This window comes from Cyprinodon tularosa, unplaced genomic scaffold (assembly GCF_016077235.1).
Source record: "Cyprinodon tularosa strain WSP-4 unplaced genomic scaffold, ASM1607723v1 ctg30, whole genome shotgun sequence".
Lineage (NCBI taxonomy): Eukaryota > Metazoa > Chordata > Actinopteri > Cyprinodontiformes > Cyprinodontidae > Cyprinodon > Cyprinodon tularosa.
The window spans coordinates 2870025-3014203 of record NW_024039008.1 but is presented as its reverse complement, the minus strand read 5'-3'; the positions used below and the strand labels follow the sequence as shown (position 1 = coordinate 3014203).

General features: G+C 37.5%; 4 protein-coding genes and 1 long non-coding RNA gene across 9 annotated transcripts; 1 reads left to right on the top strand and 4 right to left on the bottom strand.

The window, feature by feature from the left end:
* Window positions 1-50623: 50623 nt before the first annotated feature.
* Window positions 50624-115435, bottom strand: kdm4b (lysine (K)-specific demethylase 4B). 2 transcript variants are annotated; one of them, XM_038291627.1, is made up of 22 exons: window positions 115278-115435; window positions 112163-112619; window positions 111796-111971; window positions 110281-110395; window positions 109621-109814; window positions 87032-87081; window positions 80393-80496; window positions 78557-78694; window positions 69037-69233; window positions 68659-68909; window positions 68330-68535; window positions 66278-66401; window positions 65239-65399; window positions 64935-65139; window positions 63808-63884; window positions 63561-63616; window positions 62122-62230; window positions 58295-58492; window positions 57836-58015; window positions 56356-56475; window positions 53285-53377; window positions 50624-51469 (listed from the first exon to the last, which is right to left on the bottom strand). In XM_038291627.1, the coding sequence occupies exons 2-22, from the start codon at window positions 112592-112594 to the stop codon at window positions 50987-50989; spliced, it is 3669 nt and encodes a 1222-aa protein (XP_038147555.1). In that variant the 5' UTR covers window positions 112595-112619; window positions 115278-115435; the 3' UTR covers window positions 50624-50986. The 2 variants fall into 2 exon arrangements, with proteins under 2 accessions (XP_038147555.1, XP_038147556.1); XM_038291628.1 differs by having other exon boundaries at window positions 66278-66398.
* Window positions 91637-92970, top strand: LOC119787652. Of its 3 annotated transcripts, none has more exons than XR_005281348.1 (3): window positions 91637-91659; window positions 92384-92489; window positions 92896-92970. It is a non-coding gene; the product is annotated as an uncharacterized LOC119787652 (long non-coding RNA). The 3 variants fall into 3 exon arrangements; XR_005281349.1 differs by lacking the exon at window positions 91637-91659 and adding an exon at window positions 92059-92221; XR_005281347.1 differs by lacking the exon at window positions 91637-91659 and having other exon boundaries at window positions 92245-92489.
* On the bottom strand, window positions 93455-95779 carry LOC119787651. The gene is made up of 5 exons (XM_038291630.1): window positions 95658-95779; window positions 94841-94946; window positions 94616-94699; window positions 94002-94220; window positions 93455-93733 (listed from the first exon to the last, which is right to left on the bottom strand). The coding sequence occupies exons 1-5, from the start codon at window positions 95704-95706 to the stop codon at window positions 93529-93531; spliced, it is 663 nt and encodes a 220-aa protein (XP_038147558.1). The 5' UTR covers window positions 95707-95779; the 3' UTR covers window positions 93455-93528.
* Window positions 115436-116666: 1231 nt separating the features above from the next.
* On the bottom strand, window positions 116667-131426 carry uhrf1 (ubiquitin-like with PHD and ring finger domains 1). 2 transcript variants are annotated; one of them, XM_038291711.1, is made up of 17 exons: window positions 131269-131426; window positions 126873-127035; window positions 126525-126791; window positions 125606-125757; window positions 122860-123075; window positions 122518-122633; window positions 122206-122392; window positions 121246-121369; window positions 121052-121159; window positions 120771-120875; window positions 120485-120591; window positions 120225-120387; window positions 119981-120118; window positions 119767-119866; window positions 119413-119558; window positions 117947-118045; window positions 117105-117251 (listed from the first exon to the last, which is right to left on the bottom strand). In XM_038291711.1, exons 2-17 carry the CDS (start codon window positions 127023-127025, stop codon window positions 117105-117107), a joined length of 2328 nt encoding a protein of 775 aa, XP_038147639.1. In that variant the 5' UTR covers window positions 127026-127035; window positions 131269-131426. The 2 variants fall into 2 exon arrangements, with proteins under 2 accessions (XP_038147640.1, XP_038147639.1); XM_038291712.1 differs by lacking the exon at window positions 131269-131426 and having other exon boundaries at window positions 116667-117251; window positions 126873-127025.
* A 928-nt stretch (window positions 131427-132354) lies between these two features.
* kcnn1b (potassium intermediate/small conductance calcium-activated channel, subfamily N, member 1b) lies at window positions 132355-141835 on the bottom strand. Its single transcript, XM_038291793.1, has 10 exons — window positions 141615-141835; window positions 139154-140215; window positions 138607-139044; window positions 138111-138206; window positions 137172-137590; window positions 135478-135619; window positions 135222-135332; window positions 134861-134988; window positions 134675-134744; window positions 132355-134372 (listed from the first exon to the last, which is right to left on the bottom strand). The coding sequence occupies exons 2-10, from the start codon at window positions 140198-140200 to the stop codon at window positions 134088-134090; spliced, it is 2736 nt and encodes a 911-aa protein (XP_038147721.1). The 5' UTR covers window positions 140201-140215; window positions 141615-141835; the 3' UTR covers window positions 132355-134087.
* Window positions 141836-144179: the final 2344 nt, after the last annotated feature.

Sequence of the window (144179 nt, the reverse complement as noted above, 5' to 3'; positions counted from 1 at the left end):
ACATTTAACATGTAAGTCTACAATTTTGTGTAGGCTAGCTTATCAGGAAAAATGTTTATGTAGCTGTCAGGGTCAGAGGTAAAAGCATAAATGTTGAAATGATGAGTGTTATTTTATCTTATGTTACATCCTGAGGTCTAGATCCTTTTAATTCAGGTTCAATTCCTTAAGGTCCTTTAGATAGGTTTGACACCATCTTTAAGCTTTGTCTTTTACCGGAAAATATAGTTCAAGTCCAAAACTTTAATTTAATGACCCTTTGAAATAATTTTCTTTTCTATTTTTAAATCAAATCTTCACTTTGGTAAACATTTTAAAATCTCAGATTTCCCTCACCAAAAATTCTGGCTTTTGAATAGATGTACTAAAACATTCAATTTTGCAAAATACAATTATTTCTATGGAAATATATGGTGCAGTTTGTAGCACTTCTGCCTTGCAGCAAGAAGGTTTGGGGTTCGATTCCCAGCCCGGGGTCTTTCTGCATGGTGTTAGCATTTTCTCCATGTGCGTGGTTTCTTTCTAGGTACTCCAGCTTCCTCCCACAGCTTACAGACATGACTGTCAGGAGAATTCTCTAAATTCTCCTTAGGTGTGAATGCGTGTATGCATGGTCTTATGTCTCTGTGTGTCGCGAACTGGCAACCTGTCCAGGATGTAGCCATCCTTTCACCAATAGGCTGCTGGAAATAGGCTACAGCCCCACCGAGACCCCCGACTGAATAAGCAGAATGTATGTGTGTGTTTATAGTTAAACTCATAAGCCTAATCCTTAACTCCCTCAACAAATTAGCTGTCGGATTCCAGACAGAACTCTGTCTGTGCCACTCAAAAAGATTACTATGACTTTGTGACTTTGAGAAAATGCATGTCTGTAAAATTGTAAAACATACTTAAAAACCAAAAACGGAACGCAGTATGAATAATTTTGAGCTCAACACTAAGTTTGTTCATTCCCCTTATGTTCCATTACTAGTCACTGAACCTATCAGCAGACTCTTTCGTAGACAAAATTTCATTTTCCAGATATAGCTTGTTGTACTTAAAGGAAATCTGGTTTCACAGCATAGCCCCCGTTTAACCCAGCATCTCAACCAAGGGGAACTACATCAGATCACCCTCAGCTACTGATGTAAACCATTGGAGCACAAATAATGCTCTTAGTGCAAAGATGTTTTCAGAGGGTAAGAAGGCCTGTCCCTGCTGCTGTGTTGCTTGCAGGAGACAAAGATGAAAATAAACCTGTGGTGACACAAACACATTTAGAACAAGGTAGAACGAGGATGGTGCCAACATCATACCCACCGCAGCAAGTGAAGCCATTTATGTTGTTTCCTTGCTATATGTGTCTCTGAGGTTCTCATCATGCCGGTTTAATCTCCTCAGCTATTTCCGTCTTTGTGCTGCTTGTGTTTGTAGTGTTTATTTTTTATTTTATGTGTCTGCCTGTCAGTCCTCACAGGGCAGTAAAGATCTTTGCATTCTGCAGCACATATAATTTAAAGTTTGCCTCCACAGTTGACAGAGTTTTTATGTTTCCTGCAGTTAGATTTGCTACTGCTGTATGCAATGTTTTGTCGAACCAGACTTTAATTTAAAATTCTGGTGAAGTTATGCTTATTTAAACAAATAAATAAGCCGATATGCATCAGATGATAAAGCAAAATAAACTCCTTTCAGATGACACAGGCTAGTTTATCAAAGCAATTTTGCAGGAACCTAGAGTTATTTTTTAAGAAATGAAACAGTTCATAACCATATTAAATTAAAATGATACTCAAGCACATTCTGCTTTGGTAACCCAAACATCCTCCTTTAAACAGAAGTCTGAAAGCAAAATTAATTTACTGGAAACCATACAGCCCTGTAAGTTTATGCCGAAATGTTTAACGCCTTTTCCAACTATTCAAACTTGCTGGTTGTTGTTTTTTTTACTACTAAAAATAACCTAAGGGATGCAGCTGGGTGCATATCATATTCTTTGAAAGCAGTTTTTCTTTATGAGATTCTCTGCATGGGAGGTACCACATTTGGATATTCATTGCCTCTCTATGTCAGGTTGGCTATTTCTGCCTCTTCAGAGAGTTGAATAAGCTCTCTATGCAGATGCTGCCACTTGTAAGAAAAGAAAGCAAATTTCTTTCAGTTCAATTTAACTCACATATCCAATATGTTATAAATCCTAAAAGGGATGTTAAATATTGTAACTTTTATTGGGGGTTTTAGTTGTTCCTTTGTTGTTTGTTTTTGTTTGTTTTTTGAGTTGTTGGACATGTATATGTTGATATGATTGACAGACTTAGGCAGATTTGTCATTTTGTTTACACAAGAGTAAAACAAAATAAATTTAGTTTGGAACAGCTCTCTAGACAATTTCATCATTTTTAAAAGTGCAGCCTTGAAAAATAGTAAAAAAAACATTAAAAATAAATAACTATATCAAAACAGAATATAAACATGTGACTTTAAATTTACAGTTCTAACGTTTTTTTGTTTGTTTGTTTGTTTTGTTTTAGACAGGAAGGGTTTTCTGTAGCGGTCCATCTTGCACCAGATTTGGGGAAGCCTTTGATTGAAGAGTCTGTTGTTGTGCAAGTCAATAATTTGTCATTTCATGAAGAATTATTATTTGTAAAATAATCTCCAAATGTTCTAGAAGAGTTCCCAGAAAAGAGCCGACCTTTTTTATTTACTTGTCAAGCTTCTTTAAGTCTTTATAAGATTCCGAAAAAAGTGCATCTAGAAAGTAAATTTCCGACAGATGCATGGGGTCTACTGGAACTGTGTTTTAGTGTGTCAAGGTTTGGTTGTGGTTTGGAGGACCCAAATGCAGAGGCAGAGAGGCTGAGGAGATTTCTTGGAGTTTAATGGGGAAAAAACAGTAAACAAAGGCAGGAATCCAAAAATCCAACTAATAATAAAATGCAAACCAGAACTATGGAGACATCTGGGGAAAACAAACACGAGGAGCCACGGAGAGACGAGGTAGGTGGACAACAGCATGGAAGGACAGCAAAGACAAGGAACCAACAAAGAGTGAGAGTAGAGGGAGAGCATATATAGCTGAGTGAGACAAAGGCAGGGCTAACGAGCTGACAAGGAGCAGGTGTGAGAGGAGACAACGAGGGAGCCCAGGGAAAAGGAACACACACACCCACACAAGAGGGCAACAGAGAACAGAAAAATGAGAACTAACATAAATCTAGAAATTACAACAAAAAAGGAATTAAATCAATAAAACTAGGAAACGTAGAGCAAAGTAAAGCACAATAGAAACAAGACCATGATATAGTGTAAGTGGCTGTTTTTATTTTTCATCTAATCCAAGTAATAAAACAAAGGACAATTGTTGGTTGCTTTAATATAGCTTTTACATTAACAGACAGCAGGCGTCTGTTGTCTCTGATTTGTTTAACTAACAGATGGTATGGACAAATTTTGGCCTCAGCTTCCAGATAGTTCTACCTTCGAAGTAAAATTAAACTATAACCATCTCTTAAACATAAGAAAAGTTAAAAAGGTAGATCCTAATGTTTTATCTATAACTAATTATTAAATATTCTAAAAGTCATTTTATGTTTGAGGTGCTATATTTTTGTAGCTGACTGTTGTTCATTAAGCTTTGATTAAATTAAACTGTTTAAGCTTGCCATAATTTAACAGTGGTCATCAAGTGCAGATTTAATTATGGTCAAACATGCCACAGATATGCGTTTGACAGGTTTAGATTTAAACAGTTTTGTGATCTGACTTGCTATCTGCACAGCATCCAACTAAACTGGTTTGTGAACTTTTTTGGGATAAGAATTTGTTTTTCCTTTTAGTTAAATGTGATCATTTTTAGCACATTTTTTTAAAAGAAAAAAATAAAGCCTGGAAGCAGAGCAGAGCAGAGGAGCAAATTGGATGAAGGAAAACCTTTTTCTGGCTATAACTTCTGCCCTGAAAACTTTACTGCGAATGATCTCATTAGTGTCTTACCAACTCGTGGGACAAATTGTCCAGATAAGTCGATTGCTAGTGCCGAAGAGAGATACCATGAAGCATCACCCGACATTTTAAAAGGCTCCCCTCTCATCCGGGTGAGTGCTTTGACAAATAAGAGGGAGAGGAAGGATGGTGGAAAGAGATGAAGGTGAAGACAGAGATGGTCGGGGAGGTGGGATCAGCTAGGCAGAATGGAAATCCTGTCGAAGGTTAATGAGCAGAAAGATAATGTTTTAGCTTCAAACACGACCCTGTCACCGTCTGCAGACCTAGAAAAAAGGATTATGAAAGGAGTGCATGCATGACAGTGAAGTTAAGAGATTCTGTGTGCTTGTTTAGTCATAAACACCTTTCAAAATGAGTCTTGCCTAACATTCAGGACAACTTGTAAACTGCTTTCTTCATAGAGAATGTGTTGTCGTTAAGCTTTTCGAAAACAGATTCTTTAATAAAGCAAAGTTGTGTCTGACAGCACTATAGCTTCAGGTTGGATACGTTTTAGGTTTTAAATTTTCAGCTGGAATTTGTTTAGACATAAGGGAACTGTAGACTGACATAAAGCAAACCTTATAACACAGATGGAAAATCTAACTGTTTTTATATAAAAATATGTCAGGCTGGAAACACTATTGTTTTATATATGTGTTTCATTACATTTCTGCACGTCCAGTTAGCTGCAGTAAAGTCCACCAACAGGCCTGTGGCTTCTCGGATAGCCAGACTGCAGCAGTACAACATATTTTGTTTTATCACACCTGCTGTTGCAAACACAGTTGGAAATCATGTTCCTAAACATTCCTTTCATTGTTGGCCTTCCATCAGAGCTACTGAATTGTTGTTTCAGGGCTTTTATTAGCTTTGTTTGGTCAGAAAGCGAGGCTCTGCAGCTGTGTCATAAATCCCAGCTATGTCTGATTCACCATCGAAAGAAATTAAATGTGTGCCAATAAAGCAAAGATGGGGGAAATGTTTTCCTTGGCACTGTAAGCTGAAGTGAAAAGAATTATTAAGCTACAAAAGTTAAAATCTGCATAAGTGAGACTAAAAAAAACAGCTTATTACAGGACAGTGTACCTCTTCAGTAATAGCTACACTCTAATTTACACATAAAATAAAAATAATGTCATAACATTTGATAATAATCATATAATTATATTTTAGAGCATACATACCGTATCTTAATCTGTATTTAGATTTGCACGTTTGAGGTGAGATGACTTTATTAATCAAAGCCATGTAAGAAATATTGCAGTCAGATCTATTTTATGATAAAATACACATTAATTAATCACTAGGGGAGCAATTATTTGTAAAAAGCATCGAACATTTATCCTGAGGTTGACGGGCAATTATAAGATACGGGAAAAAATTAAAAAGATGAGAAGTGATTTCAAGGAAAAGCTAATTTAATCTGTCATAACAGAGCCCCACGCTGTATATTTTACTCCCTTCAGTCAAATAAACATGCCATAAAGGAAACAGACACACATCATAACAAACACACATTCCTCATAGTCATTGTTAGGACTTGTGTTTCACAAACCACTTAAAAGTTGATATTCTCTTGTAGTCACTTTGGATCATTGGGAAGCAGCAGCACAATAACTAGTATAAGAAAAAAACATAGTTTGATTTGAAATCCCAGACTCATTTTAAGAATATAGAGATTTGCTCTATTTTACCCTCTCCAATATAGAGATGTGATGAATATATTCATTGCATTTTCAGGTTTTTTTTCATGTAGAAAGTCCAAGACATCTCGTAAATAGTCTGGCTGGAGGATATACAGTGGTTGCTGTAATCTTGAAAATGAAAATGAGGTTGATATATTTTCTGTTTGGTTTTTCTTTAATAGTCCTGAAAATAAGAGTAACATGTTGACTTTATTATTGCCCAGTGAATAAATACCTCTTTTTGTCTGAAAGATGTTTGATTTTCCATGAAAACAGCTCTTGGTTTAATCACAGAAATTCAGCAGCCTGTTCTTATTTCATCTCTAACAGATTCTCCTGACCCTGATAAAACTTTTAAACATCCATTCATTTTTTAAGCTTTTGTGATGAATCTTTTAACTGCAGCTTCTTTGTTGTCTAGTAGGACTTACTGTGTTTCTGTACCACTCCATGTAAATTGCATGCTTCTTTCTCTGCTGTATAGCTTTTGTTGTATTTGTGTTTTTGGTTTCTTAGATAAAGATGGACCTAAATAGATTTTTTTTTTTATATAAAAACCTCACTTGGTTTCCTTGAATTCAACCTAAACCTTCCAATTATCAATGTTTTTACTTAATTTATAAGGATATTGTTTAGTCATCAGTACAGTTCTTTTTTTTTCACATTTCCTCAACATCCAACCATCCATCCATCCATTCCACTTCATCCATCAGGGTTATTGTATGTCTTTAACAATAATACAATCTCATTAGGTTCTTATCAACTAATAGGACAATTTAACTCACTTTTTTATGTTGTGTCACAGCCATCAGGTTCTGCTTATGTTTCCTTCCTCCAGTCACCCTAAGCAGAGAACGACTAAAAATGGTTCTGTTGGACATTTATTTTTGTTAAAAGGTAGTTTTTCCTCATCTCTGTCACTGCATACATGCTTGGTGTGTTGGGTTGTTGCAGAGTCAACAACATAATGCAAGCTTAGATCTTTTGTTTTTACATGCTCAAGCAGGAGAAGCTAATCATGCACAGTCAATGATTAGACTAGACTGTTAAAGGCTAAAAACACAGCCTTTTTGTCTGACTCTATGCAGGCACAGTTGCAGAGAATCGAGGGCAGGCTGCCTGGCCCCATTCATTTCAACCAGATATAATTGGCACAACTTAAATTTTTTTTCCCATGAGAACAGATGCTGAATCAGAGATGTGTGCCTTAAATGGGTAAAGACATGATATGTATCTTTGATTATTACAAAATAATGATACATATACCAACTGTCCATGCTGATAGTGTTTTGATACCCATTTAGAAGTCTAAATAGAATTTCAGCTCCGGGAGCCATTAGATGACATAAGCAGACGTGTCCCATCTACCAGAAGTATCATAGAAACCAGAAAGCCAGATCGCAGCAATGAACATAGCTACTTAATAGAGCCAACAAAGCCTTATCGTCCTGCAAAACCTTACGGAAAAGTGACAGTGATCAAAGACCAACTGATATTATTAGATAACCTGATCTAAAACAACTCTAAGTTCTAGTGAATCCTTACCAGATCTTCTTATCAGAACATAAGGTAAAAGAAAATCCCCGCTCCTAGCAAATGTAAACAGGAACACATCAACAAGATAAGAAATACTTTAATTACATAAATAAATACCAGGCCATAACTTTTTCATTTGAGACGAACACAAATAACACTTCAAAATCCTTATTGTTGTTGAGCCCTGGATGGATTCTGATCTTGAGTAGTCCTCTGGATTATTATTTTAATTAATCTTTTTACAGTTGTAGTTTGTACTTAGAGACTAAGAAAAGCATTGCTGTGACTAGTATCAGTATTAATTTAGGCATTTACTCATGTATTCATCAATTCTGGAGTGACATCTGAATACCTCCACAGCTTAAGCTTCCACTTCAGTGAGAACCAACATTTACTGTACTCCAACTACTATTCAAATCTCATCCCTCTTGGAATTAAATTTTTTAGGCTTTTTCTCTCCACACTGGATCTTGGACTTTTCTTCTTTATTTACAAAACCTTGATGAGAGTTGGTAACTTGCTTAGCCAGTATGCTTCCTGGTTTACCCTCATGCACCTCCTTTCACTTCATGTCAATATGGTAAATAGACATGAGCTTTATGTGCTTATAAACTGGGAAAAACGAAGAGTGGAAAAAAAAAATTACAAATATATCAGCAGGCCTTTGCATTGTAAATGTTCTTGCACCCGCAATTCATTTAAATCCTGCCTTGGTTCTTTACTTCCTACAGCGGATACATATCAAAACAATATAAGAATCGTGTGAGAAAAGAAATAGATTTTAACACTTTAACAAGGTAGAGAAAATGGTATAGAAATGAGCTCTGAGGCCCTTATGGATTTATACAATACATATGCAGAGTCCAAGTTTCAATCTTTAGGGCAGGGGTCACCAAAGTGGTGCCCGCAGGCACCAAGGGACCTTCAAAGACCACATGGAGTGCCCCCAGCATCTTCTGAAAAAAAGAATAACTGGTACAAAATGTTATTTTATGCTGCTGCTCTTATGTTTTATAATTTATAGAGCATATTATCATATCAAACATTGAGAACATTTAAACATTTTTTGGGATTTACACTTGGCAATATCTAAAATCATATTAGAAATGAAAAGAATCAATACAAATAGGTTTATTATCTATGAAGTTAAGGTAAATGCTGAGTCCTCCGGATCATAGGCCAATATTGGTAGGCCATTCTATGACTCAGTACCCATGAAGTAGCCATCAGTCTTAAAAAGGTTGGTGACCCCTGCTCTAGGGTCTTCCAGCTGTTAACCTAACTGGACTCACATCCTGTCAGATGGTGAGTACCTCCTAAATCAGTGAAAAAGAAACAGTGTGCTTACCACAAAGGGTCTTCAATTGTTGACAACAGATTTTTCTATTTATGTGTACCGTACTGATTAGTGAGCTTATATTGCACTTAGAGGAACAATGTCCTCCATCTCTGCAGCACTCCCCAGTTTCAGGGAAGGAAAGAAGCTAAAGAGACTCATGTCAGAACAAGTGTTTGCATAAATGTTTATTTTCCCCAAAGCAAATATGTTTAACTTTGAAACCGTCTTTTTCTTCTTGTCAGATTTATAACATTCTCATAATTTGCTGAGTGAACCTATACAGCAATGGTACCACAGTCGAATTAGATTTGTCTTGGCAATTAGTAATAATCTCTCTATCTAAAGAACCCCAACTGGCTGAACTGAGTTGTCAATATTGTGGTAATTCCTCTTCTGGAGACAAAAACAAAAATAAAGAAAAAAAGACAAACATCAATTCCTTCTAGCAAAATTATTATTATAATATTTTTTTTATTAAATCAGCGTAATTCAACTAAAAGATTTTCAACAACTGCAGTGCTAAAAAGTAGGGGTGAGCATGAGTGCTGTGAAGCAATATGATATGTGCACCGATACTTGGGTCACAATACAATATTGTCACAATATTGCAATTTTACAAAATATTCCGATATTCTACCCAGCTATCAAAATGAATTTAATATATAAAAAACATGCAAGTTCTGTATATGTTCATCAGAGGGTATTGATCATTCAGTTATCTTGGTATTCATGTTGTTTGGGGTTTGGGTCAGTCCACATCTTCTACAGTGACTGCCACAACTACAGAAAATGTTCTGCACCGCACAGAGAAAGGCGCTATCTACTCTACCATAGTGGCAGTGCAGAGGTAGCACATTTTCCCTCATTGTTTTTATGTAAAAAACATTTTTTTATCCATATTAGGAACTGAAAGATCAATATTATATTGGGTTTATGAGAATCTAATGCACCATGGTATGGTGACCAGCATTAATAGACCTACAAGACACTTTTAAAAATCTGCATAAAGTAACACAAAATAGGACAAAACAATAAAAAGAAAATACACGAATACTTAGTCTTTATTGCTAAGTGATCGATTTCAACAAATGTGGCTGAAACAAAAGTCTCTTCCTCTCATTCAGTCAACCAAAACAACTCAGGATTCATCTGCTGCATTTCTTTAACCAAATAGTTTTTTTTATGATAATTCAGGGGTCACAGACGCACAACGTTGGTCTATTATTCTGTGCACTTAAATATAAAAGGGGCCAATTCTTAGCAGAGCACACAGTGATCTTTGTCTTCTTTAACTACACAAGTAACTCAGTTTGGAACAGAACTTTAGCTTAAATATAGCTTTTAAGTTTGGGTTTCTTGCAAATTTCTTGCAACAACTAATCCTTATTCTTCTTTCATATCTTTTTTTTATTTAACCCTTTTCAAATCACAAAACAAATTATTCCTTTTAGAAAAATATTTAAAGGGAGTTATAACCTGTTTTTTTTTACCTATGATATTTAAAATTGACTTCAAATAATTTATCCATGAAAAACAATAAATTGAGCTTATTCTGGCCCATTTTCATAACCTTTTTTTCTCATAAGAGTTCACACAAGAATTTTATTTGCATCTGCATTTATGTTGATGTAACATTAGCAACAATAGCAATTTACCATGGTTTGTTTACCTTTGCTTCATAAAGAGAATATACTATAGACGTCATGGTCACTTTGCCGGACGACATAGAAATCACCTGTGTGCTCCGTAATAATACAGCTGGATGTTTACTACAGTAATACAAAAATTAGCAGAAATCTGTCAATTGAACAACATCTAAATGTGTTGAACTTTTAGATGGTGAGTCAATGTTAACACAGTGCTAGATTGCAAAAAGATATAGTGCAGGGGCCCTACTACCATTTGCTTACTAGCTTGTTTTTTTCGCAAATTCAAGTCTGCCATCTGTCTGACATCCCGGTCCCTTCCGCAATTTTTCAAAGCATTGAAGGTCTGTAACAGTTTAGATTCCTTAGGCTGTTTGGTCAGAGGCATTTTCCACATCTGTCTAATTGAAAAAGAGTTTCTACAACAGTAATTTAAGCAGAACAACTAACCATTTAACAAGTGTTTGCTGCAAATTCTAATAGTCGTAGTTGGTCGCGAGCTCTTTCTCTTCACGGCAGCCACTCACCTCACTTGTCTTTCCGGGTCTTTAGGGAAGCGATAACATGAGATACTTTCCTTTTTTCCTTGTTGGTTGCCACACACATATGCTGAGCACGAAATGCATGCATGTTGTTGTTTTAAAGGTAATATGGAGGAAAAAAACTGCATAGCTGCTGGTCATGTTGTCTGAACTTACAGTTTGATTGGCCGTCCGGGGAGGAATCACAGGTGTCACTTGATTGGCTGATGTCAGCTGTACACCTCTATAGCGACCTAAATATTATTGATTAAAGTGAATTAACTGAATTACTAGTTATATGGAATACTTACAATGGGAAATAGAAATTACAATTTACAAAATTCTCACCTCAAGGGAACACCCCCCCCCCCCCTTACTTAAAGCAAATATATGCAATAACTGTTAGAATATCCTGCAAGAATATTACCTAGTGTTTGATTATTGCTTTGCAAAGCAATGCAAGAGTTACTTTTTTGGTTTAACAAAGCTTTAACATATCAGCTTAGACTATGTGGTAAACAAACAGGTCTATTAATAGGTCTCTATTAATGCTGTTACTTCCAGAGCATGTAAAGGACAACCGGAACCAGTTCAATTATTCAAAAAAAGGCTGGAAGATGTATAATTAAGCAAACAGATTTTTTATAATTCGACATCTTTATAGGCTGATCAACATGTGGTTCTGCAGAACCAATCAATTTTTAAAATCAGGAAATTAGCTATCTAGAATTGTTTTGGCCAACTAATTGTATCCATCAGCAGAGCAACAAACTTCATAAAACAGTGATTCTCTAGAGAAACTCTCACAGAGCGGGGTGGAAAGGTGGAAACAGACAGCAGAAGTAAAAATAAGAAAAAAATTGGTTGTTCAGCAGGGGATTTGATATATGGAAACACAACAGAAATGAGAAGGCGGAATATTGGACAATCAAACACACACATAACAGAAAACAGACAGTTTTGGAGGGTGATACTGACGTCTAATCAATTTGACTTCCCTCATTCCACGTTTGCACCAAATGCACACACACACTCACGCATGCCATGGGTATGACAGCGGGGTACATTATGAATACTGTAATCGAAGGAAACATCTCAGATGGCTCCAGCATGTTAATATTGAATAATCACTCCCTCATTTCTCTCGCTCTCTCTGACTCTCTGATATATTGACGGAATGAAAATCAAGGCTGCTAAAAGAACAAATTAGAGGGATGGAAAGGGAACACTTCCCCTCCAGGCGAGGGGGGACTTCAATTACAATGGAGAGCCATGTTAGGCTAAAACGAAATAAATAAATAATCATAATCATAATTCAAAAAAGCAGAATACAATAAAAGTTGTCGGGCGGATTCGCTGCTCGCCTTTCCCCAAGAATCAATTTGTCATATTCCGGAATGTACGTATATGAGAAGCAATCTATTTCACACTCTGAAAGAATTACTCATTTCCAATTTTGCTTGTTGACATTTGAGCCGCAAGGGCGGGGGCACTGTTTGTTTGTTTGTGCCAGTGTGTGTGTGAAAATGATAGCCGTAGTATTCTTTCTTTGCTTTCTTTTATTTCAATCTTTCTCTCGGTTCTGTTCCTTTGTGTGAGAAACAGAGAAATGTAGCATGTAATTCTCATTCCACAATTTATAGATCAAAAACAAACAATGCAAAAAAAGAGACAAAAAATCTTCCTTATAAACAGAGGGGAAATATGGGGACATAGAATATAAATCAAACCAGAGAATATCTTTCATCCATTTATCTTTAAATAAATCCATACATACCCAGAGTTTTGTCTAACACATGCTCTATCTCATGAGTTTGTTCTCTGTGCTTCCACACTCTACTTTTTTCTGTCCTGCATGTTTTAGACATCTCAATGCTGTCACACACCTCATTCATATAAATGAGAGATTAAAAGGCTTTTGCAGCACTTGATGGCTAAAGAGAAGGTGTTGAAATCATTTGAGCCAGGTGTGCTAGAACAGAGGTCTAAAGCCTGTAGGGCAGTAGTACTTGATGGCCACAGTTGAGAACCACTGCATAACAGAGCACCACAACACATTACTTAAAAATGTAAATACAAAAAATAAAAAAACAGAGAAATATGATGATTTAACAGATTATAGTTGTTGTTATGACATGTTTTATTGAGGTGGGCAGGTTTTATGTCGTGCTTGAGTTTGAAACTGTCTGTCACATCTGCCAAGTGAACCGCAGCACACTGCCTGCCTTGACCCATTAGCCACCTCTGTGTAAGACAAAGCTACACACTTGGATTCATCTGTGGTCACACAGCGTGGTGATAAGCCACTAGACCAGGCGTTCCACATTTCCAGTCTTTGAGGTCTGGTGTTCTGCACCTTTTAGAAGTTTCTCTGCTTCAACACAATTAAGTCAAATAAGCATGTCATTAGCAGGACCCTAAATAACCTCTCTGCATACTGATGAGGTCATTCAGCCAATTGACTCAGGTGTGGAAGCAGAGACAACTCTAAAGGGTGCAGGACACCAGACTGCAATAAAGAATCTATTAATCTAATAAAAAGAAAAAAGATTGATTAAACGATTGTAAATGGATTACATATCACTCCTGAGTCTGACCTTATGCTAAAGACAGAGTACTGCTAGACCTTCAAAATAAGACATAAGGTACTCTACAAAATAAAAGCCTCAACAATAAACTCACCAATTTATTGCACCATATGTAACTTTATCATGACAAGTCGCCACTAGGTCTGGCGACAAAAGTTGCTCTTACACTGCATGAAAAGTGGGATTTTCGTCAATATACGGCACTGTAGATTGTCGTGGAATTTCAGGTTAGCGGCAGTTTACGGCAATTTGCAACCTTCGCCGAAAACTCCCGTAAATTGTCAGAAATTGACGTGGAATTTCTTAGGCAGTGTTCCCCCCATGCCTCCCCCCCATGGAATTCTAGGGGAGGCTTTAACATGTTAATGAACATGCTGTGAGCTATACAAATGCAAACCAGGGTTGCAGGGGGGGTAAAACTCCCCCTGCAACCCTGGGTAAGAAAATCTCTGATACAAAGAGATCAGGTATAGCCTCTTACATTTTAGCTTGAATTGATTTATTTAATTAAAGTATAGAGACCAAAACAGATCTTTAGCTGACAGAGCAATACATTTAGAGCAGTAATTATTTTTTTTTTAAATTTGCATTTAAGATAAAAAATAAAATGTTGTCTGTCAATATGCTCAATTCACAATTACTTAAGTGGAAAAGTTTCAAGAAATGATTCTGAGATGATTCACTTTATAACATGGCGCATTATCCTGTTGGAAGTAGCCATCAGAAGATTGGTACACTGTGGTCATAAGGACATAGGTCAGCATGCTAAATTGGTTTTAAGTGGCCCAAAGTGTGGCAATAAATATCCCCCAAATAGATGGTAGAAATAGATCAGGCTCAGTATAGCCTAATTATAGACTCTTACATTTTAGCTTGAATTGATTTATTTAATTAAAGTACGCTAGATTACTGTGTATGCAAATGTTATGTAAAAAAAAATACACAAAATAATTTACTTCAAAAATTAGTTTTAATCAGAATCGGTTGGCTGTAATGGTTAATTTTTTTTTTTTAGATTTCCACTTTTTTTTTTTTTTTTTGTTATTGAATATATAAGAAAACAATAACAATCTCAAATAACAAGTCAATAACAAATATTTCAATACAAGAAGAAATATCACAAGTCCTGCTTTTGAAAAATAAAATTAAATGCACAGGCTGGAACAAAGTATAAAATAAAATAAAATAAATAAAATAATAATAGTAGTTAAAGTAAATTATTCAGTGGGGACTACCAACTGAAATTCTTCAATTAACTCAAACAATTTAATTGCATTTAAATTCTGCATCTTTCTCAGACATCTTTTGAAAAGGGAAAGTTCATTTTTGAGAGCAAAGATTGAGAGGGAGCATTTTGCATAGCGACATTTATGGATATAATACTTTGTTACAATTATTAGAATATTGATTAAAAATTCCAAATTTTTTTTCTTTAATGGATAAACCGAATTGAATGTTTTGCCAGGAAATAAAATCTAAATTTATTGTTTTAGAAGACAGAAAGGTTCGAAGTTGATCCCATAAGTTTAATACTTCTTTACATTCATAAAAAAGATGTTTAGTTGTTTCCAATTGAGTTGTACAAAAGCCACAATTCTCAACATTAAACTTAAATCTCTCTCTTAAAAACTCATTTGAAGGATATATGTTATTTATTATTTTAAATTGTAATTCTTTATATTTAGGAGGAATTGGGAATTTCAAATAATTTGTCCTAATTTTGACTATCATAGATTTCTTAAAATTTTGTAAGAGAGCTGTGCTTTTTGTTCTTCCTGGGTACATATTATTTATAGAATATTGATTCAAAAACTTGTTGTTGCATTTATTATCTCTAATGTCCACCTGCTCAAATTCAATCTTATGGAGACAAACAATTGCAATTGCAAACAATTTATAGGTGCATTACCGCCACCTTCCAGAATGGAGCGACGCGAGCTCTTCTCGCGAGTCCTTCCGTATAACAATGACGTCGTATGTGATTGGAGGAGCCTGATGAGCCTTCGGCCCCATCGTCCAATCCCGTGTGAGCTTTTGTGCACTACGACTTCTCGCGAGACCAGCATATTAGCAGACATGTTTGTGTTACTACACTTAGAAGAACTTAATCTCCAGTTACCGTGTTTGTATTTTGTTGTTACGTGAACAATGGCTGCACGACGTCTCGCGTTCAACTCGCCTCCAACTGCTCTTAGTCCACAACTTTCGGCCAGCCCGCAGACTGACGAGAGGAAACTGCTGATTGCTATCAGCGGACTGTCTCGTCAGCTTGCCCAACGACTGCCGACATGAATGAGCGCTGGAGAATTCGATGCACTCCAGGTTGTAGTCCATAGAGGACAAGATGGCGGCTCGGCAGTCGAGCAACTTTGCGGGATATACGAACTCGAGGAAGAGAAGACGGGTGCACAACGCCATGCTAGCGGTAAATATAAGTTCGATTACTGGTAGCTATGCTAAAAGCAGCCTAGCTTAGCTAGGCAAGCTAAAGGCAACCTAGCCTAGCTAGGTAAGCTAAAAGCATCCTAGCCTAAAGCTTTATTAAAGTGTATTTTTTGTGATTCACAGGAATCAGTATGCCGTCTTAACAACTCGGAGACTAATTGCAGGCGCTATGAACCGGAGCAGGGGTAAGGTTTAAAGAATATGCTTTCATTCTGCGGTAAAAGGACATGGATACCGACCATAGCTGTACTTTTTTTTTTTCACAGACTACAGTCGCCTCACAATGAGGCGGTGACCTCCTATTTGCTCGGATTTGCACGATGTTGATAAAGACGACATTGTGTGTAAGTGACTTGTTTTAATGTTTTCTCCTTCCTTGTTACTGTGACTTGCGTTTGATTTAATTTTTTTTTATTCATACCTCTCATTTGTTTTCCAGCTGCCTGTAAGACGTATTATGAGACGGTATGCAGGAGCTTCAGATACACGCTGCTAGCCAGCACGCTGCGTGCGGAGGCTGCCAGGCTATCTGCTCGGAGTCGGGACAGAAGAAAGATGGTAAGACTTTATTTGGTGACTATTTTTCAGGTGCATTGATAGATGTGTTGTGTCCGTATGCAGTGCGCTGATTCATTGTTTTTTTTTTTCAGCTGCTGAAGGCGAGGCAGAGTGTGTTGGCAGATGAGGAAGTGGAACTCTGGAAGCCCGCCGTCGTCGGCGGTGTCTCTGGATGGATTGTACGGTCGCCGCCATTTCGTAGGCCGGATCTCACTGAACTCTGTGTTAAGCTGCAGTCCCGGTTAGAAGCGATGCCGAAGTACAGGGCCACGCACAGTATGCGTCTGCACATCGGACCTGCCTCGGAGGGAATGCTGCCTGTTACCTCCAACCCCGATGAAGCAAACGGACCGTTCACGGAGTTTTAATTTTTAGATACGCATGTGTTTGGATACGCGTTGTATATAGTTGTGTGTGTTTTAATAAAGCTCTTTCTTTGCATAAACAGCTTCCTGGCAAATGTTCATTTCCTGTATAAATTCATTCATGTCCTTGATGGTAGCATAATAATTGTGTAGTAGTGTAGGATAACATAAATACACAGCATATGAATGAATAAATATATGAATATATATATATATATGAATGAATAAATATATATATGAATAAATATATATGTAAATATATATATATGCCAACCAATCACGAGCGACTTTACTTGTTTAAAAGGAAGCGGTTCCGTCCAATACTCAGTAAGAAAATTAAAGCCTGGCGTGGCCACGTGTGGTTTTGCTGCCAATCACGAGCGATTTCACTTGTTTGAGAATAGTGGTTTCAGCCAATACTGAGAAGGTTATTCAAGCCAGACCTGGCCAGCCGCGCGGGTTTGCTGCATTCATATGCTAATTAGGGCCATTAGTACAGCTGATCGCTCTCCACATACGTCAGAGTCCGTTTCCGACAATTTGTGGCACGACAAACGCGGACAAGCACGGGTTGCAAATTGTCGGAAACTGACGAAAATCAGGCAGATCTGCGGGAGTTTACGGGGGTTTACTGGGACGAAAATCTCACTTTTCATGCAGTGTTAGGTATGGCAGTGAAAGTTGCCACCAAGTGTGGCAACAGCAAAGTGTGGCCAACCAGATTCCCACACCAGTTCCGAATATGTGTAGCAATGCCAGTCGCCATCAAACATCAAAAAGCAAGTTGCCACCTGGTATGGCTACATATTGCACCACAAGGTTTCACACACTTGCCTGTTGTGAGCTGAACCCAAAAAAATACATATAGCGTTTACTGAAACTATGCACCAAGAGGTAGGCACCTCCAAAATTTCCTTGGGGAATTTTCTAGTTATACAACTACTGTCAACATGTAGATCTAGCCATGGCTTCCCAGTGGTTAGCTCACCAAAGTTTCAGCTAGTCATATCTACTTGGTCCAACCTGCCAATGGTTCAATGTTGGAGCTGGTTAGGTGTGGTTAAAAGTGCTTCATCACCACAGAGAGCAAGGTTAACTTTATCATCGAGTTTGATTTTTATGTCTATCGAAAACAAAAAAGCACTCCATGGGGTTTAAAGTAAAGACAGTAATACTTCAACAAGTGTGCAAGGGACAAACATTTATTTTCAGGATTTCTGGGTATCACCAAGTCAAATTCTAAAATTTTTTTAGATCTTTTTAAGTCCATTATGAACTAAATTTAAGATCTTTTTTTCCAGATATACAAAAATTGCAGTAATAAAATCAATGAATTCTTTCAAAATGTATTTTAGAATTCTTTTCAAATGCACTGTACTCTTTATTGCACTATACTCAGCACTGCTGAGCAAGCTCAGGCAGCATTGAATACCAGCCATCAGTGCTAATGCTGTGCTATAGTTAGAGCAAAATAACTTTTGGATTTTAGCTAAGCACTGAGCTATTTTATTTAATGTACAATGTAAATAAAATATAAATATAAATTAGCATTTCACATGCCTTCGGCACCCCTATGTCAACTCACAAATAACGAGACCGCACATTGACTGGATGCTGGTTTTTTGCTGTAAATACATTAAATAAAACACAACTGACTTTGGTGCACTTTATGGTACATTTGTGGTTTCATTACATTAGCATATAAACATTAAGAACAATTAAAAAATGAAGACTTCAACACAATGTGTTTGATGAACTTAAGACTTTTTAGCCGCCTAGATTTTCACATCCAAGACCCTTAAAATAGGATGCTTTCTACACAAATAATTAAAATCAATTAGCTCATGTGATTTCTAAGACAACTCTGTGTCATACCTCAAGTATTTTTTTTATTCTATCCTATGTCTCTTTTTCTCCCTTATGCTCAAGCACTCCCTCCCTTCCTCCGTCTGCTTGGCTGCACTGCCAACTGGGGTCAATTAATCATCAAATACTATTTGCATATTTACAGTGGGGCTAAACTAAGCTGATTACTGCTAGTCCAATAGCCGCTGATTCAACAGGGCTTATGCAGCAACATAATGTGATGAGGATTTTAGAATTACGGCTTTAAAGCGATCTGATTGGATCTCAGCCCTGAAAGCCTAAATATGAGAGAAGCACAACATCAGTGACCTTCACAAATCACCTCTCTTTCATCCACAATCCCCACAGAAATGAATTATTCCCTCTCACCTTGTGTTTTATTTTTCTCTCCTCTATTATGAATTGTACATCTATATGACGTGGTGGAAGGTGTATATGTAATTACAGCAGCTCAGTCAAAAACAGAAAATGGTGAAATTGCCAGCAGGCTGAATGCTGGATGCAACTTTTTGCATCTCATTTGTGCTGCTGTGTGCATGAGCATGAAATAAAAATACACAGGAGAGTTTAGTTGTGAAAAGCAGAGAGGGGGCTGTGGCTAATATATAAACACTCAAAATATTGCTTAGAAAACTTTGACTTTCCTATTCTTTATATAAAAGTTGTTTTCCTGGACATTGACTGCTCTCTTAAATTTACTTGTATGTTACTTTTACAAAACAATACAAATTGCAGAGGTTAAAGTACAAACCATGGTTGATTGAAAAAGATTGGTGTTTTAATTCCATAACTCACAGATAAAATCATTGTTCTACTAAAAGAACTAGAATGTATTGAGTCTTTAACAAGGTTGTCTTAAAACATCTTAAATTACAGCTACTCCCATGGTTAAAGGCATAAATGAGATGCTAAATAAATCACAGGGGTGAATTGAGTTTTCCCTGCAACTGTAGTGCAGCTCTGCCCCTCCCCCAACTGCTGCTGTATTTTAATCGTCAGCTCGCCACATTTCCCTCAATTACCAGAAGGAACAAGCTGGATATTTGGAAATGTAAAAAAAACTTTGAGACAGTTATGGTGAAACTAATAGCCTAGGAAAATCAAAATAATAATAAATACCAGAAAACATTAGTATAAAGGAAACAATTAATGTATTCTTTTAGTAGCAGCAGGGGGGATCCGTTTTTTCTTTTCTTTTTTCTTTTAAATAAATTCAATAAGGTCCTTGATCTTGTGTTTTTTTCATGTTATGTGTAAATACTTTAAAAACATGAAGCAACTGTAAATGTACTCAAGGTTATCATACCAGGGGAATCTCTTACTGATTCAGGCCTGCAGAAGATGGAAGAATTCAGATTTAACTAAATTCAGTCGTTGAAATAAGGACATGAAAATATTAGAATGAAATAGGGAAAAAGCCATGTCTAGTTAAATAAAAATCAGCTCGGTGTTTGTAACTGTGCATTACAAATGTAACCTTCTCAGATGTGTATACTTGCAGCTTTACATGCAAACCTACATACTAAAATCTACATACTCACCGGAAACTAAAATCTTTTTATATCTAGAAGAAAAGCTGGTGAACTTTTTCTTTTTCAGTGTGTAGGAGATAGAAAATCTTATTTTTATTTACTTTTTTTTTTTTTTTTTACAAAAAACTCTTAGCATTTAAACAATAGTCAAATGTTTGTCAGAAAAACGTGACTCGTGCTAATGGAGTGTTAATGCATATCCACAACAGCTTTTATCGTAGATACAATGAAGGGAATGACTGGAAATCATGACACTGATGTTTGTTATCTATTCATTTGACATTGAGCATTATAATGCCATGATACTGTTTTATAAAAAATTAAAAACTGAAGCCGGGTAACAAACTTTTTAGTATGGGCTTGGGCAAGGTAGCAGTCTTGGGGTATGATAAAATAGACCCCTGTGGAGTATAATGCCTTACCCTGTAGGAACATCTGTGCAAAATGACAAGTCTCTCCGGAAATACAGCTTTGGCAAAGTTATTGACAAAGTAATAAAAATTAAACTATCTGCATCTCTCAGCTCCAACAAAACAATTTTCATTTAGTCTCCATTTCCTGATCTATTGAGAATCATGCTCAGTGTTCAGATGATATTTTGGCTTGTTGGTGAATTTTCAACCAAAATGATAAGCTACTTGGAGCCAAAGACTCAGTCATGCTGTGATATGCTGTGGCACAAATGTTTTACAGGACTCTATCCAAAACTGATTTCAATCTTACTTAGCCTCGGTTGGCTTCCATTTTGGTTCTGAACATTTCATCCTGTGTCAAATACAGATTCATATTCCAGTTTGAAAATAATCAGTGTTCGTGGAATGAAAAAATCAACGTCTGTCTGGCATAAATAAAGGTTGCCATCCTTTCCACTACAGCTGCTCATTACAGTGATGAGGGGAATCATTCACTTGCTATGCTGCTTTGTTCTTTCTGTTTAGTTGATGTCACATATTTTCAATCAATTTGTGCAAAAAAATTCAAACAAAGCCTTGATCCAAATCACTTAGTATGTTTTTCTTCAAATGTATTTATGCTCTTTAGTTTCGGGTATCACTGACAGTGGAAGCAGCTTTGCAAAACACTGTACAGCTACTAGCAAGACAGAATAAAATAAGGAGGAAAGCCCAGCAATTTGCAATCGTAAATAGGCCAGAGTGCATTACTACTAGATTGAATTGCATAGTGCACTTCTTGTAGTTGTAGTTCTGTTGTGATTATCCATTTTTTCCACTTTGCAGGCGTCATTTTCTCACTTTTCTCTCGGGGACACATTTATCAACACATGCTGCAAAGTACAGCATGATTACATTAAATTAATGTTTTTTTGTGTCATCATCCCTTATGAATGCATCTAACCCTTACTTTGTGAATTGTCAGGTTGATATAAAGCCTACAGTACTTTAAATGATCTAAAAAAACTGTTTATCTGCATTGCTTTTGTTAAGAGACATTTTGACAGTTAAACTATAGTTAATTCAACCTAAATTCTTTTTTTTTAAGTAAACAGTATAGCGTTTGTCTATGAGGAACTGACCCCAACAAATTACGGAGAAGGTAAACATTTTAGACCTTAATAATAAAAAAAATTAAGTATTAAAGGTATTGTGGAGGATTTTTGCAAATCTTTTAAAAGATCCGCCCTCTCCACAAAAAATGCATTTATAGCTCATAAACGCTTACTGTGTCCGAGTGTCCGCCCTAACCCCTAAATCCCTCAATCATTATATAGAGCGGGGACTATATAGTGGACTTTAAAGCAAACTCAATAAACTGACCGTTCAGACAGATGATCACTATTTTTCGCTCCCAGTTGGTCATGTCACTGCTCCTCCACTGCACAGTGCCTGCGCCATTTTTTGTTATTAGTTGCTACTGTCAGGTAGCGACAGCCTATGGCGACAGCGGGCCGCTGTGACAGCAAATCTATTCATTCTTTGTGAGGAGAGCTCTCCGTTTGAAGCATTCTGGACTATATCTGCCTCTTCTGAGGCCTTTCTCTTCTTCTCACACACTTCGTAGACACTTTTTCTCTTACGACCTTCGGCCATTTTCAAAGAACCGCGGTGAGAAAGGTGAGCTTCAATGACTGGCTGAACCCATAGCTCACCACATACCCCTTAAAGTTTGCATGCGCAGAAAAAGATAGCTAAGATGACAAGCAAGTAGGACGTCCCTTAATTAAACACTCCACAGAATGAGTGGCAATTAGCAGGATCACTTATTTAGGAGATCCACCAGGAAATAAAAGATTGTCCTCTGTACCTTTAAATCTTAAAAAAAAGATTTAAAAACTATTCTGAGATTCAAAACTTTCTTTTATTTCTTACAAAATTTTTCCTGAATACATAAAGATCATATGGTTATCTTTGAAGCATTACACTGGGTGTTAAAATCATTAGATGCTTATATTACATAAGTAGATCAAATACTTTTTGGATATAAACATTTTTCATTCAAACTAAATTTATACAGCAAAATATTCCATGCAAATGAGAAACAACAATATCCACAGTCCATTGCAGTCTGTCTTGTGGGACAATAAGAAGACTGACTTAAGTAGTACTAAATTACATACTCTTCATGAGGCAGACAAAACATACTGTCAAGTCATTAAAAGCCCATGATTATGTCTGAGATCTATACAGCAGACTTCTTGACTACGATTAAGCTAAATTTGGCTCTATTGCTAGACTGAATGAGTAGAATGCAGAAGGTATTTATCAAATGAAATTTTATTAAAAATACGCACCTATACAGCTGTATTTCATCATATTTCAAGCGGTTGTTTTAAGATACACTTTGCTTCTACCAGGACTACCTTATATTTGATTCTCAGTTAATTTTTATGTTGTTATTCACCTCAGGACCACTCGATCCAACTGGTGCATTTCAAATCTCTACAGCTCCCAATACCGTCCACCTCTCAACCATCAGCCCTGAAAAAGAATCACCTTTTCTAATTTGGCTCCCTCCTGTAGCCTCTTTTGCTACCTAATAAAACGGGGCAGGAGCGTGTTGGTATTACAGTGGGATTAGGTCTCAGCCGGCTTTAATTCCATCTTCTGAAATGAGGTCCATGCTGGAGCCAAAGAGAAGGCTGCTCACAGCCTTTATATACACACACTGGAGCCAAGGATCTCTTTTGCATTTTTATGCAAGATTGTAACAGAACAAATGTATAGGGAGAGGGAAAACTGTTTTACATTTGGATTTAAATCCTGTTACACATTTATTTTGATTGAAAATGTACCTTTGACCAGAAAACAGACATATCTAGCTTCAATATTAGCAACAACCTAACTAGAAAACATCCAACTGTGACAAGACAATGTAATTTGAGGCTGTAAAGAATTTTCAACAACGAATCCAAAGTTAATATGTCAGTTCAATTAAAAACTTTTTTTTTTTTAATGAGTTTAAATTCTGAAAATATTGATAAATAGATTAAGCAAGAAAAAAAAGCTTAATTTCCTTGTTGTCACGTGCACACATACACCATGAGGTGAACTCATCTCCAATAGTTTGTTTAAAAAAAGAGGGGGCAGAGTTATCACTCACTTATCCTTAACAATGATTTATACACACCGTCAAAATCTGTCATCAATCAATGTCACTTTAACAGAGAACACTTCAACTTATTGAAGTATGTAAATCAAGATGCTTTTCAACTGCTCTTAAGTTAAGTCTTTACATTCTCTGTGTGCATATTTGTGTGTTATGCAGAGACAGTAAATAGTGTGTTTTCATTTGTGAAAATATGGAGTTTTACTGCCCCCTGGTGATTGCATCTACTACAAGTATGTGGCATGTATGTATGTTTTTCTAAGGTTGTAGTTTGAGAGGAACAAGCAGAAAAAGACTGACAGTACATGTTGGTTTATTTTGTTTGCATGTGTTCTGCACTGCTGTTTCCATCAGAAGGAAAGAGGGGATCTAGGCATTTATTTTCAGACATGTTGAGTGGTGTCATTTATTCAGGACTGGTTGTATCGCTGTTTAAAGGAGAAATCAACTTTGGACTAAAAAAGATACTGGATAATTAAAGTTGTATCATTATGCAGTCTATATTTCTGCCCCAATATAGGTATACTGTATCTGATTACTTACATTCAATTCAAAATGTAAAATATGTTACCTAAAACTGAAACAATGTGAGTCAATATTATAAATTAAAGTAATTATTATTTGAAAGAGCCCCATAAAGCAAACAAAAGCTATTGAAACATTCACTTCATGAACAATGGACAGAGAACAAATTGATGGTGATGGAATTCAAATTTATAATTTAAGGTCTGATAAACATTTTTGCTAAAATTTTAACAGTGAAAGACTGAGCAGCAGAAGTGGGACATAATTCACAGATATTAACATGTGTAACCCACCACTTGTAATTCACTTCTTTATGTATTCATTTTGCTGCTTTGTTGTTGTTGAGACCCACTAAACTCTGGCGTTCACAGACGTAAACCATATGCAGAAAAAAAAAGCATATGCACACAATTTGAAGAGGTTTATACTAAGCCGAAGAGGGGTCAAAAAATTCTGAGTGAGGTGGCAAGGTGCTAGGAGAGGAGCCGAACTCATCTTTATGCAAATTGGAGAGTCTGCAGCAATTACACAGATACAGCAGTGAGTGTTCATAGGACTGATGTAAGCTCATGGCACCCAAAATCAACATTTGGTACCATTGCAGCAGCCTTGTATGATGCGGCTGAAGGGAACTGCAGCTCATGCAAACAAAATGAAAGGCTTCCCACTGAATTCATTAGCAGTAAAAACTTTGTTTCTTTGAGTTTGTTTCCATGCTTGCTGTCATAGAAACCCCTGTACTTAATTTGGAAGAGTAAGACATTTTACCACTTTGCATTTCTATTCATTTCAGAAAGTAACAAAATGATTAGGGTTATAATAATGCCTGTCTACTTTTAAGGGTAGGCCAAAAACTTTCCTTATAGTCAGGTTACCCTGAGCAGCATAACCTATAGTTATTGCAGCATAACTATAGGTTACCCTATATAGTTATGCTGCAATAGGCTTAGACTGCGGAGGACATAGGGAACCCTTTTCCATCATTCTGCTTCATTCTATTTCTGCAGAATTTGTTAGTTCAATCTCTAACACTATGCTCTCTCTGATTTTTCTCATAGTAGCTTCATCTATGTAGTCTGTTCCTGTTTGGCTGTGATACCATCCTGGAGAGAAATATCAGCTGCGATGCTGCCATTAAAACATTTGTTTATAGATGTTTGAGATAGGCCTGTTTTTCCGAGAAGTCCTGTTTCTCTGTCTATGACCAGCTGATTATCTCTCCTCATCATCTGACATGGGAGCTGGCTCAGAGCTCGTCTGCCTGGCTGTGTGTTTCCTGTACGGGGCCGCATGTGGGGCTGGTTTATAGTAGTGTTGCGCCGATGCCATTTTTTGGCCCCGATACCGATACCCGATACCTGGCTGTGCAGTATCGGCCGATACCGATACCATAATAATGTAAAATAACTGCCATCATGGCTTTGTCAAGCTGCTGCCTACCTTTGTGAAGCCGGAAAAAAAAATAATACAAAGTGAATCCAGTCGAACTTTTTATTGCCTACCAGGAGTGGGTGACAATAGTTGAATAAACTTATGGCTCTCAAAATGGTATCTGTGCCCTATTTGTTGGTACTCGCCGATACTGATACCACCATTTTGGGGCAGTATCGGGGCCCCGTCCGATACTGGTATCGGTATCGGTGCAACATTAGTTTATAGTTGCCTTTTGTATCTCTGCTGGTTCTGCTGGAGGTTTCTTCCATTTAAAAGGGAGTTTTTTTTCTCTCCACTGTCACTACATGCATGCTTAATGTGAGGGATTGCCTTTGAGTCAATGAGTCAATGCAATCAATTGGTTTTCCTTAGATAGAAAACTTTGAATCAATTTGACTGTATGGTTAAATTTTAAAGTGCCTTGAGATGACCTGTGTTGTGAATTGGCACTATATAAATGAACTGAATAATGTATCAAGAGCCTTTGTAAGAGAATTTTAAGAGAAAGATTCCAGTTGATTTTGTACTAATAAAATGAATATTTCACACCGTAAATTGTACCTCATAAAATATAATCCATGAAATTCACTTTGTGTAGGATGATATAGATGAAGTAAATGTCTCCGTTGCTGAATGTCCTCAAGTTCATGGAAGGGAGGAAAAGAATAATCAAAGCAATTTACCTTAAATAGGTGCAGTCCATTTTCCTTTGATTCAGTTAGACTTTTGCAATAGTCAGTTTCAAGAACAAACTAACTGACTTTACTTCATGCTTAGCAAGTAAAGCCTCAATTCAACACAAATGTAGCAACTTTGATAACTTTGCTATGTCAAACATCTATAACATAGAGTGATGGTAGGGTAAAAAAATGCAAATAGGAAAAGATTTTAAGAAGTCTAGGGGTTTACTCTTCATAAAGAGATTAAAAACCAAGCAGAAACCATTTAGTTAGAAGAGTAAGGACAGAGCAGCAGCATAATTGGACTTAAAGGGGTCTGTAAAAATGTAAGAATGAGACAGAGAGGTCCATCACTTCAAAATATGTGGAAAACCTTTTATTCCAGCATATTTGCATGAATTGTAACATCCTGATGTAGAATTTAAAAAGCAGTATTCCAGTTTTAAATAAGTAGAACTTGCCCATGCAGTATTTATGAAATGCATATTAACATAATAACCCGGTGCCCTTACATGATAAGAACATAACATAGAACATTGCAGTGGTATGATAGAGGAAAGTAAAGAATTGTCGGACTACTTGTTTAGCTTCATGAATTTTAACCGAACAGTCAACGGTAGCTTTAAATAAATGGTATATCACATCATTCAAATGTTTGCCTTTTTTGTTGCTCTAACAACCAAAATTCTTTTGAAGTGAAAACTAAGCTTATTTAAACAAATTTCTATTTTAAACAAGGTAAACGATTGGTTAATTACTCATAAAATGTTTTGCATGCATTATATTTAAGAGCACTACTAAATATCAAAAATGGTTTTAATTACTTTATTCAAGCACCTTGCAATTTTCATTATTAATTAATTCAACATCAAAGCTGAATTTGTAGTCTGTCTAAAGGAAAAATACAGTTAGGTAAGCTCTGACACAATATTTTAGTGATTAATTCACAATTCTTCAAAAAATATTTGTAGGATTTGCTTTGAACCATGAAAACCAGGAAAATAAAGCTTGACTAAATGGATCAACTTTTAGTCGTTTCCCCAGCACCTTTAGATGGCTTTAAAGATAGTTACGATTTATTTCATGAACAAACTATCAAAGGTAATCTGATGGTGAGTAAGATGCAGCAAATCCTGTAGCTTATCGCTCCTGTTGTTTCAAAGACTGAAGTCTTTTCCTTTATTTTCCCTTCGTAATATTCAAGAAGAAACAGCAGCACCATTAAGTTGCTTTGTTCTTTCATAAGACTGGATTTGGGAGGGTTGGAGTTGGATTTCCACGAAAGCCCCATCGAGAGGGGACGTTAACATTTTCATTAGAGCAGAGAGGCTGAGAACCCTGAGTGGCATTTTTTGAACTGTTTGAAATGGTAAGCAGATCTTCTGTAGATTTCCTTTATGTTTTGTACTTCTGAAAATGCAAAAAATAGAAAAAGTGTGCTTGCCTTGACTTGTGTAAAAAGCATATGCCCTTCTCCTGCACCCAAACACAACCAGGTACTCTGATTCTTCAAAGGCAGTATCTTTATGCTTGAGAACAATGTTAAAAGAAGGAGTGTTGTGTAGTTAGAAAAAAAAAAGCATTAAGCACATTATACCTCCTAAAGCTATAGAAGCACATACCTGGTCAACAAAACTGCAATCTTCTTCTTATTCACTGATAGAATAAACCACACTGCAACTTTATTTTGTAGAAACTAATGCTTGAGGCTATTTAAAGCAGTTGCAGTGTTAAAGTCTTATACAATTTATTTGTTAATCCTAAATGCTGTTAAAGGAAAGCTCTGTGTTTACACCATTACGTTTTTTACCTGTCCAGTTCTTTTTCCTGAAAAGAGATCACTTGGAGACAAACTCTTTAAATAACACTTCATAGTGTTTATGTATTTAATAACCATGAGACATGACAACAGATTTTAATAGAAATTGTAATCTTACTCAGATTAGAGAAGTTTCTTAGAGTTACAGAAGGCAGCGCTTACCAACCGGGCTCACTTCTCGGGAAGCATTTTGACACATCATCACATCATTACATCGTTACATCGTTACATCATACACGTTTGCAGATGAGAAGACATCTATGGCTCCAGCCTTATCAAAATATTACACTTTGTTCTCAGCTGAAGGACACCGCTCTCATTCCATTCCAAAATCTTTGCCAGGTACAGAATGAAGATGATAACTGTGTATCCAGAAAGAGGAACTGTCCTAATTAGATAAACTACTGGGGAAAACATTATTTCTGAAACACAACAGGCAGGTAATATTAGGGTGTAATAAACTCACACACCAACAATAATGATTATCCTAACAATGCTTATTAGTGTTTCACGAGATTGTAGATTATTAATGTATCTCCTTAAAGACCGATATACACATCTTCTGATTACATGTTCTAAAAGAGGTTTTAACTCAAAACCAGAGGTACCGTAATAGGGAAGGAAAGCAAACATCAATGGGGACAAAATGTGTACATGAGAGTTGATGTCCTTCAGAGAATAAGAACTGTTAAAGACAGAAATACAGGTGCTGGTCATAAAATTAGAATATCATGAAAAAGTAGATTGATTTCAGTAATTCCATTTAAAAAGTGAAACTTGTATATTATATTCATACATTACATACAAACTCATATATTTCAGATGTTTATTTTGTTTAATTTTGATGATTACAAATGACAACAAATGAAAATCCCAAATTCATCATATCAGAAAATTAGAATATTACTGAAGACCAATAAAAACAAAGGATTTATAGAAATGTTGGCCAACTGAAAAGTATGAACATGAAAAGTATGAGCATGTACAGCACTCAGTATTTAGTTGGGCCTCCTTTGGCCTGTATTACTGCAGCAATGCGGCGTGGCATGGAGTCGATCAGTCTGTGGCACTGCTCAGGTGTTATGATAGCCCAGGTTGCTCTAATAGTGGCTTTTAGCTCTTCTGAATTGTTGGGTCTGGTGTATTGCATCTTCTTCTTCACAATACCCCATAGATTTTCTATGGGGTTAAGGTCAGGAGAGTTTGCTGGCCAATTAAGAACAGGGATACCATGGTCCTTCAACCAGATACTGGTAGCTTTGGCACTGTGTGCAGGTGCCAAGTCCTGTTGGAAAATGAAATCTGCATCTCCAAAAAGTTGGTCAGCTGCAGGAAGCATGAAGTGCTCTAAAACTTCCTGGTATGTGGCTGCGTTGACCCTGGACCTCAGAAAACACAATGGACCAACACCAGCAGATGACATGGCACCCCAAACCATCACTGACTGTGGAAACTTTACACTGGACTTCAAGCAACGTGGATGAAGTGCCTCTCTTCTTTTCCTCCAGACTCTGGGACCTTGATTTCCAAAGGAAATGCAAAATTTACTTTCATCAGAGAACATGACTTTGGACCACTCACCAGCAGTCCAGTCCTGTTTCTCTTTAGCCCAGGCAAGACGATTCTGACGCTGTCTGTGGTTCAAGAGTGGCTTGACACAAGGAATGCGACAGCAGAAACCCATGTCTTTCATACGTCTGTGTGTGGTGGTTCTTGAAGCACTCACTCCAGCTGCAGTCCACTCTTTGTGAATCTCCCCCACATTTTTGAATGGGTTTTGTTTCACAATCCTCTCCAGGGTGCGGTTATCTCTCTTGCTTGTACACTTTTTTCGACCACATCTTTTCCTTCCCTTCGCCTCTCTATTAATGTGCTTGGACACTGAGCTCTGTGAACAGCCAGCCTGTTTAGCGATGACCTTTTGTGTCTTGCCCTCCTTGTGCAAGGTGTCGATGGTCGTCTTTTGGACAACTGTCAAGTCAGCAGTCTTCCCCATGATTGTGTAGCCTATAGAACTAGACTGAAAGACCATTTAAAGGCTTTTGCAGGTGGTTTGAGTTAATTAGCTGATTAGAGTGTGGCACCAGGGGCCATCAATTTTGAACCTTTTCACAATATTCTAATTTTCTGATATGATGAATTTGAGATTTTCATTTGTTGTCATTTGTAATCATCAAAATTAAACAAAATAAACATCTGAAATATATGAGTTTGTATGTAATGTATGAATATAATATACAAGTTTCACTTTTTAAATGGAATTACTGAAATCAATCTACTTTTTCATGATATTCTAATTTTATGACCAGCACCTGTATAGTCAAGGAATTCAGAAGCATAACAGGAGGAAATATACAAGGACTGAAACCTTCTTGCCTACATACTGTGGCTATTTTTACTGAATGGAAAACTGACTCATCTAAATCCTGAAGAGTAACAGCTAGAGTGGATCTGCTGAGGAGAGATAACGACTTGACTGGTCAAGATGAAACCCTCTACAGACAAAATGTAACACCAGTCTTGTTTGAGAAAAGTCTGGGAATAATGACAAGACTCAAGCTAAAAAAAACTCAAGCTATTTTAAATGTGAAGCTCTCAATCTGACCAAAATTCTAACAATACCATTTCTGAAAAACTCTAGTAGCAATCACAACGTTGGATAAGGATTTCAGGTATACAGGATCCAGCAGCTTACATCTGCCATATAAACACTGATGGATAAGTACAACATTTTCTTTGCACTTATGAAGGAGTTCAGCATAATGAACCACAAATATCAGAATAAACCGAGAATTACTTTAAATACTGATGACAGTACCAAGGAGAACAAAGTGTATAGACAGCGTCCAATGACAACTGGGACCAAAAGCAGCCTAGTTCCTTTTCCATTCCGAGGTAAGCTATACCCCTAATAGACCATTTTTTCTTTGACTTTGCCTCAAACAAACCTAACCTAATACATTATGCAATGCCCATCATCTCAACCTCTTGAGCTATTAAACTGCCACTAGCTACGTAGTTACATGGTCACAAATAATCACAATTGTGTCATATAAACATGTCAGACTGAAAATTCTAATCCAATCAGACTGGACAGAAATTTCATTCCGATTGATAGAGATGTTTTTTTCCAACTGCCATTCATCCTCTGGCTCCTGTTCCTTGATGGAGGAGGTGGCTCCTAATGTAATGTAAGGATGAACATGTCGTCCGGCCCTCTCCCCCCCGTAGCAACAGAGCATTAACCAATCAATTCTCATGCCAGTTATTATGGCCAGCAGACTTCACATATTGGTAACATTTACCTGAGCAACAGAACAAGGTTCTGTTATAAAGCTGCCAATGGTTAAAATCTGCAAGCATACAATTTTATAACAAATTCAGGTAAAGTTTTCTAGGTAAAGATTTCTGGGTAAAGATTTCTGAATATCTTGGTCATCACTTGGACCAAACTTATTCTTTGAGAAGGACACTGTGTCCTCACACAGGCATCTGAATTTAGCAGATCTGATGTAATAATAATCTGATTAGAATGAATAGAAAATGGTTGAAAGGAACATTATCTGTTTAGGAATTAAAGTTATGTCTCTTTGGAATAAGCCCTTTCTCCGCAGCCAGACAGCATCACTCTGTTTTCGGCGATGAGCTCTCTGCAGCAGACGGCGGGCTCTTATCCTGCTTTTCAGCTGGGAGGGACGACCAGCCAATTACATCTTCTTCCCCTCTTAAGTCCATTAATCACCTTATTACAAAGGCCTCTCTTCCCTTAAAGGAGAGTTTAGTCCTGCCATCACACTTTATCACATTAGTGCTTAATTAAGAATTATGTCCTAGCATCTTGGTTTTAATTATGTGAATGCCTGGCTCCATTTGTAAAGTAACTGTTGGGTGACACACAGCAGCAGCCACTGCAGGGAAAGGTGTGGAGGGAAAACAGGCGGTGGCCTTTTAACTGAAGTAATGAATTTAGTTTTAATGATGAAGGAATACAGGACAGAGCCTCCAGGCGGCAGCGGCTTACTTCGACGAGTAAAGGAGATGTGAAAAATGTTTGTCACCTGGTGAGGCCAAAGTTGAATATGGATCAATGAGCAAGACTTGAATTCACTGACATTAGTAGATGTGATTCTATCAGGATGATGAAAGGGTTGTTGTGAGCAGGATGTTGATCACTGCCTCTTTTTCTTAACAAACATGTTCGCTTTGAAGAGGGAGGGATAAGAGCTGGTATTTAGAGGAGCCGATGACATTTCTGTATCTTCTGAGGAGGCTTAGTTCTTTGGCTACTGTTGAAATGTGATTCTCTCATAACATGCATACTCAAATCAGCTGTTGGTCGACATTAGAGTGCTGATTTTACTGAACATATGCAAATCTGTTTTTTAATTGAAACCCCTTGCACACCCATATATGCCTTAGCCTTGTGATCCACATGTAAATCTGAGAAAAAGCTAAAGTAGTCCTTTCTATGAACTTTGTTTCCAGCACTAGAGATAAAACATTTAAGAGGTAGTCAGACACCCTGATAGAACAATCTAAGCTTTTACACTGCTAAAATATGTCTGCCCCTTTTGTTTGTCGATTTATTTATTTATTTATTTACCTATTTTATTTAAAAAAAAATGAACAGTTGTACAACAATACTACACACGGATAGGAGAGGACATTTGTGTCTTCAGCACTGCAGAGGTTAAGAGTTATTGGAGAGTAGATGGAGCTAAATACAGGGCAATTGCGGAAGAACACTTTTAGAGGCAGCAAGAAAAGGGGGAGTAAAGTTTTACCTTCCAGCTGGCATGTAACATAAATGGAGCCAGATGAATGGTTGAGTTCAAAGTAAACTTATTTGTTAGAGTGGCCCCGTCAAAATCTAAAACTAGATCCAAACAGGAAGCTGTGAAAAATTGACCTTCACACTCTCCATTAATTATGACTTCTTCTTTTTTTTTATGAATAAGTATAATGCCTTCTACTTTACAACTATAGGTGCATAAAATCCACAAAATCAAAGTGCCCCACACAGATGTTTGTGTTTGTAAAGAAATAACATATCTCAGAATGCTATGAATGTGTAAGCGGGTCTTCTAATGATTCTCATGGTATGATAACCTTTAAAAGAAAAAAAGAAACTAACAAATAAAAAACAGAAAAGCAACAAACATTCCTCCTGCTGCAAATGCATTCTAACATAGAGACCAATGGGACCAAAACATTTCCATGTCATTGGCCTCCAAACGGCATTAGTTTCTTGCCAGGGACCACCGTTGCAAACCCAGACACAAAAACACAGAAAATGCAAAGAAAAATCTACAAATCAAATGTTTTCCTAACTTTTATTTACTATTCAATAACTACAGTGCATCTGGAAAGCATTCACATCGCTGGACATTGGTCACGTTTAGTCATGTTATAGCTATATTCCAAATGGTATTTAATGAATCCTATAGTTCTTTTTTTTTATATTTCTTCCATATTTACAGCTGTGGCTCAATACCTTGCTGCTCCACCTTTGGCCACAATTACAGCTGCTAGTCTTCTTGTCCATTAAGCCATAAGTTTGGCTAACCCATATTTATGTGGTTTGGTCCATTCTTCTTTAGGTCCGTCTTGTTGGATGGGAGAGGTCTGTGCACAGCCATGTTAAAATCTCTAAATGGATGCTCAGTCAAATTCAAGTCCGGACTCTAACATGGCCACTCTAGGACATCCAGGGTGGCTCTGAGCCCACTGCTTGGAGATCTAGGCAGCTTCCTTTTGTCATGATCTCGGCGCTGATGGTTTGGTTTTTTCCTTTGCTCCTGTCTAATTGGTTCTGCGGCTGATTATTGCCGATCATTTCTACCTGGTTCCTCTACTATTTAAGTTGTGTGTTTGCCTCCCATCAGCGCCAGGTTATTCTTGTGTTTTTGGGAGACGTTCCCTAGCAATCTGTAGTCTGCCTGTTTTTCTGATATTGACCAGTTTCTGCCCTGAAGATTTCGAGTTTTTGCCTTGCCCCTGTCTCGCCTCGAATTCTAGGTCCTGCATTCTGAGATCATTACACCTTTGGGTCATTTCTCTAATCTGAGGTCAATAGCATCTTTGGCAGCTTTTCAAACAGGGTGTCTCTGTATATTGCTATATTTATCTTGTCCTATATCCTGGTTGGTCTGCCAGTTCCTGCTGCTAAGGAGCATCACCGCAGCATGATGCTGCCTCCACTATGCTTCACTGTAGGAAGCGAATTGACCTGATGAGGCCTGGTATTCTCACCAAAGAGTCCAATCTTTGTCTCATCAGACCAGAGGGGTTTTTTCTCATTGTCTGATAGTCCTTCAGGTGCCTTTTGGTAAGCTCGAGATGGGCTGCCGCATGCCCTTCATCAAGGAGTGGCGTTGTTCTGGCCACTCAAAAACCCAGGCCTAATTGGTAGATTGCTGCAGAGTTGGATTTCTTTCTGGAAAGCTGCACTCTCGAAAAGAAAACGCTTTGCCTGAGTTTTCTTGCAGTTCTTTGTCACCTCCCTGACTTAATCACTTAGTTTAGCCGGCCTGCTCTAAGGGTCCTGGTGGTTCCAAGCATCTTACCGCTACAAAAAATAGAGGCCACTGTGCTTACTGGGACTTTCAATTCTGTCTTGGAAGTCAATAGCCCATTCTTCTGACTTCACGCTTGATACTTGTGTTCTAACATGTAATGCCAGTCATGAAACCTTATAAGGACAGGTGTGTTCATTTTATAATCGTGGCCAGAAGAGGGATTCCATTTAAGCTTCAGAAGCTTCTCGAGGAAGATCAGTGAAAACAGGATGGACTTCAGCTTATTTATGGGTTCATCAGAATCAGAAAAGGCTTTATTAGCAAGTACTATTCTGTACATTCAAGGAATTTGTTTTTGATGATGCGGTGCTTCAGTTGGACAAACATACAGTTGAAATAAAATGATGTAAAAATTTGAAAAATAGATTGCGACAGTCTCCAAAAATGTTATCACATTGTAATAATGAGGTTGTCAATATATAATATTAAGAAAGAAATGAATTAAAGATTAGTTGCAACATAACTAAATGTCAAAAAAAAAAGTGCAGCACAGAAATCTTTCTGGATGCACTGTGGCCAGTAGTCAGACAAGCAAAGCACTTGCAACTTACCAAAGTTTTAAATCCCCTGAGTTTAAAAAAAATATCTGTTTTCCTACTTTACTTTCAGTGTCCTAAGCCTCCCTAGCATTCTCTGAAGGTTTTTGAAATGATCTGTTATAGACCATCACAGAACTAAAATTGTGATCTTAAAATGTATTTGTTAATAAGAGAGTTACGGGTTTGATTCCCCTGACTGGGGTCTTTCTGCATTGGGTTTTTCATGTTCTCCCTGTGCATGCGTGGGTTCTCTCTGGGTACTCTGACTTCCTCCCACAGAACTAAAACATGACTGCATTTAAAACTTTTTAGCATTTAAACACAATCTCGAAAGGTATAACAAGCATTATATCTGGTTATTTCTGGGATTAGTTAATTAGTGGGAGCATGCAGCAGCTGCTTACCTGGCCTTCTGTTTTTAGCTTGCCAGCAGTGCAATATATAACTGGCCTTGTTTTTTACCTTTGCACATAGATACTAATTTCTTATAAAACTGACTTTAAACTGTTGGAACAATGTGTCAGGAAAGCCTTGAAATAATTTAATAACCTTGGTAAACTATTAGACAGATGCTGTAGTACACCAGGTGTACTTAAAGCTTTGAAAAGGACTTTCTCATATAGTATCTTCCAATTTTTTTCTATAGGAAACACCCATAAGAACAGCTGTCGCACAGAGTGTGAAGTAAATTTACAGAAACGATGAGGAAATGTTCCTGCTACATTTAATTAACAAGAACAACTAACGGAAATTGAGTTTGAGGTGTTGCTTGGGATAACAATCAAGAGGGGGGACACATTTGTCTTTTTAGTTTTCTTTTTTCAGTTCTACACCTTTTATGAGAAAGAGATTTAATTTGATTAACAAATGTTTATATTTACCTAAAGATTTTACATTGGGTGTACAATGTTAATTTCTCTTCCCTCTTTTTTTCTTTTAATAAATGTATTTCAGTCAATAACAGGTAAAAATGGCAGCAGCCGCACAGATTCTTCTATAGATCTCCTCCTCGGTTCTCCCTCCAATTTTGAACAGGACCCCAAGCTAGTTGAACTCCACCTGAGCCTAAAACAGCAGCCTCAGGCTATTAACATTTGGTATTACCGTTTCTATTGTTGCTTACTCCTGGTGTCCCTGGTGCCACTGCTGCTTTCCTCCTGATATAGTGGGGTTCATGTACAACCTAAACCCCACTGTGTTGGTCAGAGTTGCCCTTCAATGCCCTACAAATGTCACTTTTTAGACTGAAACTGTTAATGTCAACCTAATGTCAGTCCAATCTTCTTGGACCTTTTAGAAAAAAACAAAAAAATTGGCTCTCAGGGAGTCCAGACAGGAGGCATGCCAGTAATCTTGCTCCCTCACCAGTGTGCCAACACCCAGAGACCATAAAGCTTCTTAACTGACAGCAGGTTCAGTTAAATAACGGCCTGTGCTGTAGGAGAAATGGCCCCCGTTGCTTTGTGCAGGTTGTACTCAAAAGAAATGAAGAGTGGGATGCAGGATTTAGCAGAGGCAAACTCTTTATTATGCTTTTCTTTTCCAACCAGTGGCATTTATGACAAGAAATTTAAATTAATTTTGCACAAGGCTTTCTAGGATTTCTTTTATACCCCACGCAGCAAGTGTTCCTTAAAATGTGTAAACACACTTTGATGTGTAAAATCCCCAGAAATCAGCTCCTTTGAAATCTTATTGAATAAATTGTTTATAAATGACTGAAAAACTTGTTTTACTTTTGATTCTTTTAACACACCATGCCTCAATTTTACTGACAGTGCTTGTGAGCATATTGATAATACTTTGAGTAAATCAACTCAAACAAAATCTATGATAAGAAATTGAAAATTTTTTAACCACTGATAATAAAGGATTCTTCCCTAAAGTCTGTGCTTTTTGCACAACACCCTCTTTTTTATCATCAGATCCTAACATTTCAAGCATAGCAGAGAGGGTGATGCTGCTACAACACATTGTGCAGTTGGCACTATTTATGTGATAACTTAAAGAGTTTATCAAGTTATTACATGACTACAATATCCACCTCGCATTGCTTTGAGTTAGAACATTTCTTCTAATTTTAAACACATTTGTATCTTAGCAGTGTATGGATTCAGGTCAGACCCTAACTGGCTCTGGGCAAACTATTGGATTTGACAAATTTGAATTGACATTTGAAAATCAACAAAACCATTTTAAATCATCCCATATATCAGAGTAAAATAAGTGCAGTATAACATTTCAGTATAGCTTTTTTGTTTTACCAAAAACTGTAAAGTGCTTCACAAATTGTTTTCCTAAAGAATGGAGAAAAAAATCTATAAAACAGAAGTACTGAATACAAAAGAGTCATAACTGCACAACTAAAATACTAGATTAATAGATGCATTTAACTGCTTTTTAAGTCTATCGACATAGTGAAAAATCTTTACACATCAAGAAAGCGGTGCATTCCATTTTTTGTATAAAAACATCACCTCTTTAAGCCCCAGCAAGGCAGTAATATTGGGGAACCATTAAAAAGTTCTGAATAAAGGTCCAAGAACCAAACAAGAAGAACTCTAAAGCTATGTGGGTTTGGACATGATATGATGGAAGCAAATTCCAGTACTGTAGTCGAGCTTCAGGGATTGGACATACTGTGACCTACTCTTTCTGATCTAAAAAATAACCTATTTAATGAAATTTCCTTCAAACATTACATGCTATGAATATATATATATATATATATATATATATATATATATATATATATATATATATATATATATATATATATATATATATATATATATATATATATATATATATATATATATATAATTAAGCCTTTTTAAGTATTAAAATTAAACTGCAAGAACCTCTTTTTTTGTTCATAAAAATGATTTCAAAATTCAAGGACAAATGATCTGTTAAAGCAACTAATGGTCTAAAAAAGAAAAAATGTATCTGAAACCAAATTAACAAATATGTCAAATATTGTAATGTTTCTTTTTGCAACTATAAAGGTAAGATCAATCAATGACAACATGTGACTTAATGATCACAACAGGAAATTCAAAGAGAGCAGACTTCAAATAAACCCATGGAATGCTTCCTGCACTTCCTATTTATGCACTATAAAATGTATTTATGTGATTTTTATTTTCACAAATTATTAAATAAGTCTGTTGTGAAGAGCTGTTCAGAACCCCGGAGACAGACAGCAGCTCCCCTGAAACCCTACAAGGATAAAAGGGTTTAGACAAAGGATGGATGGATGGATGGATGGATGGATGGATGGATGGATGGATGGATGGATGGATGGATGGATGGATGGATGGATGGATGGATGGATGGATGGATGGATGGATGGATGGATGGATGGATGGATGGATGGATGGATGGATGGATGGATGGATGGATGGAAAATATTGAAATATTTAAGCATTTTTTGCGGCTTTGCAAGGCATTGCTATTACTACTTGTATTTTTTTGTTTGGTAACTGGTTTCAGAGTGAATAATCTTTATCTGATAAACTTTTATTGTGGACATTAAATCTGGATTTATTTTTATATCCTCCTCTATTCCTCTCATTCCATCTCGTTTTTGTACATGGCTAAAAACCCAAGGCCGGCTTTCCTTTATTTTTTGTTGCATTTCTGTAGCAGTACAGCACCACACACAGACCTGGCATTGCTTCTGCTGCATTCTGTTTTCCATTTAGAGGACTTTTTAGAAACAACATGATAATACTCTAATAGCTTTATTCTACAATATGCTTTCTGGGTCTCTAAGGACCAACATTTAATTTTTCTCCAAGCAAATTTACTTTTAATTTTTCAGTATATGTAGACGTCTTGCTTACAAGTACTTTTTATATTGTTTGTTGTTAATCCCAAGGTTGGGATGGACTTTTAAGAACAATTACTTTTTAATACTATGTACCGGTAGTAATATTGCAATTTCAGACTGTGCTTTATGTGACACTGAGTGTTTAGGAAGCTCTTAATCTGTAATTACATGCAGTTGTAATCACTTTCCTCAGGGTCTCCATATATGCAGAAAGATGTTCACGTCTTAATAAACACCTTGCATTGCCAGTCGCAACAGGAAGTAAAGCAGTCGTCAGACTGGATAGAAACATGAACAACAGAGCTCAGGAATTCAACCTACAGAGTTTAACTGTAGCTTCAACCTTTAGATGAGAACTTAGGCTTGACTAAATATGCAAATCCACCAAGATTAAAGTTTTTTTTTTGTTTCAAGTAATTTATCACTTTATTACTTTCAGACCTAATATTGTGTAAAGCTATGCTGCTTAACATTTGATTTGCAGAATATCTGATATAATATCTGAATAATCTCAATTATTCAAAGAATTTCTCACCAGCCTAAAGTTAAATCTATTCAATTAACCTTTATTTACCTATAAAAAAGGACTTGTTTTTAGAATTACTTATCAGGATTAATATCTTCTTAAAGTAAATTCTTACATAGTGCAAATAGTTTTAAGGTTTCAGAGGAGTTTTTTGTTGCAGGATGTTTAGTATTTCAGAGATTCTTGGATGCATCTTTATCTCGGAATGTGATGTCATAATTCAGCATTAAATGTCTTATTTGAACAGCGTGATTGATTGATTGATTGATCGCTAAAATTCCAATCTTTTTTTTTTTAAACGCCAAAGATTATCAAACACCCAAGTATACAATGATTACAAACATTCCATATACCCTGAGTAGTTTTACATCCCAACTATAAACTTTGCGTGTTTTCCTGGATGTGTACATAAAAGATCAACAACAAAGGTAATGATTGCTAAATGACAGGAAATAGGAGCAGATTTTCAAAACATTATACAACTAAAATTCTGGAAATTAGTACATGCATTTCAAAACAATATTTGGTAGAAACATCTTGTATTAAATCTGAAAGCCCTTTGGACGATGACTTCACTATCTCCAGACTCCATTTTTTCCATTCTTCCTTCCAAAACAGCTCCAGCTCAGTCAGCTTTGCTGCACATCTAGAGAAAGCATTTTTTTTTTTTTTTTTTTTTTTACGTTATGCCACAGGCTCAGTAGGATTTAAGCATGAACTTTAACAGGGTCATTCTGACACAGAAACAAGCTTTGATCTACACCATGTCATTGTTGCTCTAGCTGGTTGTTCAGGATTGTTATCCTGCTGTACAGGTGCTGGTCATAAAATTAGAATATCATGAAAAAGTAGATTGATTTCAGTAATTCCATTTAAAAAGTGAAACTTGTATATTATATTCATACATTACATACAAACTCATATATTTCAGATGTTTATTTTGTTTAATTTTGATGATTACAAATGACAACAAATGAAAATCCCAAATTCATCATATCAGAAAATTAGAATATTACTGAAGACCAATAAAAACAAAGGATTTATAGAAATGTTGGCCAACTGAAAAGTATGAACATGAAAAGTATGAGCATGTACAGCACTCAGTATTTAGTTGGGCCTCCTTTGGCCTGTATTACTGCAGCAATGCGGCGTGGCATGGAGTCGATCAGTCTGTGGCACTGCTCAGGTGTTATGATAGCCCAGGTTGCTCTAATAGTGGCTTTTAGCTCTTCTGAATTGTTGGGTCTGGTGTATTGCATCTTCTTCTTCACAATACCCCATAGATTTTCTATGGGGTTAAGGTCAGGAGAGTTTGCTGGCCAATTAAGAACAGGGATACCATGGTCCTTCAACCAGGTACTGGTAGCTTTGGCACTGTGTGCAGGTGCCAAGTCCTGTTGGAAAATGAAATCTGCATCTCCAAAAAGTTGGTCAGCTGCAGGAAGCATGAAGTGCTCTAAAACTTCCTGGTATGTGGCTGCGTTGACCCTGGACCTCAGAAAACACAATGGACCAACACCAGCAGATGACATGGCACCCCAAACCATCACTGACTGTGGAAACTTTACACTGGACTTCAAGCAACGTGGATGAAGTGCCTCTCTTCTTTTCCTCCAGACTCTGGGACCTTGATTTCCAAAGGAAATGCAAAATTTACTTTCATCAGAGAACATGACTTTGGACCACTCACCAGCAGTCCAGTCCTGTTTCTCTTTAGCCCAGGCAAGACGCTTCTGACGCTGTCTGTGGTTCAAGAGTGGCTTGACACAAGGAATGCGACAGCAGAAACCCATGTCTTTCATACGTCTGTGTGTGGTGGTTCTTGAAGCACTCACTCCAGCTGCAGTCCACTCTTTGTGAATCTCCCCCACATTTTTGAATGGGTTTTGTTTCACAATCCTCTCCAGGGTGCGGTTATCTCTCTTGCTTGTACACTTTTTTCGACCACATCTTTTCCTTCCCTTCGCCTCTCTATTAATGTGCTTGGACACTGAGCTCTGTGAACAGCCAGCCTCTTTAGCGATGACCTTTTGTGTCTTGCCCTCCTTGTGCAAGGTGTCGATGGTCGTCTTTTGGACAACTGTCAAGTCAGCAGTCTTCCCCATGATTGTGTAGCCTATAGAACTAGACTGAAAGACCATTTAAAGGCTTTTGCAGGTGGTTTGAGTTAATTAGCTGATTAGAGTGTGGCACCAGGGGCCATCAATTTTGAACCTTTTCACAATATTCTAATTTTCTGATATGATGAATTTGAGATTTTCATTTGTTGTCATTTGTAATCATCAAAATTAAACAAAATAAACATCTGAAATATATGAGTTTGTATGTAATGTATGAATATAATATACAAGTTTCACTTTTTAAATGGAATTACTGAAATCAATCTACTTTTTCATGATATTCTAATTTTATGACCAGCACCTGTAAAGTGAGACACGACATCAGTCTCAAGTAATTTAAGCCTTTTAAAGGTTTTTGTCAGATTCTTTTTAAATCTACCCAATTTGCTTCACAAAGTAGGATGCAACCCACAGCATGATGCCACTACGATTATGATTTAGAAAAGTCGATTGTTTTTTTTGCTTTTTTTACTATAATCTGCTTTGTTAATATAATTGTCTTGGCTGCCTCTATGATTAATTCTGTTTTCCTTTCTTTCAGTTTAGGCAGACAGCCATATTGTTGGCTTGTAGATACTATATATATATGTACACATTTTGATAATATATTTGGGAGTACTCTGTGAAATTTTGGGATGTAACTTTATAAAACCCACTTCAGGAACAGAAGCAGCTCTTTCTCTGACAGCTTTTCTGATTCGGAGACCGATCTACTTCCCTAATATTCCTCAAAGATGGGGATGTAGTTTTAAAGCTTAACCCCTTTTTCAAACTTTCTTTCTTTGATTAAATTATTTACTTATTATGGGAACTCTGTAGGCAATTGGTTGCACTGATTTTTTTTTTTTTAAAGGTGTGTCAAACAAGGTTCGATGTTAACGCACATCACCTTTTTCTAATCCCTTTTCTTCTACTCTATTATGTGCTACTCAGTGATCCTGGTAAAATGCATTTCAGTTTTGGTGTCAGTGTGACAATATGTGGGTATATTTCGAGGGATGTGAACACTGTTGCGTTTCTGAAAGGGATATTGGAGAGTCGACACAACCACACTGCAATTACCGAAACAAAAAGGATGCATTTAAATATCAAGGCTAGGCAGCTGCAGCACCAACACAGAATAAAAAGGGAGATTTTCTGGCATAGTAAAATGATGTTCAATCTCGACAGTTGAGAGTTTTGTGCAAAAGTAAATACCAGAAGAAGCTCTGCGGTGGTCTCTCCATACATATATAATTTAAAAGCAAAGGAATGAGTTAAAGGCTCCCAGAGGTTCTGATTACCTTGGCATTGCAATTGGCAGGGCTTTCAACTGGTTTCTAATAAGCCCTCTAAAAGGACCTTTAATATGTTTTCTCCCATAAATGATCAAAACTCCCTTTTAGGCAACCCCTGTAATGATCTTCATCAAGGAGTCGACAGGAAAATGTGGAAGGGAAAAAAACAAAATTGCCGGTGCCAATGGTACTCCAATGGGCTAAAGGCTAATTGTCTCTGAAATGAGATTTTAAGCGTTTGAATTAACAGAGGGTTAGAGCACACAGACAGAGACAGAAAATGAAGGGAATATAGGAGCAGGTCACAAGCTGATCAGCATGTCAGCTCTCAGAGAGCTGGGCTGTGTTTGTGCAGCTCTGCAAGCCACGCAGGACGCTGTCTGGTGATTAATTAGAGTTGACTTAGAGGAGCAAACCACACCATAAGCTGGTGTGCTCATCTTTTTTGTGAGACATTTGAACACCCTCCTCTGCAGAGACTCAGAGAAGAGTCCTGCATTTGCAAAGACGTACGACAATGAGGAATTGTAACACTGCTCCTCTGAATAGATGAATTTTTTCCAGGTGATGCTGCAGGAAGGTGGATTAATTTGAGTATTTCAATAATAAAGAGAGGGACACGAGGCCGGATGAAGATGTGTCGGACAGTGTTTATTGCTCCAGTAAAGGAGTAAATATGATGTAGCATCTCCAGCTGTGCACTCAGCTCTGTCAGTGCATGTGGTCCGCATGCAAATACAGGGTGATGGATGTATGTGGTCGAGTCTAAAAGGAACGAGCCACTGAGGGGAGAAAAAGACGAGGCTGTGGTCGCTCAAAGACTAATGGGCCGATTAAGAGCTTCAAGGGGGCGGCCATTTATTTGTTGTGTGTGACTGGATGAAGATTCACTTCATTAATATAGGCTGGCACTTACCACCATTGTATGTGTGTATGCTTCTCTTACCTCACCAGCAACATTTAATCTCTTTTTTTTTTAGTTAATTGTGTGTTGAAATACATTCTTTGAACATTTAGAATTGTTTTCCTCCTGGTGAAAAGGTTTCAAGAGATAAAATATATATATATCTTTTTTTGCATCTGTACCAATTGCTTTTGATTTAAGCCATACGGGGAGCTTAAAGGTGGCATTCAAAGGGTGAATGTCAGCTGCACTCTGAACAAGTTTTCTATTGCTTTTCTGCTTGTGTAGTCAATGGGAAGCTTGCCCCCTGTGTTGAATAGGTCTTTCACAGGCATTTTGAAGCTAAAAAGCTCTCCACTGGGTCTGAATTAATACAATTTTGCAAAGGAGAGAAGGCCACAATGTCCTCCGTGGGGATGGAAAGGATTCATTTGGAGTTTTTGCAAAAGATGACGTTATTAGTTCATGTTATTGGGTTTAGAGGGTAGCAATTTTTTCACGTGTCCATGTTGGTTTGAAAATGCTTTTTCACCTAACAGAGAACATTGTTGTTTTAAAGAGTACGATTTGTGTTTATTAGAGTTCTATTTGATTGATATTAGGATTGAAATATCTGACCTTACCCTTTTCAAGAAAATAACATGAGGAGCTGCTTATATGAAAACATGGGGGAAAGCTCAGTGTATTTATTTAGGCTGGCATCCTACTGCTTGTTTTGTCAAACAGCTTGTGATCCAGCGCAGTCCCGGAGGATGCCTCTGTGGATCGTCGTTAATTCAAAGCACCCTCAGTCATGTCACTGCTAAGTCTTTGATATTTAGAGGAGTTCATACAGAAGAGCAACCACTAATAATTCATTCTTATCCCCTTTTTAACGAAAGACACTGCTGACAAAGTGAGCTCGACTGAGTCATTATGGTCTGATACAGCCTCAGTGATGTGATTTACGAGGCAGAAATGTAATAAAAGCTTAAGGCTATAATGGAGCCTGTCATATCAACCAGCTTGTCAACATAATTGCCACTTTCATCTGCAATTAGATTCAACTGCATTCAGTGATTTCCATTTCCACAGGAACCATTCAGCTGTGAGATAGTCAACCATTAGGTTAGAGATTTAAATGTCATCCTGAAGGACGCCTTGACGCACACTGACACTTCTGGCCACCCACCTTGAACTTTCAGGTATGTGTGGTTTCCTAGAGAGTAGCAACCTATCCTGCTCACTGAATGCTTTTGGCTTTATCGCTAAAAATTTCAAAAGCAGCAAAAAACTAAAACAAAATAGTTTGCCGCTTCTTTGATTGAATACACCACAGATGGGTCTACTTAAACTTTTGTCCTTTCATGTCCTCTCAAACTTCTTTCTGCTCAGTTGTTTCCCCGGCTGGGCTCGGCTGAGTAAAGAAATCAAACTCTTGAGATGTTAAAGTAATTGCCAGGCTGGCACGTCCCAAGCTTCTCAGCAAAGAGACCAGGGACACTTCAGAATGTTAATGGTCACCCTTTTCCAACTAGGGCAGAGCAGGCCTGGCATATGGTCGGAAAGCAGTCATTGTGTGTGTCTGTGGAAGGGAGAGAGAAAGAGAGCTAACATCTCTGCAATTTGTCTACAAGACAAAGAGGTCTTGTTCTTTCACTGACCTTCATTTTCACTTCCATACTTCTCTCAATAGTCTCCTTTAAATTTTATAGTTTGAGTGAATTCTTATCATGCACAAGGACACCATGTGTGAAAGAACTCAGGGGTAAAAAAAAAATCAGGCTGTAGTTTGATGTGATCACTGTTTTTAGGCCCATTTTTTAATTTTTAGAATAAAAAATCCCTTTATTGTCCCACAATGGTAAAATTGTGGTGTTACAACAACAAAGGTTATAGCAGAAGTGGTCATACAGTGTGTAACATATCAGATAAGATAAACAAATAAAGTACTGTACTGTTCAGTGTTTTACAATATAAATATTCTGTATCTGGAGAATAATTTTGAAAAATGCTTTAATGTAAAAAAAAAAAGCAGCAGTCAGGTAAATGTTCTTAGTTCTACTACAAGCATGCAAATGATATTGAAGTGATCATTTTGCATGCCATTTAATGTTGAAATCAGCTCAGTGATGGCTCCATGCACCTATGCAGCCCCAGGAGCCTTTCAGTAGAGTTTAAAATGTGCACTCTGACTGAAGCACCCTTAAGTTGCCATCTAACCAGAGAGCAACGTTTTTGCAGTGCAGCAAGTGAGTGACTCAGATATACTTGAGTACCTAAGAGTTTTACTTAAATAAGAGTAGCACTACTGTAATCTATTTTACTGAAGTATTAGTAAAAATGAAGTAATGCAAATAACTACTCTAGTAAGAGTTAAAAAAGGCATTTGCTAAAAAGGTTCCCCCAGCTCTGGGGAACTGATCATAAGATCTGATTTAAGGTCATGTAATCAGACAGACAAACAAAATAAAGTGCAGATTTAAATTCAAAGTGCTAATTGGGGAAAATCCTTATTTATAAGAATGGATTATCGATTCTGAGCAGAAACAATCATGCTCTGCCTCACATCATTCTACTGGGAAGCTACGGCTTTGAAAACGCGGAAAGGCGAAGGTGGATGCAGAAAGGGGATGGTCACTTGTTTTTTTTCTAGAAAAAAAAGAGGGGCTTATGGGTATTTAAATACCCATCTATATAAATACAGATTTAATACCCTGTGCAATAACCCTGTATAATAATCTTGTTAAATAAGAGACATATATATATATACATATATATATATATATATACATATATATATATACATATATATATATATATATATTTATATATATATATATATATATATATATATATATATATATATATATATATATATATATATACACACACCGGTAAATATATATATATATATATGGATGCTTATCAATGCTTATCAAGTTTCTCCCATGCACATTTTGGCACCTTCTTCTTCTTCGTTTGGACTAGTGAGCCGATGTAACATGTACATTTCTCCACTGTAAGATCAATAAAGTCAATCAATCAATGCTCAGGCAGCAGAATATCGGAGAATTACAAAGACATGAATTAATCTAGCAAAATCCCATTTCGGGCACCATTTTGATGAAAGATGAGCATCATAATACAATTAAAGTCCAAGGGGCTGATTTTGCTGATATCAGCCCTTTAAATACACCCTTAGTGCATAAAGGTGCGTTAGTGCAGGTCCTTCCCAGCAGCAGCTATAAAGCTTCACAAAATCACTGCTCCCATTAAGTTCAATAAGTTTTAACATACATGTTGCTAATTGTTGTTTATTCACACAATGTGGAGTAATTTTCATGCTTATGCCGTTACTGCTTTGATACTTATTGTAAAATTATAAAATTAACCTTCACCAGTTGCACATCTGGTATATTATTAAACTGCACAGTATTTAAAAATTTTTTCCCCTAATGTCTGTCTGGTTTTTTTTGTTTTTTTTAACATTTATATTCTATTTTTGTGAATCTTCTAAAAAACCCTGTATATTTGCTGCTTTTGCACTGAAATTCCCCCAGTGTAAGTAAGTCTCTATGCCATTTCATTCTCTTCCTCTGGTTTGAGTTTGTCTTTTTCCAAATCATCTGCTGGCAACTTCGCTCAGTCCTGCTGCAGCAAAGCTTCTTAACACATTCTGTTTCTTTTCCAGAATAATACACGACACTGTTTCCCAAATGTTTAAAGACTTTTTTTTTCCCCCAAGAGAAGTGATGAATCATATATATATATATATATATATATATATATAGCTGTATTTAATTGTAAATATTGTCCTACAAGCTAATAAACCTGAGTTACAGCTAAACCGTCTTATTGGTGGTAAAGTGTAGTGAATTTTCTTGGTTTGCTTGCAAGTGACACAGGACTTCAGTATTTTATCCATAGAATGGGATATCCATAGAGTGGGAAATATATTCTTAGAAAAGGCACTTTTATTTATTTTTTCTCAGACAGACAGCACAGTTGTGGATATACGTCATTCTACCTGATGGCTTTTATGTTATTCTGAGTTCCTATGTTGAATACCATGTTTCCTTAGAGCTAAAGCTGGTTTTAAACTCACTATTTCTCCATTATTTTTTCACCCAAATGAAAGAGTCAAACCAAAAAAGTGTTCAGTATATACTCTTTTTTTTCCCCAATTACTGTAGATACTTTTCTGAATTTTACCCAACTACTTTTATTAGTGACTTTTACCAAAGTAATTTTAGGTAGTTTTTTTTTTTTTTTACATTTTTCTTTACCCCCGTCGGATACTTTACACGCCTCTATGCTTTGCCTGGAATGCTGTATGTGGTATATAGTAAACATGTCCTCTGCAACTTATGCCTTCATGGAACAATATTCCTGTTCTCTTCTGATAAACTCTAGCCTGGTTTTTATGTTAAGCTAACACCTCCCAGGGAAGTTAAACTTGTCCATTCCCTGATTGTAGAGGTACACGCTTAGAACCTCACATTTTGCATTCAGGGTGCATTTGCAAGCAACATGCACAGTTCTAGCCACACATGCACTGCATATAAAAAAGATGGTGTAAGGTGCAAGAAAGTTTAAAAAGTTGGTTTCTAATGTGTGTTTACTAGAAAAATCTAATAGATAATAAAAATACAGAATAAATCATGTTTATATTGTCAGCCATTTATAGCATAACTACATTAGAAACATGGCCTATACAAGCAGAAATGGGTTATAAACTGAACACAGACCAAGTTATTTGACGCTTTTTTGTGTAAAGGTGTAAATGCAGAGCCAACTTAACAGCTGTAAAATACACTTTCTGTTGGTACAACCCATGCATGTTCAGCCTTCCACAAATTACACATTCTGGACTTTAAATCTTGACCTACTAATAGCTGTCTGGAAAGTCAGACATGTAGGTCTTTAGTCACATCGTGAGGTCTAATGCTAAAGTGTCTACTTATAAGACTGCAAGCTGTAAACGGCCTTGGTGGTAAATACTTCAATTGTAGAACAACTTACAGATTGACAACCAGCAGGAAACAAACTGTGCTAACAGATGCACACTTCATACCAAAACCTGTCAGCTATTCAGCTCTTAAAAAGTACATCAGGTGATGATCATCAGTGAGGTGCATTGCATTAGCAGCAGATCATTTCTCTATTAAACCACAGAAGGGATTACTTACCTTTTCTAAACAAAGCTTTGTTTTTAGAAGATATTGACATGGTGGAATCTTTCAGTTCTTCTGTTCACTGCAGGTTAGATTTTCTGTCATGCAAGGAGGGAACTAAAATGGGTAAATTGTCCTCTTTCCATACATAAACATGTAATAACATTTGATTTTAACCATCAATGACATCATCAATCTGATTTAGGAGTGCTGTCCTAAAGTACAGAGTATGGAAGAATAAAGATATACTTTCCATACTGGAATAGTTGATCAAAACGCTGGTAAGATTTATAGTGACAGTTGCCAAACTTCCAAAGATGGTTATGAGTCATTTATTTACTAACATGTAGGTTGCATTTGTGATCATGACTTTAGTTTCCAGAAAAATGAAACAAAAATAACTTAATTTCATTTACAGCGACAAGCCTTAATAATCGCAACTACTACATATCCATGTTAGTACCTCTGCATTCCCATTATATGACCAAGAAAACAAAAATAAAACATCTTACTTAATCACACGAAACACAGAGGAGTTGGCGAAAAGCAGCCCATTTTAATCCCCATGAGCTGATTTTTGTTTTAATGGATCTCCTTTGGAACGTGTCTCTGCTAAAATGTTTTAGTGGTGATAGGATGTGGGGAGAAATAATGCGACATTTAGAAACGTGAATCACAACACAAGGCCTGTTTTATGTACACTGGGTCTGTGTTGAAACAAAAAAAAAACAACTAAAAAAAAACAAAAACAGTCCATCAGCTGATAAACATTTTTTATACCACATAATGGACACAAAGCGAAGAGGATCTGTAGCTAGAAGTACAAATTGTATGCTTTACCTGTAAAATCTGCTGAAAGAACACGCCATTAGTGTTCATGTTGGGCCGAGTTTATGAATTCACTTCAGAAAATGAACATAGAAAGAGTACAATATTAGAAAAACAGACATACAACATATTACAATATAGGTTTTTACCAAGAATTATAATGATGGCATATCATTTGGAGGGTTCCTACATACATTATCTTTTCCTTAATTTCCTATTTTATCAGGAGGTTTAAGTGTACCGTAATTAAAACCTGGGTGATAATAAAACATTGTATAGCTGACAAAAGCATTTGTTAATATTGGATTTTCTTGGTCGTCATGTTTGTCCTTTGCTTGTAGGAACCCTGAGATCATTTTGTTGTTAAACTAAAAAAACAAAAAAAAATATTTGTGGAGCCACCAGATGATTTCAAGGTCTCATCTGAAAACTACATCTTCACTAGACTTCAACGTATCCTCCAGGCAAATCTACTAGTGTTTGCATTCAACATGTTTGCTCTATTACAAATATTTCTTTCAATATTTAACAAAGACATTTAAATACTGAGTTCCCGCTACAACACATTTCTCTTTTATCCCCGTTTCTCCCAGTTTATCTCCAGAAATATGACAAGAACACACTCCGACCAAAGGCCTGGAGATGGATGAGAGTTCCCCAGCCTTAATTAGCTGGATTGAAAGAAAAAAAACGGATGTTGCTGGTCATTTGAGTTAATAAGGTCTTATGTCCATGGAGCCTCATCGCCTGGAGGCTGGTATATGTTTCAGTTTTTGTAGGGAGTGTGCCTTTACTGAACAAATACACAGTATAGGACTGATACCATCCAGAGAGTTCTTTATATCAATGTGAAGGGAAAAACTGCACAGTAGACGCAAAAAAAAAGCATAAGTCTAACAAAACCATCAATGTTAGCATGAACTGAGGCTGCAGCCTCACAGCACCACTGCAAATATATTAAATCAAAAATAGAAAAAAAGTAACATGCATTAAAAGAGTGCTTTAAATCCTTGTTTCCTCTTCCTCCTTCTCTCTCCAAGGAAACTTCAGTCCATCCATACAGCACTCAAGAGTTCCCCTCCTTTAGCTTACTTCCTGTTGGCTCAGCCAATGTCTGCTGACTAATAACATGACGGAGATGATTTTTAATACACGGGGCCGGGGCCCTCATCCTGAGGAAAATGTGAGTGGAGGAGCGTCTCCATGTAGGAAACGTAGCCGCTGCTCGGCGTGTAGCTGTCAGCCATGTGTTGGGGGGGAGGTGGCGGGGCAGAGAGGAAGGGGTCAGAGTTCAATGTGGTCTGAAAAGATGGGGGCTGCTGAGTCAGAGGGGGGTTGGAGACCAGGGGGGGCTCGTTGAGAGGGACAGTGGGGTTGCTGCCGGTGTCCATTGCGGACTCCTCATCCTTCTGCATGCTTCCGACAGGGGCGGGGGCTTCCTGATGGCTAACGGGAGTTACAGAGAGAGGCTCTACATTTGGTTGGGTGCTAACACTGGGGTTCTGCTGTGCTGGTGCTGAAATCTGAACTGAAGCTTTAGCTTTCACTGAGCTGGATGGCAGGCGGCGGCGCTTCGCTGCTTGGGCTTCATCAGCTGACATGCTGTCCTCCTGTGGTGCAGGTAGAGCCTGGAAGCAGACAGAAGACAGATTAGGAAAGATGAGGGCTTATCAAGTAAAAAAAAAAAAGAAGTCTTTACCACATTATCATGTCTCCATGCTTCCTTTGACTCCTTGATTCCAGGAGAATTTTACATGAGCTAAAAGGTGCATTTCCACTACAGGAACCTATCGCAAGAACCAGGGTAATTCTGTGGGTCCGTTAGTGGCTGAAGGAGCGGTGTTTAATCCAGACCGGAGAAGTTTCCCCTTTTCGCCTCAGAACCTGTACAACTAGAGTCTGCCGACGAAACGCTTTAAAACTAACATCATGAATGGGACAGAATCATCAGTTTTATTTGTGGAAAGCTTAATTTTCATAGCCTTGCTTTCACTCTTTTGCTCTTCAGGCTTTCAACATCACTGCAATGGGAGGAGTTGCTGCTTGGCATCTGCTGACATAACTGATCCTCAGTGGAAAAGCTCACATTAAAAGTGCTTGAGATGAATGCTCCACCATAAAGACTTCAGAGGAAAAAACTTCCTAGATCAAACAGTGGAAATGGTCCCTGAGGAGTTTACATGGGTCCTTTAAACTACACAAACCAGGTTCTGGTAAAAAGGTCCGAGTAGTGCTTTGAAATAATCCTAAACCTGAGGGCGACGCTAAGTGCTTTACATCAAATAAAACAAGAGGACAAAACTAATCAGACAGACATCAATGACTCAGACCTAATGAGCGGAACAAGAGGAAACATGAAAGAAAAGCCGAGAAGCTGTGAAATAAACAAAATGGAATTTGGGACAATGAGAGGTCACTGAAGATGTTAAAAAAACAAAAACAAAAAAACCACCAAAAGTAAAAAATGCACGAAGCATGGATTACAAAATCATGACAGAAATGACAAAACAAAAACCACAATAAAACTGGTATGAATAAAATAAAGAAATGTAATTAAGATGAAATAATATCAATCAAATTTAAAGTGTGAATAAAAACCTCCATAAGTTAAACATTAAAAAAAACAAAAAAAAAAAAACATAACAAATGTAATTGGCCAAAATTTGCCTTTAAAAACAATAACAGTCCCTGCTGCCCGGAGGTCTTTTAGAAGGCTGTTCTACAGACGGCCTGCAATAACAAAATGATACCTCGCGGCGCCTTTTATTGCTTGTGCACAGCAGCAAGGAATTGGATACAGGTTTCCCAGCCTCTCTGCGTACAGACATTTAAATTCAAATGTCTGTACGCAGAGAGGATGGAAAACACTTTGAGGACTGGTTTCTGAAGACATAAGGCTCTGGGCGGCTTCTAGGAAAAAAAACAATCTTAGTTGAATATGTCGAGCTATGGTCGGTTTGACACCAGGACAGCACTGATAGCTGCAGCCCTGCTTTATATGTCTTTGCTCTGCTTTCTCTGTCCTACGTTTGCCTTGTTTGGGCTTTTTTCTTAAGGGTTCCTTATTTTAAAAGGAAAATACTGCCTTTAAATACTGCCTCCTATTTACAAACAGGATTATCCAGCTTTAAGACTCATCTGCGTGAGGCTGGGTCAGCCTGGGACATCACCTAGTCATGAACTACTGCAGTGCAGGTTTGTTTTGCATTTTGGCCATCACAAGCTTGGTTAATTACCAAATAGACATTAGTGAGGGATGAGACAACCACAGGACACTTTCACTCCAACATGGTAATGACTGCTTAAGCAATAGGGAGCCACACGTTAATGCATTCCCTCTTAGTTGTCTCATTTGTTCTAAATGGACTTTAATTAGAGAAAGTTAGTTTTTTGGGGGATTGGAAACCAAGGCGGACAGAGCAAAGTTTCAGTAAAATACTCACCAGTCGAGAACGAACTCTTTTAGGTAATTCATGATCCAGCTGAAAGATCTCTGACTGTTTAAGCATCAGCTGACTTTGGTCCTGAAACTCCACCTAAATGGATTTAATAAACATTTCATCAGTTTCATCATTTTTCTTTTATAAAACAAATATTTTGACACACTTTGAGGTAGGGAAATATAACCATGAGTCATTATACTAGAAATAAATGGTCCTAAATGCACAACAAAGGAAACCACAGCAGGGAATAAATGATCAAACAGAAACACCAGACTGGTTCTGTGATTAAAAATGAAAAGTTATGCCTGGGAACCTAAAGCAGGGCTGCCACAGCAGCACACTAGTGGTTCCATCAACCAACATGTGCTGCTGTCAAGTTATCCTTGACCATGGCACTGAACCAAAGCTGCTCACTGACTGGATCAGAGCCTGACTTAAGCGCTTTAAATATAAATGTAGATTTTAACAATATTCTGCGACAGAGGAGAAAGGTCAGGGGTGTGACTGTGACTGCTTGAACAGCTGGAGGGTTTTTTTTTTTGGTTTGTTTGTTTTGGCTCAGCGAAAAGCATGTGAAAAATACTAAATAAATAATTCAATGATATGAGAATGACTGCAGAGGTCATTATGGAAAACTGTAGGGATACTAGAGCAGAGTGTTAAATACCTTGCAACACTGTTCCTATTTTCTGGACCATTTACATCTTATCTAGTATACAATCAAATAAAAAAAAGTTTTTAATCTAATAAAGCAAAAAAAAAAAAGAACTTAAATTTGATGTTAAAAGAACAGAATAAAATACTTGTACCTGTAATCACAGCATAAACCAGTTAAAATCGATTTTCTTAAAGGAATAGTACACTCAAAACATGATTAGCCTTCATTTTCTACTCACCCCCATGCTGAACAACACTCTGGAGTACTTTTTTGATATCTCAAATGCATCTGGAGATCTGGGAGGCTTCTTGCTGTCTGCTGACATTCAAATAATGGAGGTCTATGGTGACCGAGACAGAAAGGTCCATAAAAGTCCACAAAAAACGTGTCAATATTCCTCCATACTGCTCGTCCAATGTATTCCAAGTGTCCTGAGTGGGTAGCATCCAGAATTTACTCGAAACGAAGTCATTTAGAATGTTTTTAGAGCATAAACAGTAGTGTATAGGATTTCCTGAAAGCGCGCACACGCGCGCTCACGACGCTACGGAAGCCGTCACCATAGACTAGGCTTGTCCCGATCCGATCCACGTATCGGAACGCCGATATTGGCAAAAAAATGCGTATCGGCAAAGCATGTAAAATGCCGATCCTGACTGCCGATCCAGTTTAAAAAAAAAAATCCGGTCCGTATTTTCCAGTTTTGCAGATTGAAACGATCCATTCCACTATTTTGCGCCAGTGTTTCCCTGTTTTGCATTTTTATTAAAACTTACAGTAATACTTGCACCTTTAACTGTTTACGGTTTTACTGTTCACTGTGCAATTTCAGATTGCTATTCATAATTTTGTCCAGTTTGTGTTTATCTCTTAATAAACAGGAAAGTTTGTTGTTACCAAGCATTGTGTTTTATTCAATCTCACCTAATTTAGCTGGCTAGATGTTATCAAGAGTACTAAAACCCTTTTCAACATGAGTCTTACAACTAAGGCTAAATACTTTAACTTAAACTTAAATACATGCTCGGATAGGCTGGTATGGGCCAGTATCGGTATCGGATCGGAAGTCCAAAAACAATATCTGTATCGGATCGGAAGTGCAAAAACCTGGATCAGGACATCTCTACCATAGACCTCCATTATTTGAATGTCAGCAGACAGCAAGAAGCCTCCCAGATCTCCAGATGCGTTTGAGATATCAAAAAAGTACTCCAGAGTGTTGTTCAGCATGGGGGTGAGTAGAAAATGAAGGCTAATCATGTTTTGGGTGTACTATTCCTTTAAGGCTAATAAATATGCAAGTCACTGTTCAGATTAACCCTTCAAAAAGGTCCATGCTCCATTTTCACAGTCATGTGTCTGTCCTCTCCAGGTATTTGTTCTCCAACCACTAGCATTGGTTGCTCAAAGTATGCTGAGCGGATAATACTGGTAGACCATTAATTCATTATGTCATAACCTTGAGCTACTAAGCTAGTTTAATAAACCTTAGTGTGTTTTTGTGCACATCGTAAACTTCTAACATTTCACATTTGGTTCTCCGATTTTCAACAAGTCTCTAGCTGTAATCAAGCGGTGTGGCTTATTCCCTAAACCAGGGAAGCAGGCGAATAACATCAATAAATAACACGTTTAAACAAGGCTGGCAACAGTTTTTCTAGCTCCAAAGCTTTAATAACTCTGTCTAAAATTATAAAGGACACGACCTTCTCCAGTTTAGATAGTATTTTTTTTTTGTCTTACATCAACTAACCAACTGTTAGAAATGAGAAGCTGTTCATTTTGAAATGGAGAAATAAAAACATTTCTTCCATCTCCGTTTTCCTACTGCTTCTCCATTTCTGCCCATTCATTTACTTTGTTTGTTGCACAGGAAATTATTCGCTCTGGCAGATTAACATCTGCAATGTGGTAAAAACGAAATGGTAACCAAGCTGATCGTATGATTAAGGGAGACCCTCGGGGTTTCTTCGCTTCTTGGCACTTTTTTTTTTACTATCTTATCAAGTTGTGAGCATGACTTTTTAATTTTTAATGGTGTGCGTTAAATAAAAATTACGGAAAGGTCAGATGGAATGACAAGGCCATTACTATGCCATTGAAATCTTATGTATTGGCACAAGCCAAAAGGGAGTAAAACCTTCCAAGAATCAATGTCTATTCCTTTGAAGGAACTGCTTTTCTCATGTTTTGCAAAGCTGTATGAGGAAACCCTCAGGCGTAAGATGGTCTGAAGTAGTCAGATCGGTATAGTGTAAAACAGACAGAACATTGGCAGAGTGCAGCTGTTCTCCTTGCAAGGATCAATAAATACTGCTTGGATAAAGATGACCTTCTTGTTAAAAATTATAACTTTTTTTTCTCCCTCTAAATGACACATGGAAACAGGTTGGGCCAGCAGGGGTCCTCTCACCTGGTAGAACTTGTGGATGTGCTCTTTGACAAAGCAAGCATTGAGGTTTTTACCCTCCTGTGTGGCAACTACAATCAGCTCTCCCACATCAGGAGCTCCGGTACGCAGACAGTCGTGGCTCTGTAAAGAGGACAAAGATGTGAAAAATGAAAAACTGGAGAAAGGGGGGAAAAGAAAAAAAAGGAAAGCATTGAATTATAGATATCTGAACACAATCTAAAAGGTAGTTGGAAATGTCTGTAAGGAGGGATTTCCTAATTTCCAGCTTCTTACAATTCGACTTAAAGGCTTTAAGTTCTGAAACTCACCGGTGCCACCAAGCATTTTAAATCATATTACTTGAATAGCTACATTATAAATTCAACCTCCCTAGGAGAGGAGTTTAATAATTTAATGACGTAATTTTATTTAAGTTCTATTTTCTGCCAACTTTAAACAGAAAATATTAAAGGCCATCTATATTTATAAAGGGGATTACATTTTCTTGTTCTTGAGTCTATTAATCGGTTGCTAAGAAGCATGTGTATTTGTGTTTGAAATGAAAAGGTTCACTATAATCAGAAGTAGCTTCTGGGATTATAGGTGCAGCATTCTCCACATTTTTGATGTAAAAATTCTAGACTTTTCCACAAACAGCTTTCAAGACAATTTAGAGAGACTAGTCAACCTACCAGTGATGACCTGACAGTGGAAGCAGCCTCAGAGAACCGCTGGGGGTTAAACCCAAGGCAATATTTTAAAAAGAAAATTTTATGTTAAAACAAGAGTGATGGTGTTGATTGTCAAAGTGGCTTTTTTTTTGCTTGGTTCTTTGTTTAAACCAGAAAAGACCACAAAGTATGATTCTGGCCCTCCTCCTTGATTAACATCAATCATGGAAGGATGCTAACATTAGCCCACTCTGCTTTCATCATGTCCGTCTCTATTCAACAAAAGAGGTAATTCCAGCAATCAGGGACTCAGCTGGTCGTTAAGTGTTGCTATTTGTGTAGCTGTTTATCTATTGTGTAAGAGACCACGAAACAATGATGGAAGAACCATGGCAAACTGCTAAAGTTTCTAACGTTACACCCACATTAATATGCATACACACAAGGCAAATTATCATCTCCGCCCCTTTCAAGAAAAAAAGAGGGGGTATAAAAAGGGGTCTACATGAGCTCTACTGAATTTGTTTTCCTTCTATTAAACATGAATTTAAAGACAATTTTAGAAGGAGTGCACATGCAAAGCACCTGGTTATAACTAACTATCATCAATACAGCAATAAAGTGTTCATTAACAAAGATGGAACGGAAAAGAAGCTGGAGGGATGGATTTAAAATGAAAATACACAAAGAATAAATTAAGAACCTGCAAAAGAAAGACCTATTTTTTTCGACAATAATACCGTGATACCCTGCATTAAAAAAAACAAACTTCGAATGTAATTCCAGACACTTCCAGACTGCATAGGAACCCTAATTGTTTAAACACTCACCACTATATTCTCTGGGTACACGTTATCACAGTATGAGCCATCTTCAAAATTGACCTCATAGAACGTCTGTGTCGCCATGCCAATGATGGTGCAGTGGTAGTACCATCCATCGCTGTTGCGCCCGATCACCTTCAGGCCCAGGTCTAGACCCTGAGGAGCAGGTTTAGGTGCTGCCCGAGGCTTCAGGAAGAACAGAACGCAGGGATCAGGATTGAAATTCAGCAAACACTATCTGCGTTATTGTACAATTAGGAACCATGTTCTCTCACTGAAATATGAAGAAAAACTCATTCAAAACTCTTTATATTCCCTCTGGTTGACATTGAGTTTTGAAAATATTAAAATATATAATGAGACTCACTAACATCCTTTCACATTAAGACATCGGATCCCTTTTACTGTCTGCTGATGTATTCTAATTGCAACTTTTAACGTTTCTACAGGCTCAAGTTCGCCCACCTTGTTTGGCTTTTGAAAGCCCTTCGTATGTTTGTGGCAGGTGACCGACAACACGTAGGGCCAGTCTGCGGGCTTCATCACAACTCCGGCAATCTGGGCGCAGGTGACATGGAAGGAAGTGGAGCAGTGCTCGTGCGTGCACTGGATGCAAGCGCCACGGTTGGGATTGGAATTGGTTGAATGACAGAAAATACATTTCTGCAAAGACAAAGAGGGCAGAATGAATGTCTAAGCTTAAAAATACTGTTTCAAACAACAAAGGATGAAAAATTTTATTCCTGTTACATTCTCCTATTACTTGCCAACTATGCATCATCTGCAGCAAATGCTGACATTAATGTGACCTGGCATTCTGTTTAGCTGTGATTTCCTCCTGGAGGGAGCAACAGGTTAGATTAATGCTGCTAATACCTCTTTTTATCCTGGGCACTGCAACTGAATGAGCCATTTCTGTTACGAAATCTGCTCTATGTTTTCCAAGGTTTATATTTTACTACTGGCTCAGAGCTTTTATGTTTCACTGCGTTTCCCTTCAAGTTGAAGCCACCGTGTTTCTACATGTTCTTCAAACCCCAGTCAGTCGCAGCAGATAGCCACCCTACACTAAGCTGGTGGTTTCTTCCCTTTAAAACCGTTTTCCTTAACACTGCGTGGTACTATTTGAGTTTATCAAATCCAAAAGTATTACTTTCAAAGCCAAGTTACCATAAGCTAACAGCGTTGTGCATGTAAAATTAATTAGCAGGAATCTAAATTCCACATCCACCTAAATTAACTTCACAAAACAACAGTCTATTTTCTCAGATTTTGTCTTTATCTTATTGCTCTAATCTTTTCCTTAATGCAAAATGTTGGTCTATGAACAAAGATGTCTGAGTTTAGTGCATTAAAATGGAAAAACAAAAATCCTGGGTTCTGCACATTCCCATTTCAAATGTCAGCAAGTGTGCTGTAAACAACTCAAACAGACTTGACATCAACAACAGGAGGCAAGGACACCAATTACATATCAATGAGTGAACACCTGTCTGTGACATAGCTGATAAGTTTAGATTTTGAGCCTTGTGTGATTTATGAACCATTTATAAATAAAAGAACAACCTGCTTTTTGAACAAAAGCAAATATCAGGCTTTCCCATCATTTTCAAACTTATCAAGGCGGCTTAATCATGGTGGGTTACGTTTTCACTAATTATTTTCCCTCCATTTAACAATACACCTTGTCAGTCATAATTAGAAATGAGCTTGAAATCAAAATAAATCCAACAATCAACGAGGAGGTGATTGGAGGTCCTTCAAGTGAAAATATACCAGCAGATTTTGGAGCTCCTTGAAAAATGTACAGTTCTCAATAGCAGGATTTACTTACAAATATTTCTAAATATACAAGCAGGAGATGCGCTGATGCCTTTTGTATTGGTAACACTGGTAATACTGTGTTTTTACTGAAAACCAGAGAAGCATTCATATCAGCAGCTTTGATATAAGATACTGAATCAGTAATTATAATCCAACTGCCTTGCATTAATTGAAACTACCACAAGAGACATTTCATTTTTCAAGATCCACTTCTTTGCCACAATTTCACAGATAGTCGACTTTGAAAATAAAAAACAAAACAAAACAAAAGCAAAATCAGTGAGCAGCTGGAAAGCAGAGCCAATCAATGAAAGAATACATTTTTTTTATTATCGTGTCAATATTTCATTTCGGTTCCTGTGCAGGCCAGACGGTTTACCTCCTATAATTGCTACCAGCTAGTAGAGGTTTTTCTACTGATGAAACATCAGGAAGATGGTGACATAAAAGCAAACAGCAAAACTCAGCAACAACATTAATTGTATTCAGCTCACTCCTGAATATCCATATTAAGTCAGCAAATTAGACAGTTCACCATGCATCCCTTTAAAAAGTAAACTGCTGACTTTGGCTATAAACAACATTAGGCATATCTATATAACAAAAAGTAGTTTAACTGAGTCCAATAACTGCGTCATTTATGTGGCTCAGTGACAGAAGTCGTTTTCTTAGAATCCTCTCTCAAATGACGTTTTTCTCAAGGGAAAGCATTTCTATTAGATTACCAAAAATAATGCCATTATTTAGCGCAGAATGGAAATATGTTTGCTATCCCAGAGGCAGGAAATTCAGGAGTCGGAAACAAAGCAAATGGAAGCAGACACAATCACATCCTTTGATAATTTATGAAAAAGTTACAAATAATTATAGCAACTGAAAATAATGAACTGTAAAGTTTATGTGTTAACTATAAAATCTTTCAAACATGTTTTATGTAAAAACTGCAATCTTCACCAGACTCAACTTCCAAAGGTTAAACTTAAAACCCACCTAATTCGAAGTGATCATCGACTATTTTGCATACCCCAATGGACAAGTAAGTAATTTAGGAACTGTAAGCCCAAATTACATGTGTGATACATTATTTGAAAGCTAACACCTTCTAGTTTCTGAATATATAAATGAAAATTGGTTGAGTAAAACACAGCCCAAGCTGCATCAATTCAAACATGACTCAAAGTTTTTTTTTCTTATTGTAGAAAATAATAGGTATTTTTGGAACAGCAGTAATAAAGAGATCTAGGGAATAGGGATGTCTCATTGTATTACATTTGTTCTCCATCATGTCAATCAAAAATGAAGAAAATGTGAGAGCTCTAGCTACAACAGTGCCAAAGCTGTTGGGCTTTGAACTTTGTGTCACTAGTGTCTCCAAATCTCTCCAAATGTGCCAAATGCTTTTACTCAACTATTTGACCCATAGAATAACACTGAAGCATTTTGATGGCCACAAACCATTTGTGAAGTATTTTCCACTTTTTTCAGAAACAGTGTATATAGAAAAATGTAACATTTTTACACCTACAACAACATAAATATGCCACCATTCCGTTTATATATATACAAATTTATTTTGTATCAAATATCAACACCTTTTTAGAGTTTGCACTGTGCAATAGTGGCTGATAAAATCCAACACAGCTATGCTGAGAGATAAATGTTTAAGGGTAGGAGGGTGACTGCAGAACACAGCACGTTATAAAATGGTTCCACGGGTGCATGCTCACATTTGATCAGACCAGTCATCCGAATCATTAGAGCGCGCAGCTTCTTCTCAAAGCTTTTTAAGAAGAGATGGAGAAAACCTGCTTTGACAGCACTCCGATGCAAATGTCACCCGGCTTGTCTTTGATCGATTATTCAGAGAGAAGATGAGGCTGAGGGGTGACATTATTTGTGCGTTTGTGATAATGTAGCAGCAAGCGCTGCAATCACTCGCCACGGAGCAAAGACTGCAAGGGAGGGAATGTAAAAAAAAAAAAGAAACTGCAAAAAAACAAGAGCGAAAGGAAGGAACGAAACAAGTTGTGTTCAAAGATGCGGCAGCAATGGGGAAATTGCCTTCAACCCACGGGATCGATGCAGTTCATTTGGCGCAGTGAGAAATGACAGCTGATTATTCAGCCATTCCCTTCAGCATGTCTGTTTTACCCCACTTCTCACACAAAAAACACAATCTATCAATCCACCAGGAAAGGAAGGAGGGGAACAGAAAAAGTGACAGACACAAAGGCAATGAACAGGAAAGAAAGTAATCCGCTGCAGAGTAGAAAAAGACTGGAGGAGCTCGCAAGCCCGGGAGACTTTATGAGCGTACAGGAAAACCATCATGGCGAGCATCAATACTGAAAAGTTTCTTTCTCCACAGAGAGTTGCTTATATAAAGAAAACTAAACCCTGCCTGCTTAATAATAAACTATGGTATGAGAGTTTATGCAGACCTCTTATTCGTCTCCATCTGCACTTACCAAACTCTTTCGGGTTTCTGGGATAGCACTGACATCCACTGGCTCCCTGTCGATGGCGTTGATGAAGCGAGCTTCTGCCACACCGATGGCACAGATAACATGGACCCACCTGAACAAAAAGTGAGACTAATGTTAACCTTTAGAAAAAGGGCCTTGTGAAAAACAAAAATATGATCAGTTTTTATTAAATCCAAGCTTCCTGATCATTTCAGTTATACTCAAATGCTGCATCTGGATACAATATTGACTTGGCCTGATGAATACTAAAGACAGTTGTGTTTGCATATATTTGATTTTGTTCATTTTAGATTTGTTATTTGCAAGTGAAAAGAAATATACTTCAGACAATTAAAAAATTGTCCCATTTTGTTATATTTGTGTTAGCTATTTTCCATTTATTTGTCCACTTATTTAACTACAGTCTGAGGTTATCTTGAGTTAAAAAAAAAAGGTGTTTTTCATATTAATAAAAATAAAAAATGAACAATTTGTTTTTATTTTGTTTTTAAATCCCCACAGTATCAAAAATGGTATCCACCATCCAATATTTTTTCTGGGTATCTCTTATAGGGCTGCAACTAATAATTATTTTGCAAATGGGTTAATCCAGGGGTCTTCAACGTTTTCCAGGCCAAGGACCCCCAAACTGATGACAAGATGGAGCGGGGACCCCCTAATTATATATATTGTATGAAATTGTGTTATATCAACCTGGTCCTATAGTCACTCTATTAAAGATGGAGTAATGTAAGGAAAGTAATTTCTCCCTGGGATTATTAAAGTATTTCTGATTCTGATTCCTGGTTGATGGGACAGGTGTTGTGAATGAAATGGTGTCCAGCTGGAAAGAGCTCCTGTGTGTAGCTGAATGTGAACATTGATGACTGAAAGACATCTTCTGCCTCCATTTATCTGTTTACTATCTGTTTTATCTGTTGAATTCATGTTAATGTGGATTTAAAGACATTTCAATTCAGGAGGGAATATAAAAAAAAAAAACAAAATGAATCAACCAAAAGTTTCGCGACCCCCATGCAGTGCCTCCGCGGACCCCCTAGGGGTCACGGACCCCCTGTTGAAGACCTCTGGGTTAATCTATCGATTAATCGATAAATAATCGGATAGCCAAAGATTCCTTCAAGATTTTTTACAAAATTAAACGAGGTGAAAATAAAACTTTTCAACTTGTTAAGTTCTGGACAGAGCATACTGACAGAGAACTTTTATCTTAAATGCAAAATGTTTATATATTGGGTCACTCTGTCAGCTACAGGCCTGTTTCAGAGCTCCAGTTAACGATTAATTGATTACTAAATGATTTGATGATTATTTCAATAATCAATCATGATTAATCTGATTGTTTCAGCCCAAATCTATAATAAAATTGAAGTTTTATTAACGTGACAACCCTGGTTACTTTTAACTCTTCAAGCACTTACCTGTTATCTGTTGTCCTTTTCAATGCTCCTCCACGCAGGTTACAGAGACAACACTCCTGAAAAAGCAGAGGTATTCTTTAAAATAAATGTTTTGACCTTGGAAATCCTAATCCCTGATAACCTCACAGCTCCCTGTTTATCTAATAGAAATGTGACCTAAAGATGCAGCTGAAATTCTCACATTAGTCAAAGGAACTAGCCATTATTCTCCAGCTGTGTTTGAACATCAGTTACAGCATCCACTCACCACTACCCAGGCTCCTGCTGTACACCTGGAACAGGTCCAGGAATCCCTGACAGACTCCGGCTTCAAACCGTAACAACCTGTAAAAGAGGAGTTGGCGATTATTTTAACCACTTCCCTTATGGCGTTTTTGATTTTCTCATCTGTAGATGTGAGCAACACAGAACAGCTTGTTAGACAATAGATGTTCTTTTTTTTATAAATTGCCCAATTTCCTTACTCCAATCTTACACTGTAGCTTGTAAACCCACAGGCTTATATAACACCGGGACATGTTCAAATGATCTTCAGTTAGAGGTTCAGCCCAGAACGCTGCAGAACAAAGGTTCGGGGATGCACAACTGGCATTTCTGACAGGAGCTCTTTCTGCTTCATGTCTTCCTATCAATAGCAGCGCTGTTTCAGCAGCTCTTCCCAGTATGACTAACGAACTGGCCTTGAAGGTGTGCTCCAGCTTTAGGGATAACAAGAACCCAGGAGGGTTAATGTGTGTGTGCACGTGTTAGTGCTGGGATTTATTAGTTTGTTATTTTGGGAAGGTACAAATACAACCCAGCAGGTATTTTATGAAAGCTGATTTTTTTCAAAGTAGATGGAGAATTTATTCACTTGACTCACTTAACATGAGTGTAAAAGTGTAATTAGCACATATACAGAAATGAAAATAAAATATAATATTAGGTTGACAGACATGTTTATTAGTCAAACATCAACCAATTTATAAAAAAAATAATTGTAACATTTTTATTGGCTAAATTGAGTTATACTAAAATAGCAAATTTAAGCTTTAACGTGAAGTTAAGCTCAGTCCTTTGACAGAAATAAGTTCTGTTCATAAATGAGGTGCAGCTTAGGCCACTTCACACTTATTAGAGCGACTAGGGTGTTCTTTTTTTGTTTTATTAAATGTACAGAGCACAAGATTAATAATCATAATCACTTAGACTGGTCCTCCTGGATTAAAGCCTTACTATTTAATCTTAAAAGTAAAAGATAAACTAGAAAGCCCAAATTTGTTTAAAAATATCCACTGGGGTAGGATCCCATTTTGTTTGCTAATTGTACCAAAAGCTGTTTCTGGTGAACAAAAAAAGGATGAAGGAAGATAAATGTAGGGAAAGCCTACTTACTGGCATGAACCTGCATGGCGCAACATTTACACCTGGCCAGAAGACTGGTTCCATCCTCCCCGATGTGGTAGTTTGTAGGTGGTGGTTCCGTGTTGACCGCTCCCACACTGAAGCACATCTCTGGGACCAGCGGTCGAGTCGAACTGCCATGTCCAGGTATGGAGGGGTCAGGGATGAAAGTGGGAGCGATAACGTCTCTGTGTGACTTGAATGAAGAAGAAATATGGGAATAAACTTGCTGAGTCAACATGTTTCCTCCCTAAAAGTCTTCTAAATGTGTCTATCCAGCAGTGTGGGTTTTTACCTTTAAGTAGGGGCAGAACAGAGAACAGACAGCACAGTATGGTTCAAGTGCAGCAACAGCGGCATTGAACGACTTCTCAGCCAAAAAGTTTGGGGAGTGACTCTGCCATAAATGCTCCTGTTTCTTCATGCTGCTATCCATTGGCATTTGAGAAGACATCTCTGTGGATAAAACATTAAAAAAAGATTAAAACAAAACACCCAATAGCCAGTAATTCACCCGAAACGTGTATTGGTGTAAACCAATAATCTTTCTGGCAATGACCTACTTTAGACTGCATAAAAGAGATAATAGAGAATAAGCGGAGGGAGGCATGGAAAGAAACGATGTCAGGCCTTTTGAAGGCAACACTTGAGCCAATCCTCATATAATTGGTGACACAAACGGCACAAGCATCAATAATTTGCCACTCTGGGTCAGAATCGATTTCGCAATGTTGCCCTCAAGCTACAGATCCACATTGTTTTGTTAGGCTTGGACAGAAGTCAGGCAGATCTTTTCACAAGATTTCCCCTTAAACTGTGGTCTATTTCCCCACATCTGTTCTACCTCCTTATTCCTTCCCATCATCCAACCCTATGAAGGACAGAGTGTGGTCCCCGGCTACACACGCTAAAGTGACTTTGAAAGCAGGTAATTGGAAGTCATGATCCCCGGATCAATATGTGTCAGTCAGAAAATGAAAAGGGGAAAAAAACAAGAGAGAGGGGGAGTGTGAAAAAGAAGCCTCGCCATCTTGGTTTCATTTATTCCTACAGGGAACTTTAGTCCTGCTTGTTTTTCCTTCCTCAGATCAATAAAACAAATAAAAATGGTGTCCTCTTCACTTTCAGCACTTTGATGAAGAGAACAACTGCATGGATGAATAACAGGCACAGAAAATTATGTTCCCTCTCATTTTTTCAATTAAATTGTAATTTGTTTTATATCATATTTTTTAATATTCCTCACAGACAGAAAATTGCAATATTTATACTTTGTTTACAGAAATCTAGAACAAGTCAGTCCGACTGAATATTAAAGATAAAAGCTCACGCACCTTTCTCAGTAGTTGGGTCTTGTTTGACGATTGACAGCGGCGAGCGCATGGGCGGCTTACTGAGCGGGTGGCGCCGACTTTTCTTCACCTCCGTTGGCTTTTTTATCTTAGAGTAGGTCAGCTGCTAAAAAAAAAAAAAAAAGTAAGCATTATCGTACTGTCTAGACAAAACTGGATTTTAAAAAGTCAAACTAAATAAAAGCTGTAACTCTACCCTGTTAGATTAGTTTTGTGATTCTACAAGTATTTGTCCAGAATGGCTGGTTTCAGTCAGACAAAGGACTCCTATCCTGTAACTACAACCGGCTTCCAAACATGGAAATATACGTTTTTTTTTTTTTATTGGTTTTGGTATTTATTGATTTAAAAGGGGACAATGTATTGAAAGAGTATATATGTATAATATATGCAAATTGCACAGTTAAAAAGATACAAGTTTGTCACTAATTTTCAGAAAACAAATTGATTTATCACATGTATAATAATAATAATAATAATAATAATAATAATAATAATAATAATAATAATAATAATTAGTGCTGTCAGTTAAACGAGTTATTAACGGCGTTAACGTAAACCCATTTTAACGGCGTCAATTTTTGTATCGTGTGATTAACGTTCTTTTTGGCCTAGCACACTTTGTAGTTTTTTCACATGCTGTTGCAACAACTAGTAACGTTAGAAAAACTACAACACCACTCCGGATCTAGTTAGACCGGAAACAAAACATCAGGCATGCTGCAACCACACTGGGGCCATTAAAAGAGTTGACGTTACATTTTGAGTGGATGGCTAGCGTAAGACGCCGAAATGGATAACGATAGTATTCTGAATGGAAAGTTTTCTTTTAAAAAGTTGCCAAATGGTTCCACTGACAAGACCAAATTGATCTGTGTGTTTTGTCGTTGTGAACTGAGCTATCATCGCAGCACGACCAGTCTGAAATGCCACTTAATGGCCAAGCACTCAGCTGATTCGAATTCTCCGCCCCCTCGTCAAAGCCAGGTAACAATGGATGATTTCAGACACAAGCGCATATTCATAAGAGCATTAAAATGAGAAAAAATAATGTGACAAAGAAATCAAGGGACATTTAGAATAGATAAAAATGTGCGATTAATTGCAAGTTAACTATGACATTAATGTGATTAATCATGATTAAATATTTTAATCGTCTGACAGCACTAATAATAACAATAGAACTTTATTGATCTCACACTGGAGAAGTTCACCTCTGCATTTAACGCATCGCCTTTGGGAGCAGCGGGCTGTGCACCGCTCGGGGAGCAGTGTGGGGTTAAGGGTCGTGCTCAGAGACCCAGAGAGCAGGCTGTGGGGATCAAACTTGGTACTTGCAACCTTCTAAGAGCACAACTGCAGTGATCAAGCCCACTAGGCCAATACACCCCTGTAGAACTTCATTGATCTTAAATTGGAGAAATTTCAGTGCAATCCTGATACTTGACAGTTAATTTGATCTATCATTGGTAAGGACCCTCATTCTAACACACTAGAATAGAGTTTAAAGAATTAAAATGTTATGGCTGAATTTTAAAATTGGGAGAAGTTATTCAGTTGTGCAGAGCCTCTTAACCTGAATGCTAAGGAGAGAAAAAAAAAACATTAAAATGATGCTCTTTAAGAAGTACACCTCTCATTGTAAGACCTGATAAATTATTTATTGTGATAAAAAACTTTCAAAAATTCTAACTGGATTAACATTTGGGAGACAAATTTTTTTCTAAATGCACAAATCCTGCCTAAATAGAATCCTGCCCTGAAGTCTAAGTAGCACTAGCAGTGTTTTTCTCCTCTTGTTTATTAAAGGGGCTATTCTAGATTTAAAAGGAAATAAACGATGCATGCACATTACATTGTTTTTTGACCTTACCTGTAACGAAACCATGATCAAAAAAACAGTTAACACACAGAACAATGACTTAGCTGTACCATTAAACCCCAGTTAAGTCCTAATAATGACCAATAAGATCGTGTTAAAAGATTAGATATATATTTAGAGCTTATAACTGATCTTGTTAATGTCTGTTTTACCTGAGTGGGGCTTATTTCAATGTCCATTTCTTCTTCCTTTTTGATTGACATATCAATGTCCTTTTTTTCGGATTTAGCAAACTTCTCAAATGCTTCTTCGAACCCAGACAAGGGACCGTCGATAATGAACATCTTCTTCTGCTTTTTAAGCTTCTTCTTCTCGATTTCTTCCATCAAGTTTTGGGGTTTGATTTCAGATTTATCATCTAGCAAAGAGAATAAGATCATTTAAAGCCATGTTGTGCATTTAAAACAACTTTTTGTTTTGACTTATTATTCTTAAACTCTACTTTGCATTATTATATTCTCCTCAGCATACTTTCTCTAACCTTCTGCTTTCACAGGACTGTCTGCTGCCTTTGCAGCCGCCTCAGCAGCCTCCTGTTCCTCACGTTCCATGGCTTCCAAGGTCAACATGGCTTCCCTGGCTAAACGCTCTTCCTTCTCCTGCTTGCGCTGAGCCTCGCGCTCCTCCACCTGACGCTGGTACTCGGCAGCATTCAGCTCAATTCCCTCTTCCGCCAGCACCTTTACCTCCTCAAGCTTTAGACGACGAACCTGCTTCATCTTGTGCATTGCTCTGATGTATAGAGAACACATTTGCTTATAAAAGGAGACCATCTCATTTCTGTAAACATTATGCAAGAAAAAACAAACGCTCTAACAGAGTCACATAACATTGATATCTGATATGTTTTTGGTCTTACCTTTGCAGCAGGTTCTGTCGGTAGGTAATCCTGTGCTGCCTCCAGCGCTCCAGTTCAGGACTGGTCAATTCTGTAGCCCTGAGGTGGTCCAAAATTGTGATGTCTTTGCCCTGTTTCCAAAGCTCATAGCGATCAGGCTGCAGGCAGCGTACAAACACATCCATCGAGATCTTTACCATGTCCTTCCGGCAGGAACACTGGGGAATTTACAAAAAAGGAAATGCACAAAAAGATAACTTTTTTAGAGCAGAGAAATGCTGCAGGTAAAGAATGATGCAACATCTCGGTGTAACAAATATTTTAAAAGTCACTTTGACATATATTCACAGGTTAAATTTCAGAAAATCTACTCTGGTGTTCTCAGTCAAAGTACTGATGTTTGACTGAAGTCCCAGTAAGGACAGATTATAAATGCAAAGATTATGCCATTTTCTTTTTTTTCTCCCTTTTCATTACATTAAATATGGTAAAATCGATGTATCTCACCTTGAGACTAGAAAAGTAATATCCAAGCTATTATGTAGAATTAACTATGTATAGTTGGTCATTTCTGATTAGAGCTTTTTCTGCTATTAAATCGCTCTAGACAGAGGTCAAAGCGAGACTACTTATAATAATAAAAGGGAAATTTGAAATATAAGGACAGAAAGGCGCCGTCATATTTCTCATCATACTGAGCTTTGAGGATGTAAAAAGACAAAATGGGAAAAAGTCTAAGGGGTACAAATGTGCTTGCAAGGCACTGTTACTTTAGTAAGAAATGAAGAAACAAAGTATGTGGGACAGGTGCATATGTTCGCACTTCAAAATGTCTCCATAGCCCTCAATAACAACACCGAAGCTCAGTGAATCCTGCTGAGAGGAGGAGGCAGCAGCCATATGATGGTAGAAAGCACAGAAATTGCAATAGAGGAAAAACAGCACAAAAAAAACGCTGAAAATTCTGGAAAGATGAGAAATAAACTAACAAAGATTCAACAAACAAAAATGGGGGTAGCAGAAATGTTTTTGCTTTGCTTGCTGTATTACATTCTGGCCCCCCATCAGCCTGTAAGCTGTACTCAGCCTGATGTTCAATTATGGGAAAACACAACAGCTCAAACAGCCACAGCAAAACAATATCCAGCCAACATCTCATCTTGGCACCACTTGACAGGCGGAAACATTAAAATATGGTATCGAGTGGAGAGTGCTGGAGCGGGAGAAAGAAAGTGCTGCAAGGGGTTAGTAAGCATCAGTGCAGCTGACTGTAACCATCATGAAACATTCAGAGGAGTGCATCAGTGTACTTTGTATAAGGCAACTTATTATTCTTATGAAACGGTTTTAAGTTTATAGCTGTAGCAAAAATTCTCAACGACCAAGTAAAAGATAATTCATTCTCTAACAAGTGCTAAATACATCTGAATATGCCAAGGTCTAAGAATACAAACACTACGAGGCTGGAAGTCAATGAGCCCCTTGAGCTAAATTGTTTACTCAAAAGCAAACAGGAAGCCTGAGGCCTTTTAATAGACCCCTGAAGTCATGGTCTCAAATGGTAAAATAAACTGATTTGTCTGTCCTGAAGCTTTGAGGCCAGAAAACAAAGACTACCCAATTTCCTATCATAAAAAGTAGGACCACTAAAAAAACAACTGCTTATATAGTAGATACAATGACATGCTGTTAAGTTATAACCACAAAGGTCATGGTAATTTGTAGAGATTTTTCGTGGTAAACCAACTCAAGGTTAGATTGTTTTAAATACCCTCTTTAATATGATACATTTAAAAGTTATGCTGCGTTCACACCGGGGGCAGCTGGCGCGACAGAAGCAGCGAGTTTACATACAAAGTCAATGGTTGACGCGCGTCAAGGCGCAGCAAAAGGTCCTGCGGCGCGTTTCGAGCAGCAAGCGCAGCGCGTCTGAGCAGCTGAAGCAGCGCGTCGGGCGCGTTTTGGCATCTGACGCGCGTGACGCGCCGCAAACGCGTTGCTGCTCGAGATGGAAAAATTTAATTTTTGCTGCTCGACGCGCCGCGTCAACCAATCAGAGAAGCTGATCTGGGAGCTGGCAGGGAGAGAGACACAGCGCTGATGACACAGACCGCTCTGATTACTCCTCTTAAACAGTTTATTAACGCATAATTAACTTAAAATACACTATATTGCCAAAAGTATTTGCTCACCCATCCAAATTATTGGAATCAGGTGTTCCAATCACTTCCATGGCCACAGGTGTATAAATTCAAGCACCTAGGCATGCAGACTGTTTTTACAAACATTTGTGAAAGAATGGGTCGCTCTCAGGAGCTCAGTGAATTCCAGCGTGGAACTGTGATAGGATGCCACCTGTGCAACAAATCCAGTCGTGAAATTTCCTCGCTCCTAAATATTCCACAGTCAACTGTCAGCTGTATTATAAGAAAATGGAAGTGTTTGGGAACAACAGCAACTCAGCCACGAAGTGGTAGGCCACGTAAACTGACGGAGCGGGGTCAGCGGATGCTGACGCGCATAGTGCGAAGAGGTCGCCAACTTTCTGCAGAGTCAATCACTACAGACCTCCAAACTTCATGTGGCCTTCAGATTAGCTCAAGAACAGTGCGCAGAGAGCTTCATGGAATGGGTTTCCATGGTCGAGCAGCTGCATCCAAGCCATACATCACCAAGTGCAATGCAAAGCGTCGGATGCGGTGGTGTAAAGCACGCCGCCACTGGACTCTAGAGCAGTGGAGACGCGTTCTCTGGAGTGACGAATCGCGCTTCTCCATCTGGCAATCTGATGGACGGGTCTGGGTTTGGCGGTTGCCAGGAGAACGGTACTTGTCTGACTGCATTGTGCCAAGTGTAAAGTTTGGTGGAGGGGGGATTATGGTGTGGGGTTGTTTTTCAGGAGCTGGGCTTGGCCCCTTAGTTCCAGTGAAAGGAACTCTGAATGCTTCAGCATACCAAGACATTTTGGACAATTCCATGCTCCCAACTTTGTGGGAACAGTTTGGAGCTGGCCCCTTCCTCTTCCAACATGACTGTGCACCAGTGCACAAAGCAAGGTCCATAAAGACATGGATGACAGAGTCTGGTGTGGATGAACTTGACTGGCCTGCACAGAGTCCTGACCTCAACCCGATAGAACACCTTTGGGATGAATTAGAGCGGAGACTGAGAGCCAGGCCTTCTCGTCCAACATCAGTGTGCGACCTCACAAATGCGCTTCTGGAAGAATGGTCAAAAATTCCCATAAACACACTCCTAAACCTTGTGGACAGCCTTCCCAGAAGAGTTGAAGCTGTTCTAGCTGCAAAGGGTGGACCGACGTCATATTGAACCCTATGGATTAGGAACGGGATGTCACTTAAGCTCATATGTGAGTCAAGGCAGGTGAGCAAATACTTTTGGCAATATAGTGTATATACATCTGCCGGCAGAATATGTTCGCTTTTATTATTGTGGTGCCTGCAGATCGGATTATTTAGATGAAAAACACCTACCAGCCGCCGCGGTAAACCGCGAGGAGGCGACCCGCCAGAGGCTGCTGATGAATAGATTCCTTCTGTCGGCGCACCGCCGGTATGTGGGGGTCTGAGCGGCTCCGACAGAAATAATATTGGGAGGCAGGATCGTAATCTGGATGAACTGACTGCACTGATGAAGTTTTCAGGTGTATTTTCTCACTTAAAAACATATTAAAACTACAGGTGCTGGTCATAAAATTAGAATATCATGAAAAAGTAGATTGATTTCAGTAATTCCATTTAAAAAGTGAAACTTGTATATTATATTCATACATTACATACAAACTCATATATTTCAGATGTTTATTTTGTTTAATTTTGATGATTACAAATGACAACAAATGAAAATCTCAAATTCATCATATCAGAAAATTAGAATATTGTGAAAAGGTTCAAAATTGATGGCCCCTGGTGCCACACTCTAATCAGCTAATTAACTCAAACCACCTGCAAAAGCCTTTAAATGGTCTTTCAGTCTAGTTCTATAGGCTACACAATCATGGGGAAGACTGCTGACTTGACAGTTGTCCAAAAGACGACCATCGACACCTTGCACAAGGAGGGCAAGACACAAAAGGTCGTCGCTAAAGAGGCTGGCTGTTCACAGAGCTCAGTGTCCAAGCACATTAATAGAGAGGCGAAGGGAAGGAAAAGATGTGGTCGAAAAAAGTGTACAAGCAAGAGAGATAACCGCACCCTGGAGAGGATTGTGAAACAAAACCCATTCAAAAATGTGGGGGAGATTCACAAAGAGTGGACTGCAGCTGGAGTGAGTGCTTCAAGAACCACCACACACAGACGTATGAAAGACATGGGTTTCTGCTGTCGCATTCCTTGTGTCAAGCCACTCTTGAACCACAGACAGCATCAGAAGCGTCTTGCCTGGGCTAAAGAGAAACAGGACTGGACTGCTGGTGAGTGGTCCAAAGTCATGTTCTCTGATGAAAGTAAATTTTGCATTTCCTTTGGAAATCAAGGTCCCAGAGTCTGGAGGAAAAGAAGAGAGGCACTTCATCCACGTTGCTTGAAGTCCAGTGTAAAGTTTCCACAGTCAGTGATGGTTTGGGGTGCCATGTCATCTGCTGGTGTTGGTCCATTGTGTTTTCTGAGGTCCAGGGTCAACGCAGCCACATACCAGGAAGTTTTAGAGCACTTCATGCTTCCTGCAGCTGACCAACTTTTTGGAGATGCAGATTTCATTTTCCAACAGGACTTGGCACCTGCACACAGTGCCAAAGCTACCAGTACCTGGTTGAAGGACCATGGTATCCCTGTTCTTAATTGGCCAGCAAACTCTCCTGACCTTAACCCCATAGAAAATCTATGGGGTATTGTGAAGAAGAAGATGCAATACACCAGACCCAACAATTCAGAAGAGCTAAAAGCCACTATTAGAGCAACCTGGGCTATCATAACACCTGAGCAGTGCCACAGACTGATCGACTCCATGCCACGCCGCATTGCTGCAGTAATACAGGCCAAAGGAGGCCCAACTAAATACTGAGTGCTGTACATGCTCATACTTTTCATGTTCATACTTTTCAGTTGGCCAACATTTCTATAAATCCTTTGTTTTTATTGGTCTTCAGTAATATTCTAATTTTCTGATATGATGAATTTGGGATTTTCATTTGTTGTCATTTGTAATCATCAAAATTAAACAAAATAAACATCTGAAATATATGAGTTTGTATGTAATGTATGAATATAATATACAAGTTTCACTTTTTAAATGGAATTACTGAAATCAATCTACTTTTTCATGATATTCTAATTTTATGACCAGCACCTGTACTTTATTCCCACTGATCACAGCAAATATAGCTGCAAGGCAGAGAAAGGATAGTGAAGCTCCGCCCAACGCGCGTCAGAGCCACTTTTGGACCGCGCAGGCAGAGCAGCAAAGCTGCTTCAGCTGCGCGTCAGAACTAACTGGTACAAGCAGCAAAAATGAAGCAGCAGACGCGATTTTGCTGCTTTTGCTGCCCCCCGGTGTGAACGCAGCATTAGAGCTACCCATTGCCTTGAGGAGTCTCCTTAATTAATTAATTAATTAATACAGTTTTTCTGTGAAAGATTCAGAAGAGAACCAATGAACAGACCAGACAAGTCGGGGGTTAAGTGATTTAAACAAGGTGTGAAGTGCAAAATAACATCCAAAAATCTTAGGGAGCACTCTTCAATCCAATAAAAATAAAATTTAAAAAAAGAGCAGAAGATGCCCAGATGGTTTTATCACTGCTGCTTAACTTATCAAGGCTGCACTTTAAATATTTAAATAGTCTAGAGAGCTGTACTGTGTGTACAAAATTACAAAATAAAATCTGTCGAAGTCTAAAGAGCAGATTATACTTCTGCAACCGCACACGTCGCTTGGGTCTGGTCGCGAACCAGTTTTGCTGTTATGCTTCTGCACTGTCGGTCTGGAATTTCTGGGGACGCACAGCAGTTTCCCGCCAAAGCTAAAGGGGGAGCCTATTCAAGAACTCATGAGAACTACGGTGGATGGTCACAAGAACTTCGGCGGCGCCGCGAGGAGTGTTTCTACCTTCCAAAATAACAATGCCGTGTCTGCAAGGTATCACGGTCACGGAGATGGATCTAGAATTGCTAGACATTGAAGAGGCTATACGTCAGAAGCATAAATTGGCCGTAGGTCAGAGCAGCAAGCAGGATAACCATCACTCAACAGAAGAAAGCCATTGTTGAAAGAAAGTAATAATGAGTTGTGTTTAGGAGTTGCCACAAGCCAAGTGAAACACTATGGAGGATGGAAAATGATTTATAGCCAGGTGGCGGTCCACTCCTGATAGCTTAAGCTAAACCTTCATATACCTAGGCTGAATGGTATTAAAATACAGAGAAAATCAAAAAACATGACCCACCCAATGCATGCAGGCTGGGAGGAACAAAGCTCATTGCAGGAGGAAGATATTGATGCCATCTAGTGATAGCGGGATGCTTAAGTTCAGTAAGAATGGGGGAGCTGGTCAAAGTTCGTGGAAGGACAAATAGGACTAAATACAGGTTAATCCTGCAGTAAAATTTGTTACAGGCAGCAAAAGGACATACAACCAATTATGGGGAACTGTTTTAGATCAACACATCTTGTGTCAGAATGGCCAAGCCAAAGTCCAAACTTCTGTAATGCGGGATGTCAGGGAAACAGGACGGTAGTGAGTGGGGACTGTTGGCTAACAAGGCAGTTAACCAGCCTCTGGGTCAGGCTAAGGTTTAAGAGGTGTTGTAGAATAAAGGTGTGCTCTTTGCAGTCCTTCATGACTTTGTGGCTAATACCATCTGGACTAGGTGCTTTTTTGGGAGCCATTTCAAGTTTCTTTTTCCCTTGACTTCCAGAGACAGACAATCTTTAAAGGAAGAGACAGCTTGCATTTCCTCCTCTCTCTTCTTGCTCCTGCTCTGCATCATTTAGTGCATTCTGTTGAACTGAGCAGGGATTTGCAAAAGTAGGTGAAGTAATATTTCAGCTTCTGGGGTAGTAATAAGCATCTCCCAGGTGTAAAAAACAGAAAAACAAAACAAATCCTAACAAATGTTAAAAAAATTAAAAATTAAGAATTAAGAGGTGTTTGCAAGAACTCTTTCAGCTTCCACCCTTAGTGGAAGTAGAAAAATATAAATAAAAACAAAATCAGAAAAATAAACTTTGATCCACAAAGGAACAAACTAAAGCAAATCACAATCAAGCTAGCAGAGCTACTCCAACGAGCAGCCATGTTAAGAAGCAGAATTCTGTCAAATTATGATCTAATTGAGCCAAGACATCTTAACTGAATTTTACAATACAATATGGTTTACTATGAGTAGAAAAATGTTTGTGATCTCTTTAAATTAAATTGATTTCATCTCCTTTGAGGAGCCATGGCAAAAAAAACCCAGTATGTAACAGATTACCATCATTAACTTAAGGATTCTTATAAACACCAATGCAACCATCACCAGTCATGTAAAACTATTAAACACTCCTTTTTAACGGGAATTATAAACTGAAAGATTATCAAAAGCTGTAGATAAGCTTTGTCCAAAAGCTGGAGGAAATTTGTGATTAAACCATTAAAAAAAATTTAAACTGAAACTATAAACATCTTGATCTGATGTGCAGTTAGATGACTGTGGCAAAAAAAAAGATTTATAAAATGGCTGGTGGTTAGTGTGACGTCTGGAAGGTTGAGAAGACAGTTAATTAAAACTGCAGTGTCTCTTGGAGAACAGAGGTACATGCAAACGCAGCATGTGAAAAGTGCTGACAGCAGGCTAGCTCTGACCGCAGGTGTGTGTGTGTCGCTCACTAAGTCAAGCAGATGGATCTGCAGTTGAGGAGGTATTTAATAAAAGCGGGACATGAGGCTCGGCCAGACTCCCCCGTTTTTCCTTCTTCTCTGTGGTTTGCTGGCAGATCCAAAATAGTGACAAATTTCATACTGCAACCCATTGGTCAATGTCCTTTTCACCGCTGACAGAACAGGGCTCAGTAAACCAGGGGGTGGGCAAGACTTGCAAGAGTGAAGAGAGGCAGCCACAGAAGTTGTGGGATTACTGCTTGAACCAAAGACAGAAAGATGAGTGTGTTCAGAGGAGGAGAAAATGAGAGGCTCAGTTTTTGCAAGAACATGTGTGGGTGAACAACATGGAGCCAGAGTATTTCCAACACTTCCTGTTCAAGTTTTGCACATTTAAAAAAAAAGCTGTAGCATTGACCAAAGTGCTATACAGTAGGTACTAACAAATGCTCATTACATCTGGCTAACAAGAAAGCCTCTGAGCACATCAATGTCATATTCTATGGGATATAAAAACTTGACTTTCAGGGAGAGCTTTGTCCAGGGTGCATTCCAACAGTTCTTCTGCTCTGTGAGCGGAACTATAAATCTGTAGGCCTAGTTTAGCAGAGCAGAAATGACCCCTCTTTCTTGATCAAACTAAGAAAGTGAGCTGGAGATGCTCCCCTGAGCACCGAAGCCTGGACTAGTGCTTCTTAAATTACAAGTAGTCGCATGGGTAAAGTAGGAAAGCTGGAAATGGGAAGGAGTAGGATGGGAGGGAGATGTACTTCTGCAAACTGGCACCTCATAAATCTGACATGCAGCCAAGTAGAGAGAAAGACAGTGAGAGCAAAAAAACACATCTAAAGAGAGCAGGAGGGAGGAGCGAACAGCAAAATGAAGTAGAATGTATAGAGAAGAGATGAGCGTAGAGGGACTTTATTTCAGACGACATTGTAGTCGGACTCCCTTTCACAAACCTACCCATGCCCTGTCAATTTCATGCTCAACAGCCCGCAGGCAAGCAGGCAGTTTTGCGTCAGCATAAGGATTCAAGTGTACAGTTGGTGTCAATAACAGATGGTGTGCAGGAGTGAACTAGACCCTTCTTTATATAGATGTACATCGATAAAATCTATGACTTCAACCTTTAGGAAGGAAAGCTGCTGCTGAATCACAGCATAATCACTTTTATTTTAAGTCTTCATCTGATTACACATGTTATGATGAAGGTGTCAACAGTTTTAACAAGTCAACAATAATGTCAGGTAAATGAATTACGTTAAAAGTTAGAAAAATACTCATACTGGTTTTTCAGTCAAGCCAGTCAGCTGTTAGGATTATTAAATTGCAGGGGCTGCAGCTTACTCCTTGATGCTTTAACGCAATGTTTACCACAGGAAGGCTTTAAATATAGAAAAAAACGCAGAAACTGAGAGAAATGAGAAAAGAAGAAGGAAAGGTTGCAACGAAGTGGGAAAAAGCACAATTCAGAAAGAATAAAAAAGGGAATGACGTAATCGTAAATCAGATAGACCAGCGTAAATACATTTTTTACTTTTTTCATGATTTTTCCAAATGAAATCAAATTGAAGGAAAATGTGAAGGAGCCCTATTCAAGAGTTCTCAAGCCATTTTCGAAAAATATATAATACATAATCTGTAATTTTATTACTGAACTTGAGACCATTAAAAAATAATTTAAAACCAAAAAACACAACTACAAGACTCTCATCTTACCAGGGTTGCGTTCTTCCCATAATCCACCCAACGCAGAGTGGCGAAGTTTGTAGATTCTGCACAATTGAAGCCATGGTTGAAGCCAGCATGGTAGCCGTACGGAAATGTTATCATAAACTCTCCTTCATTCTGGGTTATCTATTCAGACACAAAGCAAAAATAGAGAAATTGTTATACACGATGGACAAAGTTAATGACCTATTTGCAAATATACACTGATCCTTCTTTTCCAGATGGACTTCTTGATTATAGCTTTGTTCTTAGCTTCCTTTAACAAACTCAACTGTGTAAACTACTTATTCAAACTCATGGGATATTGAATTTTAAAAAAGTCCAGGTTCCCCCTTACTTTTAAACCAAACAGAAAATCAAGCAATTAATCCCTATTCTCAGATAGAGCATATATTTGCGCAGATATATATAAAAAAATTGTTTTGGATAAGTCGCAATTAATTTGCTGATGAAGATTCTCAGTCATCCAGGTCATAGTCATTCCGTAAAAGTTCAAAAAATATCCACTGGACTTGGTTTCCAAGATTTGAAGACGTTTCGCCACCTCTGAACCAAACGACCCATTCATCAGTTACCATTTGCATGTTTCCAAGCAATACAAGGCTTTGTCTATATATAGACTCAAACTCACTGCGGATCCAGACATTTGAATTGAGAAAGCTTCCTGGAGAGGTGGCGAAACGTCTTCAAATCTTGGAAACTAAGTCCAGTGGATATTTTTTGAACTTTTACGGTTGAAATTAATTCAATGAATAATATCTTAAGACGTGGATTTAAGAATTTTGAATAAGCAAAAAGTGTAAAACAGTCAATTCTGCTCGTCCACTTCCCTCAACTGCAGTAAAACTTTTAGACTATTAGAGAGTTAGGCTCCTGAAAAGCAACTTTTCTGCAGGTTTCAGAGTTTAGCGTCTTCCTACGAGCTTCGTGTTATTCTTGTTTAAGAATATGAGAACTCATTAATTTGATTCTCGTTTTGCATATTGCCTTGAAACTTAAGCCCTACATGTGCCAACTGTGAATCATGTCTTTGAGAAACCTGGCTGCCTACCATCAAGAGAAATATCAAGCCAGACGGAAATACAGGCATAAGGGGAGAAATGGGTAGGGAGGCATAAAACCGAGAATTTAACTTCTTCAGCTAACAGTAATGGTTCAGATATCAAACCAACAAATCCCTCTTTGCTCTGGCAAGAACAGAAGAGTTTTATTTTTACACATGAATCGAGGAGGTTACTGGTAAGTGTGCTGCACGCAACATGTTCACTGTGATAATGACGTCCTGAGGGGGGGTGCTGGAAGAAGTTAGGTGAAGGGGGTCTTATGCTGGCTGTGGAGAACTTTGGATGCCTGCCCTGTTCCTTATACCCCTCTTTAAATTTGTATTCATTATTTTGTGCTGTGGAGGTTTGTGCTGCAACAGAAAGGTGAAAAGATGGCAATTCATTTTCTGTGACAGGAACGGATGACGATCTTTACTCATGGCTGCATCAATGCTGAGTCATTTGTATCATACCCAACCACTTCTATAATTTATGGATGACCCAAGAACAGAGCAGCAGACAAGTAAAAATGACTCCAATGACTTTTAATTTTGAAATTTCAGAACTCTTTAATTCTCTTAAGCCGACCACTTCTGCTTGGCTGAAGATGAATAAGTGCCAATCAATAGAGGATGCAAATCAATAGATCTTAAAGCGCCTCTCTTTTGATGCAACTGATAGAGTAGTGGCTGAATTAAGCTACAAATGCTTCTAGATGATAAATTGATCATGCTGATCAATATAATGTCACCTAATGTCGTGTACTGTATGTGTCACTCACCCTGTTAAAGGGAATGCCGTATTTCTTCAAGATGGACGGCGATATCAGTGTCATCTTGTGACGGAGGAAAGCATCGCAGCCTTGGGAGCTCCCAGGGAAGAATCCTGAAACCAGTAAAAGAAAGCATGGGGCATTAGAAGGAAGGAAGAGGCCGCCATAAATCTGTCTGTTAACATTCAACCCAGATGATTCACTTCAGGCGGACAAGTGTTTGTTTCTGTAGTCTTCCAGTTCTTTGAGCTTAGAGGGTTTTTTTTTTGTTTTTTGGTTTTTTTATTAAACAACTTATTTTATCTGGGTGGTAAATTGGGTTTACCACCAAATTTTGATTATATCGATGGTTTATTTATTTATTTTTAAGAAAAAATGCCAAAATCAGTCCTGTTCAAACATGGTACAGACTACAATCACAGTTTTGCCCCTGCTAGGAAACCAACCACTTTAAAAGTGATCTGAGGTTTCAGCCAAAAGGCGTGCTCAAACATTACACCAGGGGCTTCGCCATGGCAACTAAAAGTGAGCATATTCCTACAGCTTAGGGTTTATTTGAAAAAAGTACGTATATATCTTAACATGTAAAGCCGGGCATATACTGTGCGATTTTTTTTGCCCTTTTCGGGGCGACTTTCCAGTCGTGTGAGATTTTTGGATCAGAGCGACTTTCAACCTGATTGTGCGTCTTACGTGTTGTACAGGGGGTAACGAGGGGCGATCAGCCTCTCACGACCACCTTCCGATCAGGAATTCTTCTTTTTCTTGTCCTTACTCTCAGATGAAAACACAGAAGCATGGCGGGCATACGGGAATATGCTGGATTATTTGATTGATATCTAATAAATCCCTCTCAGGTCACTTTTTTTTTTTTAAACCTGCTTTTTATTTTGTTTTTCATAAACATCAGACAACCCAGTGGAGCTGGGTCATTTTCAACCTTTGGTTACAATAGGGGAAAAACTTTGGAAGCTACTGTTCGAGGTAAACAAAATGCATATTGAATCTCCCAATTAAGGAGCTGTCTTCATCTAAAAAAACAGCAGCATTTAATCACATTTAGGGATGGGGATCGTTAATATTTATTGATATCGATACCTTTATCGATACTCCTTATCGATCCGAGTCTTTATCGATACCACTATCGATACTTTTCTGTTATTTGGTGGAAAGACGATGCAACAATATTTTTTAACAGAACTGGTATTGCTTTTATTGCTTAACAAGTGAGCATAACAAAAACGTTTCTAGCCTTCAATAAACATGGCTAATGTAATAGGCCAATTTGAAATGACATAAAACTAACTAGAATATATTTTCACAATTGTTGGTTAATGTATTGTCTACTGTCACTTTTCATCATGTTTTTAGGAAAATATTTAACAAATAATTAATTGTATTTTAAACTAAATGTAATTTTTAATAAATGTTGGCATCAGTAGTTTAATTATATATTCTAAAATAATTAGAGCAATATACAACTGTATTACTCATGTTTCTCGCTAAAAACTCAATTTCCCGTTTTCTTTACGTTACACTTGAACGCATCATGATAACCTAATTGTCGTTTTACTGAGCCAATCTGAACACATCATCACGCAGCACGTCTGAAACTTTATTTACTTTTCAAGCTAACTAGCTTGTATGCTTCCGATTACAACATGGATTTCACAATTACTATTTTTAACTGACCGGACAGGCTACAAAGTCTGTGTGCGCGCTTACCAGTGGTACTCTGAGTGGATGATGAAGACGGGCCCGGCTGTGGTGCGGGGGCAGGAGGAGGAGGAGTCTTTTCCGTTCAGCCATTCTCAAGTCGCGAGCAAAGTTATGTGCCAGACTTGTTTTACTTTAAATATCTGTTTGCTTACAATTTCATTCCAAAACATTGGTGGACATGCTGCAGTGATCGGATTGATTAGATTTAAATGCTGTGACGCGACTCGAGGGACACACAATTATGTTACAGGACCTCCGGGAGAAAAAAAAAAAAACGACCAGACTCTATAGTGGTATCGATAAGCCCAGACGTTATTGATTTTCGGGTTTTGAAAAAAGTGGAACCGGGTCCTTGATGGAACCGGGTTTCGATCCCCATCCCTAATCACATTACTGTTAAAATCCCAAAACCTGGAGAGGTCAATCCAGTTTACCCCTCTGACATGTTGTGATATAATCACGTCACCATGGAGCTTGAAAAGATATTGATTGTGAGGGTTCTGGTAGGAGTTAAGAAATCTGATGGACCGAAAATCTACACTGAAAGTAGGAGCTAAAACTGTGATGCCTCTCAGAGCAGCCAAAGAATTAAATCTCAGCCGTAGGATCTGTGCTGCTTAATTAACGCAGGCTAATTCCTTTTACAAGCAACCCCGGAGCACATTAAAGACAAATATGCTTTAACCCCATTCTCATGTGTTTTCAGCAAAACAATTTATCCTGAATAATACAAGATTTTAAACTGTTGTCCTAAAACGGCTCATCCTGTGTCCCAAAGGTGCTAACAGAAAAACCTTACAGCGGTAGTATTTTCCAAGACCTTTTTAAACCATGTATTGTGCAAATGCACGATAAAAGCTCCCTGATATTTTAATAAGCAAACAGAAATTTGTTTATCCGTCTCTCGAGTTGAATGTTTCTTTAGAAAACAAATCTATTTTCTGGCACATTCTGCCTTGAGATCATAATCCGACTGACATTTCAGAGGTTTAAAACTAGCACTCGCTCTCTAAACCCAAGGCTCATTTATGCTCTTAGACCGGCTCAGATGGCCTGTGCATAATCGAAAGAAAGGACTTTTTCCCCTGTTGACAACGTTCCCATTCTTTATAGTTTGTACTTGCCTTTACTTCAGAGGAGTGGTTTCATCGAAGCCTCCCACCAGTTTGACTTTAAAGTGACTGACAGTATAATCAGCAACCATTTCATCCTTCATTTTCACCACATTGTTTCAGTCTCTATTCTTCACTACTGAGAAAAAGTGGGAGAGAGGGAATCCGCACTCTGGCTGCCCTCATGCTTGTTGGAGCTGATAAAAGGTGAATAATGTGCTGACAGAGCCTGGGTATTAATCCCCATTAAAATGCAGCTGGCTCCCTGAGCTCTCCACAGGGTAATATTAACCTAAAGGTTTCATTATGTCCTTTGGAGTTTCAGAGTTAGGCTGCTCTTTTTCTTTGTCTGCATGCTCCCAACCCGCCCAGCTTACATGCAAAGTCCAACATTATAGGAAAAACAATCAAAGGCATGCGAATTAAATTACTGGTAAACTCGCATCAAATGCCTAAAAGGCTAAAAATAAAAAAAAAAGGCCACCGTCTCAGTCCTTCTGAGTATTTCTGCTACACTCATAAGAATCAGTTTGGGACTTCATAAACATCATGGCCATGTTTGCTAAGAAGGCCTTTAATTGGTCCGATGTTGGCGATTTAACAGCTGCTCTTATCCTAACCACCAGCTGCTGAGGTACGACCCGGCAGCTAATTAAAACAGAAGTAAGACTCAATGTATATAATGTGATTTACCTGGTGTCATTTTATTTTAGTAAATCCATTAAGAATAAACACAGTGAGAGCTTCTGAATTAAAATAAACTACTTCTTTTTGACCAAGTACGGTGGGGACATTTTCTAGCCAGTCCTTTAATGATGGCATTGATCACTGGTCTGTTTTTAACCAGTCATAACAGACTTTATATGCTACGTTTCCATCAAGTTTCTCTAGAGCACATCCCAGATCCCTCTCTCTCTCGCTTTCTCTGAATAACATGCAATCCTAAAGTTAATCCCCATTGATCAAAATGGAAAATAAGAGAAAGACGGGCACATAGGATCTTAAAAAGAAAGTAGGGGATGAAAGCAGACATCATGTGTCACAGAAAGAAGACAGAATTGGTTCACTTCACTGTGTCTCATTTATCCACCTCAGATAATGCTTCTTACTCTGACACTGAATATCGCACAAAGAGGAATATCATTCAGATTATCGTTTCACTGAGAAGACGAGCTCAATAAAACCTATATGCAGGTGATGCCAGAAGCCACAAAAAAACAGCAACTGGACTGGCCAATGGCAATCTAGCAGAGGTTATACTGAATTGACAAATTTTACTCAAGCATAAATGTGTAAAAAGGAAGACAGCAACACTAGTTTATGCATTTCCACTATTAGTCTCTAGTGAGAAGCAGTTGAAGTGATCCACTTTATGCCTTCAATTCACAAAGCAAGGCAATCCCAGCCCTACAGCAGCTGACTTCCTTAAGGACAGACTGGCTTTTGCTGCTTCGATTAAAAGATTTTAGGTGAAAAAAGACCGAAGACCTCTATGCGGTGTGTCTTTGTAAGGAATACACGTTAGACAGATCTCAGAGGTAGAGTACATCCCTGGAAACCAGCCTAAAGTAGTTTATCTATTAGGGGTGACATAAGTAAGCATCAAACACCACAGGCACGCCTTTAGAAAGGGTATTTGTCCCACACATATTATATTTAACACAGTACATTGATTTTAAAGCTGTGTGCTGATGGCGCCGGCTTTTTTTGTGATTCGCCATCGACCAGAGTCAGCTCAGAGAGGGGATCGTGCCTGCAGGTTTATGATGGGGCTGTTTCATGAAAGGAGTTTAGGTTCACTGCAATAAAGTGAAAGTTATTTAAAATTCACAACTGATCTTACTAATAAGATCTTATTAACAAACGTAAACAGGCATTTCTATTGAGACAGAAAACCTTTTATAAGACTCAATGCTTCCGAGTAAAGCAACACTTGTCAAATATATTTTATAGCTTCAAAACTACCTTGTTAAAAATGACTGTGTATGTATTTTATCACTTTGAAATGATGAGATTTTGCATTTTGTACCTATGTTAGTTCCATGTCTTGGCAGAATTAAGAACTTTTAATCAGAACAGCTTTGACAAAGAGTTTGACTGCAAACAACAAGCATGCTTAGTGTGAGGGATTGCCTTCCAGTCAATAAGTCGATGCAATCAACTGGTTTTCCTTATATAGGAAACTTTTAATCAATTTGACTGTATGATCTGGTGAACTGTAAAGTGCCTTGAGATGACATGTGTTCTAAAGTGGCGTATATAAATAAACTGGATTGAACAACAACAAAAAATAATTTCAGAACAGAAACCCATTTGTAATATTAATATTAAATAAGTCGGTAATTGGTTTAAAATTAGTAATCTTTCCCAAAAACACCTTAAATAAGACTTTCAGGGGGAAAAAAAAAACTTAAGCTGAAAAAAACAACCAACAAACAAACAACCAGCTGCCAGTATCTCTTTTCTTGCTCAAGTCTGCATTTGTTGTTTTTTATTTCCTCTATCATGTTCAGATTAATTTGCCCTCCAAATTCCTACAACCTCTTCATCTGTTTAGCACAGACATTGAACACAATGATGTTTCTAAGCTGCTCTTCTGCTGTCAGTAAAGCGACATTGACACATCCACCCACAGGATACATGTCAAAGGTTTTAATAGGGCAGAGCCCCAGAGTGTATGACTGTATTCACTTATTACACAGCTGCTTCTCAGACATGGAGGAACTGCTGCTGAATGGAAGGTAGAGTAGAGACCTCTAAGTAGTCGGAGATTGAGCATTGATCTCTTCAAAGGTCACTAACATAACCTAGTGTACATATGAGCCAAAGTGGAGAAGAGAAGCACTTGGCTGGTCCATGGACCTAGATGGAAGCATGGACCTGAGATAAGGGCAGGCTGAAACAGGAAACATCAATCATGCTTGATACTGGAAACCTTTCAAGGAGCTTCAGTCTTATTTTGGTCGTGGATCTAGGCTTGGACTGATGCATAGAGCTAGATTAGGTCTGACGAAAAGGGGGAGGGGCTTCTAAAGGTGTGAAGGATCTTGAAAAGAGGTCAGGTACCCAAAAAAGGTCAGTGCTTGACCTCCCTGAAAGATGAAACAGAACGCTTTGAGCATAATAAAATCTCCTACATGACCTATTTTTGAAAATACTCCCTTGGATATTATAGTTATTTCAAACTTTAATTAAAATGCGAAGAAAGACCAAAAGAAGAAACCCTCTCAGGTTCATTTCCTGACCTGGTAGGTCAATGCTTGATCCCAGCAGAGTTGATGGAAGCTTTTTATTTTAAATTAAAGACCCATATAAAGGCATCAGGGAAACGGATTACTATGATAGTAGAACATTTACAAACAAACACAAAGGGAGCAAGACCTAGAAAAGAAACCCATTAGAATAAAGGTTTGGTCAGGTAAAAACCACAATAAAGACCAAAGGAGCTGCAAAAAGAACAAGACCACTCAGAGCTACATGTACACAGGGCAGGAGACCGAGTGGCTGAATGTGAGAAATGATCAACAAGTAATGAGGCATTGAGAGAAACAGGTTACTGGGATTACATAGAAATATTGGCACAAAACAAAAATGGAACTTCAGTAAAAGACCAATGAGAAAGCAAACAAACATGGACCAATTAACTCAGCTCCTCTTAGTATCAAGATAATAGCATAAGAGTGATAATAAAAACACAAAATTTAGCAACAACTTAAGACATTTTCCCTTTCTTTGTGCACATAAAAACATGAGGATATTCTTACCGAGCCTATGTCACATCTAAATGTGGAAATTTAAAGATGTTCTTGTTGCTTACCTTGTGCAAGCCTTTCCAGTCTCTTGCCATGCTCAGGAGGAACAGTGTACCTGCAAAGAGAGGACAAAGAACTTCTCAGTATGTCTGTTACTGTAAAGAAAGACCTCTCAGTAACTTTCAATTCATCTTTTTCTGCAGTATAAATTGTTCTAGTTACAAATGGTTCCAGTTAACATCTTTTAAGGTGTATTATTTTGTTTTTGGGTTAAATGATATGTGCATTCTTCATCATTAAATATGCTTGGTTTTCAAAATGAGGCAAAAACCTATACAATAACAATCATTGAGTATTGCAATATCGAACTAAATTAAGCAATAAAAAAATATATATGAAGGATAATGATTTTGGTGGAATATTTAAAATCTTATCCACATTGCATATTGCTTGCTAGTTACTCTTCATTTCTAAAAAGCTGCTTCTTTGGTTGTTTGATAAAAAATATATCTGGAAAGAAAAATCCCTTTGGTGATGACATATCTGCAAATTGCTTGAGGACAAGACTGTGAAACTTCTTGAAGAATTAATATCAACACAGCAGAATCAGTCTGAGAAAAATGAGTAATAAATAAATCTGTCTGGATGCGTATAAAAACATGTCTTAATGAGAGAAAGACAAAAAAGGCAGGTGGTGATGAAAGGGATTAAAGGAATATTCTGTTTAGGGAAGAAAAAGGAAGAGACGACTGCTTTGAGTGTTGGATTTTCGTCATCATGCATCGTCTCTGAGCAGTTTAACAAAAGAAATTACCCAGGTTTTCTTTTTTTCTTGCTCGCTCATTGTGAAGGCCACCCATTTTTTTTTATATTTATGGATGCAATTCCTGTTTTACAAAGTTTTAGGAGTGCATCTAGATATCTTATAAGGTATATGATCATTTTTCTTAGTAAATAACGTGTACATTCAACAGATATAAGTACCCTTCAGGTCATATTTCTGATCCAACCATCCCATTGTGACTTCACCTTATGAAGGTATGAATCAGATTGCACCTTTCAGCACATTTCTCTTGTGGACAGACGGCGTCTCTGCTCAGTGTGCGTCCAGACAATGGGATTCTGCTGAGAATGTCTTTGCTTTGCATCAAACCCTTATGTCACACCTGTTCCACATCAAACATTACCCCTTACAGTTCAAAGAGACGGTTCAACAATAGCCTCACATTCTGTGTGGGCACCGCTCAGTTCATTATCAGGTGACAGGGCCCGTGTGAATAACACGGAGGGGGCTGTTTAGTGATTAACTTCAAGTATTTGAATGATTAAAGATTAGAACTGATGAAATCTCTGATTTCTACTACCTAAAATATCTTAACACTTCAAAAGTAGGAAAAAGAAATCTGAAGTAGAGAAATATCAGGCTGGTAAAAAAAATATGGAAGCACTGCTCTGTGTGTACTTTCAATAAATTGCTCAGGTATCTGCATGAATTACACCATAGGTGCAGAAGACATGGAGACTGTGGACCTGCTGAAATGAGATGGAAGCCCCAAGTTGCTTTAAGAGGCTTTAGGCTCATCCATAGAATACATTTGTAGTTAAGGTCAGTAGAAACTTTGTTCATGGTTCTGGTTCTTTTTAGCCTCATGAGACCATCCTGATCTCGCGAGCTTTCAAGATTTCACTCGCTAATCAGTCTGGAGACTCTCCGTTGAAGAAAATTTGGAGCCGTTCACCAAACGAACGTCCAATCAGCATTGGTCGGTCGGTTAGTACGTCATATGCGTCGTTGATCTGATTGGTTTATTTGGCTCGTCTATCACCAACATAGGCCAATCAGCTAACCAGTATTTTCGCCCCTTCCCAAAATTACTTCAACGGAAGGTTTCCAGATGGATATGCAAAGGAAATCCATCTGGCGGAGTCAGGTTAGGTGCTTTTGGTGATGTTGGCAAATTGAAAGCCTGTCATGGTTCCCTTTGTTAATACAGGGTTCCTACAGCATAAGGCAAGTTAAATTCAAGACTTTTTAAGACTTTTTAATGCCACTTGAAATAAAAATTTAAGAAAAACCTGCTTGCGAAAACTTAACCCAAAGGTTTATTTTAACATAAACCACTGCAACAATGTTTCAAATTTTTAAAAAGCTTCCCATACAGGAATAAAGCTAAAAACACACAAATGACAGATATATTTTAACAATTATTTAACCGAATTCACAAACTTTGTTTTAGCAGGGAACAAAACAATTAGTTTTAAAGCCACAACATAACCAGTGCTAAGTCTTTTTTGCAGCTATTTTTCTTTGTATCCTTTTTTTTTAGTATGTTTGATTTGGTGATAAGCGGAGGCATTGCAGAGACAAGTGTGGAACAAAACCGACAAATACCGGCTGTTTCTCGGTAACTTGATTTTGATGCTTTGTGTTTCGCGCTTCGCATGTGACTCCACTGCCTTAATTCCCATCGTTCTGAGTTTGAATGACTTCTTGCACAAAATACACCGTGCCTCATGCATGTTCCCTGGTACTGGTTTTAGCCATGGAGAAAACTCTTGGCCTGATAGACAATTATCGTTATATTTACACTTGCTCATATTTTCCAGACAAAAAGCTAATGGTGCATCTCCCAAATGTCCCGGCCACAACAACGCTTTTATTGGTTCCGTTATCGGGACAGAACCAATAATGGCAAGCCGTTTTTTTTTTTTTCATTAAAAAAAAAATAAAATAAAATGTCAATATTAACGTTTTATTTAGATTACAAAAATAAATCGTAATAAAAATAATCCTATTTATGATGTTTTAAAAATTAAGACCTATGAAAGACTAATTTAAGACATTTTAATACCAATTAAGGCCTTAGTTTTATTTTGAAGAATTCAATGCCTTTTAAGACTTTTTAAGGACCCGCAGGAACCCTGTAATATGTAGTGGCTTGGGGATTTTTTCGATCTCTCAAAAGAATGTCCTTCATTACTACAGCGTACCTATTTATGTAAAATCAGATGATACCATGCTTGGGAGTACTTCTGATGTGAGAAAGCATCCAGTTAGACGAAAGCCTGAAGACCGCACTATTTGACACCTCCAGATATACGGCTATCACTTCTGCGTTAGGCACCGTTAGGAAGCCCATAGATATCCATAATAAAGGCTAGATGTCTTACGGCGGAGTCTCAAACGGCATCACCGGCGGCCATCTTGCCTCAGGCAGGCTTTCTGTTGTGCTCTGTGGTACCTTATGTAAGGTGAGTGATCAGCACGAACACAAATTCTCTCACCTCACTGAATTCTTGACGGATTTACAAACAGTTTGGTTTCTTACAAACATTATGAACGTGGCTATTATTCTTGATGCTTGAACATGTCGAAATTGCAGATTTTCTTGTCGAAAAAATGACTTAATCGCGCAGCATAGTTGTGCATCACGGCTACTTGCGCAAGTTATCAAGGCTGAGATTATTAGGCAATTATATAGGTTTTACTGACACCAATAACAATTGTATGACAATTAATCTTTGGTGTAAATTACAATATTTGTGGATGTGTTTGTAGTTATTAGTTGGCTAATAACAATAATCTGAGTGTTGTTGTATTTTCATTATTAGCCTAACGTTAGCTGGCTAATAACAAGAAGCTGCGAAGTGAGACCTAACGTTAGTAAGTTAGCAGCTAACGTTACAGTTTAGCTAGCTGCTAACGTTAACAAGCAACTTTACATCAGTGGAAGAGGCAGAATTAAACATGATTTCCAATCGATTTGGTCTGTCAACACATCTTACATTATGTTACAGGAATTTGCTGGGTTTATTAAAAGGAAGATGCCAGACTTTTGCCATGACATAATAGTATTACAAGACTGTTGTTGACTCAAAGCTTTTATAAGTTTGTATTAGTTTCATTTGGACAACTTAAAGATGGTGTTGTGCCAAACATTTTCAACTTTCCAGCTCATCTTCAAAGGGCATGTGTATCATTGAAATTTAATCACATATTGATATACCAATCTTATACACCGTCAATTGTTGTTGGTCACTTTTGTTTTTGTTTCTGCAGGTTATATAATGTGTAAGCAGGAGGAGAAGATCTTCCATCCCCGTTTGCTGACATTCCTGCACTAGTACATGACCACAGCTACCTTCCTGTCCGCTTTGATGGCCTTGTGGACAACGCTCTCTTGTACATTACACAGAAGCTCAATAAAACCTTCCTTTTCAAAGGGCATTAGCCAAGCTATGTTTTTTGGGTCATTTTTTAAATCTCTGTCTTTCATGTGTATACCATCACAGTAGTGTAGTTGGGGATTTCAACATGCTACATCTATATATTACGGTGGCCGACAGGTGCAAATGCGAAGCAAAAGAGCATGCAAAAAACATGCAAACAAAAAAAAGACACGCTCACAAATTAAATGCGGCAAACAAAAAGCAAATAAAATGCAGCAAACAAAAAAGAAGACACCCCCGAATGAAATGCAGCAAACAAAAAGAGAGACGCAAACAAAAAAGAAGACACCCCCGAATGAAATGCAGCAAACAAAAAAGAAAACACCCCCGAATGAAATGCAGCAAACAAAAAGTGTTGAAAACGGAAGTGCTCCAGACCACTAGGGGGAGTCAAAGAAAATAGTATTCATTTCTATGGGACCAGATGCAAGATTCAGATGAAGATATTTGAAAGAAAGTAAAGGTACGTATTACTATATTTCTTTTTAGATACGCCGTCTTTTATAATATTACAGAATAACAGAATAATTTATGCGTAGCGGGATAGACTTTGTGTCAGTCATACCGTTGATAGATAGATAGATAGATAGATAGATAGATAGATAGATAGATAGATAGATAGTGAATTCGATTTACGCTTTTAACTTTCGTATTTTTATCTTTTTTTGATTGCTCTTATTTTTTCACAGTGACTCTGTGAAGTATTATCCTCTATAATGAGGTATTTTTCGGGGAGGTTCTGTGCTTTTTTGTGCTGTTTTTATCATGCTGCTCCCACCGGGACACGCTGCCTTTGTTTACTCCAGAGAACAGCTGATCGCTCTAATGCCGGCCGGCGTTTTAGCCAGACAGCTGAAATACCACCCGAACTCTGGAGGAAAACACGCCGTGGTTGCAGAGGAGGAAAACAACATTATCACTTTACTTGGATTTATCACTTTAATTGGACTTTTCACTTTATTTGGATTTAGTTTTTACATATGCATAGATATACGTACAGATATATATACAGAAGAGCTATATGTGTATATATATTTTATCTCTGTTTATTCTTATTTTTTATCTTTATTATATTGTATAGTTGGATGTGTGTATATATCATGTAAAACTGTAACTGGAGCGTGTAACAAAAGTAATTTCCCTCTGGGATTATTAAAGTATTTCTGATTCTGATTTACCTTTTTTAGGTGGCCATGTTTTGCTGTTTCTGTGGACAAAATCTAGGAACAATTCAAGTTTTCTGTTTTTCATGTGGGAAGAATGTGCAGATCTTGGCACAAGCTCAAGACACTGGTAAGCAGTGATGGCATAGTTACTTGTAAAAATTAACTTTAATCGATTACTTATTACTACTTGAAAAAGTAGATTAGTGATTACTTTTTTTGGAAATTCACTAAGTTACATTATTTATTTTTTTTCTCCACCACTTGTGAAAAGCTTGAACGTTGCAAATAATTAATTACAAGTTATTTAATTATAGTAATATCAAGTATGTATCTCCGCTTATAAGGTTGAACTGAACGGGAGATTAATGGTTACAACAGCACCCACACACACACACACAGTGCATCAGCAATATTACCTATGCTAAATAAAAATAATAAAAATAGATTAGACATATTAATGTTCTTTGTGTTACTGAAAAATATCAGCTCTTTTGATAATAATTAAGGTGATTTCTGTTTCAAACTTTTTATAGATTCAAGGATGGCCTTTCAACACTGAACTTCCAGAATGCTTTGGAGCAGCATGCTTCCATCTTCAGGCCATTTATGCGTGCAAGAGTGGAACAGCTGACATCCAAAATATTGGAGGAAATATTTGAGGTTCAGCTCAGTGAAAAGGGTAGCAGCAGACGACATGAGGAAACAAGAGTGCTAGGATTCTGGAGAGACCTTCTCCTTGACGCAGAAGGAGGACTTTAAGATTTATTGCTATATTCTGGTGTTATTGTAATATCTGATACATAAACTCATTGCTTCTTTTCTAGAACAAAAAACGGGTTTCTTTCTCCAGGACGTCCTGATGTTTGCCACCGGCTTGAACACACTACCTCCATCTTCAATTCTGCCACCACCAAAACTGATCTTTCAGGCCACTTCTCGTTTTCCTGTCAGTAGCACCTGCTCCAACACTATCAAAATACCAATGTCCAAGACGTATCATCAGTTTAAAGAAGACATGGACTTTGGGATTCAAAACTCCCCTGGGTTTGGGCTTTATTAAGGTCAAATGCAAAACAAAACAAAATGCTATTTAACTTGTCAAACCTGTTCAGTTATGACACTGTTTACTGTTTGTGTGCGACCTTCAAATTTGGATTCTTGTTTGTTTATAAGTCCACCATGTTTTTCAGTTTAATATAGTTTTCGACACATGATTCCCAACTCTGTGGATGTGCTAGGCCACACTGTCTCTGGAGGTTCTCAAAATGTGCCTGAAGGTGTTCATCTCCACATTGAATGTTGTTAGTCTCTGTCACAAACTGTCCGAATGGCTCCTGGGAAACTAGGAAACCACAGTCTGTTCCACCAAACCTAGGAATAGAAGAAATACAGGAAACATTTAGTTATATTTACATTTCTTCACTAAACTGTTACTGCTCTGACTATTGTTATAACCTGTCTAAATGATTAATTGTATTTAAATTTACATTTTAGAAATTGTCATCTGAAATTGTTAGAATAAAAAGTGACATACTGTTAACACATTGTTCATTATTTTTGTTTTGGCAAATTATTTTTTAGAGTTCCCAAAGAGGTTTTAAATTAACCAGATGTTGAAGACAAAAACAACAAAAATTACCTGTGAGGTAGATGATACATCACATCTGGTTTACCAGATGGACAGCAAGATTGTTTAACAGGTCTTATGGTATGTTTATGCCACCTGTTCTTGCATTCATCAAGATCTCTCTGTAGCATATCCATGAAGACAAACCGCACAAGGCATGTGTGCTCATGACTTCCATTGAAGAGATGTCTTTCCTTCAAATCGTTCATGAGATCCATCCAGAACTGAGATCAACAATAAACCAAAATTATAAGATAATTATATCAGCAGAAAGTAATAGGACTAGTTTCTATGTCATGAAAATAGTTAAATATATGTTGACCTACAAAGTTAAATATAAAGTAAGCAGACATCAACTGTTATACTTTAAATGTTGAGCTTCTGATTCATCCATATCAAATGTTAAACTATAAAATTAAGTTGTATATAGCACAAAAACATAATGGTCATTAAGAGATATGCAAGTACTTCATTTCTTCTGACAAAGTAGAGGTAATCGAGTAAAATGTTGCATTAAAAATTTGAAATGTTTGCTTATCCAAGAAGACTACTAAATTTATTCACCTTTTCAAGGTCTACTACTTGGTATTTATACAAAAATTACAATAAACTGTTGACAAACTCACCTTTGTTTTCTGAAATATGACCCCCAGCTTTCGATGCGTTGGTTGGCTGTTGAGGAGCCATACATATGGCTGGCAACGCTCAAGCTTTTCACAAGTGGTGGAGAAAAATAAATAATGTAACTTAGTGAATTTCCAAAAAAAGTAATCACTAATCTACTTTTTCAAGTAGTAATAAGTAATCGATTAAAGTTAATTTTTACAAGTAACTATGCCATCACTGCTTACCAGTGTCTTGAGCTTGTGCCAAGATCTGCACATTCTTCCCACATGAAAAACAGAAAACTTGAATTGTTCCTAGATTTTGTCCACAGAAACAGCAAAACATGGCCACCTAAAAAAGGTAAATCAGAATCAGAAATACTTTAATAATCCCAGAGGGAAATTACTTTTGTTACACGCTCCAGTTACAGTTTTACATGATATATACACACATCCAACTATACAATATAATAAAGATTTAAAAAAATAAGAATAAAAAGAGATAAAATATATATACACATATAGCTCTTCTGCATATATATCTGTACGTATATCTATGCATATGTAAAAACTAAATCCAAATAAAGTGAAAAGTCCAATTAAAGTGATAAATCCAAGTAAAGTGATAATGTTGTTTTCCTCCTCTGCAACCACACCGTGTTTTCCTCCAGAGTTCGGGTGGTATTTCAGCTGTCTGGCTAAAACGCCGGCCGGCATTAGAGCGATCAGCTGTTCTCTGGAGTAAACAAAGGCAGCGTGTCCCGGTGGGAGCAGCATGATAAAAACAGCACAAAAAAGCACAGAACCTCCCCGAAAAATACCTCATTATAGAGGATAATACTTCACAGAGTCACTGTGAAAAAATAAGAGCAATCAAAAAAAGATAAAAATACGAAAGTTAAAAGCGTAAATCGAATTCACTATCTATCTATCTATCTATCTATCTATCTATCTATCAACGGTATGACTGACACAAAGTCTATCACGCTACCCATAAATTATTCTGTTATTCTGTAATATTATAAAAGACGGCGTATCTAAAAAGAAATATAGTAATACGTACCTTTACTTTCTTTCAAATATCTTTCTCTGAATCTTGCATCTGGTCCCATAGAAATGAATACTATTTTCTTTGACTCCCCCTAGTGGTCTGGAGCACTTCCGTTTTCAACACTTTTTGTTTGCGGCATTTCATTCGGGGGTGTTTTCTTTTTTGTTTGCTGCATTTCATTCGGGGGTGTCTTCTTTTTTGTTTGCGTCTCTCTTTTTGTTTGCTGCATTTCATTCGGGGGTGTCTTCTTTTTTGTTTGCTGCATTTTATTTGCTTTTTGTTTGCCGCATTTAATTTGTGAGCGTGTCTTTTTTTTTTTTTTGCATGTTTTCTCTTTTGCTGCGCATTTGCACCTGTCGGCCACCGTAATATATACTTGTGAAGGGGACTATTGTACCAATTTTAATAGCAAATAAATGTCACTTTTATAATGGTTTAAAAATAGGAACTTTTGTGTAATTACCCCTGATATATTATCCGAATAGTCTACATGGAACTTCAAAGTGTTACCTTTAATTTGAAACCTGGATTATGCTTCTACACCAAGAGGTTGCCACACAATAAGCCTTTTTTGTCAGTATTTCATATTTTATTATAACAATAATATTCATATTATAAAAGTATGTATGTAAATATAAATAAATTAGGACTGTGAAATAATTAATCACACCCAAATAAGTGTTTATTTATATATATATATATATACATATTTATATATATAAATATGTATATATATACACATATTTTTATATATATACACGTATTTTTATATATATATATATACATATTTTTATATTTATATATATATATATATATATATATATATATATATATATACACATATTTATATATATATAGATATCTATTTCTATATCTATTTAACATAAATACCTTGTGCATGTGTATATTTATTGCACCTGTATGTTCTATTCAATGTTCTTTTCATATGAAATTCCATGGTTATAATTATTCATAAGTGTGCAGTTTCATAACTACATGTCTGACTTTTGTTTAACAAACCAAACAGTTTGAGAATCGTTAGACAATTGAGGAAGTTATGGTTATTTCAGTACATGCGCCTTTAAAACACAATGTTACGAATGAGCGAGCTGCCTGTGGCAAGATGGCCGCCACGTGCGGACGTCGACCCCCATTGGCCAGCAGCGCGGACGAGACATCTAGCCTTTATTATGGATATCTATGAGGAAGCCTGCATCCCTTAGCAACTCATCAACTGCAGCCAGCAACATTGATGAACAAATGTTTGCAACATTAGGTGATAGCGATGGCAATGATGATGGATTAAAATCCTCTTCTGCTCTAAGTAAGCAAGCCTAGAGTTTGAAATGATGTGAGCAGGGTACTGAAGTATCGACATCAATTCCCAGGGCATCCATGCCATATCAGTTCAAATGTGGCAGCACACAATCCTGCCCACGCCATAAGAGGACATGGCACTTCAAAACATCATTGACTACTGACGGCAGAGGCTCACTGACTAGAAACAAAACCATTGAACTCTATGCATTTAGATTCCGTGCCTCTCACTTCTTCCAAGGGACTCTAGAGTTTTAGTTCTTTCTCCTTTTTTCCTACTAAACCTTTTCTATTCACTCATCCCTCCATTAGCATGCCTGGAATCTGCACTGTGTGAACCACCAGGTAAGTACTTATAGCTTCCTCACCTTGTAGGGGGTGTCAACAGATGTCTGCTGGACAACAGTCCAGAGAGCAGTCATCCCAATGAGCACTTGGGCCATAAGATAGATAGATTTTCCTTAGATAAAAAGCTTTGAATCAATTTGACTGTATGATGTGGTTGAACTGTAAAGTGCCTTGAGATGACTTGTGTTGTGAATTGGCGCTATATAAATAAACTGAATTGAATTGAAGATAGAACTAATAAAGCAGAACCCATTAATACAGTTCATATTAATTAAAATAAAAAAGAATGCTTCAAATATATCACTCTTTATATAATCTTTATATAAGTTTTATGATAAGAAGTGTATTACTGGACCAAATCAACCTTTAAATAATATTAAAATGTATTGGCATACATTTGTATTTTGAGTTTAAATCTGCCACCATCTCTACGATGCATTTTTATCAAACTTATTGCTGTAAAAATCATCTAACCCTTTAGCCTTCTGTGTTCTAGAGGAAGAAGGTATTGCCATTGTGAATGTGTTTATGCTTATTTTACATAAGGTAGGCACTGAAAGGCGTAAAACATTAGTCCAAATGTCAGATGTTGGATTAAGAAGCTAAATGTATTTGTGAAGATGAGTGGGAGGAAGTAAGCTACACTCTTACCTGTTCATTTGTATTAAAAAACAAACAAAAAACGGATTGGATATTCTTTTTGCAATAATTATTTCCACTAGTTTGCGTAACTCTCCAGAGACCACAGGCTATAGAATCTGGGTGGATGAAACACCCCATCTATTCTTTCCTCGCCGAACCTCATGGATGCTTGGAACTAACTGAGAAATGAAAGAAGAAAAGGAGAAAGAGAGACAGATTTAGTGAGAGGCAACAACACTTAATGAGAGACAAGAGGAATGAGCAGAAGCGTGGGAAAAAAGGGGGAGATAAAAATAAAGAAAAATCGAGTATAAGACAAAGTCCGTTTCAATGGAGGCTTGTGAAGGAGTGAAGCCACACTGCCACCTGGAGACTGAAACGCAGACCTTCACACGGTCACACTGTGCCTCAGGGTTTTTCCAGCACCAACAGGAGCGTTTATCTGTGTTGTCTGACAAACGGGATCCACAATATAAAGGGCTTATCAAAACAAAAAGATATTAATACAAAAAGTGTCATAGAAATTTAAGATTACATTTTAACATCAGGTTATTTTACAAAAACCTCTGCATTTTTTACAAGCACACATAGTGCACAATGGAAATAGATGACATCAGAGTATCATCTTGTCCTGTGGCTGTGCAACAAAGACAATAAAAAGTAATAAGCTCCAACTGCTGGCAGATCCCATTATCCAGCAGAGACAATTGGAAACTTTGCATTTATTCCAAATTCAGCCTGACTTAAGGCTATGATTTTTCATTAGCAGCTGCACTTTGCATGTGCCTAGCAGGTATTATCATAAGCAACAAAATGACAACCTATGAAGCAGTGACTTGTGTGTTATATGGGGGATCCCTTCACCTCGTTGACCTTTTCACGCCAGCTTCACGCAAAACGCACTTTAATGTCAATTTACAGCTGTAATCTAAAAAGCTGTAAAGTCTCTTGTGTGATAAATTAATTGTCCTGAAGTATTCTCTCCTTACAGTTGTTTGCGGCTGTATCGCAGTTTAATTTCCCGGCGTGCCAGACACAATTAAAAATGCCTTAAACATACTCCGACACTGTACAGCTAGATTAAAGTGACAAGGCTGTACTCTAAACTGGGGATTAAACTAATATTAATCTTTACATAAAATGAAATGTCCTCATTTTTTTCAACATGTTGCACAACCAGTCATCTATACAATGATATGTTTCTATAGAACTGAAAGCCACAAATCAGAGAACATGCGTTAAGACTGTGTGTTTCCCTGCGAGCTGCAAACTAAAAATCAGCAGTGCAGCATGGGTCGACCAAATCCTATCTACCACTGTTACCATGGCAGCAACATGCATGTCACTCCAGAGACAGTAAAGAAAAACACACATAAGACAACACAAAGAAAATGAAAGGTTTAACTTATACCTCCCTTTCTATGACCCCCACTGGGAGGAGAATGATTAATCTATGGTGGGCCAGTGCTCCTGGCAGGTGGAATTAAGGGGTCTTCCAGGGTTGTGAAGCTGCAAAGCTTTTGCTGTAATTCCCACAGAATTTAAGTCTATTTGTGGTATTTGCAGTTTTTTTTCTAAAGGATTCAATAGATAAGCAGTAAATCAACCACTGCACCTTTCAGCTTAGCTCTGTCTTCACAACAACAGGCTGTTACAGTGTCCTCATTACAGCAGAGGCTTCCTCTGAGCGCCAATCAATCTCCGGCTATTTTAGACTCTGCTACACTTAAAATCCCTCCACTTCAGCCAGACAGTCACTCCCAATTTGTAGCTGGAAAGACATTTTTCATAAGGACACTTTTCTTTGCTGTCTGATAGATATTTAACACTAGACTCTTCTGACCAATGTGTGAGGGAAAGGAAAAGGCTACAGTTGAAACAAAGACAGAAGAAGCACTGTTTGCAGTTCTTGCAAACACCGATAAGAAGGTGCAAACCAAGTTAAACTTTCTGTCCTACATGCTAATAGCTATGTGTGGTATTTACCATCATTCAAACCTGTCGTGTTAGCATGGTGCTAAGGGAATCCATTTCTGAACAAACCTGATGGAAAGACGGATGGGGTAAATACTGTTTTCAAAACAAGTGAAACAGGGGCAGAGGTTCACCTTCCTACAGATTAGCATGATGAGTTAGAATGGCTTAGTCAAAGTCTAGATATAAATCCAAGAAGGCACATTGCTATGAAATTAAATAAGTGTATCTGTGTCCGTTACAAACAGCCCTACTACATGATGTATATATGTTTATACTTATGTCTTGGCTGTGAACCCTGTAACCAGAAAAATGCTCTGATTGTGCACAGAATCGATGTACCGTATTTTCACGACCATAAGGCGCACCGTACTAAAAGGCGCACTCACAGTTATGTGTCCCATTTCTGTATTTAACACACACATAAGGCGCACCGGACTATAGGGCGCGTTTTTTATATACAGGTGCATGTCCTCTACTACCTTTAAATACCTCTACTGCGTATTTAAAAATACAGCGGGGGCAAAACTGAGTATGACTGTGCTTTATTCATGTATTTATTACAAAGTATTAATCAAACCTGGGAGCTGACCGTGAGACAGACCAACATCGCAGATGACACAGCGCTGTGATCACTCCTAAATTAACTTAAAATCCTGAAACCTGCTGACGGAATATGTTCGCTTTTATTGCCGGTATCCTGGTGCCTGCAGCTAAAATTATTTAGATGAAAAACACCTGCCAGCAGCCGCGGTGAACCCCAGGCTGCCCGGCCTACAGGCTGCTGATGAAGAGATTTCTGCTGTCAGCGCACCGCTGGTATGTGGGGGTCTGAGCGCCTCCGACAGAAATAGATAATCTGGATGAACTGACTGCAATTATTAAGTTTTCAGGTGGACTTTCTCACTTAAAAACATATTAAAACTACTTTATTCCCACTGATCACAGCAAATATAGCTGCAAGATTTAGATTATTTAGATGAAAAAACACCTGCCAGCAGCCGCGATGAAGAGGAGGAGACGCGCCGGGGCTGCTGTTGAATTAAGTTTTCAGGGAGAAAAATACAGCGTGAGCAAAACTGAGTATGATTGTGCTTTATTCATGTATTTATTACAAAGTATTAATCAAACCCATCAAAGTCATCCTCCTCTGTTTCTGAATAAAACAGCTGCGCTAAATCAGACATGCCAGTTTCCCCTTCTTCGCTGTCAGTCACTTTCCGTGCAGCGCAGCTCCTCAGAAATAATGCCGGCTTTTGCGAAAGCTTGAACAACAGAGCCAGCAGACACGTTAGTCCAAGCATCTACAATCCATCCGCAAACGGTGGCGTAATCTGCCCGGCGCTGCCTTCTTATCCTGAAACTGTGGACAGACTCTCCGTCTGTCATCCATCGCTCCCACGCCGCTCGCAGCCTTACTGTGAACGGCTGCTTCACACCGATGTCGAGCGGTTGAAGCTCCTTTGTCAGACCCCCGGGATAACGGCGAGCACAGAGTTCATTTGATTCATCTTTTTTTCACATCGGCTGTGAGATGGGCACGCAGCGATGATGATGCGTGGAAAAAACCACCTAGTCTTCTCACATAGGCTACACCTCCCTCAGCCACGCATCCATCCAGCCTTTTCCATTTGCGTTAATATCATGTCATCAGAGCGCTGTCTGTCTCGCTGGCAGCTCCCAGATCAGCTTCTCTGATTGGTTGATGCGGCGCGTCCAGCAGCAAAACTTCAATTTTTCCATCTGAGCAGCAGCAGCGCGTTGGCGGTGCGTCAGATGCTTAAACGCTCCCGACGTGCTGCACCAAAATGCGCTGCGGGACCTTTTGCTGCACCTATATGCGCGTCAACCATTGACTTTGCATGTAAACACGCTGCTTCTGCTGCACCTGCTGGGTCCGGTTCACACCGATGTCGAGCAGCGTTAATTTGTTTTTCACATCAGCTGTGAGATGGGCACGCATGGAGTTACATATTAACAGCGATGGTGAGGGGTGGAAAAAAAACACCTGGCCTCCTTACATTCAGCCACTCTTTCATCATCTCCTCAATGAGGTGGTCTCAAAAGTCGCAGTTACAACACACATAGGGCGCACCGCACCATAGGGCGCACCGCACATTTTGAGGGAAAAAAAAGACGTTTCAGTGCGCCTTATAGTCGTGAAAATACGGTAGATTAAGGCCAATTCTGATTTAAAGAATCTGCACTTTAGCAGTTAAAGAATAATCACCGAAAATGTTTTTCCTCCAATTGTGCAAAAGCCGATTTAGGCAAAATCCAGACATTCAAGAGTAACTGCTGTGAAAGCTGCTTCCACAAAGCAAAATTAGCTCCTGCTAGAGACCATAGGCCTTGACATATATTTCCCTTATATATTCTCCTAAAAATACATGCCTCAGTTCATAACATCTTCTCTTTGACACCTTATTCCCCATCTGTTGGCTTCCTGTACACCAAGAAATGCATGTATAAACAGGTTACATTCTGGGGGATTTCTTCATTTTGCTAAATCTAAACATTGCATATCAGATCACTTTCAGAGTCCAGACAATATTAGTGTATCTGTGCATCAGAGCTTGTGTGTGCAGCATGCAAATTGGAATAGGGAGGGCAGCACAATGAGCATTTATGATAGTACAGGTGCTGTGAACCACACCACCTAGTGGTGCTTTTTTGCTCTGCATTCCTTTACACCTCCCTGCTTTCTGTATGGATCCTGTTTTATCACAGTCTCTTAGAAACAATAAAAGCAAGCTTTGCCGCAACATCAAACATGTGTTTTTAGATTCATCCTCATAAAAGCACACCAAAAAGATCACTGTAAAATACTATATTGTTAGTTGTAATCTAAAACACCCACAGCAGTTCTTTCCTGCACAAAACTTGTAATTCAGCCTTCCAAATTGCCACACCCAGCATTCAAACCGCAGATAACAGCCATTATTACCCTTTATATCCAGTTTGCATTCAGAAATACAAATATTTCAAAACCACTGTACTACACAAGGAGGGGGGTGGGGGTTTATGATGGACTCCTATTTCAGAGAAGCGTAGTTCGAGGAACGCTATAATATATACATATAATTCCCTTTCAATTCAGTTACGTCAGCCTTTCTCTGGCTTCCACATGTTCAAAGGCTAATCCTTCAGCTGACAGCAGACCTTTTTGGGTATGTTGGGATACACAGCTGATGGAGAAGCTTTCAGCATAAAAAGATAAAACGATGATGGAGTAAAAATGGGGACAAATATGACTGGCAGTCAAGGCTGAGATCCGCAGCGTGTTCATCTTAGTGTGCAAGTCGAAGCAGTAGTTATGATGAGGACTGACTTTGATGGGAGGAGAGTTGCCAGGGGAATAGACTTAATTTCACAAATCGTTGCACTATGAAAGGAAAGGAAAAAGACAAAGAGGGTGTATAAATGTGTTTTAAGGGAGTATGCTCTGTTTAACTGGCTGTAATTATCCCATCACACACACAACTATGGAAGTGAAATTGATTCGGTTTCAGGAAATAAAAGGATGTGGGAGGGCTTGGTAAGAGCTCAAGAGTGAGAGGCGGAGAGTGAAGGAGACACATCAGACAGAAAGTGAACAAAAAGAGAAGGCGGAGCAGAGAGGAGCTCTTTAGAGTGCTAATATAGAGCTGAAAGGTCCGTCAATCTGAGAGCTAATGAGCTTTTAAAAAATGGCATGAGTAATGCAAGACCTAATAAGAGTTAAATACAAAGAACTAAGACTTAAGTCAATAATAAACCTCAGTAGATATTTGCTTTACAATAAATAAGATCAGCTATAAAAGCCATTTTCTTTTCATTCCCAATGGCAACTGTAATGATTACTCGAAAACTGTGGGGCCTTACAGATGCTTTAAGTAGTTCGTTTATGAGAATGTTTTCTGTAATTCCTTTTACTTGGCTTATCAAAATGTTAAATATCTTCCAGGATTAGACACGCTCCAAGTTCTGACCCCAAAAAGTGGTATGCAAAAAATAAAAATCAGAAAAATCTGATTTTTTGCAAGTAAAAGCTTTGCATGTGTTGCTGCTTTATTAACAATAATTTAAAGTCAGCTATTTTCAGGATCAGTAAGGTGATTAGAAATAAGTTCAGCTGTAGAAAAACTAAGTAAAAACAAATTAGAAAGACCTACTGCCTACGACATGCTGAGGCTTGTCTGTGGTTTATTCAGGCAGCAACAAGTCGAGAGATAGCAGGCATGAAGCAGATAACAGGAACGATCCTAACAGTAAAGGGATGTTACTGTGCTCTATCCTTGTGCCATGGGGCATGCTGAAGCTTAAATGTTTGTTTACTTTTTTAAATGCAAATTTCCAAAAGAAAAAAAAAAATTAAAATATGATAAACATCCACCGGAAGGTTTCTACAGGTCACCAAACAAGTGTTTGTTTTATTTTTTTAAATGCCTTTTAACTTGACTTATACTGTCCTACATTAAATATGGATTTTTCAAAAGTTGCAATGAGACATTATTTGGCATTTTTTATATATATTGAATTGCTGACCAGCATACTATTTCTTAAAGAATATTCTATACTGACAGCATATTAATTGCAATTTATGTTTTTTATGCTTCATTTTTGCTCAGTTTGTTATTAAATAATGACCTTTGTGTGCATTATCAATAAAAAAAGGATGTATGATACTGCACATGTGCAAATATGGGTAAACTCAGAAGCAGCCTACTGAGGCTAAGCCAGTTAGCAGCTTAGAAATAATAAAGAAAAGTCAAAGATCTGGCATGAAAAAAAAAACAAAAAAAAAAGTGATTCTAGGATGAATTAGACTCCAATAGTGTTGGGAATACAGTACAAGCATTGGTGATCTCTGCACAGAGCTGGAGCAGACAAGACACTCAAATGTGGCTGCTTAGTGGGTGGATTGAGTACACATTTATAAATGCTTATACTAGTGATGACAGCACTGTTCTTAGTCTCAGAAGTCAAAGCACACAAAACATGATTGATCGATTGATCGATTCTGACCTTGAGGTTGTGTCCCCGTATATATTTAAGAACACAGCTTTTCTTTTTCCTTGATGTTCAGATAGGAGGCTCTTGGGAGCTTCACTACAACGTAGGATTGCTGTGGCTCCATTGGTCTTTGACAGCGCCAAGCTGTTGTTTTACCATGGCACATTGCAGGAAGGTTGGGCTTTTTAATGTTGCTACATCAATTGTCGCCATCTGGCTTTCTGGTAGTTCTTCTTTCTGGTACCACATCCATTTAAGTCTGCTCATCGCCATAACCACTTAAAAAAGGACCACCAAAACACTATCAGGAAGGACACTTGGAGTATATCGCCTTATATTACGGAGATCAAATGCCTGACTTCTGGGTTCGCACAGTGCTATAAATACGACTATGCATTTTTAAAGCCACTGTAAATTTTATTTGTAAAAATAAATAATGTAGGTCCTTTTAATGCTTCATTTTGAGTTTTAAATCAGAATCCTAGCTAAGGACCACAAATCTATTTCAAGCAGAGTCATTTAACTGACATCAGAGTTCATTTAAGTGAAGTTCAAAATACGGTGAAATAGCTGTACGGTTTGGTCATTCTGTCAGGCAGTTAATAAAAAATTATAATAATGATGGATATAATGTTGATATTACGCTTTTAAATGGTTCATTAAAAGGAAGAGGATGTCATTGAAACATGCATTTATGTTAAATTATTCTATTTTAATCTATTTAAATTTATTATTTCTTTAACAGTGCTCCGGTTCTAGATAAATAACCTTTTTCAAATCTGAAGGAACCATTTTTTCTTCATCTTTGTTTGAAGATGGTGAAAAACATTTTTATAATGACTCTTTACTCCCAGTCTTCCACTCCAAGTAATAATTATGACAGCTCACAGCAGGAAGGATGGAAATCAATATTTTCCAATGTTGTTCATATAGAAATGAAAAAGCCTGAATCTCAAAAGAAAAGCCACTATCATAAGGTGAATCTTAAAACTACATAATGAAACTATATAAGCCAGATAAAAAATAAATGTAAGAAGGAATAAAAAAAAAAAAAATGAAAATTGCTACTTTGTCACATAGAAACTACCACTGCAGACACCAAACATCTCAGTTTTAGCATCAAAATGTTTTCCAAAATGCTTCATGAATCTAGTTTTAATCACACATAGTGCTTACAGCTCGACAGTGAGTTATGGCAAAACATACCCACCCTCAGTGAGGGCTGTGAAAATGGAAATCATTGATTTTAATGAGATCTCATCACAGCAGAAAACTGTAACAGACATCCTACACCACACCAGGAGGGGAACAAGAGACAGAAGACAGGACAGATAGGAGGAGGTGACCGTGCAGAGTGGGAGAGCATACTGTGAGGATAGCGAAAAGCTTGGAAACAACAACAAATGCACGCACAGATAACACTGTAATTCAGAAAGCTGGATCGGCTCTGCCTCCCTCCTGCAGCTCCTAAGATGGAAAACATCGAGGAGGGAAGGAGACTGTTCAAAATCGCACACAACAACCTAAAGAAAAGAGACTATTTTGGTGAAGAAACCCTGACATTCATGAGAATAACAAAGCAAATAAAAAATGATGCACAAAACAGAAAAGTGTAGTAAAAGCACAAACATCACCGATTACTATATGTGGTGGTAATCGGTAGATCAGAAGATTAATGCATATAACGCATTAGCTGTGGATGACATTGCATGTTGAATTTTTAGGTGTGCAAAATATTAACCAGAAAGTAAAAAAAAAAAAAGAGAGAAATCTTAACTAAATATACTAGCTCTTTCAAATCAAATCACCATTACACACATACTTGTCTTGCTATATGTAATGAGGACCATTTGTTCACTCCTATTGGTTTTTAGTTGTTATCAATGCCCTAACCCTAAAAATAAGCCTAAACATATGCATTACCAATGCATGTCTCTCTATCCTAATCCAACTGACACCTTAACCTTAAAACTGTTAGCAAAACAGAACCAGCAAAATTTCCTCACTTTATAACGACTGCTCCTCAACATAATTGTGAAGTCGGAAAAATGGTCCTCACTCTGATCCCTGGACAGGAGCACACCCACCCACACTAACTTCTTTTCTCTTATATTACACCAAATATCAGGTACTCTGCATCTGCAGACCACAAAACTCTGCTGGTCTATAAGATTCACACAAAAAAGATCAATAACGGACCTGCCAAGAATAATTTTAGCTCTGTATACGGTAGGTTAAAATTTATATTTTCTGAACAGTTTTATCATGGATTGCTTCGTAGGCTATTAAACTCACTTAAAAGGTTACCAAAACTCCTTTTTTAAGTGCAATAAACCCAATCAAGTAATTCATGTAAAAAAAAAAATAAATAAGAAGAATTACATTTTAAAAAGCAAAGTAACTGTTGAATGGACTGATTTTATGTGGAGCCTATCTAATCATACTTACCACTCAAAATGATTTCCATTATAGCCACATCAACACTAACATATTCTCTGACATGCACACTTTCATACATAGATAAGCAGATACATGAGACAACATGGGGGCTAAGTGCTTTGCCCAAAGGCACATTGAGAGGGGGAACCTTTGAAATGCAAAAAAGGTTGGCTTTACCCAACCAAGAACTACAGATATATTTTAAACATAGTCTAATGTAGGGCTGGATGCTATGGCCAAAGCATATATTTCTTATATTCTGGTCTACATATTATAACTCTGATTACCATAGATATTAAAAATATAAAAGTCTAAAACAAAACTGCCAAAAGGTCCATAACAGATGTATTAGCCTCTGCCAACTGGAATTATTCTATCAAGCCTATAAAACTCCTCTAAAATAACATCTTCAGAAATAATATACAAAAAATATAAAAGAAAATACAATTAACTGTTTTTATTTACAGCAAAAAGCTTCACAAAAGAAATGCACAGTTAACCAGATGATCATCTCTCCTTCTTGATATTACTGAGTCCATAGGTTCTTGCCTCTTTCAGTTTCCCCCGTTACTGTTTTTTCATCATTTTATATGTCTATAGCCCTACCCACACTCTTGAGATTTTTACAATCTTGAAACTATAATTATTATTTAATACTCTTCCAATTAGGGCTGCAACCAAGAATTAGTTTGCAAATCGATTATTTCTATCGATAATTTTTTTTTTGATCAAACGATTAATAATCAGATAGCAAAAAGTTCATTAAAGAAGATTTTTTACAAAATTAAACCAGGTGAAACTAACTGGTTTTCAGTGCAAACTGCAAGCTGGCAACACCACACTACACGAGGAAGTAGAAAAAAACGGCCATTTTTCAAAGCTGCCGTTCCATGCCATCCAAGAGTGATAAGTCATTTCTAGAGCCCTATAAAATCCGTTTTATTTTTTCCCAAATTCCGATTTTTCCTTTTTCTGTATGTATTTTTGTGCTTCCAATCAATGGAATGTTGACAAAACTTGCAAAACAATAGTTCACCTGACACGTAAAAGTCACGAGGGAACTGCTCGGCTCTGTACTCAGGGCTTAGCGTCGTGTTTCTCAACTTTTTCGCCGAAAGCGGAGCTGTGGAGGGCCACTTTGCCATTTTTTCAATGTTTTGATGGGGGAGGGTGAGCGGAAATGACGGAGCGGGAGGGGTTGTGTCGCCCAGATTTGCGTCCCCGGTGTGCATTTCCCCCCCGATCTACATTCTTCTCCCAAACAAAAACAGTATTTCATTTCAAATGTAGAAATTCGGCGTTTACACTAGATTCCGCGTTAATTTGCCAATTCCGCGATTCAGTCCGCGATTCCGTGATCGCAGAAATTATAGGGCTCTACATTTCTTTCTACGATTTCTCCTATTTTTCTGTTGATGATGGTGATATTTATGTGCTAAATCAGAAAGGTCTTCAGACGTTTACATTTTTGAATCCTCACCAGTAAGAGCTGTTACACGCTCGCCATGTTTTTTCCATGTGGAGCTATCTGTATGGCTACAAATGTTTCTAGGTATGTGGTGCGAAAATGCTCTCCACATGGATGCTGTACAGAGGGCCATGGAAACCAAAAACTATCACAAATGGCTGGAAAGACCTCGCAGATACATCAAACTTAAAGCAATCATGTAGCTGTTTCTTTTAGACTTAAATGAACTGACCTAAACCTCAGTCAGTGACAAATACTGTAATCATAGACTATAATTCAGATCAAAATACTGGAAATGTGTTTAAAGTGATATCACTGTTACTAAATACATCCTATTGTAACATTTATTAATGAATTATGGAATAAAAAAGTGCTTTGGAATATCAATACTTTCTTCTAAGCTTTGAATGCATGGCATAAATTGCTTTAAATTAAAATAAAAACTTTGCAGACACAAAATGTACATAGCATTTCTGTAATTCTTAATTAAGTCTGACATGGATGTTTGTGCAAACTATGAACACTAGATGGTGCTACTATTTGCTCCAAAATCTCACCTGGGACCAGGCTGCTGGTCTTAAATAAAATTAAATATTAATGGAAGGTTGGAGATTCAAGATTTCAGGTCTGTTTTTCATGTTTTAACAGATAAAATAACTAGTCTAACAGTACAAACAGAAATAAAGAAAAAAAAATGATAAATCATATATGATCATAATAATAGTCTTGGGACAAAATACAGCTATAAAACAATTTTGCAATCTGCACATGGTTAAAACAAAAAGGACTGACCAGGACTTCGGCTGCCCGAAGTGCAGATAGTTTATACTGTAGAGGTCCATGTCCTCGGTGTGCCAAGCGAAGGTGGTCTTCCACATGCCGAAGTACAGGTACGGCGTGTTGACTCCTTCGATGACGATACCGCACTCCTGCTCCACCATGTCCAACAGAGTGTTAAGGTGGCCAATGTTCCACTCTTGAATGTCCTGGACAATAAAGCATGTGTTTCAGAATAGGTGCATCTTAAAAGGTTCACAGTCCTTTTACTTTTGCGTTTCTGAAATCAGATGTGTTTCTATCACATATCTGTGCTCATGCTAAAAGCTGACAGAAATAGTTACCAATTTTTGAGCGTCAGTAAAATATCTATTGTTAGTATCTTCCCTGCAGCCACCAGAAGTTTTATTGAGGTAAATTGGTAGAAAAATGGTTGTTAACAGATTTTTGTTATGAAACCATTCAAAGTTTTAAATGTTTATCCCGTATCAAGCCAACATTTTATCAGCATATTGTCAACTCTCAGATGTTTAAATAATAGTTGTTAAGTTTACTGTGTTCCCAAGCAATACCAATGTTAGTATGATAAGTTATGGTCTTCTTTTATTAATAGATCCATTATAGGTCCTAATTGCTGAGCTATTTGCACACTTTAGGGACAAAAATATCCCTCACCTCATCATAGATTGAGCCGCTGACATCAGCTCCATAAATGGGTGAAACAAAAGTCAGGTTCTTCCAGTACTTCCTCTCCAGGTCATCGAAGTCTTTGTGGCGTGGTGTGCAGTATCTGCAAAAACAAGAAGGCAAAGTTTTCAAAGACCGTTGTAGGTACCAGATTTGTGCGGGTGGTCGGATTTGCTCCGGCGCTGCGTATACCAGTGACGTAATACTCTAAGATTGGCTGAACGTTGCCACGATGAACACTGTGGTTACAGGGACAACGGTAATAACATAATACAGTGTCTAGTGATCCATGTAGTTTTACTTGATCGATAACAAAACTGAAAAGATCTGTTTTTGGTGAACAAAGTAACTGCAAGACCATCATATAAAGGCAGAGCTGGATTAGTGCTGCGGTAGCTGTGCTCAGTAGTTAACAGGTTATCTTGGTCAGTTACCCATATTAAGCTACCGCCTTTAACATTGTGTAAAATACAAACATTAATTTTCTACAAAAAGAATAACCTCTTTTTTTCTTTGCTAAAATCTCCATAAAAGTCCTTTTTTAAGATCTTCAATGAGTCCGGGATCATTGCTAAAAGTCAAAAGAAAAATGAAATGACTAATTGAACAGTTTCTAAAAAAGATTTTTTTGTTTTTAAATGTAGTACAGTACCCTAACATTCAGTAGTTTAGAAAAGTAAAATATGAGCAATTAGCAAGAGTTCATTCATATTGATATTTTTCTTCTAAACCAAATGGAGAAAAAGAAAAAAATTTTAATGTGTTTATATTGTAGATCTTTTGTTATTTTATCCAAAATTGATGTAGGGCACCAAGTTTTATGATTTCATAATTTATGGTATTCTGCATTTGAATGAATAATTTTAGTTATAGGCAAGTTTCAACAAGGTTATTTGAGAAAATTTTTAATTTTCGAGACAATTTCACCTTTAGTTGACCGCAAAAAAAAAATTTTGAATTAAAATATAATTCTGTTTTAAATAATTATGATTTAAATATGGTTAAAAAAAAAAGGTATGAGTTAAACAAGTACTCCTATCTGAAAATGCATACATAATTATCCAGGTCTCTCTTTTGCTGCAAGCAGCCTTTTAGCGAAACTGAATTCTTTTCACAGCTATAAGCCACCAAAACTTAATTTTCTTCAGTTGTTATGATTCTGTATTTTAGTTTAAAATCTAAAAAAATTGATCAAACTATTATTTCTTATCATTCAGATCAAATACTGGTATAAAACAGGTCATTTGTTTTCAGTGTAAGCAGAGGAACCGTTTTAGAAATAAAAACGTTAATAGCTTTGGGCTTCAATCTACTTTAGTTTAAGATAAAGTATAAACCTTATGATGGATGATTGACAAAAACCTCATCAATAATTAGTAAATAAATAATAAAGTTGCTGATAGGTGAGGTATTTTCATGAGAGACAGATAAGAGGAAGATCTGTGTCGCTAAGTCTTTTTCATCACCTGATAATTTACAAATACATCAGAAAAGGAAACTCACTTCTTGCTGTTGGCTAGTTTGCGATATTCGCCAACGGTCATAGATTTCTTCTGAATGTTGTACTGGGTAAACAGTCCAGACTGGCCAGTTACCACCTGCATTATAGGTGCTGGAATCACCATGTCTTCAATGGCATCATAGGACTTTCGAGGTTTCCAGCCCTCTGGAGGAATCACCTAAACATTGAAAAAGAGATTTAGCACTTACATGTAGATAATGGATACCGAGGTAACCTACATTATCCTTTGGGATCGAAATGTTTTACTAAAAAAATCTTACCCTAAGCTTTAATTAAGGGCAGAAAATTAAAAGAGTGATTGTGTGGAAAAGCATAACTTGGTGAGTGCATATTTTATGGATCCATTACCTTTGCCAGGCCTGCACGATGAGCCCCTTGACTCTCCATGTAGACAATGTATTGGGCAAAGTCTTTAAACTCCTCCATAGTAGGCCTGAAAGTCATGATCTTGCAGCTGGGGTTCTTGGCAGCAGCTGGTGGCAACGGTGGTGGAACTGGTCCTACTTGTGGATTTATAGGTGGCTCAAAACCTGGAACAGGTTTTAAAGCCCCATCCTGGTCTACAGGCAGAACTGGAGCAGTATCTTGATCTGAGGTCACTGGGTCACTGGTTGTTTGAGGTACTGGCTCTCGCATGGGAACCTGATCTTGGGCTGGGCTGGAGCCGAGAGCAGGAAAGGCGACTGGGCCAGGATCAGGGGGTGCAGTAGGGGGTGCAGCAGGTGCTGGGTTAGGAGCCGACATGCTGTCGGTGGACTTGTCGGGATCAATCAGATTCATGAAGGATTGCAGGAAAATCTGTTGGCTGCAGAAAAACAAAAACAAACAACATTTAAGTAAACTTCACAGTTAGGTGTGGTCACAATCAATCAGTATATTAAATATCAAATTCCACCTTCCAAAACAAACAGAGTAATTATTTTCTGTGTAGGACCAAGTGACATTCAAGAAAAAAACAGTTTTGCATTCTTAATAGCATATGAGATACATTTGGTCTGCAATGAGTTTGCAACGCCTATCAGGCATAAAAACAATATACAATTAAAGAGTCTTAGCGTAAAATGCCATTTTAAGGAAGTAAATGTGCAATATGGAAGTATCAGGCCTAGATGGAGTTAATGCTGTTGATTAGCCAATCAACCACATCTTCAATAACCAGCTATAAAGTACTTGACTATCAACTATTGTTAGCTGAAATGACCTACTTTAACTCAAAGGTGATACGAAATAAATGTAAAGCTCAGCTGTTAACCTAAGGCAGAAATAACTTTACACTTGTGTCACAGTTGGTGCTTTTGTTCAGTTTTTTTTTTTTGTTACCCTTAAAAAAGACTTTTTCACACTCTTCAGTGGTGTACCCATTAAGTTAATCAGTCAAAGGACTACTGCATATATGTTTGTGATTTTTTCAGCATCTTAGAAAAAAATTTATTAAATGCATTTTAATTCTATGAGGTTTGTTTCCATAAAAATATTACAGATCCTCAGAGCCATATGAGCAAATATTTCATGTAATTCAGAATCATTTTTTAACAAGAAACCTTAAAAAAACAAACTGAAGAGGATGGTGCCCATCAAATTAAGGGATGCACAGATCCAAATTTTCAATTTTCAGTCTAACATCTATGCTTGGATATCTATAGATCTGAGATGTTTCCGAAACCAGAGCTCTGTTTCCTCATCATTACTGTTGATTATCTTAGCAAGTTGTATATGTAGGGAAATACACATGTATATCAAAAAAAGCCACTTGAGATTAGCATAAGGTCAGAAAAAGGAACTTATAAAAACAATAAATCGTTTTAATAGGACAAATTCCATAATGGCAACAAACGTGCAACTGTAAAGGTTTAAACCTGGAGTATTTATTAAGTCCAACGCAAATGACCATAAAGTGGTAAACCTTCCTGCTGTTCTAAAAGATCTTTAACCCAACTTTAAATTATTAGACTGAACAGATCTGCCACTAGTGATCAGGATCACTACATATATCAGATCTCTACATTTTTGACTTGGATTAGCTAATTTCTTGCAAGATTAAGAGCAATTACACAAACTGTTCTAAAATGTGAAAATCTAAGACTAAATTACAACAACCCATCATCAGAAAACAACTTTATAAGCATTTTGAATGTTTTTCTCGATTAAATTGCCATTGTATGTATTCCAAAACTGCATCTTTCCCAATGTAACACCTTGTAGCTCAAGTATTAGTCAGTGAAAGCCAGAACGAGGGAAGCACTTGTTGAAGTGGTGAACATGCGCCACAAACAGGTTAATGGAAGAATAAAGAACCTGTGGAAATCTTGGATTTGTATATTGCTATTTAACTAGATGAAAACACCTCAGGATCTATCATGGGTTTATTTATAGTTGGCAAAGTTTGCAGTGTAAATACATCTTTCATGGCTCAACAAATGTTACTTAAGGACATAAAAGTTCTGGTTGGTCCTAAAGTCCCAGAGCAGTTCAACAAATATTGGTATAGAACAAAGTCTCGTTTAGCTTCTATTATGTGGTGCACAAATTAAGATGTCACACTTGTAAAGAAAAAAAAATATTGAACACAGCTTTTCAGTTATTTTTACACAAAATACCACAAAGCGTCACATTGAAACATGAGAAAAGAGACTTCCTGCTTAAAGTTCAAGCAAAAGGTGTTACGACTTGGGATTTATATAAAAATAAATAAATATCTAATGAGGTTTCGAGCAGCTGAACTGATATTAAAATGTAGATAAAAATTATACTATACTTAACAGTGAACAAACGCACTGAACAAATGGCAACTTTCTAACATTACCTTTCACAAATAAAACCATCGTTTTATAACAATGTTTTTTGTTTTTCCATAAATAGGTCAGCTCCTTTTCCCTAACTGACAGCGATTCAAATGTTGAAAGAATCGCTGCTTTCCAAAAAAACAACAACATAAAGAGGCCTTATGGTCCCTTTAACTCCATCTAGGCCCGATACTTCCATATTGCACCTTTACTTCCTTAAACGGCATTTTACGCAAATACTCTTTAAAGGTATGTTTTTATGCTTTATAGACGTTGCAAGCTCGATGCAAACCAAAAATAACACGGGCTTGGTGCAGAAAGAATTCATTACACTACTGTTGCTGCTAGCGGCAGAGGTTGCTGTGTTCAGTTGACATTACTAGCATTTTATACAATATAACGGCAGATAAAATCCCGCCGCACTTAGCGATTGCGATTACCAAAAATGAATATCTGATCAAATAAATACAATGTTTAGTCTGTTTAGGTGTGTGATTGCTTCGAGACCAACCCTGGTTGGATTATTTACAGCTGTAATGAAAGTAGCTAGCTTCTGGCTAACCATATCTGCAGTTGCGGAAAAAAAACAAACAAAACGTCGCGACGACAGAAAGCACGGTACAATTAAAGAATTAAACATATATGCTTTCCTATAGTCAAAATAGTTTCTGACACATTACCTCCTGCAGCAGATTAACGGCCTCGCTTTACTTTGCTGAAACGAATTGGTTTCGTTTTGGTTTATCGATTTTCTTTTAGCATTAGCAAGTAGCTGTCTGAGATCCGTTTGTGGGTTTAGGCCCCCACTTTAGTCGTTGGCGATTGGCTGAAAGGGGTTAAGGTGGGTGTTTCCTACTGAAATCTCATTGGTTTATCGGATGATTGACAGACAAAGCAGCAAATCAGATCTCACACCTACTGCCTTCATCATCATACGCCAGTAGCCTACCAACCAGATACAAAGCACGTACGCACACTTTTTAGCGATGTTCTGCAGTCATTAAAAACACTTACGCAAACAAACCATTTTCGATATTGCTCCTCAAAGGTAAAAAGCCTTTCCAGGACCATGTATTATATCCCATTCTGCGTTAATCATGAGTGTAAAAATATTCATTACACATAGTGTATGAAATTAAATAACACATCAAGACAAAATGTTCTGTCGACTAATCAACACATAAAAATTAAAGCCAATGAAATATTTTCAAAGTATTTTATTGAACAATGACACATTTTGCACGAAACATGTGCAGTGAATGCTAAAACTACGAACGTAATCTAAAAACTGTCTAAAACATTTTTTACAATTTCAGAAAGAAAAAAAAAAGTTCCCAGCATTTGCAATTATTTTGGTTAAATGTTTACATTAAGGATAATCTGCACATTGACCAAACAGAAACTGTAACTGATAAAGGCAAATGTTAACGTCAGCATTAAAGAGATGCATTTTCTCAATTTTAAAATGCAAACACTTCCTGTTTTAAGAGGAGTCAATTATAAAAGATGACAACTGGGAAGACAAATGACAGAGCCTTCTAATTTAACAACAGCAACAGATTGTAAGGCATAAAAAAGGTGTACATTTTAGCTTTATAAAAATAAAAATTTAGTCTCTAGGCTGGATTAGGTTTGAGTGTTAAGGACAAGGTCTAGAGAGCTAAATAGATGGGACCTACTTTACACTCTTGGTTAAGTATAATCATATCTTTGGACTATTTTAAGGTGGATCACAAAAAGGGTAATCTAGAAAAAATATCATTCAGACAAAAAAAAAAACACTTTGTTTTAAGTGTAATCGGTTTCTGCGGTTTAACTTAAGAATACAAAAAATTCTGTCAATGTTTGGGTGAACAGAACATATTGATATTTGATGACAACTTCTCTCCCATTTCTCAAGTGCATTAAGAAAACGGTTTTACTAACATTTCATGGAGCCACTAGAGACCTAACCTCTTTGTTTATCCATCACTTTAGTGCATTTTTATATGAAATTAATGTTAGGACTCAAGAAAATCCATAAAATAAATGTTTGAGTTTTCTTTTTTTTTATAAAAGTCCAATAAGAATTACCGACCACAAGCAGTTGAATGATAAAAAAACCTTATACAAATCAAAAATCTTACAATAGGAGATTAGGATCTTTAGAAATATTTGGGGGGTTGATAAACTCTTCAATGAACGTCAAAAACAGAGGAATTACTGGCAAAAAAGGCTAAATTTAAATTAGGAATATAGCAGTAGTTAAAATATAAAGGGTTAATCCAGAATGCCATTGAAAAAAAAAGGTAATTATATGGACAGTTCTAGAAAAAGATTCTCAATGAATGTTAGGTGGGCATGGGAGCTCAACAGTAATAATGGTTGTATTTTACCCACAAAAACTGTAGCTTTATATTCATAGAAAATATATTAAAGGAAGCTGAATCTTTATTGCCTCAACTGGTAGTTCCCGTTACAGGTTTCATTGCTTTTTTTTTTTAGGGCCGAGTAGACGGGAGTGATGATCATCGCCCGTTGCTGTAGCCAGGGAAAAGCTGACTTAGAATGTCCTGCAGAGCTTGGTTGACAGACATGGAGTAGTTCTTGCCCAGGTCATGTCTGCAGGCTGGGCAGGTGTAAACCTCTGCCTTGAAGGACCGTTGGAGGCATTCCTATGGTGAAAAAATATATACACACTTTAAGCATTTTATACAGACTACTGCCAGTGCATCTTCCATTGTTTCCTTGGTTGAAGCCATCCATGTGTTCACATATGACGTGCATAGATTAGAATATCTATAAAACGTAGTGTACACAATTTGGAGTTTCAAAAAAATTCTAATAAATGTGCCCCAGAGAGTAGATACTCTGAAGCTTTAAAAAATAAACCCTGTGCTCCAAATAAACCACTGTGGCCGTATGCTTTTTTCCCACCAACATTGAAGGTTGCAGTACTCTGCAGATGTATCCATAACCCTTTGATCAGGCAAATCCCAAAGACAATCTGTTGCAATGGATTTTATCTAAGAACACACATTCTTCAGATTTCCTTTCATTTAAAAAAATAAAATAAACTGAAAACTATGCATCATATTCCTTTCATGTTAAAGTTAAGCATCACTTTATGTTAGAGATATAATCCCAAACAAACGCACAAATTTCTGCAATTGCAAAAAATTATTATGACTTTACTTCTGTTCAAAGAGGCAAATGAGAAGAGACCCAGCCCGAATAGGTGGTGCGGTTAAAAAAAAAAAAGAAAAGAAAAAAAAGGAGGCTTCTGATAAGTCAGACTAGAGATGCTACATACTAGATAATTTTCAGCTGCGCCACTTAGAATGATTGTTAAAGATTTCCGGGTTCCTACCTTGCAGACATTGTGTTGGCACTCTGTTGTCACAGGCTGATAGACCACTTCTTGGCAGCAAATGCAAAGGAAAACCTCTTCAACCTTGCTCAGAAATTTCTGTAGAAATAAAAACATTAAGATGTTAGAATACGATGAATATATTTATTTACAAGCCAAGTCTATAAACCTACATTAAAGTTGTACCTTCCGAACTGAATGGTTTGGTTTTATAGGATCAGCAAGATACAATTTAATAATCTAAATAAGTCCACAAAGCTTAAGAGACAGATGGCAGGTAAGTAAGCTGGTCCCCAAATGTCAGATTTTTGAACAAATAAGAAATATCCTAACTCATTGATGGGTTCTCAAAGGCAGTAAAATAAAGAGATATTCCAAGGGAATATATTTGCAAAACAAACAAACAGAAAAGATCAACATAATTGAACTGAACAGAATAAAATACCCACCAACTACCTAGTTGACTACCTGGCTATTAAATATAAAAGCATGGAGCAATTTTAAGCTGTTTGAAAAATAAAACAATCAGGAGGGGAAAAAAAAAGATTTGATCTTCAAGATACGTTTTTTGCTGTCAACCTGTGCATTTTATTTCCTAATGTCATCCAACCTTGAGTCTATGTTGTAGACACCATTATTTCTGTGATCATATCAAAATTAAACATTAAATAAGACTTATGTGAACAGTTTATGCATTTATCACCAAGTTTGCCCCAGTAGTAGCCACTCAAAATTTCCCCACTTTCCTTGATGTGTCCTTGGCTGGTCCACTATAATTCCTGTTTAAAAATCAATCTTTGTACTAAAATATTCTGTCATGATTTCTGGAAATTAAGATCTAAAGAGAAGAGTCATCTCCTGGTCAGACCCTGTAATTCAGTGAAAGGGTGGAGTCACAGTGAAATATAAAATATGCACGCCAAGGAGAAGCTGGCTGGAAGTTGGCTGCCATTCACCCAACATTTGACAGGGAAGGTTCATTTTTTAATGGTTACTACTGTATTGCCAGAATACTTAACAAAAAACCAAACAAACGCTTTAATTTCTCATCATCTTACAAAACAGATTTCAGAAAAGGGAAATTTCTTTAATCCCATCTTTGCACATCAAGTTATGTTCATTAACAAAAACAAACAGAAGCCACAGGGTAAGATTCTAATATCTAAAAGCAAATTCATCTTCATAATTTTGAAGCCCATTGCTTCATATTTTTTATTTTTATTTTTTGAGTTGATAATGCTAATCCTGAACTTTAAAAAACGACCATCGGGCTCTGTGAGAACACCTGATGAAAGCAGCTCCCAGAAGAACCAAGAACCAGCGCTAACAAAGCACCACCACCAGTTCAGTCCACACTACAGGCATCATATTTAAGTGCAGGAAATGCTTTTAAAGATTTGCCTTACAAAATGCCTATGTAAATGTGCAGAGATAAAACCATGGGTATTTAAAACTAGCATCTTTACCGGTCCAAGTGACAGTGACTCCATTGCTTCATCCCACAGCTTCTTGTTAGGCTGGTCTTTCTTAATGAGGGATTTCTGCTCCTGTGAAAGTTTATATGCTTCCACTTTGATCTTCTTGGGAGATTTGGCAGGTGAGGTCTTAGATTCTAGAACGAAAAAGAACAGAAATTCACATTTATTGTTTCCATTTTCCATTCACTTTAATACACCGATATAAAAATTGGAACCCAGAGAATAACAGTGGTCATTAAAACAAGTAATTTTCTATCTACGAAGTGTAGACATAAAAAACAAAACACAGAAACAAACAAAAAATATTAACTATTTAACAAGTTAAAGCCATAAAGAACATACCGCTGCCCTGAGATTTCCTCTTCCTCTTTGCCTTGCTGGGTGTCGCTTCCTCCTCTACTTCGTTTTTGTTCTCCTTTTCCTTTTGATAACCAGCAGGATACTGCAACAGCAACCACCACAACCAGTTAGCAAAACACATACCATGAAAATGAGAATCAAAGGTTTGGATGGCATCTTCTTGACACAATATGCCGAATGGTCTTCAGCTTCTCACCTGCATGACAAGACCCAGTTTCTTGACACGCTCCTTCCCGTCCCGGGTCCACGGGGCTGGCTCTTCATCGTCCCGCTTCAGCAGGTAGCGCCACACCAAGAAGCCGGACTTGCCTTTGTCGGGCCAGTACTTCACCACCTGAGCAAATGGGAAGATGCAGAGGAAAAACAAACAAAATAAAACAATTAAACCGATGCTCAAAGTTAACCGTTAGACCCCCCCTCTCTGGGCCCTCTCCTCGTACCTTGTAAATCCCGTCATACCGGTTTCCTTCCTCAGGGCAGTACTTGCTGTGTTTGCGCCCCTTGCAGTTGCGCACCACTCTGACAGGTTTTCCTTGTTTCCAGTTCTTAGATTCTGCGCCGTTTTTGTCATTAACAGGAACATTGCAATTGAGAGCCAAAGCCCTGACACCCAAAAAAAAAAAAAAAAAAGAAAAGAAATAGAAATGTAAGCCACTACATGTGCTGTTGTGAATTACTGCTTCCCTTCTGATTGCCCTACCGGTTCATGTGGGTCAGGGTCTGGTCACATGATTGCTCAGCTGTCCTCTTGTTCCCAGACAGATCTCGCCCTCCTGAGCCGGTATAAGTGAACTCGTTGCCATCATCCTTTGATCAGAAGATAGCAGCGATGTTTTATTTAAACACATCAAGAAAAGATCTCAGTGATGAAAAAAAATAAAAAAAAAATCATAGAACTAAATTCTCTCTTCAAAATTATCCACTTTTTTGCAGATATTAATACAAATAAAACGCTGTACTGTTAGAAATAAAGAAAAAATGCATACCACATCATCTTCGTAGCCTCCTGCTAAAACCAGGGAGTATGCTCCATCATTGCTCCTCCCATGGATCCCAGCAACATGAGGCCTGTGAACACCAGATTCACTCACCTGGGGGAAAAGAATTACATTTTTAGCTTATGTTGTAAACATCACTGTTATATACATTTGTATTTCTATACATATAATTGTTAAACAATTGATATTTGCTTTTAACTCGAGAGGATTTCCTTCACAATTCAAGGACAGTGTTAGCTTTCGGTTTGAAGTAGCAGAACTAGACAAACCTGCACTCTGAACTTCCAGAGAGAACCGACAGGAACACCTGGAATCGGACCATAGTGGTTGGATGGGACAATGGTGCACTGCTTGGTTCGACCCACACAAGCCATTCCCTACACAGATAGAGAGCACTCCTTTAGGTCCCATGAAACAATCTTCCTGTTTGCTTTCATTAGATGAGTATTCAGTGTAAAATCACCTTTCCCCAGTCTCTCTGGCTAGACGAGCTTGCGGAAGCCATCTTCGCCTTCTTCTTGCTTTCCTTTAGCTTTTCTCCAGCCAGAACAACCTCACTGCTGTCGTTACGGCAACCGGGACAATACCTGAAACCGCAAAAACATGTCAAAGTTAAAGCCAACAAACCTCAGAATGAAGATCAACTTTTTTTTTTGGATTCAAGTTAAAGGGCTATTTCACTATATTAAAAAAACTTGCTACGTCCAATTTAAAATGTTAAATACTTAAAAATTACATTATTCTACATTTAACAGGGATTTATAAATAATGAAAACCAGTATATAATCTGAAAAGAGACCTGTTCCAGTACTAAATAAAGCTACACTTCTTAAATTAAACATAGTGCCTCAACAGATTAATGGTGAAAACCAATTAATTTTATGTTCCATTTAGATCTAAAGTTGAAAAGTTGATTACACAGCACCAAGTTTTATTCCAATAAACTTCAAGTCATTTTTATTCACTGGGGTATTTGCAGATGATTGTAAGGAAGAAAAAGCAACCATGAATAAGATTACTATATATACATAAGGTAGCCAACAGCATTGTGTGTAGGGCCGAAACAAACAATTATTTTACTAATCGTTTAATCTTAGTATTTTTTTAGACAAACCGATTAATAATTTGATAGCAAACAGTTCCTTAAATGTGATTTTGTAACTAATACTAAATATTTTCCACTTGAGGGGTCCTGGATAGAGCATATTGACAGATTAAAAAAATTATTATACATCTTAAAAGGTCAAATCTGAGTGGGTTGCTCTACCATCTCAAGGCGTGATTTAGAATCTCTATAATCAGGTTAATGATTAATCAATTACTGAACTAGTTAACAATTATTTAAACAATCCAATAATCACAATTCATTGTTTCAGTGCTAATTGTGTGCATAACGAAAAGACTGAATGTAGGCTCTACTGACCAGTCTTCGTCTTCAGGGATAGAGGTCAGTGGAGGATTCAGACAGTATGTGTGATAGGCCATGTCGCACTCATCACACAGCAGCTGCTTGTCAGGATCCTGTTTGATGCCACAGATGTGGCAGTTACACCAACGGCAGTTTTTATTCACATCGTCCTTGCAGTGCTTACATTCAGGCCCATTTGATCCTATAGGGAACAGATATCCGACATAAACAACAACAACGTGGTTGGTTAGGAGCTACATTGTTAGGGATGATCCCTTATAAAAGTTGAGAGGAAACAGAAGCCTGATTCCTGATATTCAGACTCACTTTTTAACGGGCTTTCTGTTCCAGCTGGAGCGTCACTCAAAGAACCGGGCTCCTCGATTTTATAGATTTCAGTTATGAAAATGATCCGGCAGTCATTAAGGGAGTCACCTGCATCGCTGCAAAGAAAAAACAAACTGTTAACCGTCAGCTCCAGACACTGTGACCATTATTGAGCAATCCTCAGAGACCACAGCAGGAAACCTGCCTCTAGATACCAGCTGCTGTGCCAGCACAAACCACACCAACAGAGATGCTGTTACCATGCTCACCTGTTACCACAGATAATAACTCCAGGTAAAACTACTCCAAACTTTATTCAGGAAAAATGACTTGCATCCGTACCCAAGGATGATCTTGGCGTAGATTTCTCGGATGGTGCGAGTCTCGCGCTTCCTCTGGATTTCGGCATCGTACCAGTAGCCACGCTCCTTGGGATCATCGGGATTATAGTTGACCATAACGACCATCCCAGGCTCCAGCTGATGCCACTGGTAGACGGTACGGGCTCGTGGGCGAACATCTTTGGCCAGTAGCTGAATCACACCGTTCTCTGGGTAACTAAAACAGTTCATACATTAAGCCACATTTCCCTCCAAGGTTTTTCACACAGTGCTTCATTTAAGGGAGATGTATGCATCTAAACGGCATCAGAAAGCAACTGCTACAGAAGCAGCAGGCTCTCACAGCTCTACACCACGCCCATGAATTTCCTCCCATCTCTAATAAAATTTAAGCCAAATTTATCAAAATTATTAATTCATACTCATCACCCCCCGCCCCCTCCAACAAAAATCGAGCCAATGCAGAAAAGCTCAAAAAAACTTTTTTTTTTCTAGTTCCTCTTAAATAGAAAAAAAAAATGCAGGCAACAAAGTTATATTTTTTGTTTCGTTTTATACCAATATGGCGAGAGGAGCCACAAACGTTCAACACAGCTTATCAAAATTGGCTACACAGCAGTGGTTTTTCCAGTTCCCATTTTTGCTGCCGGCTATAGACTGAACAATTCATGGCCAACAAAAAAAAAAAAAAAGAAAAGAAAACCTAGGGGACTTTTTAGAGTTGGAATAATGTTCTTCTGGTTTTTCATAATAATGCATGTTTGACTTATTGCTAAACATCAAAATAAACTTTCCACTAGGGAACTGCAGCTAGTTCTAAAGGTAAGGACACCACTAGTTGAGGGACAATTGAATAATGATAAACTGCAGCCATCATGTACAGGAATGTCAGCAGTGGTGACTGTAGTTTTCTTAAGATCACAGACATGTCTTCACATCAAATTCTGGTCTAAATGACATCGAGAGCTCCTTTTAATGGTTTATAACAGGCATATCTAAAGATGGTTCTCGAGGGCAGCTGTCCTCCATGTTTCTCGCCTTCAGCAAAGCTGATTCTAGTGATTGCTGTTCTACAAAAGCCTGTTAATCAGCTTATAAGGGAAACAACTGTGCTGAAGCAGGGACACTTCTAAGAACTACATAAACATATAGTAATATAAAAGGTCTTCTTTAGTAACAAAGTCAGGCTGCAACTAACGATTATTTAGCAAATCGATTAATCTAAATATTTTTTCGATTAATAATCGGATAGCCAAAGGTTCCTTAAAGAAGAGCATATTAAAGGATGAAAAATAACTTTATACATCATGAATGCAAAATCTATGTATATATATATATTATTTTACAATTATGGTTTAATTACTGCTTTAAGTGGTTGCTCTTTTAGCTAAAGATGTTTTAGAATCTCTATACTCAAGTTAATGATGAATCGATTACAACTAATTAATCATTAATCACGATTAATTTTAGCCCTAGAAAAAAGCCTGAGTATTTAGGTTAGATATCAGACTGAACTAAGTTGAAATAAGTTCTCAATCAGCTGTGTCATAATAGAGAGTAACTTTAAAATCATGGCTTATTTGTAGATTTCAATCCATTGTGTATAAATTTGTTTTTTGGTTAAAAGGGAATAAATGTTTTATTCAGTCACTGAAACATGATAAACCCAGCAAAGAACGCAGGGACGGAGTTTTCAGCAACTTCAAACTAAAACCCCCCAAAGCCAAGCTCAATGTTGGCCAAGCGTGGTATGATAACGCGATAATTTCATTTCAAGTATTTTTTCTTTCGTAATGGTGAACGGGTTCACAATTACCACCCCCAATGACTAAGTAGACACAGCTCTGTACCACTCACTATTGTAGGAAGTTACATGCTGTCTGAGCAACAAGCCAACAAGAAGAACTGAAGGCAGGTTTATACTCAGAAACCAGGTTGTCTGCGTGTGGGTCGCAGTGAACACAAATGTGCTAGCGCCCCTGCCGCAGACACTCTGGTGCACCTCTCCAAAATTGTATGTGACCGCAGACAGGAGGAATCTGATTGGTCGACTCTACATCCGCTCTACACTATGCGTATTTCCGAGGAGCGAGGTGCGCGAGAACGCTGGGACACTTTTTCCACCTGGATCCCCGCTGTTTTTTGCCCTCATGTCCATCCGTTGTCACCGAAACTTGCCCCCACTTCCTCACCGCCTCGGCCGTATCTAGACCCATAGCTAGTTTGTGATTTTCCATCTTGCATTGTGGTGTGGAATAACATAGTGCAGACAACACTTCAATATTGGGCCTAAATAAAAAAATATCTGCAACAAGACTGCTGCGGGGAGTATAACCAACTTCTAAGCCTTAAACACACATCAGTACCAAAACCCGGTAGGCACATTAACGACTTTCCCTTAAGATACGTTAGATAGGTTTTACTGAATTGCAGCGGCACCTCAGACAGGGGCTCGACTTTCATGATTTATGACTGAACGGTTCATTGAGAAAGGCTGGGAACTCACAAAGCTAGGCTTATGTATGCAATAAAAAACAAAGACCCACAAGAGCCACTGCAAACTCTAGCAAGGAGACTTTCTGTACATATAGACATTGCAAGGAAACAATATACTGCTTGAGAATAAAACCAGAAAAGTTGGGACAAAACAAACAAAAAACGTAAACATATCAATGCACTTAATAGAACACCTGACTAAGAAAGACTCCAAGCTGGTAAAAACAGAAAAAAAAAAGAACCATTCTTACTCTTCATATTTAACATGGTACAAGATGTCCTCTTCTGTCTGTCCATCAGCGGCCTCTTCTTTGGGCGTCTTTGCTGTTTTGGTGACATTGACAATCTGGGCCTCAAACCATGCTCCCATGTTCAAGTCTCTTGCATCTACCAGCTCATTGATCTTGAGACAAAAACAAAAACAGCAGTTAGCAACTGACAGTTTCCACCTTGTCTCAGACTGGATCTTAAAAATTGTTAAATTGGTAAACAAAGTCTTTCTAAAGGTTTGAAACTGGAACAGATTATCTAGAACAGGGGTCTGAATCCTCTGGAGGCACATGTGGCTCTTTGCAGTTCTCTACAATGGCTCTAAACGGTGGCTAAAATGATATAAAGAGCTAATTAATGTACAATGATAAACACCAGTCTTACAAGCTTTATTGTTTTTTTATAAGAAATATTTCAAATAAATTCTCACAACACAATGACATTAAATAAATCAGAAACATGTTTTTAGGGCCATGTATTTCAATTGGCTTGGCAATTATGTGTTTTATCATATATTTTTTAAATCAAATAATACCCCAAGAAAGAAAATCTATGTTTCAACTTAATGAATCACTGTTTTTCCTCATATCAAAAGCTAAAAATACAAATAAATTGATGGTTGTTTAAGATGGCAACAGATTTGTTATATTTAAGATCAATAGATTGTGTTTTATTAAAAAGTTATGTAACTTTTTTTGGCTCTAGGTGGAATCAGGGCAAAATGGATCTTTGAATATGAAAGGTTGCAGACCCCTGATCTATACAAACATTAAAAAAAAATCTACTTTAAATAATTAATAATTTTAAATAAATCATGTTTTTCTTGGAAAAATATTACTTTGTTTTGACACAGCTTCACAGGTCCCTCTACATTTGCCACACAATCGTTAATAGAAATACCTTGTAAAATCCAAAACCAGGATAGACAAGCTCCTGTGTGTTTGTAAGGGCAGAGGTTCCAGCGGTTTGGCCCTCGACCTCCCCATGGGTCGAGTTCTTGTCAGACTCGCTCTGGGTTGAGCCGCAGCCAGAATCCGAGTCGGAGAGCTCGGCTTCTTTGTCTTTGCTTTTGACGACGTCAACAGCGGGGGCCTTCTGCCTGACAAGCAGCTGCACTATGTCGTTCAGGCCAACATTGTAGTCAAATATAGTGTGGCCATCTTCCATCTGATATTAAAAAAATAAAAATATGCATTAAAAATTCTGTTAGACCAGAACAAAAAGAACAATTTAAGCTAACCAGCTCACCTGTTTTCCTCGATAGAAAAGCCTCTGCCTGTCTGGCTCCACATTGAACAGCTCCACGATTTTTAAGCGAAGCTCATCAACCTTAGTGAGTTTGGACAGGTTATCCACCCGATGGGTCTCCTTCCCATCCATCGTGCGAACTTGAATCCACATTGCAGCTGCCCTACAAATAAAAATATGTCCAACAAACAACAAATACTGTGAATGTTATGAGTCAACAAACACCAATTTCCTGATGAATTAAAACCAAATCTCCCACAACAGATTTGAGAGTGATGGATGTCATGGTTTCATCGAGTCTCCACTATTGTGACTGCCTTTTATTATAGGATCACACTAGCTTGTTCTGTTAAAAACAGAGCAGCAGGACCTCTTGCAGCCACATCTCAGAATAGGAAATGCCTTTATTGTCAAACAATGGGGATATTCTGGTAAAGTCTGAGGTGGATCTCCAACCAACAACCTCAGGAGTGGAATTCCACTAGCAATGGCATCTACCTTAGCTATAGGTGGAACCCTGCTCTGGCCTCCAATTTAATTCAAAATAAACAGAGATATTTGAATCTGTAAAAAAGAAAAACTGCCAGGTGTTTACTGCTGAAAACATCACAGAGTAAAGGGATAATCTAACCTATAGAAACATGTCATTTCATACCTTTAAATTCAACTCACATTTAAGTTCTGTTACAAAAGCTAAAGGTTCTTGTGAGACCAATCTGATCTTGTCAAAATTATCCTTGCATTTCAATTTGTAGACACAATACAGGATTGATTTATAAAAACGCTGTAATTCGGCACTTTTAAAGGGAGTAGCGAGATTCTACTGTCACATTAAGCCAGACAGGAGACCTGCTAAACTTCATAAAGATGGTGGGCGTCCCAAAAGGTATGCGTTTTTAAACTATATTTAAGGTTTCAGCATCTTTAAAATGCTGCTATTTATTAGGGGTGTAAATCACACCCATTATGGCGATCCGATTCAGTATCAATTTGCTATACTCAAGAATACACCATGATACGATTCGATTAATTGATCATTTAAAAATAAATCAATGAACGCTGTAATATCATCATGCATTTTATTTGAGAAACAACAGCAAATAACAGAAGTAGCAAAGTTGTACTCCACCTAGGCCTATGAAAACCTCATTCACTGAAAAATAATGCCTCTTTTTTATAAAATCTGAAAGGCCTGTCACTACTCGACTTGTTCTGCGCATGCACTATGAGCTCATTTGCGCATCCAGATATACATCCGGGTTGTTTTCCATTTCCTTTTGTTAAAAACACGGAAATTACATTTTCCCTCCCCAAAGATAGTGAAGGTACTCAAATATATTATGTTAAAGGTTTACAATGCATTTCCTGAAAAATTTGGAGAGATTCGGGCAGGGACTACTGTTTTATCAGTCCTCTCTGACCAATTTGGACCGGAAATGGTATCCTACGCTACTTCTAGTGGCTTTTTTGGCTTTGGATTTAAACATAAATCTAGTCTTTTTGAGTTTTACGTTTTGGTTTTGTTTTTACCAAATGCTATATAGTGCATAATCTAAAGAAAGAAACAACAAAAATGCAGATAAACATGGTTTAATCATATAAATAATTACATTATTTATAGACACCTGGATGTACATCTATTCGCGCAGAACAAAATGTGCTTCTGGGACGGATCGGGTAATCAGAAGGCCTTGCATCAAAAAATACTGCAAGCAGAGAGAGGCTAGTGGCTAAAGGAAGCGAGGCAGGAGGGCAACATAGGTTTAGTGCCACGGCAGCACGGGAGTCAGAATTACATCCAGGAGCAAATGGATAAAAATAGACCGTAGGGAAGGGGGGGGGAAAAACAAAAAACAAAACATGACCCAATACTCTTGCGGACGTGTCGATGCAGCGTTTCGTCGGCTGTTGGATCGATACAAAACTTATTATCTACACCCCTACTATGTATATAATTTTCATATCAGATTTGGCTGTATGCATTATTCAACTCCTGCACAAACATTAAATATTGTTTGTACATATTTCAGAGAACAGAAGTAAACAAAGTTCTCCAAAACCGAATCAGAGCTGTAAAGAGGGTTCCTTTTTTACTTTTTTTGTCCCTTGAAATAAAAATTTAAGATGAACTTCACAACACACACAAGAAAACCACTACTTTTTGGCCCAGTAGAAATGTTTACAATTTTGAAAATCTTTCCATATAGGAAGAAAACTAAAAACACACTAATAACATATTTTTAACAACTAATAAATGGAATTCACAAACTTTATTTTGATCCCTACTCAAAGTCCATAATAGCTCTGATTTCACTGTAGGGGAACCACCAAACATTATCCGGAGGTTTGGTGCTTTTTGTGACGTTGGAGATGCTGTAGAGGCCTTGCAGAGGCAGGCTGGAACAGAACTGAGAAATAGCTGCTACTTTCACATGTCTGACTCCACAGCTTTGATTCCCATTGTGCCGAGCTTGAATGACTTCTTGCTCAAACTACGCCATTCCCCATATACCTTCCTCAGTACCGTTTTCATCTTGCATCACCCCATGGTCTGTTTGCAACGTTGTTTTTATCAGATCTGCTGTCAGGATGGAACTAATAATGGTTCCACCCAATGGCGTAAATATCAATAAGCAGGGACAACAGTTGCTTACGGGCCCACGACCTCTTAGGGGCCCCATCATAGACATCTTGTGACCCCCCTACGCAATTGTAGACTAGTATGTCTCTTTGTAGATGAAATGGTGTGAAAAAAATCATTTTAAACCCACCTGATACGGAAGTGACCGACTACACCGGACCGTATTTACACCCCAGATTTCAACATGATGGTGAGCTGTATAAACACAACACCAATAGCAAAGCAGACAGTGGTACTTTTAATTACTATTTTAATAACCCTGCATAGTTCATTAGACGGTTGTTAAAAAATACACTCATGTTTCAAAACCCAATAAAGATCTTAAAAGAATGATGTATTTGAGTATTTTATTTTTTACACTACAACTTGGAATTATGGGTAACCCAAAGCGTGGATGCACGTAGATAAGCATCTCCCTGAAATGACTTTTTGGAACTTGGGATGTCTGTATCATGTGGTGGTGCGCTGTCACCAATGAATTGTGATGTGTGATCATTTACTACTGAGAATTGCATAATTGTATCTTCTTGGCCGATTTATGGAACTGTCTGCGTATCTTGAACCTTTATCACGTGTTGTACTTCATATGAGACCCACCCAGATAATGTTGCTTACGGACCTTTTGTTGTGCTGTCACTCCATTAGTTCCAGCTAAGCTGTTCGGTAAATGTCAAAAAATTAATAAAGTTATTTTAAATTTTTTATATGAATTACAAAAATAAAATCCTGTTTATGACCTGGTTACCATTTTAAGACCTTTGAAAGACTGGTTTAAGACATTTTAATACCAATTAAGGCCTTTTTTTATATTGAAGAATTGAATGCCTTTTTAAGGATCTGCAGGAACCCTGCTGTAAAGGATCAGAGGGGTTACTCTGCCCCCTTTGCTTCCTGCTGTGAGTACAGTATGGTGTCTGCTGTTATCACAGCCTGCAGAAAGGGAGGGAATAGGCTGATTTAAATACAGTGCGGGAAATCAGTCTTCAGGCCACACCCCCTTTTTCTTTTAAAAGCACATCCGGACGCGAGGGAGCGCTAGCAAACAATGTGCCTTCGATTTCCGACTATAAAACACGGTGGAATATGACATTATTTGGTTCTACAGTAATATATGATTAGTATACAACTCACTTGGACTCTATTAATTAATAAGAGGAAAAGCTCCCCGCCTCTACGGCTTTCGTGTAGGATGGAAATAATACTAAGAAAGCGAACAAAATTAGCATAAAATTGATATTTTATAAAAACAAGTTGACTAAAAAACAATACCCTCAATTCATTACTAGTAATTTGCCTAATATTTTACTTCCAGCGTGTTCTAGAGAAAATAAAAAACAAAATCTTTTACTTTATGCCAAGCAAGGGAAACAGGAAAATGGGCAGTGGTGTGTTAGCATTCATTCGGTGGTTCAACCGTTTTCACAAAGAGCTGCAGTTCACTGCAAACAAACAGAAAATAACTTCTACCCAACCAAGTTTAAAGCGCACAGCAAGTCAGGTTACAGTCCGTTTCTGTTTCTTTTCAGCCATTTTTTTTACCAGATCACCGACGTGAAACAGAACTATGGGCAAGAGATGAATAATTAAATCTAGGTGACCCTGAACCACATATGAGGCCTTTCAGTGATTTTATATCGGCAGCAAAAGCGAAGCAACACCAGACTTAGCTCAGAGTACGAACAATTGAATAAAGATGTAAATGAAAATACAATAACAGCCATTCGAAAGTTAGCAGTAGTCGAAAAAATGGTTTACCTGTTTGATAGTCCAAAATAAAATCGGGATAAGAATTAAACGTGAACGTTTTACTCCTAAGTTATTTATTTCTATGGGTTTATGCGACCAACTCCAGCCCTTGTTGGAGATTGATCAATGAGTTATTCTTCAACACTTTGTAAACCCCCCTGTTCCATAGGTCCGCCATGCTGATTGGGTGATTGCTTCTCACAATTCACATTTGATTGGCTCATAGGGTTGTCAATCTGAACCCTGACTGGAGCTTAGAGTCAGCGCGCGAAACAACATTCTCGTGGGTGCAGCGCTCCTCCGGGAAAGTATCGCGAGACAAAGGAGTCCTGCCGACAAACATATGGTTCTGGTAAACAACGTTGTTGTAGACCTAAAGGAGTACCCTATGCCTGCTTAATTTATTTTCAGAAGTCAATTAAGACACAATTTATTTTTTTGTCGAACAGAACTAATGTTTACAGTCTATGGTTTTGAATTTTCCTGTAGAATCTTTTAGAAGGAAGACACTTTTTCACTTTTGAAAAAAGTTCATGAGAGCACAACATACAAGTGGAAGTTTAGAATATGATATGCCTTATTTTCTTTCTATACAGAATAATATATTACATTGTCCCTGTTGTATATTATTTCACAATATCTGGATGATTGATGTCTGTTGTAGGTTTAAATTTAAATTATTTTTTTATTATTATTTGATTATTTTATGTTGGTTAAATTAGTCTATATAATGTGAGATACCAGGGACAAAGAACATTTTCAGTTCAATGAGCAATTATTAACCCCAGCATCAACACTGTGTTTAGGTGAAGTATGAATACATTTAAAAGACTTACAACCAGAATGAACCGATTAACTATGAGCATACTATAAAAAAAAAAAAAAAACATCACATTGATTGACCATGATCTGATATGACTGTTTCCACTATTTACCATAGGTGGTAGCCATTTTCTAACAGATACCCATCATATTTGTAAAAAACAAAAACAAAAAAAAAACAGCTTAATTATTTATAAAGCAGCCCTAAAGGAGGTTTGGCATAAAGATGCCTTGCACAAAAGAAGAGCTTATTGGACACAGATGCTGCTTATATCTGACAGTTTAATAAAAGAAAAACACTTAGATCAACAAACTGTTATTGCTTTAAATTGAATGACTCAAAAATAATCCAGCTTTTGCTTCAATGAAATTATACAAGGTTTTATATCGTAATACATTTCCAATCATTGTTTTGTAAAACTGCTCTTGCTCACTATAAATCATGTACAACCATAAACTTCAACAATAAATATGCACGTTATAAACAGTTACATTTATTATAGATACTATTTTTCTATGTAATATAAATTGCAGTATTTATATGTGCTTTAAATCTATTAAACCCCAATGAAAGGTTTGTAATAAACTAGAATACCAGTTGAGTGATAAAATACAGATGGTGTGGCTTTGACCCAAGGTCAAAGTAAAAGTCCCACTCTACGAAATCATATTAAAAATGGGGAAAAGAAAGCAATTCATTGTGTCTTGCATTGGACATGTGTAAACTCCCTCAAGATTAATAAGTTTAATTGGAAATGGCAGGTTTTATATATAATTTTTTTTAAATAACACCAAAGCAAAAAGCAAATTTTGATCAAAGTGGTGGTAATTCTTGCAGGCTGTGTGGCGTTCATGTCTATGATCAATACAATGTTTTTTGGGAATGTGCAAAAATAAACCCTTTTTGGGCGACAGAGCCACAAAGAGATGTGTATACTTGTTCAGTAATAAATTACCTTTGTAGTTCTTATTTTTGTTTTTGGGACCTGTGATTTCCTGATCAAACAGGCTAATAAGTATTTAACATTTTTTACTTAGAATGCAAAAACTGCAAAAACAGCTTACAAGACACTGACTGCTTCTAAGGTTCCCTACAGTTTCAGAACGGCTAGATATTGTTTATGAAATGTATACATAATCTACCAATGCCAATATTAATAAGAAAAAAAGACAGCAACTGATCAAAATTCCTTTTGGGTTTTTGAGTTGAAAATAATTATTGCTGCCTCAAAAAATTAATATAATATACTTACTTAAAATCTGAAAGTACAAAGTCAAAATTACCTCATAAAATTACCAAATGAGAATATATTTAGCAAGATAGCAACAATTAATAGAAAAGAAAAAAAAAATAGGAAAATTAATATATGAAAAGATATTCTCCTTCCATTTATGTTAGTAAGTAACCCAAATATCACTTCTTGTGTTTTAGAATAAATTCAATAAAAATTCAAAGTCACTTCATTAATCCCAAAGGGAAATTAAATAATATAGGCATATATATAATAATATGTATATTCTTATTCTAGATTCTCACAGGAAATATAGCGTTCTCTCTAAAATAACCAAAATAATGCATTGGACACTTGACAGCATGCAACTTTTACTTCTAAAGAGATTCTTTATTCATTCCTGTTCATATTAGGAAAGATGTTTGTGTTAAAATCTTCCAACTTTTTCATTCTATTGAAAACGGGCAGTATATTCTCTAAGAAGCTTAATTTATTGGAGGAATTCCAGCTGCTGAATAATAGGAGCAGAAGACTCCCTTGGTTGACCTTTTAAAATTAAGCACTTGTGAAGGAACTATTTTGTTTTCTCGACCAAATAATTTCTTTTAAGCAGATATAAAATCTCTTACATTGCACTTACTATAAAATCCTGAGCATATGACTCAAAAGTCACACGTGTAAGTCTAAGCATCAATATTTTACTCTGAGGTGAAATTATTACTTGTTGAAATTCCAACCAATTTATATAAAACATGGCAAAATCAAAGCGGCGTCTCAGCTGTATGGCGTCTCTGGTGTGCTTGATCCTGGACACAGCTGCTTGGGATGCGTTGAACAGCACTCTGAACTTAGAGAGGATGACAGGAAGTGGACGCGACAGGCTAGGTCGTCCAGGAAATCTTTTTGAAGTTTTGCTATTGCTTGAGACAACACAACTGGCAGTGACTGCACTCCATGAAGGATGGAGTCCAGTTTCTCTTCCAGAGCAACAATCCTCTTGTCCAGCTCCCCAGTTCGATGTTGCAGGTCTGAGACCAGATCGTACATCATGTTCTGAGTCTGGAAGGCAACACAGAGAACAGTAACCTGAAACTATTTAAATCGCTTTCTTTGGCATGAAGCACGTAGTTAGCCTTCATTTAATAACTATGTTAGATTAAAAAAGAATTAATCAAAACTAATGCATTCACTCCTCTAGTGTGTTTTTTTTTTGCTGAAAATTAAATCATTATTTTTTTTCAGGACCCCACCAAATATATAAAATGCAAAAGGTACAAAACATAAGAAGTAAATACAGATTGCAAACATCAAAAACACCAGTTTGGGTTTTTAGTTTACTGTTCGGAAGAAAATACACAAACCTTTGCAAGATCAGCCACAGTATTTGCCTGGTCAGTTAGTTTCCTTTGCTCCATTTTGAGTCTTCTCAGTCTGAAGGTAAAGACCCATATTAATTTATCCTAAATCACTTAAAAGATAGTTATCTAAATTCACAGTAAAACTGTACGACAGACTTCCAGATTCAAACAAATAATAATGATACTTACTGGTGAATGGCCTGAAGGAACTTCCGTTGATGGTGGCGTACGCGGGCGTGGTCGATCTTCTTTACCAGCTTTGTGTTTTTGTAGATGAGCCAAGTCTCCCTTAAAACATTGGCAGCTATGTTTTTTATCTAATGAAGGAATTCAAAAGAGAAAAACAGCTGTTTTATAGTGACTTCGGTTGATAAATGACATCATTTTCATTGACAAAATTTTGCCACTTTGTAGCTCTGCATTCATTTGATAATCATACCATTTTCTATCATTTAACTGAAAAAAAAAAAAAAACAACCCGTTATTTTCAAGAAAAAAAAAACAGAAAAGTTTTCATTGAAGAAATAAGCACTGCTGTATCCAAACAGACCTTTTTGTAAAGTTGAGTATCCATCATAAAGTTATGCACATGTTTTTCAGCTCTTGTGAGCTCCGACTTCCTTGCAACCACAGCCACCACCAATGCTGTGCAACCTGCCCCCTGTTGAAAAGAACAGCTGCTGTTGGCATCACAACAGTGATTTATTAAAATTTTTCTAAAACATCCAGGATTTATAAAAAGAGAAAATACGTTATTTCTAAAGAAAATGTATTCCTATATCGTCATTTTCTTGTATATTTCTCACCATAATTCCTGTTAGCAGGCAAACTCCTTTACCACAGTAGGTGTGAGGGACCATATCTCCATAACCAATGGACAGGAAAGTGATGGAGATCAACCACATTGCTCCTAAGAAAGTGCTTGTTACTTCCTGTGCATCATGATACCTGCTGGGACAGAGACACCAGGCGCTGTATTAGAAAAAAGTGTTACAGCTATAAGACTAGTCGGAGGTTTGCTTCGATTCATCAGGAACGTGGAAGTCATATGCACTGAAATACTTTATTTTTGTGGTGTAAGTACTGTACAACAAAAAGTTCCAGTGTTTTTGATAATCACACCACACTATATTAAAGTTTTAACTAACTAACCCAAACTGTCACCTCCAGATGACAGGAAATTAGTTAGGATAATCAGGGACAAACTAGAACTGTCAGAAACCAAACCTGCCATCAACAAGAAACTTCTGGAACTTGACATTACTGCTACTTACCTGCACAAGTCAAATGTATATGGGAAAAAGTCTCAAAGAACGTTTTTTAAATACGGTCCAGGTAACAAAACTAATTTAGCCATGAGCCATAATCTTTTTTAAAGAGATAAAAAAGATAATTTATGTTTAATGAATATCTAACAAAGATTGGTCCTTTTTTAACTATTCACTGTGCCCTTTCAACTTTTAGCTTTCAAAATGAAGGAAAAAAATACATACAAAAAATAATAAATGGTTAAATTTTATTTTCCCACTGCTGAGTCTGCCATGTCATTTTTAAAGGCTGAATGAAAATACAGTTACCTGTAATGTAACCTATTCTTACATACTATTGATTTAGTAAGTCTTATAACTAAAATGTATAGTGTAATTACTGTATGTTTTATGTTTATTTTGATCTTATTCTTTGAAACACCAGAGTTTGCATATAACTCAATATTTTGTTCAATTTTACATCATTTTGTAAAATACTACATTACTCAATTATTATAATCATGGTTACTAAGTAGATCAGTTAATTATTACTTGATTAGCTTTTTTTTTTACCAAATACTTTTTTTCCTCTTATTTGAGAAAATGCTTTACTTTTACTTGAATCAAAATGTGATGAAGTTGTTCTACTCTTTCTTAAGTACATTTTTGGGTACTTTACTCACCTTTGTATTTATAGACAATATATTCTGGAAATTCAATGCAATTAGTCAAAGAAGAGAATTCTATCCAGCAGTATAAAATGCCAATTGTGGCTCAAGAGCCACAGGTTGCAGGCCCCTTTTCCAGAACGATCCTGGCCTGAACCTTTTGAAAGTGAATAAGCTTTAAATTCAAGTGTGTCAGCAAATGAAATATTTAAATGAACAAATGCCTTCTGATTGGAAAAAGGGAGTCAGACAAACAGAATTGTGCTAGAATGTGCAGTCAAGGTGGGGGCTGCAGTGTGACATTTGGTCAAAATAAGTGAACATCCATGTGTCATCTTGACAGTGAAAAAGCATCAATATGAATAAAATGATTATATCTATGCTGACAGTCTACTTGACAAGAACTGCACATGAAATTTACATATATATATATATATATATATATATATATATATATATATATATATATATATATATATATATATATATATATATATCTGAAGAAAAAAAAATATATATATATATATTTTATTTTTTTTTTACTGTTAGGCTGTCAATTTTAACACATATATTTAAAACTAATACCTCTCACATACACGGACTGTCCATGCTGCAATGATCCAACAGGACACACTAAAGACCAGGAGGACAGTCCCAGGACAGATGGTCATCAGAGTCTTCATGACAAAACGAGTGTCAAAATTAATCTTATTGAGGGCCCCGATGCTGCGTGAGGAGGCGTCTGTGAAGAGTTTGCTGTGGAGCAGCATGACGCGTCCGATCAGGTAGAGGCGCAGGAACATCGGCACAGAAAGAAAGATGTCTACATCAGCATCTGCCACAGATGATGTGTAGCTGAAGGCCAGGCGTGCCGTCCAGGTGAACACATACTGGCCTGGGATTGGATGGATGGCACAGATAAGGAGCTCCAACGCAATTAAGAGGATCCTCTCAAAGGTCATTGCTATTCTCCAGTCATCTGCCCCATTGTCTACCATGAAGAGCTGAGGACGAGAATAGGAATTATGGATAAAGGTCTGCAAACAATTATTGCAAATTAACAAAATTTTCTCTTTGTTGAAATATAGGAAAATGAGATTGATTTATCATGAAAATGAATGCAACCCAATGTTTAATAGGACACTTTTCTTCCCCTTCTCAATCATTTGGGGAAGTTTGTCTAGTTTACCGAAGATGGTACTGAACAATGAAATTCTGATCTGATCTTGCAAGTAAGATCCTCCTTTAAAACCCTTTCTAAATGATGCTCTTAAATACAGAATTTATCAGAATCACAGCCAAAATTTTAATCTTGGTCTGTGGAACCCAGCTAGAACGAAATAAGGTTACCCAATCATCAAGTTTTTAATTTTTGTGAAAAAAAATTGGGGGAAATGTATAAATTTAAGGGAAAATTTCAAAAAAATTTTGTACTTTGTCTTTCCTTAATTACCAATTTCCAAGTAATCTATTTTGAATCATTTCTTTGAGTAGTTTAAAAAAAGTTTAGAACATCGATCCTACCTGTATTTCTCTCACATGGTACATCAGAATGAGTCCAAGCAGAATTGCGGTTGAAATGCTGATCAAACCTTTCAGTACATAAGAATAGATGGATTCCTGTCCACAGTGGAGACAAGCATATTAATATATAGTCTGTTGTGAGAACCACATAAAACAGTGATTGTGAAACTCTCAAAGTTACAGAATCAAAACAAAACCCTCAAATTATGAGTTATAAAAAAAAAATGAATAAAATAAAAAGACTTGGAGGGGGCTCACAATACTTGCTCCAGAATTCATTATAGTGGACTCATGACCTTTGCATTATCAGACTCTAGCTCAGCTAATAGCTTATAAAGCCATCTGAAACTCTGATTTCTACCTGCACAGCCCATGTCACAAGATAATAAAATATATATGTAACCAAGCCTCATTTTACATAAAAAAAAAATCAATTTCAATAAGTGACAATCAGTTTCTTGGGACTAAGAATTATATGTTCTTTCATATTGGGTACCTTAGTGTAAAAAGCCCTCGAAAGCTCTGTCTCAATGACCATGGCAATAATACCAAACATCCCACAGACCAGCGCGTAGTCGCTCAGCTGTTTGCGCTTCCCAAACAAGGCTCTCCTCTGACCCAGCCGATAGCTGATGTCCTTCGTCTTCTTATGTGGTTTGCTTCCCTCGGACGTGTTCAGGCTCTCTCTTGTGGCCTTACTAGAGTCTTCTCCAGTTGTCTTGGACAAGGTGTCGTCTAGGATGGCACTGTGAAGCAGCTGAAGTTGCTGCTGGTCTGAAGGAAAATCTGCAAAACTTGAGCTTAAAGTACCCAGGCTGCTGAGTGGCCGCACTGCATCCCCATTTTGGACATTGTCACTATCTAGGGTCTCGGTAAATGGAGGAAATGGTTTGGGAGGAGATAGTTTGGATGCAATGAGATGTGGTAATGCTTCCTGCAAAAGATGGTGACATTCGGCATGAAACAGGGAATTTCCAATTGCCTTGAGAGTAACAACATTTGCAAATATTTCAATAGAAATACGCACACAAAAACTGACATACCTGACCCTCTTGCTCTCTTGTTCTCTCTGTTAAATCCTGGTTTTCAAGCAAACTACACTGGCTGGTGGAGAAAGACATGAAACTTCTCTGACTGGCTGGTGTAACTGACCTCTTTCCCCACGGCATTCTGGTCAGGCGGTTGTAAGGAAGATGGCGACACTTGAGCGCAAATGCTGACTCTCCAGATGGCTTCCATGTTTGATCACCAGTTAGTGAGCAGTGAGATTCTCTCCTTTGGTACTGCTGCGCCAAAAGAGGTTCTTTGCCAAAAAGCTCGCTCCAGTTGACATCTGAACCAACTGTAGAAAGTTTGTTATTCGCTATGGCACACTGAGCTGAGTTCAGAGGAATGTTGAACAGCTCTGACGGAGCTAAACGGCTGCAGTCTCTGGCTCTGCAGCGCTGTTCTTTATCACCATCTTGCTCATAGCACTGAGGCACGATGGTGTTCTTTGTGTGGTATGTAGGAGGTTTTCGATGATCTTTGTTATTTGGTGGTTGTGTTGAAACCTGGCAAGTGGTGGAAGGGTGGATGCTTTCAGAGAAGGGCAGGGTATGAGGTGATGAAACACTTCTTTTACTTCGCACTCTTGAGATGTTTTCTCTATTTGATTGTGGCTGTAAGCTTAAGACTTCAGCCTGTTGGAGAGCATCCGGACAGGGGCAGCCACATCTATCCCTATGAGTTGAATTTTCCACAGCATCTTCGGTTCTTCCTGCTAAGCGTAGATCCTCGCCACAAAGCATCTGCCAATCTTGGTCACTGAGCTGTGACAGTGAGAGGTTCTGGGTTTTCTCAGGTGACCTCTGAGCCAAACCTCTTGGAGGACAGATTCCATTAGATTTCTCATGGAGGGAAGATGAAGCACAGCAGATACTCTTCTTCTGGGGAGATGAGGAGGACTTGCCTGGGCTTCCAGAGAACGGATGGTGTTTCTCCTCAGGACCTCCTGTAGCGCAAGGTTGATGTTCTCCATCTTGAAAGACTTCACCTGTTGAGTCAAGACGTCTTGTCGCATTGGTGGGTTTAACCAGAATCAACCTCATGTTTTCACTGCAAGACTGAAAAGACATGACATCCATTTGTTTCAACACAGACTAAGAAACACAACAGATTTCAATAGGAAACAAATCTCTTTTTCTGAATATTACAAAGAGATTTTCAACACTGACAGCTGGTTCCCTACATGAGCCTTGCTTTTAAGTCAATTTAATAAGATCACTATGACAACAAAAACAGCCTCATACACCAATATATTGTTTTTAGCGGTTTTAAAATCTATTGTAACAAATACACCACAAACAGGCTTTTACTGTGACCATTTTTGTTGTTAAACTTAATTTTGAAGAATTGTCAAGATGATTAATGCCACCAGTGGCATCATGAAATCAAGTATGAAAGCAATACCATAAAAATAAGCAGGAATAAAAAGCTTCAATTGGTAAGTTATTGTTTATGGACCAACAGAATGATAAAAAGCACCTTTTTCAGCCAATTCACCAGAACATTTTAAAGTTCAGGTTGAAAATTTTCAAGAGAAAACACATGTTTAAAGTAAAGCATGAATCACTCAGGTTGTATAGGCCTCTTAAAATATTTTTTAGATTATGACAATGTATACATTTGTCCAGCACTCATTTTGCAATCAGCCAAATGGAGTCAAGATTAAAAAGTTATCAGGAATTAACTTACGAGCAAAACTTCTCCTGGAAACCCTTTGTGATGGAGGACTTATATTTTGACAAGTAATTTTGGTATAACTGTTCCAAGGGAAGGAAACACAGGCTTATCAAGGTAAGATTGCATTCTTTATGTCTAAACTAAAAATTTTAGGGAATAAGATGTCTAATTTTCTCCATATTTGAACTCTTTTCAGAGGTGTTTGTTTTAATCTTCTGAATTGTTCATATACTGTAACCTCTTTCTGTTTGCAAGTGAAGGAAATACTTGTAGTCATGTTTTTTGAAGCAATTGGTTGTTTTTCAGTTTGTTTTTACATGAGGTTGCTAATAAGACACAACCTGTCAAAAACAGACATAGCCCCCCATCGTCTGTTTAGAAAAACCAAGAAAGACTTTTGTGTTTATTTAATTTCTTTGAAAAACATTTCTAATTCATTACCAATTTTGAATTACGTCTTGTTACTGTAAGATCACTCTGTTATCTGTAAACATTAAGAAAATACTTACATTTTAGTACTTTAATCTATTGTCTACCAACATGTCTTAACCTTTAACAGAAAAGATTGAAAAAAGCTGAATTAAAATGCTTTTAAAATGGATTTTATTAGTTAGAACTATGCCAAGATGCTTTCGTAATGTAATTCATCCTTAAAATATAATATGGAGCCAACTAACATGATCTTTTAAATTCAGGGATAACAAGTTTGATTTATTTCTTCAATTTTTCCTGATAACCAAAAAGAAAAGAAAGATCATTACCAGCACAGGTGATCCTTACCTCCTTCCTGCTTTTCTTTTTTATTCTATCCAAACTTGAAGATGCAGCATGCAAACCAAAATGCCCCCCATCAACAGAAAAGATGTGTCAAGGTGAAGAAGAGGAGCAGCCTGAGTGGGTTTTAGATAGCCGCTTGTCTGCTCCCAGTCTGGACACTTGATAAAGGAGCTTTAGAGATGCTTTCCTTTGAAAGTAATAATTAGAATTCAACATGAAGGAAGAAATAAGCGACAGCTGCCTTGGTGAAGGGTTGCCATGCAAATAGAAGGGAGTGGGAGGGTTCAGGTTGGGACACAGAGGGGGAAAATAACAAAAATGTGTAACATCAGACCACAGTAGATAAATGGGAAGAGGACAGGTAGGTTGGGAAGGAAAACAAAGCCAATCTCTAACATTCATTACAAAGTGGAAAATAAAAGGTCATTTGAAGTTGTTATTAAAGCTTGTGGTTCAAAGGCCTTTTGCACCGTCTCTTATCTCTCCCGCCACAAGAGCCTGCCGCACAAAAGTGTCCATTTTTAAACTGGGCTCTGAATGAATCATGCCAAGCAGCACAAGGCCTCATCATCTGTGTCTTAGAAGATCTAACAAATGCAATTTCAGGTCCGATATAACAACCAGTGTATAATGAGGTTTGTTTCAAATCACCAGTCATTCTGTTAAGAGAGAAAATATGATCTACTCAGGTGGTTGTTATTTGTCTTAAATGTTTGTGACACAGAAGCAGCTTGATCAGTTCTAGAAACATAACATTGTTTATTTTTTCTTGGATCGAAGCAAAATTGTATTTCTCTTGTTTTTATTTTTTTTATGATGCTTTAACAAATAGAGTTTCAAATAGTTTTACCTAAGGCCTGTATAAGAAATGTATAAAAAAATGCTAATTTTTTTCATCTGTTTACTGTTGCATCATAAAACTCTGTGAAGTCTGCTGCCTCTGATTTCAGCAGCTCAATATTTTAACAGTATCTGTATTAAATGAAACCTTTGTGAAATATAAACAAAATGCTATTTTTTTCTTTGACTCACATTTTGATTGATGATAGGGATATATACATTTAAAACATTTAACCAGGGTCATTTAAGAAGTATTCTTATTAGATCAGGGTTCAAGAACATTCTTGAAAATAATGGAATTTACGTTGCTTATCTTTTAGGTTTGGATAGATAAGGACAAAGGAAACTGAATGTGGGAAAATAAAACACAGATTTTAAAGACTCTTCTCCATTTTTCAGTTTTTAAAGTACAGTAAATATATGCCTAAAAGATGTAGTGATATTATTGAACAATATGAAATAAGCCTAGTTTATCTTCAACATCAAGGATTCATTTGAAGATTTTAACTAGTGCGGTTCTCCATATTTTACAAATAGAACTTTTGGAACAGTCTTTAGTTCAGTTTCCTCTCATTCTCTGCTAATTTATGACAAAAAATAAATAAATAAATCCAGATTTCTGGTAGGAAATTCTCACACGTCTTAGCTTTACTTCACTGTGTGGGGACCTCCTTTCACTTTGGAATAGTTTATGATTTTATTGTTTTTTTATTCTTCAGCAAATTAGCACCTTAGTTTCTAAAAGGTTCGACTCTCACAAAGGTCTCAAAAGTACTAATAGTTTTTTTAACTTTACAAATAAGGATACCTACGTAAAAAAAAAAAAAAAAAGACTAACTGAACTTATCTATGAATAAAGTACAGGCTCTACATCATAGTTCAGTACAAAAGTAAAATGAAGTTTTTGCCTTAATTGATGCAAAATTACTTATTCTATAAGAGTTTTTTATATGCATAGAAAATAGGTTCATTTTCTTTTTCTTTGTCTTAGAGAGAGCATAAAATACAGACTTGATCTGGTTTTGTTTTAAATTAAAATATGAGATAGAATAATAACTGTAATCAACTGTTTTGCATAAGCAGCCAAATACTTTGATATTCACAAATAAGTTTCAAAGAATATTAAAATAAAACAGAACTTAATCCATATTCAACATGTAAAATTAAGATCTAATAAAGAGGGACTGATGGGGATAGTCTTTCATCTCAGACAATGACATCCATCATCTGTAAAGATTCCTAGCCTCCTCCTCCTAGTCTTTATTGAGGTAATTTTAGTACCAGTACTTTTCTATAAACAAACTATGCTCTTACTGGACATTCTTTTTGTGATTTGGATTTTCTCTTATTTCTTGTTTTGGAACCGTTATGTTGTAATCAATATGTAGAAGTAAGAAGCAAGTTTTGATTAAGAGAGTAAGCAGTAGAAAGTACAGAAATTTATGATCAAAGGTGGTGTTAAAAAGCAAAAAAGAATCCTGAAGTCGATTACAGGTAAAACAAAAAAAAAAACACAAAAAAAACACCTTAAGTACAGTAACTATCTGTAGTGACCCGACACCTCTGCTCTCAAAAGGTAGCTAAACCCATGTGGGGAAGATGAGTTAGAGCAGAAAATGAAGAGGATGTTTGCTTTGCTGCACCTAAACTTTAGAACGGTGAACACTTTTAAATCAGGAAAGTGTCAAATTAGATTAGAACTGAACTGAGATGCTGCAACTTAATTTC

Coding starts and splice junctions, on each gene's coding strand:
- LOC119787651 (XM_038291630.1), bottom strand. CDS start 95,706: ATGGGACCAGATGCAAGATTCAGAGAAAGATATTTGAAAGAAAGTAAA. Junction 94,947..95,657: donor ATATTTGAAAGAAAGTAAAG/GTACGTATTACT, acceptor TACCTTTTTTAG/GTGGCCATGTTTTGCTGTTT. Junction 94,221..94,615: donor TCATATTTCAGAAAACAAAG/GTGAGTTTGTCA, acceptor GGTTTATTGTTG/ATCTCAGTTCTGGATGGATC.
- kdm4b (XM_038291627.1), bottom strand. CDS start 112,594: ATGAATCTGATTGATCCCGACAAGTCCACCGACAGCATGTCGGCTCCT. Junction 87,082..109,620: donor TTCGGGCAGCCGAAGTCCTG/GTCAGTCCTTTT, acceptor CTCTCTTTGCAG/GTACACTGTTCCTCCTGAGC. Junction 78,695..80,392: donor ACGGCATTCCCTTTAACAGG/GTGAGTGACACA, acceptor GTGTCTGAATAG/ATAACCCAGAATGAAGGAGA.
- uhrf1 (XM_038291711.1), bottom strand. CDS start 127,025: ATGTGGATTCAAGTTCGCACGATGGATGGGAAGGAGACCCATCGGGTG. Junction 119,867..119,980: donor AACTGGGTCTTGTCATGCAG/GTGAGAAGCTGA, acceptor TTGCTGTTGCAG/TATCCTGCTGGTTATCAAAA. Junction 119,559..119,766: donor GAGGAAATCTCAGGGCAGCG/GTATGTTCTTTA, acceptor TTTTCGTTCTAG/AATCTAAGACCTCACCTGCC.
- kcnn1b (XM_038291793.1), bottom strand. CDS start 140,200: ATGAGGTTGATTCTGGTTAAACCCACCAATGCGACAAGACGTCTTGAC. Junction 135,620..137,171: donor ACAGTCCGTGTATGTGAGAG/GTATTAGTTTTA, acceptor CTGTCCCAGCAG/GTATCATGATGCACAGGAAG. Junction 134,745..134,860: donor TTCCTTCAGGCCATTCACCA/GTAAGTATCATT, acceptor CTTTACCTTCAG/ACTGAGAAGACTCAAAATGG.